At 43.7% G+C, this 121,896-nt stretch overlaps 1 protein-coding gene across 2 annotated transcripts; it reads left to right on the forward strand.

The window, feature by feature from the left end:
- Positions 1-26,282: 26,282 nt before the first annotated feature.
- On the forward strand, positions 26,283-121,379 carry LOC121540713 (glycine receptor subunit alpha-4). 2 transcript variants are annotated; one of them, XM_041849760.2, is made up of 10 exons: positions 26,283-26,621; positions 95,936-96,069; positions 96,994-97,061; positions 102,788-103,011; positions 104,140-104,222; positions 112,503-112,640; positions 112,922-113,136; positions 115,590-115,739; positions 117,415-117,543; positions 120,355-121,379. In XM_041849760.2, exons 1-10 carry the CDS (start codon positions 26,554-26,556, stop codon positions 120,649-120,651), a joined length of 1,506 nt encoding a protein of 501 aa, XP_041705694.1. In that variant the 5' UTR covers positions 26,283-26,553; the 3' UTR covers positions 120,652-121,379. The 2 variants fall into 2 exon arrangements, with proteins under 2 accessions (XP_041705694.1, XP_041705702.1); XM_041849768.2 differs by lacking the exon at positions 117,415-117,543.
- The last annotated feature ends 517 nt before the right edge of the window (positions 121,380-121,896 follow it).

A 121,896-nucleotide genomic window follows, 5' to 3' on the forward strand; every position in this document is an offset into this window, starting at 1 on the left:
TTTTCTTTCGAAAACAAGGAATTTTCTGAGTGACCCCAAACTTTTGAACGGTAGTGTGTATATATGTATATATATATATATACACAGTGGGCTCCAAAAATACTGGCACCCCTGACTGGCAATGCACAAACAATACTTTTAAAAATATAAACAATATAATTTTAGAGATAAACTCAAAATACCATCATGTGAGAAATAATGTACTTTATTAATGTTTCAATGGAACCAACCAAAATCATACAATTATTTTATACAAAATAAATGTCACCAAAATCAAGGTTTCATAATTATTGGCACTCCTCATTTAGTACTTAGTGCAACCACCTCTGGCAAGGATAACAGCATGGATGTCACGATCGTATACGGAAGAGACGGACCAAGGCACAGCGTGATAAGCGTACATATTTATTACGTACTTAACACGACACAAACCAGAACAACAAACAAACGATACGTGAAGTCCTAGGTTAGCAAAACAAACCTTAACGGAACAAGATCCCACACCGACTAGTGCCAAACAGGCTGCAGATACAGCTGCCTCTGATTGGGAACCACCCTGGCCAACATAGATCTAAACGATCTAGCACATCAACATAGAAAATAACACCACAGCAACTACACACCCTGGCTCAACATTTCAGAGTCCCCAGAGCCAGGGCGTGACAATGGAGTCTTTTCCTGTAATGTTTGACAAGGTTAAGGAACACATTTGGAGGGATTTTGGACCATTCCTCTATGCAGATCCTTTCAAGATCCTTCACATTCTTGGGTTTGCGCTTATCAACTGCCCTCTTCAACTCAGCCCACAGATTTTCGATTGGATTGAGGTCCGGCGACTGAGATGGCCATGGCAGAACATTGATTTTGTTGTCACAGAACCATTTCTGTGTGGATCTTGAGGTATGTTTTGGGTCATTGTCTTGTTGGAAAGTCCACCTACGGCCAAGTCCCAGCCTTCTGGCAGAGGCAACCAGATTGTCAGCCAAAATTGCCTGATACTTGGTTGAATTCATTATGCCATCAATCTTAATCAGTGTCCCTGGACCTCTGGAATTAAAACAGCCCCAAAACATCACTGACCCACCACCATATTTCACCGTGGGCATGAGGTGCCTCTCCTTGTATGCATCTCTGTTTCGACGCCAAACATGCCGATGCTGTATCTGACCAAAACGTTCAATTTTGGTCTCATCTGACCAGAGCACCTTCTTCCAGTCATAATTTAAATGACATTTGGCAAACTCCAAGCGCTTGCGTCTGTGTCTTGGGGTCGGAAAGGGCTTTCTTCTGGCAACCCTTTCAAAGAGCCTGTGGTTGTGGAGGAGGCGTCTGATGGTGCTTTTTGAAACCTAGTGACCTCAAGACGCCACCAAGGCCTGCAATTCTTTCACAGTGATTCTTGGGGATTTTGTTGCTTCTCTCACCATCCTCCTCCCTATCCTGGGGGGCAAAATGCATTTGCGACCTCTACCCGTGAGGTTGTCAACTGTTCCATATCTTTTACATTTTTTAAATAATTGCCCTGACAGTGCTCAGTGGTATATTCAATCGTTTGTGGATCTTCTTGTAACCATTACCAGATTTATGAAGGTCTACAACCATCTGTCTCTTTGAACTGCCAGTTCTTTTGTTTTCTTCATGGTGTTGGATGACAAAGGGATATTGCATGCGTGTTACCTCATTTTTATACCCTAGTGAAACAGGAAGTAATGTAATGGCTCAATATAGTTCCTTAAGCCTTAGATAAACATAAATAAGTGGAATTTAATTTGGTAGATGTTATTTACAATAATCTTTATGTCACGACTTCCGCCGAGGCTGCCCTCCCTCCTGGTTCGGGTAGGCTTCGGCGTTCGTCGTCACCGGAGTACTAGCTACTGCCGATCCCATTCTCATCACACCACTTGTCATGTCTTGTCAATCACACACACCTGGTGCTCATTCCCCTAATTAGTATGTGTATAAGTGTTCCCTCTGTTCCCCTTGTCTTTGTGAGTGATTGTTTTGTTGTGAGAGCGTGTAGCTCGGTTGAGCTACATTTCACTGTGTTATTTGCCAAGGTGGATGTTTTCCCTTGTACAGTGTCGTTTGACGCTTGGGGCGTTTGATTTATGCAAACGGCTAAACTCTGGACTTCGGTATTTTACCTCCTGCGCCTGACTCCTTCTTTCACACCTCGTCACACTTTAAGGGTGCCATTAATTGTGAAACCTTGATTTGGAGAACATTGATTTTTAATTAAATCAATAAATGATTTTGGTGGGTTCCATTAGAACATTAATATAGTACAGTAGTTCTCACATGTTGGTATTTTGAGTTTATCTCTAAAATTATATTGTTTATATTTTTAAAAGTATTGTTTGTGCATTGCCAGTCAGGGGTGCCAGTATTTTTGGAGCCCACTGTATATGTATATATATATATATATATATATATATATATATATATATATTTCCTGAGTTTTTTTAATATCTCCTACATTTAGGAGAGACACTTCAAAAGCTTGTTTATTATGATTTATTTTTGACTGTCCTTTTTGCCATTTATGAATGTGTTTCTCTGGGTTTTAGTAGTAAAAGCCAAAATCTATATTTTATCAATTTTTTTTATAATATATATTTTTATACCTAAAGGGGTCCTACAATTGAAAATTAAATAGCTAAATGATCCATAGTATGACCATCTTAAAACTATTCCATATTTCAGCAAAGCCCCCCCAACGTCTTATTCTCTAATGAATTATTCAGAAGTGCTTTGAGGCCTGAATGAGTAGAATGTTCAGTAGCAACAAGCAAGTGTTAGTCAGCACTTCAGATGATTTATGTCCACAATATGTTTCAGTCTCGTAAAATTGTACACACTCAAGCCAACACAATCACATCTGTATTTCATTGGTACAAATGCTCTGTAAAACCACTTGCCGTGTCATAAAAAGGCTTTACAATTAAAATCCACTGTAACATATCTAACATACCCAACATGTCTTGTTAATGGACCAATGTGCTCGACGCACAAATCATGGCATTTGATATATGGAGAATGGAAGGTGTGTGAGTGAGTGAGTGAGTGAGTGAGTGAGTGAGTGAGTGAGTGAGTGAGTGAGTGAGTGAGTGAGTGAGTGAGAGTGAGAGATGACAGTCATTTTCTAAATTATCGCAATAAAATCATTTCAATCATTTAAGTTTCAAATAATGTGTGTGTGTGTGTGTTTGCACATGTACTGTTTATGCATATGTGTCTGTAATTGGAAACACAGCATAAGGCAGTTGGACCAGGTTGAAAAGTGGCTTCTCTGAAATCAGCCACTGGACTGAGGCGTTGAGAGGCACGAGCCCTGAACCCCTAAAGTCATGACACAAGGACACCTGAACAGGAGTCCCAGGTTATCTCTCCGCACCACACAATCCTTCCTCCACTTCTTGAACTTCCAAACGAAGGTTGTGGCCGAGGCGGTAAAAATGCAAATGAAGTAGGAAGGGGCAGACGAGGTATAGAATTGTCATTTGGGCCTTCCCCACATGGCTGAAAGGAGCGTTATCGGAAAGTCGGAGACAGAGACACTCTATGTAAGCAGCTGGAAATAAGCCGGAGAGAGAGTGTGAAAAGGTGGTGAATGGACGTTACCGATTGAAAGACCAGCCACGGTTCCTATTTGGGTTTCTGGTGCTTATCTGAAAGTAGGGGGAGCAGTTGGTCTGGCAGTCAAAGTCTCTGTGAGGGGGAAAAGTGTCTGGCTGTCATGGACTCTGTGAGGGGGAAAAGTGTTCCAACTTTTCTCCCGTTGAGATCAACCAATTTGCCTGCTTTGCTGTTATTGGTCAAACCGGCTACAGCTGTCACGATCGTCATAAGAAGCGGACCAAGGCGCAGCGTGATATGCGTACATCTTTTATTACGTACTTAACACACGATCAAAACAATAAACCAAACGATACGTGAAGTCTACAGGTTCACCAACACAAACCTATACAGATCAAGATCCCACAAATAACTGTGCAAAACAGGCTGCCTAAGTATGGTTCCCAATCAGAGACAACGAGCAACAGCTGCCTCTGATCGGGAACCACCCTGGCCAACATAGATATAAACGATCTAGAATAAACACATAGAAACTACAACATAGAAACTAACACCCTGGCTCAACATAAAAGAGTCGCCAGAGCCAGGGCGTGACAGTACCCCCCCCCCCCAAAGGCGCGGACTGCGACCGCGCCAACTAAACCCAACAGGGGAGGGGCCGGGTGGGCATTCCGCCTCGGAGGCGGTTCCGGCTCCGGGCGTGACAACCACTCTCTCTCTCGCCCTCGTGGTCTGGCCCTGCTGGCCGGAGCTGGACTGAACACCGGTGGAGCGGATTGCTCTGGCTCCGGCGTGGAGCAGCTGACCGGTGCCGGACCAGGCACAGGTGGAACAGACACGGACCGTGCCGGACTGACGACGCGCACCACTGGCTTGGTGCGGGGAGCGGGAACGGGCCGGACCGGGCTGACGACGCGCACCACTGGCTTGGTGCGGGGAGCAGGAATGGGCCGGACCGGGCTGGCGACGCGCACCACTGGCTTGGTGCGGGGAGCAGGAACGGGCCGAACCGGGCTGGCGACGCGCACCACTGGCTTGGTGCGGGGAGCAGGAACGGGCCGGACCGGGCTGGCGACGCGCACCACAGGCTTGGTGCGAGGGGCAGGAACAGGCCGGGCCGGGCTGGCGACGCGCACCACTGGCTTGGTGCGGGGAGCAGGAACGGGCCGGGCCGGGCTGGCGATGCGCACCACTGGCTTGGTACGGGGAGCAGGAACAGGCCGGATCGGGCTGGCGACGCGCACCACAGGCTTGGTGCGGGGAGCAGGAACAGGCCGGACCGGGCTGGCGACGCGCACCACTGGCTTGGTGCGGGGAGCAGGAACGGGCCGGACCGGGTTGGCGACGCACACCACTGGCTTGGTGCGGGGAGCAGGAACGGGCCGGGCCGGGCTGGCAACGCGCACCACAGGCTTGGTGCGAGGGGCAGGAACGGGCCGGGCCGGGCTGGCGACGCGCACCACAGGCTTGGTGCGAGGGGCAGGAACGGGCCGGGCCGGGCTGGCGACGCGCACCACTGGCTTGGTGCGGGGAGCAGGAACGGGCCGGGCCGGGCTGGCGACGCGCACCACTGGCTTGGTGCGGGGAGCAGGAACAGGCCGGATCGGGCTGGCGACGCGCACCACAGACTTGGTGCGGGGAGCAGGAACAGGCCGGACCGGGCTGGCGACGCGCACCACTGGCTTGGTGCGGGGAGCAGGAACAGGCCGGACCAGGCTGGCGACGCGCACCACTGGCTTGGTGCGGGGAGCAGGAACGGGCCGGACCGGGCTGACGACGCGCACCACTGGCTTGGTGCGGGGAGCAGGAACAGGCCGGACTGGACTGTGGAGACGGACTGGAGGTCTGGAGCGAAGAGCTGACACAACCCGTCCTGGCTGAATGCCTATTTCCACACACTCTGTGTGAGGCATCAGCACAGGACGTACAGGGATGTGCACTCGTACTGGCACTACAGCACGTGGCACTGGCGCAGGATATCCGGGACCGAGGAGGGGTACTGGAGGCCACGAGCGTTGAGCCGGCACACTCCGTCCTGGCTGCATGCCCACCTTAGCACGACACGTGCGTGGTGCTAGCACAGGACGTACAGGACTGTGCTGGACCACTCGCGGCACAGTACGCAGCTCCGCATAACTCGGAACCTGCCCAGTCTCACGCTGCCTAGCCTGAGTACGGGGAGTTGGCTCTGCTCTACCTCTAGGCTCCGCCAACCTCCCTTCCAGCCCCCCAAACCTGGTGGCCTCCTCTCCTAATCTGCCGATACGTCCTGTAGCTGCCTCCAGCATTCCCGTCGTCCATGCTGTGTGCCCCCCCAAAAAAATGTCTTGGGGTTGCCTCTCGCCTGTCCGACGACGACCCGGTTGGCGCCGCTTCTCCTCTCCTGCCTGGGCATCCTCCCTCATCGCCCTCCGGTAGCGGACGGCCTCCTCTTCTGTGATTCTCCCCCAACCGAGGAGGACATCTACCAGAGTAATACCATACCTGGCGTTTGCTCCTGCACACGCTGCTTGGTCCTATTGCGGTGGGATCTTCTGTCACGATCGTCATAAGAAGCGGACCAAGGCGCAGCGTGATATGCGTACATCTTTTATTACGTACTTAACACACGATCAAAACAATAAACCAAACGATACGTGAAGTCTACAGGTTCACCAACACAAACCTATACAGATCAAGATCCCACAAATAACTGTGCAAAACAGGCTGCCTAAGTATGGTTCCCAATCAGAGACAACGAGCAACAGCTGCCTCTGATCGGGAACCACCCTGGCCAACATAGATCTAAACGATCTAGAATAAACACATAGAAACTACTACATAGAAACTAACACCCTGGCTCAACATAAAAGAGTCCCCAGAGCCAGGGCGTGACAACAGCTAGCTAGTAGGATTAGTCTCAGGAGTATTATGCCAGCTTGGTAGAGTCTGTGGCTCGGTGCACACACCAATCACGGAGTAAATCGTCAATCCATACTTTTTTTTTTTTTTTCACCTTTATTTAACCAGGTAAGCCAGTTGAGAACAGGTTCTCATTTACAACTGCGACCTGGCCAAGATAAAGCAAAGTAGTGCAATAAAAACAACACAGAGTTACATATGGGGTAAAAAAAACATAAAGTCAGAAATACAACAGAAAATATATATACAGTGTGTGCAAATGTAGCAAGTTATGGAGGTAAGGCAATAAATAGGCTATAGTGCAGAATAATTACAATAGTATTAACACTGGAATGCTAGATGTGCAAGAGATTATGTGCAAATAGAGATACTGGGGTGCAAAAGAGCAAAATAAATAACAATATAGGGATGAGGTAGTCGGGTGGGCTAATTTCAGATGGGCTGTGTACAGGTGCAGTGATCGGTAAGGTGCTCTGACAACTGATGCTTAAAGTTATTGAGGGAGATAAGAGTCTCCAGCTTCAGAGATTTTTGCAATTCGTTCCAGTCATTGGCAGCAGAGAACTGGAAGGAATGGCGGCCAAAGGAGGTGTTGGCTTTGGGAATGACCAGTGAGATATACCTGCTGGAGCGCAGACTACGGGTGGGTGCTGCTATGGTGACCAATGAGCTAAGATAAGGCGGGGATTTGCCTAGCAGTGATTTATAGATGGCCTGGAGCCAGTGGGTTTGACGACGGACATGTAGTGAGGACCAGCCAACAAGAGCGTACAGGTCACAGTGGTGGGTAGTGTATGGGGCTTTGGAGACAAAACGGATGGCACTGTGATAGACTACATCCAATTTGCTGAGTAGAGTGTTGGAGGCTATTTTGTAAATGACATCGCCGAAGTCAAGGATCGGTAGGATAGTCAGTTTTACGAGGGCATGTTTGGCAGCATGAGTGAAGGAGGCTTTGTTGCGAAATAGGAAGCCGATTCTAGATTTAACTTTGGATTGGAGATTCTTTATGTGAGTCTGGAAGTTGAGTTTACAGTCTAACCAGACACCTAGATATTTGTAGTTGTCCACATACTCTAGGTCAGACCCGTCGAGAGTGGTGATTCTAGTCGGGTGGGCGGGTGCTAGCAGCGTTCGATTGAAAAGCATGCATTTAGTTTTACTAGTGTTTAAGAGCAGTTGAAGGCTACTGAAGGATTGTTGTATGGCATTGAAGCTCGTTTGGAGGTTTGTTAACACAGTGTCCAATGAAGGGCCAGATGTATACAAAATGGTGTCGTCTGCGTAGAGGTGGATCTGAGAGTCACCAGCAGCAAGAGCGACATCATTGATATACACGGAGAAAAGTGTCGGCCCAAGAATTGAACCCTGTGGCACCCCCATAGAGACTGCCATAGGTCCAGACAACAGGCCCTCCGATTTGACACACTGAACTCTATCTGAGAAGTAGTTGGTGAACCAGGCGAGGCAGTCATTTGAGAAACCAAGGCTATTTAGTCTGCCAATAAGAATGCGGTGGTTGACAGAGTCGAAAGCCTTGGCCAGGTCGATGAAGACGGCTGCACAGTACTGTCTATTATCGATCGCGGTTATAATATCGTTTAGGACCTTGAGCGTGGCTGAAGTGCACCCGTGACCAGCTCGGAAACCGGATTGCATAGCGGAGAAGGTACGGTGGTATTCGAAATGGTCGATGATCTGTTTGTTAACTTGGCTTTCGAATACTTTCGAAAGGCAGGGCAGGATGGATATAGGTCTGTAGCAGTTTGGATCTAGAGTGTCACCCCCTTTGAAGAGGGGGATGACCGCGGCAGCTTTCAATCTCTGGGGATCTCAGACGTTATGAAAGAGAGGTTGAACAGACTAGTAATAGGGGTTGCGACAATTTCGGGCGGCTAGTTTTAGAAAGAAAGGGTCCAGATTGTCTAGCCCAGCTGATTTGTAGGGGTCCAGATTTTGCAGCGCTTTCAAAACATCAGCTGTCTGAATTTGTGTGAAGGAGAAGCGGCGGGGGCATGGGCAAGTTGCAGCAGAGGGTAGAGTTGGTGGCCGGGTTAGTGGTAGCCAGATGGAAAGCATGGCCAGCTGTAGCAAAATGCTTGTTGAAATTCTCGATTATTGTAGATTTATCGGTGGTGATAGTGTTTCCTAGCCTCAGTACAGTGGGCAGCTGGGAGGAAGTGCTCTTATTCTCCATGGACTTTTTGATGCTAATGCTGTACGCCACAGGATGTTTTTGTGCTGGTCAAGGGCAGTCAAGTCTGAGGAGAACCAGGGGCTATATCGGTTCTTAGTTCTGTATTTTTTGAATGGGGCATGTTTATTTAAGATTGAGAGGAAATTACTTTTAAGGAACAACCAGGCATCCTCTACTGACGGAATGAGATCTATATCCATCCAGGATACCTGGGCCAGGTCAATTAGGAAGGCCTCCTCGCTAAAGTGTTTTAGGGAGCGTTTGACAGTGATGAGGGGTGTTCGTTTGACCGCGGACCCGTTACGGACGCAGGCAATAAGGCAGTGATCGCTGAGATCCTGGTTGAAGACAGCTGAGGTGTATTTAGAGGGTGTGTTAGTCAGGATGATATCTATGAGGGTACCCATGTTTTACGGATTTAGGGTTGTACCTGGTAGGTTCGTTGATAATTTGCGTGAGGTTGAGGGCATCTAGCTTGGATTGTAGGATGGCTGGGGTATTAAGCATATCCCAATTTAGGTCACCAAGCAGTACAAACTCTGAGGATAAATGGGGGGCAATCAATTCACATATGGTGTCCAGGGCACAGCTGGGGGCTGAGGGTGGTCTGTAGCAAGCGGCAACAGTGAGAGACTTATTTCTGGAAAGGTGGATTTTTAGAAGTAGAAGCTCAAACTGTTTGGGCACAGACCTGGATAGTATGATAGAGCTCTGCAGGCTATCTCTACAGTAGATTGCAACTCCACCCCCTTTGGCAGTTCTATCTAGACGGAAAATGTTATAGTTGGGGATGGAAATTTCAGAATTTTTGGTGGCCTTCCTGAGCCAGGATTCAGACACTGCTAGAACATCAGGGTTGGCAGAGTGTGCTAACGCAGTGAATAACTCAAACTTAGGAAGTAGACTTCTGATATTTATGTGCAAGAAACCAAGACTTTTGCGATTACAGAAGTCATCAAATGATAGCGCCTGGGGAGTAGGAGTGATACTGAGGGCTGCAGGGCCTGGGTTAGCCTCTACATCACCAGAGGAACAGAGGAGGACTAGAATAAGGATACGGCTAAAGGCTTTAAGAACTGGTCTTCTAGTGCGTTGGGTACATAGAATAAAGGGGGCAGATTTCCGGGTGTTATAGAAAAGATTCAGGGCATTATGTACAGACAAGGATATGGAAGGATATGAGTAAAGTGGAGGTAAACCTAGCGTTGGGTAACAATGAAAGAGATAGTATCTCTAGAGGCATCAATTGAGTCGGTCTCTGAGTGTATGGGGGAGGGACAAAATAGCTATCTAAGGCAGGTTTAGCTAGGCTGGGGGTCTACAGTGATATAGTACAATTAGAAATAACCGAAACAACAATAAACTAACCATGTTTGGGCTGAGGCTAAACATAAACAGGATGTAGTACCGTAAAAAGGAACAGTCCAGCAGATATCAGCTGTATAGCTGAGTTATCATAAGGTCCGGTGGTGAAGCGCTAGTGAGTAAGAGGGTTAGCAGGGGCTAGTAAGGGCTAGCAGATGGATGGAATCTTCGTGGTTAACGTCGTAACCACATCAGACGATTTCGTCGGCAGACCAGTCGTGTAGGATCGGCGGGGCTTCGTGTCAACACTAGGTGGTCCCGTCCGGTTGACAGAGAGGTAGATAGCCGGAGAGATGGGCCTAGCTCAGGATGATTAGCCAGACCACAGCGTCCGTTTTGTTGTAGCCAGCTGGTAGCGATGAATCCGGAGTTAAAGGTCCAGTGATTCAGTGATTCCGGCGGAAAAACTGATATGTTCTGGGTCGATAACGCGCTGTGCAGACTGGCCGAATATCCGGTGATCAATGTCCAGTGATTAAAATTAATCCCGCTGAAAAAAAATCCAAGGTTCTGGGTGAAACACCGCTGGCTGTGGCTAATAGCAAGTAGCTAGTTCAGTAGCTAGTTCAGTTTAGTGAGTAAGAGGCCACGGATAGCGTGTGCTAGCGGGCCAGGGGCTAGCAGATGGATGGAATCTTCGTGGTTAACGTCGTAACCACATCAGACGATTTCGTCGGAACCAGTCGTGTAGGATCGGCAGGGCTCCGTGTCAACACTAGGTGGTCCCGTCCGGTTGACAAAGAGGTAGATAGCCGGGAGATGGGCCTAGCTCAGGATGATTAGCCAGACCACAGCGTCCGTTTTGTTGTAGCCAGCTGGTAGCGATGAATCCGGAGTTAAAGGTCCAGTGATTCAGTGATTCCGGCGGAAAAACTGATATGTTCTGGGTCGATAACGCGCTGTGCAGACTGGCCGAATATCAGGTGATCAATGTCCAGTGATTAAAATTAATCCCGCGGAAAAAATCCAATGTTCTGAGTGAAACACCGCTAGCTGTGGCTAATAGCAAGTAGCTAGTTAGCTGAAACTGGCTAGCTAGTTTCAACTGGAGATTCTAGATTCTAGACAAAGGTAAGTCAACAATAGAATCCGTTCCACATTGAGTGAGGCGGGTTGCAGGAAAGTATATTTTCTAGAAGGATGAAAAGTCTGATAGGGAAACATGTACGAAAAATACAAAAAAAACAGGGTATTTACAGGCTATTTACAGACACACGACAGAAACAGGACTGCACTACTTCGCCATCTTGGAAGGAAGTAGTGCAGTCCTGTTAGTGTAGTTTCACCTTCATGCTACACATAGTGTCATACAAATGACATTGCTGAATTATTAAATGGCATGCTTCTTCCATACACATAGTTTGTCTGGCAGCGGTTTTGCTGTTTTGGGGATTGGTACAGTGCACCTTGTTCTCTGCTTGTAATTTTTATTATCTTAACGTTATGCACGCTCTGGCTGTGAGCTGTTCGAAGGAGCAAAGCCTAACGCCAAGACAATGTATTGCAATATTTTCTAATAAAATGGTTAAATAAATACGTGGCATTTCCTGTCTGAACTTTGTTTTGAGATGTAAGGGGACCACTTCGAGTGAGGTATTTGGGGATCCTCCCCCAATAAATCTATGCAGTGAAACTGTCCATGTAAGGACATAAATAAAAGGAAACCATACCATACGTAGAAAGGAAACCATACGGATGCCCTATGAGCAGGCAGGAAGGCATCAGGCATCCCAATAATCCAACAGTGGTGACCTTACTAACTTGCATAGCCATAACCATGGTCTGTCATTAAAGCGTTTTCCTTTCATTAAACATTTCCTCTCATTTAACCGCTCTGGCTATTTATGCTCACTACTCTTGATAGAGGACTCTGCTCTCTCCTTAAGTATCACCACACTACAGCTGTTTGTTGTCATCCAACCTGCCCTATCCAGGGGAGACATCCTAGCCTGCCCTATCCAGGGGAGACATCCTGGCCTGCCCTATCCAGGGGAGACATCCTGGCCTGCCCTATCCAGGGGAGACATCCTGGCCTGCCCTATCCAGGGGAGACATCATAGCCTGCCCTATCCAGGGGAGACATCCTGGCCTGCCCTATCCAGGGGAGACATCCTAGCCTGCCCTATCCAGGGGAGACATCCTGGCCTGCCCTATCCAGGGGAGACATCATAGCCTGCCCTATCCAGGGGAGACATCCTGGCCTGCCCTATCCAGGGGAGACATCCTAGCCTGCCCTATCCAGGGGCTATATCAGAAGCTATAGCGAAGATGGTGTTGAGGACATAATGGAAGGGATGGAGGACCTTGAGCAGTAGTGTATCGAAGATAACTATCACAGTACATTCTGGACCACTTCTGACACCAAAGTCATACATCCTTTAAATCCTTCTGACAAACTCTCCAAGGGTTGTCTCAGGGAGAGTTGGGATATGCAAAGAAACACATATCCAATTCACACATGCCTATAATATACACTTGTATATGAAATAGGATAAATATAAGCACTCACCAAATTATTATTATTATTATTATTGCTATTATTACATCCTTTAAATTCATGCTGCATGCCTGGAGGACAACTCACGACCTGGGTCCTCATATAGATCCCCCTTTCTCAAAACTGGACCTTGAGGCCAAAAGTCCTGTTGATTTTCGTTGTTCTTTAATCGGGGACTGATTCAGACTTGGCACACTCTCCGGCAGGCAAAACTGGTTAGGTTATAAACGTCATGGTCGGATTGTATAACAACATTTTCTTAACGTCTTTTAGCAAACAGACGTTTTTATCTGGTTGTAATCTGGTTATCTGAACAAAATAGGACATCTTTCTCATGGTGTCTTAATGTCATCATGAAAATGATGTCTTTACTAAATTGCAACCAATTGGTTGAAAACGGGTTATATTATGTTTCCTCAATAAAAGCAAAAACTGTTTGCAACCAGAAAATGACAATTTGGACTGACTTTTCACAAAGCACAATGCTGTGAGAAAGATATAAAAACTGCTTTGAAAGTTGTGGGGGCAATTCTCAGAAAACGTTATAAAGATTCCTTAATGAGTCTGTGTTTAGCATTGGAATTTAGTTTAGATGACTCTTGTCTTAGGGCTGGGCCAAGTTTTCAAATAACAAAAACACCCTATTTTTGCCCTGAGAGACATCTTACCCAAATGTTTCATTGTTAGCGAAAATCTTTTTTGGCATCTTTGTTACCCACATACTTTGAGACAGAATACTTCTGACTGCTTAGAAAAATACCTTGGGAAGTGAGAAAATTGTTTGTCTTCCCTTGTTTGGAGAACAGGGCTCATCTGTAAAAAGAGATCTTGGTCTCAGCATGACTCACTGTTAATATAAAGGTTAAATAAATAGAAAATTACCACTCACCACAGTTGATGATGACAATTTCCTAGCACCCTGGTACATGGTAGACATATCAGATGAATATTTTAAAAGGGTAAAGAACAAAAATGTCAAATTTCAACTTCTGGGTGGAATTCACCATTTAACTCTCCTTAAATCACCATTATGTGTTCTTACAGTACATCTGGATATGGGTAGTCATCTGCTCAATGTCAGCCCTTTCATTCTGTCAGTGCCTGTTGACACTCATGTGGATGGGCTGTCTACTTTGGCTGCCTTGGATATTGAACGAACGCTTTAGGCCTGCTAACTCATGCTAGAGTCTGTCCCATTGAATAAAACCTTGCTGTCAACAGGGAGAAAGAGCAAGCGAACGCTATCGCTCTGGATTTACATCTGCTTTGGGGAAAGTTCCTTTCTGGCGCTCCACACACATGTAATCAAATGATATAAATATTATATTTAGAAAGCATTTTGCCTCAAGCCAGGTTTTTGGAGATAAAAATGTGAACAGGCAAATGGAGAAAGGCCATGAGGATTAGATTAAAAGAGAGGAATGACATCTTTATGTATGAGGCGCTTAAATATGAGCAGGCACATTCTTCGTTGCATACGGGGTCCTCTCTCTTTGAATAGGCTTATCTGCATACCTTTTAAATCACTTTCTCATAGAATTGGTTTTGTTTTCTTTACACCATGTGTATATTCTCAGTAGATGTGTATTTCTAAAAGCCTACCATTGGAAATGCTAAATATACAGTGGGGAAAAAAAGTATTTAGTCAGCCACCAATTGTGCAAGTTCTCCCACTTAAAAAGATGAGAGAGGCCTGTAATTTTCATCATAGGTACACGTCAACTATGACAGACAAAATGAGAAAAAAAAATCCAGAAAATCACATTGTATTATTTTTAATGAATTTATTGGCATATGATGGTGGAAAATAAGTATTTGGTCAATAACAAAAGTTTCTCAATACTTTGTTATATACCCTTTGTTGGCAATGACACAGGTCAAACGTTTTCTGTAAGTCTTCACAAGGTTTTCACACACTGTTGCTGGTATTTTGGCCCATTCCTCCATGCAGATCTCCTCTAGAGCAGTGATGTTTTGGGGCTGTCGCTGGGCAACACAGACTTTCAACTCCCTCCAAAGATTTTCTATGGGGTTGAGATCTGGAGACTGGCTAGGCCACTCCAGGACCTTGAAATGCTTCTTACGAAGCCACTCCTTCGTTGCCCGGGCGGTGTGTTTGGGATCATTGTCATGCTGAAAGACCCAGCCACGTTTAATCTTCAATGCCCTTGCTGATGGAAGGAGGGTTTCACTCAAAATCTCACGATACATGGCCCCATTCATTCTTTCCTTTACACGGATCAGTCGTCCTGGTCCCTTTGCAGAAAAACTGCCCCAAAGCATGATGTTTCCAACACCATGCTTCACAGTAGGTATGGTGTTCTTTGGATGCAACTCAGCATTCTTTGTCCTCCAAACATGACGAGTTGAGTTTTTACCAAAAAGTTATATTTTGGTTTCATCTGACCATATGACATTCTCCCAATCCTCTTCTGGATCATCCAAATGCACTTCAGACGGGCCTGGACATGTACTGGCTTAAGCAGGGGGACACGTCTCGCACTGCAGGATTTTAGTCCCTGGCGGCGTAGTGTGTTACTGATGGTTGGCTTTGTTACTTTGGTCCCAGCTCTCTGCAGGTCATTCACTAGGTCCCCCCGTGTGGTTCTGGGATTTTTGCTCACCGTTCTTGTGATCATTTTGACCCCACGGGGGTGAGATCTTGCGTGGAGCCCCAGATCGAGGGAGATTATCAGTGGTCTTGTATGTCTTCCATTTCCTAATAATTGCTCCCACAGTTGATTTCTTCAAACCAAGCTGCTTACCTATTGCAGATTCAGTCTTCCCAGCCTGGTGCAGGTCTACAATTTTGTTTTTGGTGTCCTTTGACAGCTCTTTGGTCTTGGCCATTGTGAAGTTTGGAGTGTGACTGTTTGAGGTTGTGGACAGGTGTCTTTTATACTGATAACAAGTTCAAACAGGTGCCATTAATACAGGTAACGAGTGGAGGACAGAGGAGCCTCTTAAAGAAGAAGTTACAGGTCTGTGAGAGCCAGAAATCTTGCTTGTTTGTAGGTGACCAAATACTTATTTTCCACCATAATTTGCAAATAAATTCATTAAAAATCCTACAATGGGATTTTCTGGATTTTTTTTCTCAATTTGTCTGTCATAGTTGACGTGTACCTATGATGAAAATTACAGGCCTCTCTCATCTTTTTAAGTGGGAGAACTTGCACAATTGGTGGCTGACTAAATACTTTTTTTCCCCACTGTATCCTTTAATGTTGTGATACTTGTCTTACTCTATTGTTCACCTTAGAATAAAGCGATTTGTGAATAACAATGCCCCTATCTCCATTATCTTAAACCTTCCATTTATTTTATGTCTCACTCTCCACCAGCTTGATTTGAAACTACCTGGTTGTCTAACCTCTGTTTTTGACTATATGATGCTTGCTCTAAGTATTGGTTGTCTAACCTCTCTGTTTGACTTATTGATGCTTTCTCAAAGTATTGATTGGCCAACCTCTCTTTTTGACTTATTGATGCTTTCTCAAAGTATTGATTGGCTAACCTGTCTTTTTGACTAATTTATGTTTTCTCAAAGTATTGATTGTCTAACGGCTGTTTTGGACTAATTTATGTTGTTTTCTCAAAGTATTGATTGTCTAACGGCTGTTTGACTAATTTATGTTTTCTCAAAGTATTGATTGTCTAACGGCTGTTTGACTAATTTATGTTTTCTCAAAGTATTGATTGTCTAACGGCTGTTTGACTAATTTATGTTTTCTCAAAGTATTGATTGTCCAACCTCTCTTTTTGACAAATTGATGTTTTCTCAAAATATTGATTGTCTAATGGCTGTTTTTGACTGATTGATGTTGTTTTCTCAAAGTATTGATCGTCCAACCTCTCTTTTTGACTAATTTATGCTTTTTCAAAGTATTGATTGTCTAACCTCTCTTTTTGACTAATTGATGTTGTTTTCTCAAAGTATTGATTTTCTAACGGATGTTTTTGACTAATTGATGTTGTTTTCTCAAAGTATTGATCGTCTAACCTTAACAGATGCTTCTCCTGATCTAAGAGGAGGGACCAAATATTTAGCTGGACTCATTTCTATCTCCAAGACAAACCCTGTAAACCACAGGTGTCAAACTCATTCCACGGAGGGCCGAGTGTCCGCGGGTTTTCGCTCCTCCCTTGTACTTGATTGATGAATTAAGGTCACCGATTAGAAAGGAACACCCCTCACCTGGTTGTCTAGGGCATGATTGAAAGGGAAAAAACTAAAACCAGCAGACACTAGATCCTAAGTGGACTGGGTTTGACACCCCTGCTGTAAATTCCTTTCACTTTTTTTTCATGAAACCCATATATCTTTTGTTTGATGAAAAAGAGGAACACAGGATACACTGCATGCATTGTATAGATAGCTAAAGCCCAAATACATAAAACAGCATAGCTCATACAGTACATCCACACTGCCGTGGCAACCATAAAATAAAATAAAATAATACTTTGACCTCTCCTTCATGTCGGTTTCTTAGATAGTGTGAAGATAATCGCCTCTTTAGGCCATGAACAACATGGGTGGCTGCACAAACTCTTTAGTATTCCGATGAACCAGCGTCTGTGGTGTTTAGTCTGCTGCTGTGCTATGGAGGATCAGTGGAAGGAGAAGTTAGCAACAAACACAGAGCTTTACAGCCATAGGTCAATCCCTCCTTGGGGTCTTCAGACTGGGGGGGATTGTGTGCGTGCTTACCAATTTCAGAGGGAAGTGTAGGGTCAACACCCCTTGGAAGGTAACCCCTAAGCCGGCTTTATGGCCACTTTCTGTTGGATTGCAACTCACATCAACAACAGAATAGAGAGCTGAAGGCCTGGAAAGACCGGATCGTGATGTTATAGGCTTTGGGGCTTTGCTCAATTTCGTTTTCGATTTCGAGGTTGGTTCTGTTTGGGTGTGGCTTGCCCTGATTGAAATCATCCTCGTTAGTCAGTCATTAGTTTCACCTGTGCTAGCACAGGTGATATGTAAGAGCGGCTGGCCCAGTGGCCATGAGAGATGTTGGAAGCGCTTGACTCTTCCTCATTGAGTTTGTGTAAAACAAAGCCTTTTATCTTGTGTTGTCCCCTTTGGTTAGCTCCACTTTTTTACTCCATATTACAAGTTGGTGTAGGTTTGTATTTTTTTATTTGCCTTTTCTTGGGCACAATTTGTGGGAGTCATGTTTGGTCTTTTAGGACCCAGTTTCTTGTTGCTAGTCAACTTTCAGTAGACAACCCCATTAGTGTCTTTGAGAATCTCTCCTAAAACCCCACCTGTTTCATTTTGGTTGTTGTTAGTGACTATTTGTTAGTTCCCCCTTCTGTTTGAGCGATTTTTGGGTTTCTTGTTGGGGAACGTATTAGTGAGCATTAGGCACCTAACAGAAGAAAACTGACTGAAACAGGGAGGGGCTATCTAGCCTTATAATAATAATAATAATACATGCTATATTTTATTTCTGTTGCATACACTTGAGCACAACCTTGACAACCTACAACCTTCGCTGTAAATACATTCTGTTGTTGTTGTTAAAGTGGGCATGTTGCGTGTCGGGTGTACATTAATATTTCAAACTGTCAGTGATTTAGAGGGTGATACAAGTATGCGACAGAGATGAAAGCAGCGAAGTACAGGACCTAAGAAGCCCTACATGCGTGTTTGATTATATTAAGGTTGTATAGGTAAAAGGGACATGTTTGGTTATATTTAGGTTGCCGGGAAGTTAGAAGTAAAACTACTTCTGGTACTGTATGTGACAGGGGTGAAAGCAGCTACGGTAAGACAGGACCTTAGCTAAGTACATGCATGTTTGGCTATTTTAGGGTTGCTTTGAGGCATGTTTGGTTATACGAAGGTTGCTGGGAGAGGATGTTCCATTGGGGTTGTATAGGTGAAAGGAACATGAAAGAGACATGGTCTGACTGACTGCCACAGCAGTCATACCTTTCGTGGCTAGCTCCCATAAGTGGAAGGCAGGGAATAGAATGATGTTCGAGGTTGCGCAGCATGAGATGGATTGGAATAACTGGGCGGGTATTATTTTACAGCATTAACGTACTCCCCAAAAAACATTTCCACTGCATTTCAGCCCTGCCACAAAAGGACCAGCTGACATCATGTCAGTAATTCTCTCGTTAACACAGGTGAGAGTGTTGACGAGGACAATGCTGGAGATCTCTCTGTCATGCTGATTGGGTTAGAATAACAGACTGGAAGCTTTAAAAGGAGGGTGGTGCTTGAAATCATTGTTCTTCCTCTGTTAACCATGGTTACCTGCAAGGAAACACGTGCCGTCATCATTACTTTGCACAAAAAGGGCTTCACAAGCAAGGATATTGCTGCTAGTAAGATTGCACCTAAATCAACCATTTATCGGATCATCAAGAACTTCAAGGAGAGAGGTTAAATTGTTGTGAAGAAGGCTTCAGGGAGCCGAGAAATTCCAGCAAGCGCTAGGACCGTCTCCTAAAGTTGATTCAGCTGCGGGATCGGGGCACCACCAGTGCAGAGCTTGCTCAGGAATGGCAGCAGGCAGGTGTGAGTGCATCTGCACGCACAGTGAGGCGAAGACTTTTGGAAGATGGCCTGGTGTCAAGAAGGGCAGCGAGGAAGCCACTTCTCTCCAGGAAAAACATCAGGGACAGACTGATATTCTGCAAAAGGTACAGGGATTGGACTGATGCGGACTGGGGTAAAGTCATTTTCTCTGATGAATCCCCTTTCCGATTGTTTGGGGCATCCGGAAAAAAGCTTGTCCGGAGAAGACAAGGTGAGCGCTACCATCAGTCCTGTGTCATGCCAACAGTAAAGCATCCTGAGACCATTCATGTGTGGGGTTGCTTCTCAGCCAAGGGAGTGGGCTCACTCACAAGTTTGCCTAAGAACACAGCCATGAATAAAGAATGGTACCAACACATCCTCCGAGAGCAACGTCTCCCAACCATCCAAGAACAGTTTGGTGACGAACAATGCCTTTTCCAGCATGATGGAGCACCTTGCCATAAGGCAAAAGTGATAACTAAGTGACTCGGGGAACAAAACATCGACATTTTGGGTCCATGGCCAGGAAACTCCCCAGACCTTAATCCCATTGAGAACTTGTGGTCAATCCTCAAGAGGCAGGTGGACAAACAAAAACCCACAAATTCTGACAAACTCCAAGCATTGATTATGCAAGAATGGGCTGCCATCAGTCAGAATGTGGCCCAGAAGTTAATTGACAGCATGCCAGGGCGGATTGCAGAGGTCTTGAAAAAGAAGTGTCAACACAGCAAATATTGACTCTTTGCATAAACGTAATGTAATTGTCAATAAAAGCCTATGACACTTATGGAATGCTTGTAATTATACTTCAGTATACCATAGTAACATCTGACAAAAATATCTAAAAACACTGAAGCAGCAAACTTTGTGAAGACCAATATTTGTGTCATTCTCAAAACGTTTGTACATACTTTAATCTGTAGTGTCTATGTTAGCATTGAATTGTAGCGCTGAGACATTTTTTCCTATATTCAAAGAGCACACTGTAGCAAAACGTTCTGCATCGAAAAACAAAAACAAGGATTTCTTATTGGAGAAGTTCAGGTAGTTCGTCCCTGTTTCAGTACTTTTTCTTCTGTTTATTGCCTAATCAATACGACCCTGTTTTTAATGGGTATTGACATCTGTTGGAGACTTATGTAAAATATTGATGTCTGTGTTATAAGTATGAAAGATGCTCACCATTGCTCACTTGTAGACCCACCAGAGTACGTACACACAAACACACTAAGGTACACAGCAGAAGTGACAGTGACAGCTCCTGTGCTCAAAATCTCCCAAAATAGGGGAGAATTCACAACTTGATTTGTGGCCGAGCAAGCCGTCCCCAAGCCAATGGGGCAGGGATGTCGCGCACCATTAATATTCGCCTATATTTTGTCAGGGCTGCGCTCTCCCTGTCACATTGTCTCTAGGTGGGTGACAGATGTATCCCCGGCCCCAGATGTCAGCACTCCTGTTAGGGGGGCATGGCAGCTGACCAAGCTTAGGTGTGTAGCTCCATGCTCAGGGAAAATGATGCTGTCAGAACAGTGTTTGATACGTGCTGCTGTCAACAAACACCATCCTTATTCCCCGCCTCCTCCTTTTATCTTCCCTTGTTTCCTATCTTCTTCCTTTCTCCCTCTACCATCACTTCTCCCTCCACCATCAACTCTTCTCACCCCATTCCACAACTCTTGTCTCAACACACGCTTCCATTCCTCCATCTCCCTTTCCCTCCATTGCAGGTTGTTACCATGGAGTGGTTGGCTACAAGGCATGATGGATGGGAGAGAGAGAGCGAGCGGGCAAAAAAAATTAAGGGAAATATACAATTGTGTCAAAACACACAAAGCCACCACCCCAGCTACCAGGGAACCCAAAAGTGGCAGGTGTAGCAAGCCATTTCTCCAGTCAATATTCCAAGTCTTTTCTGGCTTCTACTCTGTCTGCTGAATCATGGTACCCCAGGGAGAAGCACTTTAGCAGCCAGAAACTCCCAGTAATAGCAACGATAAAATAAGAGCTTTTTATTTCAAAATGAAGAGAGAGTGAGGAAGAGAAAAATAGAGAGAAAGCAACAAAAAAAAAAGAGTGCCACATTATGATTGCCAGCTTTCTGATTGCCAGCTTCACTTTTGCCCATCGCCCATTCATAGCATCAGAAACGTATGCATCTTTAATAAGCTGGCTTCAGTGCAGAAGGAACAGGCAGATAATTGTCACAAAAAAGGATGAGTTTAATCGGGCGTGTTTTCTCCCCACTAATAGATTTATCTCTTTAGGAAGCGTCAGGGGCACATGGCAAAATCCGCAGGGAAGATGAATTACTTAAACAGAACGGAGGCAAATTTATGGTCAGGCCCCATGTGTGATTTGTCATGTTTGATCTCCCAGTTTACAAGCCCATTAAATGGATTCCGTTATCACTCCTTGCTTTGTGTTCTTCAGAAAAGTGCCTCGTGAGGCATCCCTATTCAGATTGGTGATTGAGGCCTCAGAGTGGTGGCATCAAGAGAAACTAGTGGATAAACGAGAATGTAGAGAAAATTACTTGCCTTACAAAAACTGCGTTTTCACAGTCAACCATATTCTGATTTTTTTCACAAATTGGTCCTTTGACCAATCAGATCAGCTCTGAAAAAGACCTGACCGTAGGGTTTGGCTTGGAGTCTCAGGTAGACGTTACGGTTAGGCCCTGGTAGTTAGGCTGCTGTGGTGAAGGCAATCCCCAAAAAGAGAACTCCAAATTAGTTCTGGACTGCAGGTGCTGAATGGTTGGCGATATTGTTGAGGTAGTACAGGCATACGGACGAGATGCCCACGGAGTGAACCAAACTTAGATCCCAGGAGAGCTAGCAGAAGCGACAGTGGCAAGGAAAAAAACCTCCTTGAAGGAAGAATCCAAGTGATGGATTGTGGATCGGATGGAGGGGCATGTTGAGATTGTCTGAGCTGCAGGAGGTAGGTGAGTAGTTCGTAAGGGCTGAGGGCAGATGTTAGCCGGAACAGGTAGACTGGTGTGGTTCTGCCAAACTGATCAGTTTTGGTGTGTTTGATGGTGAAATCTTTGTCGAGGATGGTGACATCTGACTCGCTGGGATTACGAGAAGGGTTGTAGATAGCAGATGAAAACTCCAAACATTGCAGGAATAGAAATTGTATCCAAAAAAGAAACATTAATTCTACTGTGGAAGAGACTGCGATGGCGATAACCGTACCGCATTGTCTGGATGCAGGCAGAAAGGATGTTGATTGTGATGGGCTGGCAGCAAGGCGGGGGGAGGGGGGGGGGTGGACTTAGTTGCATTGGAGGACCTTGAGGAGAAGGGAGACTTGCAGGTGAGAGGAGGATGAACATGGAGACCCATTAAGAAACTTGAGAAAGTTCGTCTCGGTCAGGTATGTCTGGATGGAGGATGTCCGCATGGTGAGGGATGAGCTGGCATGGGTGACGAAGGCAGACATGATGACCAAGTTTTTGGAGTGAAAGGCATGTGACAGATTTATGGAAAAGCATCTCCAGGCTGTCCAGTAAGAGGACAGGGTACTGCTAGGATGGAGTGGCGTAGCTGGGAGATGAGGAAAAGGAGTGGATGATTCACAGGAAGGTAATCATGGAATAAGGAGGGACTGGGGTTGGTGGGGGTTCTGTATACGGGGCCAAGCGCCTGAAATTGGTGACTGACAGAGAATTAGCGATGGAGTTGCATTTGTCGGGTACATGTGCAGCGCTAAGAACTAAACGATTGGTTAAGAGATTGCCAGGCTAGACGTCTTAGGAAACTCATGATAGTCAGAATGGCCATTGTTAATGTGTACCACGAAAAGTTTGTCGGAATAGATCAGTATGGCCCTTCTGGATCATTCGTGCCCCCAGAGGTGGCTACAACAATTGGGTACAACTCGAACAAGGCGGAGGAGAGGGGGGGACGCAGGAGAGCAGGCAAGTTCAGGAGGCCAGGCAGCAGCAAAACAACCACTGTAGAAACCCCTGTACCTGGTGGAAGGGGCAGCATCGGTGAACAGCTTTAAGTCTTCAGGAGAAGGTGATACCGTTCAATTGACTCTGGAGGTAGCAAAGCCTGAGCTCCGAGGGATCAAAACACCAGTGTGAAGCAAGGAAGGCACAGAGGTGGCCAGGGAGAGAAGGTGGGAAGGAGCAGCCTTGAGGGATGATCCTGATGGCATAACTCAGGTGGCCCAGCAGTGACAGCAGCTGACGTTTAGTGCAGCGGGGAGATTCCAAGTAATTGGAGGGAAATGCGCTGAAGTTCATTGAGACACAGGGAGACCTGAAAGGAGACTGGGTCCAGCATGATGCTGAGGTATTTGAGGCGAGGAGGGATCTTTGTCTTCTCAGAGAGAAATACGCCAAGGCGGTTGAAGATGGACGAGGGTGGAGACATTCATCAAGAGCCAATGGAGGGCCTCGGCTAAGGTGTTGATCGTTCGAGGGCTGCTATTGCATCCAAAAGTCAGGCGGACAGAGAAGTAGTACCGCCCCTCCCAGCAGACTCTGAAGAGATGCTAGGTGTTTGGTGTGGAGGGCCAGCACCTTGAAGGCGGAGAGGCCAGGGCAGGCGTACAATTTGGAGGCCACTGCTGGCAGAGGAGACAAGAGCAGGGAGGGAGGAATGGATGGAGGGTGGAAAAAGCTGATGATAAGATAGACAAAGGGGCGGGGGAGGACACACAGAGATGGAAGGCCATTGGTAGGGGGTGGAGCCATGGCGTCTGGGATGTTTGCGGGCTGCGTCTGGGCAGAAGCAGTGTGCTTACCCCCCCAGAGAGCCCACGTACAGGCGGAACAGCTCTGCCTTGTTGTCATTACGATGGAACGGGATCCCTCATTCCCGGAGCTTCTACTGTAGCCTAGAAACGGTCCAGTAAGACAGCACTGAAGGCCCAGATTTGGATGCCTCAGAAGTGGAAGCAAATGGGAGAGGTTCTGTAGATGGGTGGGATAGTGGGGGCCCGAGCCATCCCCGCATGCGGAGAAGGGAGGCTGGTGAGCTCCGGCAGGCAGGGCGGTGAGGAGATCAGCCTGGAGGCTGGCCAAAGCATTCCGGTTCTTTGGGAGGCCTGGAACGGTGAACTGAGACAATGGACCACAGCTGTCTGGTTAGAGGTGGTGCGTCCCCGATAATGGAGAGTCTGGAACTTGGTCTGAAAACATCTCTGAATACAAGGCAGTGAGATCAATCTCCATTGTAAACGAAGTAAGTTATCTAACTTAGGTAACTAAGTAAACTTTGAGTAGACCTTTCGATCAATCAAGGCTTTTCACACACAGTGTCTTGCATGCGACACAAAAGAAAGAAGGAAAGACTGTTTGGTCAGGTTTAAGTAGGGTGGTAGTGGTGATTAAGGAGAGTGAGAACAGGTGTTGAGGCTGATTAGCAGTTAGTAGCAGCTGGAGCTTGTTTGAGGATCTAAGTTTAAGGCAATCCCAAAGGTGTTCGATGGGGTTGGGGTTGAGGTAAGGGCTCTGTGCAGGCCAGTCAAGTTCTTCCACACCGATCTCGACAAACCATTTCTGTATGGACCTAGTTTTGTGCACGGGGGCATTGTCATGCTGAAACAGGAAAAGGCCTTCCCCAAACTGTTGCCACAAAGTTGGAAGCACTGAATTGTCTAGAATGTAATTGTATGCTGTAGCATTAAGAGTTCCCTTCAATGGAACTAAGGGGCCTAGCCGAACTATGAAAAACAGCCCCAGACCATTATTCCTCCTCCACCAAACTTTACAGTTGGTACTATGCATTCAGGCAGGTAGCGTTCTCCTGGCATCCGCCAAACCCAGATTCGTCCGTCGGACTGCCAGACGGTGAAGCGTGATTCATCACTCCAGAGAACACATTTCCACTGCTCCAGAAGCCAATGGCGGCGAGCTTTACATCACTCCAGCCAACGCTTGTCCACCTTCACATTTACCGCTAGCCCAGTAATCACTCCTTTCAATGGCACCCTGTTACTACCGATCTTTCCCTGAGTTGTGTGACACGGAGCGCCCGCTCCCTCTGGGTGAAAGAAACACACACAAATATGGCAAGCCCACTATAGGTTTCCTTCACTGACTCAACTGCACCTAACTCCTTTCCCACCCACTCTGAAAACACAAATGGATCTGCTAAATGGCAAGGATCCACTTTCTCCCAAAATGTCACTCCTACTGGACCAGATTCTTCTTTATCATGTCCATCGATGATAGGCTCAGGCTCCAAGCTCTTCAGCACACGTTCCACTTCACTTAACTCGCCCTCACTTACTTCCATTTCAACCTCCATCACTCAACCTGGCGTACTGTTTACTCTGTTTGTACTTGCCACCAGTCTCCTTTTTCCACTCGACCGTCCCCAGAAAATCTTCTCCCGGCGTTGAAACGAAGAGGAAAACCCATCACCGGCTGGAAACTGGAATGTTTGTACCGCCCCTGCACATCGACTCTGTACTTGTACCCTGTGTATATAGCTAAGTTATCGTTACTCATTGTGTATTTATTCCTTGTGTTATCGTTCTATTATTTTTCTCTCTGCATTGTTGGGAAGGAACCATAAGTAAGTCTACAACTGTTGTTTACGAAGCATGTGACAAATAAGATGTGATTTGATCCCCCACACATAGAGCTAATTGCAATAGAGAGAAATAGTAATGGCGTCTTTTTGTAGGCACTAACTCCGCCATGGTTTGTTGGACAAAGCCTATGAGGAAAATGAATGGCGTTTTTGGATAAACGCCCAAAATAAGGTCTGTGGTAAACACAGGCTTAGGAGATCTTATACGTTTTGTTCTATGAGATCATCTTCATCAGCTAACGTCACTTTTTGTGAATTTTGAAGAATGTAATAATAAAAAACACATATCACATGAAGGCTTCATCATTCATTAAGTTCATGTTAACTAACTGCTATTATCTCGTAGCACAAAACATATAAGATGTCCTAAACCTGTGTTAACCTCAGACTTTATCTGCAGTGTTTAGTCCAGAACCCTATTCTTTCCCATACATTTTTTCCTATAGGGATAGCTGAACTAACCAGAGGTCATTTTTTTCCCGGGTTTTAGGACTACAAACTGGCGAGCTCTATAGCGGTCTATCAATCTGACCACCATCAAAAAAGAGGCTACCGTCCCTTTAAATCCTCCCCCGTATTATTCCTGGAGTAAGCAGTTTACCATTTTAAAAAAAGAGCGAAAAATAAGGAGAAAAGCACACTCCCGCTAAAACACACACACTGACAAACACAAACACACAAGTGTAAAAGAAGAGACCAAGTGGATTCGTGTTTCTATCGTCCTCTGGATTTAGTGGGAGGGGGGAAGAAGTTTCTTTCCCCAAAGCCAAACTCTTGGATCAGACTTGCAGACTCACAGAGACGATGCCTTTCTTTTGCCTAGTCTCATAAACCGCTCAGTGGATTTGATAGCCGCTCAGATTATTTTCTGCAAATTATTCCAACGGGAGGTATTGAGAGACTGAGCCAGAGAATGCTCCCACAGGTCATAAGGATTCTATATGTCTTGTCTTTTTGCTTTTTTCAAGGAGGCTTTATCAGGTAAGACAGCATTGCATTGCTTGTGGGTTATCTTTCACTGGGCAACAGAGTGGATTTGAAGCTGTTGTTTTCTTTGTTTTTTTCTACATTTCATATAATCCCTTACCGAGATTATATCAATATCTATCTGATTATTGTGGTTCAATTTTGCTGTGAGGATGCAGAGGAATATCAAATTTGGATCAATTGATCTTGAGACTAACCAGGCATTGATTGCTACCTGACTTTTGTCTATTTGGACCTTGCCAAACACATTCTAATATATAATATTTGAGCCCTAGAGCCTTTGTTTAAAAATGCATTAAAAGTGATCTTGACCGCGGAGTCAAAAATATAGAGGGAAGAGGTTGACAACAAACAATCTAATTATAACGGCCATGTAAACCATGAGGGTAACAATTACTGCAACAATAACTAGCAACAAAAGAGACATGCAAACAATGGATTATTCACAGCACTGTCTCCTTATGTGCAAGTAACATATTCGTTTGATTCTACCTGGCATGTTACCCTTGTATTAACACAATGTGATGCAAAATACGTATATCTCACCAACACCTAAACAGAGAAGATAGAGCAGATTAGAGAACCTGTAATGACCTAAACTACCTGTAGAGCATCCAGTTGAATTTATATTAGTAGATACTGTGTGGATACATGTATATTGTAACCATTGTGTAACAGTCACCATAACCTGGTAACCTCATCATAACCTGAACCTACTAAACCATTTTAAAAGTTTTTTTAATAACAAATGCCTTCTTTTGAAAAATCTGTCCTGACGAGTTTCAGAAATGGAGTGATGAAATGAGTGTGCCTCGCATGTGTGCAACGCTTGATTTAATTATCATAGGAAAACAGTGGCATGCTGCTGTCTCATTTCTGTTTAGACAAGGTGTCTGGGTTGACAGACACGGGAGAGACGCTCACTCTCTTTCTCTCTCGGTCGCGCTATCTCTTCCCTGCTTTCTGTATATTTCTCATTTAATTTTTTGCTTGCTATCTCCCTCCCCCCTCTCTCTCTATCTCCATCTCTCCCTCCCCTCTCTCTCTATATCTCTCCCTCCCCTCTCTCTATATATCTCTCCCTCCCCTCTCTCTATATATCTCTCCCTCCCCTCTCTCTATATATCTCTCCCTCCCCTCTCTCTATATATCTCTCCATCCCCTCTCTCTCTATATCTCTCCCTCCCCTCTCTCTCTATATCTCTCCCTCCCCTCTCTCTATATATCTCTCCATCCCCTCTCTCTCTATATCTCTCCCTCCCCTCTCTCTATATATCTCTCCATCCCCTCTCTCTATATATCTCTCCTCTCCCTCCCCCTGTCTCTCTCTATATATCGCTCCTCTCCCCCCCCTCTCTCTCTCCTCTCCCTCCCCCCTCTCTCTGTCTCTCCCTCTTCCCCGTTTGCTGTATCTCTCTCCCTGCGTAGCAGAAACTTTTGCAGTGAACGCTTTCCCTATTTCATGCCCTGTCAAACCCAGGTGTGAGCAGGGGAGGGAATTAAGATCTGCATAATCCCACCGCCAGGCTTGACACTCTGTGAACCTTGGGGCTGGAGAGAGCAGCCCTTTAGCTTTGGGGAGCAGGGGAACTGACAGCACCTCCTCAGAGAAATCAGCCCATCAGCCCTCCAACCAGGCAGGGAGAGAGGGGAGACAGAGGGTGGCAGAGGGTAGGGATAGGAGAAGGGTGGGGGGAAGGAGGGGAGAAAGAAGTGTAGATGGAGGGACGGGAAGGAGAGACATGGAGACAGAGAGGATAAAATAATTAGAGAGGACAGACTGGGGGAGAGGGAGAGAGCAGGCCTAGAGGGGGGGGTAGACAGAGCGAAGACAGAGGGTGTGGAGAAGAGGGAGATGGGAGGAAAAGAGAGACAGAGAAAGAGAATGGGGTGTAGAGTAGGATAGAGAGGTAGACTAGAAGGAGGGGACAGCTGGTGTGGGGGCTGGGAGAGGGCAAAATATAGCAAGAAATAAGAGAGGGAATGACTCCGTCCCCTGTGGCGATGGGGAAGGAGGGACCTGTGGCTTCTGTGGCTGGGTAACATGGTTGGTTTCTTAGGGACTGACACGTCAGGACATCGAGCCGGGCTCAGTAAATTACACGCTTTGTAATCAGTCATTGTAGTGGAGATTCAGTTGTGTGTGTGTGTAATTTACGTCTGTGTGTTCACTACACTGCCAACCCAACATGTGGATAAAGCAGGCACGCTAAACGGGAGTCTGCTCTGGCCCACTCAGATGCTACAATATCCCTGTCTGTCTTCCGCTCTGAACTGACCCATATCATCACATGTCCCAGTGAGGGACGACAGGGAACACGAACAAGGACATTAATTTATAAAATGTGTACTTAACATGCTAAACGGGCGCAAAGAGATGATAAACTGGATGGTCAGTGACTCAACACTGGATAGTCAACTTCGAGATTCTAGCGTTTTCTTCTGAAAATGGGTCAGTGGTCATAATTATGTAAATAAGCAAGGGATTGGGTTGAGCTTGGTCGAGTGTGTGGAAGTAGGGCTGTGGCGGTCATGACATTTTGTCAGCCGGTGATTTTCATGCAAATAACTTCCAGTCTCATTTACCGATAATTAACATAAACACGTTTAGCATCTCCGGTTTCCACGCATAGCCTACAAGCCACTGATGCAGACCTTTTGTAGCATCTACATTTTAAAAAGTAAATTTTATATAGCTTACTAGGCTTGGGTGGAATCTAGATTGTCATACCTTCATACCGGGATATTCGGTAATACCGGGACTGAACACAAGGGGCATTCTTTTGTAATCCGAATGTTAGCAATGCTAACAGGTACATGTAAAATCCCATAGAGAATGCTAACTAAAAGCGAGTGCATTGTGAACATTTTTATACAGTCTCTGACCAAAATTATTTTCAGGACAGAAATCCCAGCTCATAAAGTTATACAAGTAACTGAAAAATGTTACTCACAGTTTGCTGCGAAACAAATATTAGACAGCAAGGCTCTTGATCCAGGATGGGATTCTCTGCTGTTACCGGCAAGTGAAGCTTGATTTTGAAGAAGCTAACCACTTAGCTAACTAGCTATTACATTATCAAACCAAATTCACAACTGCATAACATTTAGCACCTTTTAGACAGTTAACTTCATATTTATAAGATATCTAGCTGGCAAATATTTAGTTGTGAATTCCATACTGTAACTAGATCACCTGGTGCATGCTGTACAACAGTGAGTGACTCACAAGGCTCTGGTCTCTCGTTAGCCTCATATGAACCATCCTGATCTCTCGAGCTCACATTCTGTTTCGCTACTTGGATACACAATGTGAGCTCACAAGATCAGGATGGTTCGTACGAGGCTAGTCTCTCGTCATTGTGTGCTTGTAAACAAACACCACGTGACTGAGTACTACCGGTAAGCTTCATAATTAAAAATTATGTGACTGGTGAAATTAAGAATGCGATCTAAATCTCCTAACATATTGCACAAGTTCACTGCAGGTATTTACTTAAAGTAGCTACGAATATATATATACAGTGGGGAGAACAAGTATTTGATACACTGACGATTTTGCAGGTTTTCCTACTTACAAAGCATGTAGAGGTCTGTAATTTTTATCATAGGTACACTTCAACTGTGAGAGACATAATCTAAAACAAAAATCCAGAAAATCACATTGTATGATTTTTTAAGTAATTAATTGCATTTTATTGCATGACATAAGTATTTGATACATCAGAAAAGCAGAACTTAATATTTGGTACAGAAACCTTTGTTTGCAATTACAGAGATCATACGTTTCCTGTAGGTCTTGACCAGGTTTGCACACACTGCAGCAGGGATTTTGGCCCACTCCTCCATACAGACCTTCTCCAGATCCTTCAGGTTTCGGGGGCTGTCGCTGGGCAATACGGACTTTCAACTCCCTCCAAAGATTTTCTATTGGGTTCAGGTCTGGAGACTGGCTAGGCCACTCCAGGACCTTGAGATGCTTCTTACGGAGCCACTCCTTAGTTGCCCTGGCTGTGTGTTTCGGGTCGTTGTCATGCTGGAAGACCCAGCCACGACCCATCTTCAATGCTCTTACTGAGGGAAGGAGGTTGTTGGCCAAGATCTCGCGATACATGGCCCCATCCATCCTCCCCTCAATACGGTGCAGTCGTCCTGTCCCCTTTGCAGAAAAGCATCCCCAAAGAATGATGTTTCCACCTCCATGCTTCATGGTTGGGATGGTGTTCTTGGGGTTGTACTCATCCTTCTTCTTCCTCCAAACACGGCGAGTGGAGTTTAGACCAAAAAGCTATATTTTTGTCTCATCAGACCACATGACCTTCTCCCATTCCTCCTCTGGATCATCCAGATGGTCATTAGCAAACTTCAGATGGGCCTGGACATGCGCTGGCTTGAGCAGGGGGACCTTGCGTGTGCTGCAGGATTTTAATCCATGACGGCGTAGTGTGTTACTAATGGTTTTCTTTGAGACTGTGGTCCCAGCTCTCTTCAGGTCATTGACCAGGTCCTGCCATGTAGTTCTGGGCTGATCCCTCATCTTTCTCATGATCATTGATGCCCCACGAGGTGAGATCTTGCATGGAGCCCCAGACCGAGGGTGATTGACTGTCATCTTGAACTTCTTCCATTTTCTAATAATTGCGCCAACAGTTGTTGCCTTCTCACCAAGCTGCTTGCCTATTGTCCTGTAGCCCATCCCAGCCTTGTGCAGGTCTACAATGTTATCCCTGATGTCCTTACACAGCTCTCTGGTCTTGGCCATTGTGGAGAGGTTGGAGTCTGTTTGATTGAGTGTGTGGGCAGGTGTCTTTTATACAGGTAACAAGTTCAAACAGGTGCAGTTAATACAGGTAATGAGTGGAGAACAGGAGGGCTTCTAAAAGAAAAACGAACAGGTCTGTGAGAGCCGGAATTCTTACTGGTTGGTAGGTGATCAAATACTTATGTCATGCAATAAAATGCAAATTAATTACTTAAAAATCATACAATGTGATTTTCTGGATTTTTGTAAAAATTACAGACCTCTACATGCTTTGTAAGTAGGAAAACCTGCAAAATTGGCAGTGTATCAAATACTTGTTCTCCCCACTGTGTGTGTGTGTGTATTGTGATGTCACGAGAGGCTACACAGCTTTCAGCGGGATTGCTCAAGTAGTGCAAGGAGACCAGGTTCAACCAAAACAAGGATTTTATTAAAGGTCTTGGGAAACTAACGAAAGTATAACACAATTCCGTTCTCTGGTGGCTCTTTAAGGGTTAACAGTTCAGGGATGTCTCTTCCACATCCAAAATCATAACTCTCCCTCGCTCAAATAACTTTTCCCCAGTCTTACTGTATTCCACGTTGCAGCTAGTGGCCAACCCAGCAAAACGTCCTTCCAAATGTCCCACACGTATTTCCACAGGTGCATATATCCAAAGGTGAGTATTTCCCAAAGGTAAGTATCTCCAAATCCTTATATTCCTCATGGAAGTGGACGTGCAGCACTCTTGTCCTCCAGAGAGCCCAGCTTGGAGACTGTGTTTCTTCACTTCCCAAACCTTCAGCTCATCAGCTCCTCATTTGTTTCAGCTGCGTGGGAAGATTGGCCATAGAGGGGTGGAGTTCCCGACCATACCAGCAGATGGAGCCATAGCTGTCTGGGTTTGCAGCCACCTCAGGGATGTAACGTCCCTCCAGGACACAGCCTCTCGTGACATCACAGTATATATATATATATATATATATATATATATATATATATACTTTTTTTTACATCAAAGAAATTGTTTCTAATGACGGTATTGAAAAACCATCCCGTGGCTATTTCCAAATACCACGGTATATGGTACACCGCCCAAGCCTAGCTTGTAAGACATCAAAGGGGTATTTTATTATAATCCTCAACGTTTCATCTTTCAGAACACATCGACTCCTCTCGATTTACAGCATTTCCCTCACTCAGACAACAAGTACCCAAGCCTATAGCCTACACCATCAAAATAAATGAATTATTTATTTTAGGCAGGTCTAAAGAAACATTATGATAAGAAGAAAATGTAGCCTATTTCAGAGGTACAGAATAGCATATTTTGAGTCATCCTGATCTGGCTATGCCATATGGCTGTGGGCTACACTAGTTCATTTAGCAGCCAAGATTTATTTATAATTCCCGTGGCATTATTTTATAGTAATTGATCATAGCTGAATAAAATAGAAAGGATATTTTCCCAAAACGAGTTGCATGAAAGGCAAGCCCTCTACTCTGTTTCTTGCACAGGCTGCACACACTTCATCAATCTCTCATTCACAATTTGACAAGCACTTGATCATATTCTTACCCATCAGACTATTCTCAATTTAATCTGATGTTTACATATGGCCTACTAATATATGTGTGGAATGATTTATTTTATTTGGAATGGCCCACAAAAAAAAAAACATGTCATCCATACCCTGCACTCGAATAGAAAATGGAGATTATGTGCGGTTACATTTTTAATATGCCAGGTAGGCTACACCGTTTATGAAGCTAATTAATGTGCTTCATTTAAAGATTTGAGCAATAAATATAGCAGCACGAGAAATCTGGGATCCTCTTTTTTTAAATAGTGGCCAGTCAAAACTGTTTTCACATGCGATTGCTCTATGACTGGGCTTATAAAAACAAGTTTCACTAGGCTCTGTAGGCTATGGCCTCTCTACCCGTGTTCCAGGAGTCCTAGGCCTATAGGCTATTGTAATTTTGGAGTGATTTGGCCACTTAAGTTGTGATACAAACCTTATCAAAACATATGAAGGCTAGAATACATGATGCATGCGACTGATTTGAAAAAGTAGGCAAAAAATACATGTGCTGTTTCTCTATTCTTAGACTGCACACCCTGGGCATCATTCACAAGTGATAATATTCTCACCCATCAGACTGTCAATTTAATGTCGCCTTTACATATACTAAATAATATGTGTGAAATTAGTTTTGACTTAGAATGGACCATTATCATGTACCTAATCGCTTGAATAGCTAACGAAGGACGCTTTTCCCGCGGTTCATTTTCATGCCAGCCAGGTAGGCTGCTCCTGTTGTAAAGCGAAGCGATGTGCTTAATATTAGGAAAGTTGAGAAATAAATATAGTAGGCCTAGCCTATAGAAAGCTAATGGGATCCTCTTTTTAATAGAGGTCATCAAAACTCTGTTTTCTCACGCAATAGCATAGCCTATAGAAATGTTCCGCAACAGGGGCATATAGGAACACTTATTTCATTCCATGCATCAACCAACTATGAGGAGCTGGCACTCGCTGTGCAACAGGTGATCCTATTCCGCTCAAACTCAATACCAGTGCTCTCATGAAGTGTTTTGATTTGATTTTCGATTTCCTTTGCATTGATGTCAGAGTGATTAGAGGGACAATAGAGCGCTGAGTGCTGGCCATTAGCGACTGGCCGTTAGCAAGTTTGGTAGGCTACTAATGACCATCAGCAGCATCAGATTGCAGTTTTGGAGCAGCCCAGTTACTGTGAAAGAGTAACGTGGAATTTGACTGTGGTCATGACTTTTGACTGGCGGTAATATGGTCACCGTAACAGCCCTAAGTGGAATGCATAAGACAACGCACAGAGGGATATCTGAGAGAGCCCAGCAATCTTGTTTATGAGGGGAGTCCTTGTTCCAGTTCAGATCATTTGCTCCTATTCTAGGCCCTTCCTGTCTTCCCTTAATGGGCCAAAGAGGATTGGGTAGTTTTAAGATGGAAGGTTGCTTGATCATATTGGAATTGGGCCAATTGAGTCAAGACCAACCATGTCAAATAGTCTGGGCATATTGCTGTATGTAAAATGTATGCACGCATGACTGTAAGTAGCTTTGGATAAAAGCATCCGCTACAGTGCCTTGCAAAAGTATTCATCCCCTTTGGCATTTTTCCTATTTTGTTGCATTACAACCTGTAATTTTAAATGGATTTTTATTTGGATTTCATGTAATGGACATACACAAAATAGTCCAAATTGGTGAAGTGAAATTAAAAAAATAACTTGTTTCAAAAAATTCTAAAAAATAAATAACAGAAAAGTGGTGCGTGCATATGTATTCAGCCTCTTTGCTATGAAGCCCCTAAAATAAAATCTGGTGCAACCAATTACTTTCAGAAGTCACATAATTAGTTAGATTGCACACAGGTGGACTTTATTTAAGTGCCACATGATCTCAGTATACAGTGGGGGGAAAAAAGTATTTAGTCAGCCACCAATTGTGCAAGTTCTCCCACTTAAAAAGATGAGAGAGGCCTGTAATTTTCATCATAGGTACACGTCAACTATGACAGACAAATTGAGGAAAAAAAATCCAGAAAATCACATTGTAGGATTTTTAATGAATGTATTTGCAAATTATGGTGGAAAATAAGTATTTGGTCACCTACAAACAAGCAAGATTTCTGGCTCTCACAGACCTGTAAATTCTTCTTTAAGAGGCTCCTCTGTCCTCCACTCGTTACCTGTATTAATGGCACCTGTTTGAACTTATCAGTATAAAAGACACCTGTCCACAACCTCAAACAGTCACACTCCAAACTCCACTATGGCCAAGACCAAAGAGCTGTCAAAGGACACCAGAAACAAAATTGTAGACCTGCACCAGGCTGGGAAGACTGAATCTGCAATAGGTAAGCAGCTTGGTTTGAAGAAATCAACTGTGGGAGCAATTATTAGGAAATGGAAGACATATAAGACCACTGATAATCTCCCTCGATCTGGGGCTCCACGCAAGATCTCACCCCGTGGGGTCAAAATGATCACAAGAACGGTGAGCAAAAATCCCAGAACCACACGGGGGGACCTAGTGAATGACCTGCAGAGAGCTGGGACCAAAGTAACAAGGCCTACCATCAGTAACACACTACGCCGCCAGGGACTCAAATCCTGCAGTGCCAGACGTGTCCCCCTGCTTAAGCCAGTACATGTCCAGGCCCGTCTGAAGTTTGCTAGAGTGCATTTGGATGATCCAGAAGAGGATTGGGAGAATGTCATATGGTCAGATGAAACCAAAATAACTTTTTGGTAAAAACTCAACTCGTCGTGTTTGGAGGACAAAGAATGCTGAGTTGCATCCAAAGAACACCATACCTACTGTGAAGCATGGGGGTGGAAACATCATGCTTTGGGGCAGTTTTTCTGCAAAGGGACCAGGACGACTGATCCGTGTAAAGGAAAGAATGAATGGGGCCATGTATCGTGAGATTTTGAGTGAAAACCTCCTTCCATCAGCAAGGGCATTGAAGATGAAACGTGGCTGGGTCTTTCAGCATGACAATGATCCCAAACACACCGCCCGGGCAACGAAGGAGTGGCTTCGTAAGAAGCATTTCAAGGTCCTGGAGTGGCCTAGCCAGTCTCCAGATCTCAACCCCATAGAAAATCTTTGGAGGGAGTTGAAAGTCTGTGTTGCCCAGCGACAGCCCCAAAACATCACTGCTCTAGAGGAGATCTGCATGGAGGAATGGGCCAAACTACCAGCAACGGTGTGTGAAAACCTTGTGAAGACTTACAGAAAACGTTTGACCTGTGTCATTGCCAACAAAGTGTATATAACAAAGTATTGAGAAACTTTTGTTATTGACCAAATACTTATTTTCCACCATAATTTGCAAATAAATTCATTAAAAAATCCTACAATGTGATTTTCTGGATTTTTTTTCCTCAATTTGTCTGTCATAGTTGACGTGTACCTATAATAATAATAATAATAATAATAATAATAATAATAATAATAATAATAATATGCTATTTAGCAGACGCTTTTATCCAAAGCGACTTACAGTCATGCGTGCATACATATTTTGTGTATGGGTGGTCCCGGGGATCGAACCCACTACCTTGGCATTACAAGCGCCGTGCTCTACCAGCTGAGCTACAGGCCTCTCTCATCTTTTTAAGTGGGAGAACTTGCACAATTGGTGGCTGACTAAATACTTTTTTCCCCCACTGTATATACACCTGTTCTGAAAGGCACCAGAGTCTGCACACCAACTAAGCAAAGGGCACCACCACTAAGCAAGGGGCACCACCAAGCAAGCAGCACCATGAAGACCAAGGAACTCTCCAAACAGGTCAGGGACAAAGTTGTGGAGAAGTTGTGTAGCTCAGTTGGTAGAGCATGGCGCTTGCAACGCCAGGGTTGTGAGTTTGATTCCCACGGGGGACCAGTATGAAAAAAAATGCACTCACTAACTGTAAGTCGCTCTGGATAAGAGCGTCTGCTAAATGACTAAAATGTAAGTACAGATCAGAAACTTTGAACATCCCACGGAGCACCATTTAAATCCATTATTAAAAAATTGAAAGAATATGGTACCACAACAAACCTGCCAAGAGAGGGCCACTCACCAAAACTCAAGGACCAGGCAAGGAGGGCATTAATCAGAAAATCAACAGAGATCAACGATAACCCTGAAGGAGCTACAAAGCTCCACAGCGGAGATTGGAGTATCTGTCCATAGGACCACTTTAAGCCGTACACTCCACAGAGCTGGGCTTTACGGAAGAGTGGCCAGAAAAAAGCCATTGTTTAAAGAAAAAAATAAGCAAACACGTTTGGTATTCGCCAAAAGGCATATGGGAGACTCCCCAAACATATGGAAGAAGGTACTCTGGTCAGATGAGACTAAAACTGAGCTTTTTGGCCATCAAGGACAAAGCTATGTCTGGCGCAAACCCAACACCTCTCATCACCCCGAGAACACCATCCCCACAGCGAAGCATGGTGGTGGCAGCATCATGCTGTAGGGATGTTTTTAATTGGCAGGGACTGGGAAACTGGTCAGAATTGAAGGAATGATGGATGGCGCTAAATACAGGGAAATTCTTGAGGGAAACCTGTTTCAGTCTTCCAGAGATGCGAGACTGGGACGGAGGTTCACCTTCCAGCAGGACAATGACCCTAAGCATACTGCTAAAGAAACACTCGAGTGGTTTAAGGGGAAACATTAAATGTCTTGGAATGGCCTAGTCAAAGCCCAGACCTCAATCCAATTGAGAATCTGTGGTATGACTTAAAGATTGCTGTACACCAGCGGAACCCATCCAACTTGAAGGAGCTGGAGCAGTTTTGCTTTGAAGAATGGGCAGAAATCCCAGTGGCTAGATGTGCCAAGCTTATAGAGCCATACCCCAAGAGACTTGCCGCTGTAATTGCTGCAAAAGGTGGCTCTACAAAGTATTGACTTTGGGGTGGTGAATAGTTATGCACGCTCAAGTTCTGTTTTTTTTGTCTTTCGTGTTTGTTTAACATTTTTATTTATTTTGCATCTTCAAAATGGTAGGCATGTTGTGTAAATGAAATTATACAAACCCCCAAAAAAATCAATTTTAATTCCAGGTTTTAAGGCAACAAAATAGGAAAAATGCCAAGGGGGGTGAATACTTTCGCAAGCCACTGTAAATGGCCTCTTATTTATTCTACATATCAGTGACATCCACAATGATAGTAGGGAATATGACAGCTTGTGTCAAGGAACTGTTGTCTGAAGGAACTGTTCCTTTTCAAATTGACACGTCAAAGGAAAAACTGTTTTCCCGAAAAACAAAAACCTTGCCTTTGGAGAAGCTTTGGATTCGGGACAGGCTTTTAACTACTAATTGATACAACAGACTTTGAAAGAGAATACAAAAGTCCAGAAGTGACCTGAACTTGTTATTACTGCTGTTTTCTCTGGTATGAAGGCATCAAGGGAGCAAGACTCGGGGCTAGTCAACAAAGGAGAGAGCCTTGATTTTGAATGAATCACAGTCCTGTTGCTCAGAATGTTGGGGTACAGTGGTTCATACAAATGAAGAGATAAATATATTCTTAATAATAAAGTGTACGTGGGGACACATTTTTATCTTACATTTGTCTAAAGGTTTATTGAGACCGAAAACGTTGGTATAAGATTAATTGAATCTGAGTAGCATTTAAGATCTCCAATGTGCTGGAGTTTCTTTTTATTATCTTACATTTCTCTGACTCAGCCGATATGGTAGTTTTTCACAGTCAGAGTAGATTAATGAGGAGATGTTTTGGGGAGGAGGAGGAGAGAGCGGAAGGACAGATGGGATGCAGACGTGGGTTAACGGGAGAAAATGAGGACCAAGTTAGTTGGTGGGTGGTGAAGAGGGACTGTTCTCCTCTGCCTGTCATCTCTGCCTTGAAGGAGCGCGCTATGAGGATCCAATCAAACAAGACAAGGAATACTCAAAGAGAATGGATACAAATGAGTTACTGAAAAGGAGCCAAATAATTTAATATAGTTCTTGTTAAAAAACCACCAAAAGCCTTGAATATGGACCCAGCCACACAGAAAGGTCACCTCTGTCAACCGTATTGAGCCAATGTTTGTCTATGGGGCTCATCATACGTGACGGACAACAGAGATGTTGGACAGCATCCGTCATTCTGTATTTTATTTTTTTGTTAAACAGATGCATAACGCATTTCATCCATGGCCAGGAAGCCGGCACTAGCTAACAGCTTTGGAATACCAACACCATCAGAATACACTTCTGATTTCAGTCAGACAAAAATACAAATATTCCTTTGGATAGACTTATCGTTTTACCATTCATCCCCTGTGCACATAGTTGTCTGAGGCTGTTTACCAGCAGCTTTATATGAGCTCAATAGCCCTCCGTCCAGCCACACTCATTTTGTACAGAGCAAACCAACTTTTCCCCCTCTATCAATATTTGTCTCGTCGCCTCGGTGGCTTTCGGCAAACAGGAAATGAGCACACAAACCCAAGGCATACATTCAAGCATGCATTGCAGCTTCCTCTTTGCCAGGGCTCACTTGAAAAAAAGATTCCTATCTCAATGGGACTTACCTGATTTTAAATAATAGGATTTAAAAAAAAGAAGACATTGCAAAATGTGGGACCCAAAAAAATGGGTATTAGGACACACACAAAGCCGTCTAGTGCTTCAGTGGGCATTAGTTTTGAGCATGGCTATATGGCCCGGAGGGGTGACAATTTACTGATGGTCTCTCCAGTGTGTTAGTGGCAGAGGCTGACACCTTGGGCCAGGAGAGAAGAAACGGATGGTTCTCAGCCCATTTCACCCAGCACCTCGCCTGACCTGTACCATGTCTCTACCATGAGATGGAATGTGCAGAACAACCTCCTTTTGTCCACAACTGAAGGATAAGGGATTGGCTAAAATAGAGTATGTAGGGCTGAGAGGTACAGTAGCCTGGGATCCACACTGAATATCACTCTGGCCGTGTCCGAATACCCTTGCATCCTAAATAGAAGGCCGTTTTGAGTATGCGGGGGAAAAAAGAAAGTTTAATAGTATGCAACATTTTGAAAATCGAGGAAAGTTTAAATGCCTGGATGTCATACTCGTTTTGGCTTTGACAACAGCTGATCAATTAGATATGGGGATGCGCTACAGAAATCAACGAATAGCGGGAAACGACACAATCACGCATGACACATTCTCAGTATGCAAAAATAGAATGTTTAATGGTATGCTACATTTTGAAAATCGAGGATGTTATACTCATTTCAACTCCTCATCAAATAGAATTTGATGCACACTTTTCCACTGTGCGTTGGAAGAAGTGGGCTGCGAGTGATAGGCCCTAGTCCTCTTCAAGTAACCAACAACAAAACTAGGCTATTTAATTAGGAAGATGCCCGACGCTTCTGCGGTAGTGTTTAAATGTATAATAAGTAGTTTTTGTTCTCCATAAAATGATCACGAGTATTGCATCGTAGGCTACATCTTTTGAAAGCAGGTGTTTTTTTTCTCGCTGAAAAGTGTTTATTGTTCTCTTGGCCTTCGTCAGAGCTTTTAAACTAAATACTAAACCATCTTTAGATTTCTGAATATGTCTGCACCAGGGATGTTATTGATGCCAGGTTAATCAGGCCTTTTGATCTGATTTGTTTTAGTTTTGTAGGCTACCTATTGAATTATTTAATATATGGATCAAGCCTTAGCAGTCATTCTGATCTCGTTCCCAATGATCAGTGCTTTAGTTTATTATGTTACTGTCCAGCGGTTTTGAATTTGTGATGCACCCGACTGTCCACTTTTGTCTGTGCAATAGCCATTTGATTTTGAAAGGTTTTGGTGTATGTACTAGGGCTATTTGATTTAATTTATATACACTACCGGTCAAAAGTTTTAGAACACCTACTCATTCAAGGGTTTTTCTTTATTTTTACTATTTTCTACATAGAATGTAGAATAATAGTGATGACATCAAAACTATGAAATAACACATGGAATCATGTAGTAACCAAAAAAGTGTTAAACAAATCAAAATATATTTTATATTTGAGATTCTTCAAATGGCCACCCTTTGCCTTGATGACAGCTTTGCACACTCTTGGCATTCTCTCAACCAGCTTCACCTGGAATGCTTTTCCAACAGTCTTGAAGGAATTCCCACATATACTGAACACTTGTTGGCTGCTTTTCCTTCACTCTGCGGTCCGACTCATCCCAAACCATCTGTTTGGTTGAGGTTGGGGGATTGTGGAGGCCAGGTCATCTGATGCAGCACTCCATCACTCTCCTTCTTGGTAAAATAGCCCTTACACAGCCTGGAGGGGTGTTGGGTCATTGTGCTGTTGAAAAACAAATGATAGTCCCACTAAGCCCAAACCAGATGGGTTGGCGTATCGCTGCAGAATGCTGTGGTAGCCATGCTGGTTAAGTGTCCCTTTAATTCTAAATAAATCACAGACAGTGTCACCAGCAAAGCACCCCCACACCATAACACTACCTCCTCCATGCTTAACGGTGGGAAATACACATGTGGAGATCATCCGTTCACCCATACCGCGTCTCACAAAGACACGGCGGTTGGAACCAAAAATCTCAAATTTTGACTCCAGACCAAAGACACATTTCCACTGGTGTAATGTCCATTGCTCATGTTTCTTGGCCCAAGCAAGTCTCTTCTTCTCATTGGTGTCCTTTTAGTAGTGGTTTCTTTGCAGCAATTCGACCATGAAGGCCTGATGCACACAGTCTCCTCTGAACAGTTGATGTTGAGATGTGTCTGTTACTTGAACTCTGTGAAGCATTTATTTGGGCTGCAATTTCTGAGGCTGGTAACTCTGATGAACTTATCCTCTGCAGCAGAGGTAAATCTGGGTCTTCCATTCCTGTGGCGGTCCTCATGAGAGCCAGTTTCATCATAGCGTTTGATGGTTTTTGCGACTGCACTTGAAATGTTCCATATTGACTGTCCTTCATGTCTTAAAGTAATGATGGACTGTCATTTCTCTTTGCTTATTCGAGCTGTTCTTGCCATAATATGGACTTGGTATTTTACCAAATAGGGCTATCTTCTGTATACCCCCCCAACCTTGTCACAACACAACTGATTGGCTCAAATGCATTAAGAAGGCACACTTGTTAAATGAAATGCATTGCAGGTGACTACCTCATGACGCTGGTTGAGAGAATGCCAAGAGTGTGCAAAGCTGTCATCAAGGCAAAGGGTGGCCATTTGAAGAATCTCAAATATAAAATATGATTTGTTTAACACTTTTTTGGTTACTACATGATTCCATATGTGTTATTTCATAGTTTTGATGTCTTCACTATTATTCTACAATGTAGAAAATAGTAAAAATAAAGAAAACCCTTGAATGAGTAGGTGTTCTAAAACTTTTGACCGGTAGGGTATGTTACAGCACTTTGGTTTCACTAGTAAATATGTTGAAATGGAACCAAATGATCTGTTTCTGTCTTCAGTCATTTTTAAATAGGATAGATGGGCTACTATGGTATAGGTTGAATGTGATAGTCGGCCTACTCAGGCTGGTTATAGGCATAGAACTCCATTCATATTCTATTCAGATTTTAAAGAAATTAATCAAATTGGAAATGAGCTATTATCAGGATGGTTAATGTGATGCATGTCTGTTGAATTTGGAAAAATCCATCTGCACTCGGCCCCGCCCCACCTACTCAGCCAGTCAAATCAAATCAAATTTTATTGGCCACATGCGCCGAATACAACAGGTGCAGACATTACAGTGAAATGCTTACTTACAGCGCTTAACCAACAGTGCATTTATTTTTAACAAAAAAGTAAAAATAAAACAACAACAAAAAAAGTGTTGAGAAAAAAAGAGCAGAAGTAAAGTAAAATAAAATAACAGTAGGGAGGCTATATATACAGGGGGGTACCGGTGCAGAGTCAATGTGCGGGGGCACCGGCTAGTTGAGGTAGTTGAAGTAATATGTACATGTGGGCAGAGTTAAAGTGACTATGCATAAATAATTAACAGAGTAGCATGGGGTGGGGGGGCAGTGCAAATAGTCCGGGTAGCCATGATTAGCTGTTCAGGAGTCTTATGGCTTGGGGGTAGAAGCTGTTGAGAAGTCTTTTGGACCTAGACTTGGCACTCCGGTACCGCTTGCCGTGCGGTAGCAGAGAGAACAGTCTATGACTAGGGTGGCTGGAGTCTTTGACAATTTTGAGGGCTTTCCTCTGACACTGCCTGGTATAGAGGTCCTGGATGGCAGGAAGCTTGGCCCCAGTGATGTACTGGGCCGTACGCACTACCCTCTGTAGTGCCTTGCGGTCGGAGGCCAAGCAGTTGCCATACCAGGCGGTGATGCAACCAGTCAGGATGCTCTCGATGGTGCAGCTGTAGAATATTTTGAAGATCTGAGGACCCATGCCAAATCTTTTCAGTCTCCTGAGGGGGAATAGGCTTTGTCGTGCCCTCTTCATGACTGTCTTGGTGTGTTTGGACCATGATAGTTCGTTGGTGATGTGGACACCAAGGAACTTGAAGCTCTCAACCTGTTCCACTACAGCCCCGTCGATGAGAATGGGGGCGTGCTCAGTCCTCTTTTTTTTCAATCATCTCCTTTGTCTTGGTCACGTTGAGGGAGAGGATGTTGTCCTGGCACCACACGGCCAGGTCTCTGACCTCCTCCCTATAGGCTGTCTCATCGTTGTCTGTGATCAGGCCTACCACTGTTGTGTCATCGGCAAACTTAATGATGGTGTTGGAGTCGTGCCTGGCCATGCAGTCATGGGTGAACAGGGAGTACAGGAGGGGACTGAGCACGCACCCCTGAGGGGCCCCCGTGTTGAGGATCAGTGTGGCAGATGTGTTGTTACCTACCCTTACCACTTGGGGCCGGCCTGTCAGGAAGTCCAGGATCCAGTTGCAGAGGGAGGTGTTTAGTCCCAGGATCCTTAGCTTAGTGATGAGCTTTGAGGGCACTATGGTGTTGAATGCAGAGCTGTAGTCAATGAATAGCATTCTCACGTAGGTGTTCCTCTTGTCCAGGTGGGAAAGGGCAGTGTGGAGTGCAATAGAGATTGCATCATCTGTGGACCTGTTGGGGCGGTATGCAAATTGGAGTGGGTGTAGGGTTTCTGGGATAATGCTGTTGATGTGAGCCATGACCAGCCTTTCAAAGCACTTCATGGCTACAGACGTCAGTGCTACGGGTCGGTAGTCATTTAGGCAGGTTATCTTAGAGTCATTGGGCACGGGGACTATGGTGGTCTGCTTGAAACATGTTGGTATTACAGACTCAGTCAGGGACATGTTGAAAATGTCAGTGAAGACACTTGCCAGTTGGTCAGCACATGCTCGGAGTACACGTCCTGGTAATCTGTCTGGCCCTGCAGCCTTGTGAATGTTGACCTGCTTAAAAGTCTTACTCACATCGGCTACGGAGAGCGTGATCACATAGTAATCCGGAACAGCTGGTGCTCTCATGCATGCTTCAGTGTTGCTTGCCTCGAAGCGAGCATAGAAGTGGTTTAGCTCGTCTGGAAGTCTTGTCACTGGGCAGCTCGCGGCTGTGCTTCCCTTTGTAGTCTGTAATAGTTTTCAAGCCCTGCCACATCCGACGAGCGTCAGAGCCAGTGTAGTACGATTCAATCTTAGTCCTGTATTGACTCTTTGCCTGTTTGATGGTTCGTCGGAGGGCATAGCGGGATTTCTTATAAGCGTCCGGGTTAGAGTCCCGCTCCTTGAAAGCGGCAGCTCTACCCTTTAGTTCAGTGCGGATGTTTCCTGTAATCCATGGCTTCTGGTTGGGGTATGTACGTACGGTCACTGTGGGGACGACATCATCGATGCACTTATTGATGAAGCCAGTGACTGATGTGGTGTACTCCTCAATGCTATCGGAAGAATCCTGGAACATGTTCCAGTCTGTGCTAGCAAAACAGTCCTGTAGCTTAGCATCTGTGTCATCTGACCACTTTTTTATTAACCGAGTCACTGGTGCTTCCTGCTTTAGTTTTTGCTTATAAGCAGGAATCAGGAGGATAGAGTTATGGTCAGATTTGCCAAATGGAGGCGAGGGAGAGCTTTGTATGCGTCTCTGTGTGTGGAGGAAAGGTGGTCTAGAGTTTTTTTTCCTCTGGTTGCACATTTAACATGCTGGTAGAAATTAGGTAGAACGGATTTAAGTTTCCCTGCATTAAAGACCCCGGCCACTAGGAGCGCTGCATCTGGATGAGCGTTTTCCTGTTGATTTATGGCCTTATACAGCTCATTCAGAGCAATCTTAATGCCAGCATTGGTTTGTGGTGGTAAATAGACAGCTATGAAAAATATAGATGAAAACTCTCTTGGTAAATAGTGTGGTCTACAGCTTATCATAAGATACTCTACCTCAGGCGAGCAAAACCTCGAGACTTCCTTAGTATTTGATTTTGTGCACCAGCTGTTGTTTACAAATATACACAGACCGCCACCCCTTGTCTTACCGTAGTCAGCCGTTCTATCCTGCCGATGTAGCGTATAGCCCGCTAGCTGTATGTTATCCATGTCGTCGTTCAGCCACGACTCGGTGAAACAAGAGCCGCTACTGCGTTGCAACCGTGGCATACTGCATACTTTTTACTAAACGGTGCGTGCTAAATAGTATGCAACGATGAGTAAATAGTATGCAGTTTAAGTATGCAGTACACTAGTATGGGTATTCAGACAAGGCCACAGTCTGTGTCTGGAATGAGGGGTGTTTTGCAATCACTGTGAAGACTGATCTGACCTGCTGTAATTTAGCCAATTCTAAGTGGCCCTCTGTTGAAGCAGGCCCAGACTGACTCGGTGAAGTGAAAATGAGTATTCCGTTTTCAATTTGCAACACAGGGAAAGGGGCCAATTCTGTCATATGTCCTTGTCAAGCACATCACCTCACATGCACAGTAACATAAATTAGTGTTTGTTTTCACACAACTTTTTTCCTGAGAGAGGATTGACACTTAATTTTTACCCAGTAGTAACCCTTACCCGCTACGTCCCCGGGCTTGTGTGGCAAAGTTGACAAAGTTACATTTCTCCACTGCCATCCACCAAACCCAGAGCGACTGAATAAAGCACCCATCATGGAGTGTAACTGATGCGGATGATGGGAGCCCCGTGTCGACTTTTAATCTCTCCCTCCTGACAAGTCCCCCTAATGATTAAGGGTGCATCCCAAATGGAACCCTATTCCCTGTTGTGCACTACTATAGGTTCTGGTCAAAACTAGTGCACTGTGAAGGGAAAAGGGTGCCATTTCAGATGCAGCCTTAGACAGAAGTCGGCTAGAAGTCATCAGTATGCACAATCGTCCGCTGGTCTGGATCGGAGTTGGAGAGAGACGCAGACTATATAAAGTGCATATGTAAGATGACTGGTGTTCCGCTCGCAGTGTTTCCTAAACCCTGCCAAGTGACACAAACTTCTATCATTACAACCCAATATCAACAAATAGTCACAGCCTCTCCTTGTACTAACATAGGAGTCATTACAACCGTCTCGTATTACCACATACCGTTCCATACTGGCCGTGTCCGAATACCCATACTAGCGTACTACTATGTACTCATTGTTGCATACTTAGTAAAAGGTATGCAGTATGCTACGGCTGTAACGCAGTAGCGGTTCCTGACTGGCTGAATAGGTGGGGCGGGGCCGAGTGCGGTTTGATTTTTCCAAATTCAGACTAACCAGCCTGATGGTAGCTAATTTACAATTAAATTAATTTATTTTAACTTTGAATAGGAATGGAGTTTTATAGGCCTACTCAGGCTGGTTATAGGCAGACTATCACATTTGACCTATACGTAGGCGATATAGCCCATCTATCCTATTTAAAAAGGACTGAAGACAGAAACCGATCATTTGGTTCTATTTCAAACATTAGGAACACCTGCTCTTTCCATGACAGACTGACCAGGTGAAAGCTATGATCTCTTATTGATGTCAGTTGTTCAGTCCACTTCAATCAGTGTAGATGAAGGGGAGGAGACAGGTTAAAAAAAGATTTTAAAGCCTTGAGACAATTGAGACATGGATTGTGTATGTGTGCCGTTCAGAGGGTGAATGGGCAAGACAAAGGATTTAAGTGCATTTGTATGGTAGTAGGTGCCAGGCGCACCGGTTTGTGTCAAGAACTGCAACACTGCTGGGTTTTTCACGCTCAACAGTCTCCCGTGTGTATCAAGAATGGTCCACCACCAAAAGGACATCTAGCCAACTTGACACAACTGTTGTCAACATGGGCCAGCATCCCTGTGGAACGCTTTCGACACCTTGTAGAATCCATGTCCTGACGAATTGAGGCTGTTCTGAGGGCAAAAGCAGGGGGTGCAATTCAATATTAGGAAGGTGTTCTTAATGTTTTGTACACTCAGTGTATATCAATTAAAATCAAATAGCCTAGTACACACACCAACATTTTCAAATGTTCAAATCAAAAGGCTATTACACAGGCTAGATCCATAAATTGTATAATTAAATAGGTAGCCTAGCCTACAAAACTAAAACAATCCATATGTTCAAATCAAAAGGCCTGATTAACATGACATCAATAACACAGCCACATCCCGAGTCCCCGGTGCCAACACATTCAGAAATAAGCTCTGACGAAGGCCAAGAGGGAAAACCAAACACTTCAATGAGGAAACAGAAATCCATTTTTTTTTTTGACTTCTGTTTTCAAAGATAGCCTATGATGCAATACTTGTGATCATATTACGGAGAACAAACTACTTAGCATACATTTGAACACCACCGCAGAAGCTTCGACATCTTCCCAATTAAGTAGCCTAGTTTTGTTGGCTACTTGACGAGAACTAGGGCCTATCACTCGCAGCTTACCTCTTCTAATGCACTGTGGAAAAGTGTGCATTGAATTCAATTAGATGGAGAGCCGAAATGAGTGCAATATCCTGGCATTTAAACCATCCTCGATTTTCAAAATGTCGCACACTATTAAACACACACTTTCGCATACTGAGAATGCGTCATGTGTGATTGCGTTGTTTCCCGCTCTACGATGATTTCGGTAGCGCACCCCCATTATCTAATTGAACAGCTGTTGTCAAAGCCGAAATGAGTATGACATCTTGGCATTTAAAATATACTTGATTTTTGAAATGTCGCATACTATTAAACTTTTTATTTTTCCACACACTCAAACGGTCTACTATTTAGGACACAAGTATGTGTATTCGGACACGGCCACTGTGGCATATTGAACACAATGGCGAGTGTATAGGCCATAGATATAGAATCCTAATATACTCTACACCAGGGGTACTCAAGTACTATTTGAGAAGTTCCGGTCACACAAATGTCCTAGGTGGCAAAGGTCTGGATGGATTTAGTCATTTATCAGCATAGTAACAACCCCCCACCTCGCAACACATGCATCCCCAGACTGTTTCCTGCATTCTACACATTTCCCATGTCTTATGTGTGTTTGTATGATACCAGGTGTGACGAGGTGTGAATGAAGGAGTCAGGCGCAGGAGGTAAAATCCAGAGTCCAGAGTTTATTCTGTTTACATAAATCAAACACCCAAAGTGTCAAACAAAACTATTACAAGTGAAAACATCCACCTTGGCATAAACACAGTGAATAGTAGCTCAACCGAGCTACACGCTCTCACAACAAACAATCACTCACAAAGACAAGGGGAACAGAGGGAACACTTATACACATACTAATTAGGGGAATGAGCACCAGGTGTGTGTGATGAGAATGGGATCGGCAGTAGCTAGTACTCCGGTGACGACGAACGCCGGAAGTCGTGACAGTAGGAGGTAAATCCCAACCGAATTCCCCCCCAAATTATTTACAGTGCCTTCAGAAAGTATTCACCCCACTTGACCTTTTACACATTTTGTTGTGTTACAAAGTGAGATTACAGTTTAACAATACTCTAATATCAATTATACAATTTTTCAATAATTAAACATTTGATAACTAAAATATAGTCAATGCATAAGTATTCAGCCTCTTTGTTTAGGTAAGCCTAAATTAGTTCAGGAGTAAAATTTGACTTAACATCACAGAATATGTTACATGGACTGTGAAATAATAGGGGTTGACATGATTTTTTTATGACTAACCCTTCCTCTGTCCCCCATACATACAACATCTGTAAGGTCCCTCAGTCAAGTATTGAATTTCAAGCACAGATTCAACTACAAAGACCAGGGATCCTTTCGAAAGCATAAAAGGTTAGTGATTGGTAGATCGGTAACAATATCAAATCAGATATTTGAATATCTCTTTAAGCATGGTGAAGTTAATAATTATGCTGTGGTTATGTATTAAACCACCCAGACACGTCAAAGATACAGTCGTTCTTCTGAACTGAGCTGCAGGACAGGAATGAAACTGCTCAGGCATGTTACCATGAGGCCATTGGTGATTTTAAACAGCTACAGAGTTCGATGGCTGTGAAGTGAGAACTGAGGATGGATCAACAACATTGTAGTGACTCCACAATAATGATTTATATGACAGAGTGAAAATAATAATACAAATATATAGAATAAAAATATTCCAAAACATACATCTTGTATGCAATAAAGCACTAAAGTAATACTGCAAAAAAAAGTTTTGACCTAAATGCAAAGACTTATGTTTTGGGCAATTACAACACATCACTGAGTAACTGGCGCCTTGTTTTCAAGCATGGTGGTGGCTGCATCATGGTATGGGTATGCTTGACATCGTCAAATACTGTGGATTTCAGGATAAAAATGTATGGGATGGAGCTAAGCACAGGCAAAATCCTAGAGGAAAACCTGCTTCAGTCTGCTTTACAACAGACGCTGGGAGAGGAATTCACCTTTCAGCAGGACAATAACCTACAACACAAGGCCATATCTATACTGTTACTTACCAAGAAGACAGTACATTTTCCTGAGTGGCCAAGTTACAGTTTTGACTTAAATCTGCTTGAGAATATATGGCAAGATTTGAAAATTGCTGTGCAGCCGTGAGCACCAACATCTTAACAGAGCTTGAAGAATTCAGAAAAGAATAATCCAGGTGTGTAAAGCTCTTAGAGACTTACCCAAGAAGACTCACCGCTGTAATCGCTGCCAACTGTGTTTCTAGCGTGTATTGACTCAGGGAGCTGAATACTTATGCAAAGACTACATTTTAGTTATTTCATTTCTATCAATCTTTTTTAAAAATAAAGAATCTTCTACTTTGACAGAGAATGTTGTGTAGATTGTTGACAAAAAATTACAGTTGAATCAATTTGAATCCCACTTTGTAACTTGTCGTGGATATTCTAACCAAATGGAAGATTCTTCAAACAACAACTTTATTATAAGATTAGCAAAAATGGAGCGGTTAACAATCACTCAATGGTGTAGAGTTCAGAGCCCAACGAACAGAGTTGGGTCTCAGCTTTTATAGGAAAGTACAACCTCTGTTTTACGTGGCAGTTAGCAGATGTGTGGAAACAGGGGCGGGGAACATTAGTGTGTAAAAGGTGATTAGCTTGTCTGTGCAGATTAAGATAGCTGACGTTGCCACTATTCTCTGTTCCTTCCTGCAAGTTTCCACACAGCTGAGTTCCTGCAGATTGTGAAAACAGGAAGTCACATACTGCGGTTGCACCCAAACGGCTCTAATCTGTACGCCCAGACTTATGACTAAGTCACACAAGACACGTTTTTTCAGTAAAAAACACTAGCAAATAACAATAGACAATTCTCTAAGTAAAAAACAGCATAGCATGTCTGTGTAATTTTCCACCATAAAGTATGAACACTTTTTCAAGGCACTGTAGTTTCAGTGCCAATAATGATTTTTGAAGTACTTTCAGAATTCCTGTTCAGAAGAGTGCAGAGAAAGTTGACAAATATAACAATTGTTTATTGCACAGCTGAGGAACATGCTTCCTGAGAGTATACTTTTTAATATCTCAAGAAAATATACTTAAGTATTCTATCAAAAAAGTATATTTAACTTAAATGTCCACAAAATATGTTTAAAGTATACTTTCAAAAATGCATGTGCACAAACATTTGCATATTCCCCAGCATCCTTTTCTGCAGTTGAAGTTTTGATTTATAATATGATATTGTTCCTCATATTTAGCTTATTCAGATGTTTTGATGTTCATTTTCAAACTGAATCATGTTGTACTTTTTAATAACACATAAAATATTTTATTGAAATGTAAATGCCAATGGTGCACAGTTCTCAAAAGTCTTACTTGTAAATTGCTGTTCCAGCTGCAACTGCTTTGTAAATAGCATGTTAACATTGGCTGAGAAGATGCCTTGGTAACCTTTACATGGCTAATTACAATAGCTGATGTGGTTAATGAGTAGAAGTGTATTTGTAAAAGTATACTTGAAATGCATTATAAATACACTTTTTTGTTAAGAAAATACAGGGATTCTAATTGAAATACCAGTTTAGTATATGTCTAGTTGATGAGAAATATAAAACATTTACTTAAGGTGTATTCAAAGTATTTTTTCTTTTGCTCTTTATCTAATATACTAAGAAATGTCCCAATTTAGATCATTTTACATTTATTTAATATACTTAAATGTGAATTTTATTAGAGAGACCGAGAGAGAGAGAGAGAGAGAGATCCTGAGGGTCTCTCGACCTCCGCTTTGTCAATGGATTACCAATTTGGGCTCTATTATGTAACGCTTATGCATGTGATTACTCCATAATTACTATTGAAGCCGGTATGTAATGTCCTTTGCTCTATATGGAAACAGCAGATAAAGCAATGATTCCATTATATAGAACAAAACTGACCAGACTCTTACAAATTAGTGCAATTAAGTGTAGTGCCATAACATTGTAGTAATTTATTAGGCAACGGTGTAATGAGTTCAAGCAACAACCAAAATACAATTCCATATGCTATGCAGTGGGGGGAAAAAAGTATTTAGTCAGCCACCAATTGTGCAAGTTCTCCCACTTAAAAAGATGAGAGAGGCCTGTCATTTTCATCATAGGTACACGTCAACTATGACAGACAAATTGAGAATTTTTTTCTCCAGAAAATCACATTGTAGGATTTTTTATGAATTTATTTGCAAATTATGGTGGAAAATAAGTATTTGGTCACCTACAAACAAGCAAGATTTCTGGCTCTCACAGACCTGTAACTTCCTCTTTAAGAGGCTCCTCTGTCCTCCACTCGTTACCTGTATTAATGGCACCTGTTTGAACTTGTTATCAGTATAAAAGACACCTGTCCACAACCTCAAACAGTCACACTCCAAACTCCACTATGGCCAAGACCAAAGAGCTGTCAAAGGACACCAGAAACAAAATTGTAGACCTGCACCAGGCTGGGAAGACTGAATCTGCAATAGGTAAGCAGCTTGGTTTGAAGAAATCAACTGTGGGAGCAATTATTAGGAAATGGAAGACATACAAGACCACTGATAATCTCCCTCGATCTGGGGCTCCACGCAAGATCTCACCCCGTGGGGTCAAAATGATCACAAGAACGGTGAGCAAAAATCCCAGAACCACACGGGGGAACCTAGTGAATGACCTGCAGAGAGCTGGGACCAAAGTAACAAAGCCTACCATCAGTAACACACTACGCCGCCAGGGACTCAAATCCTGCAGTGCCAGACGTGTCCCCCTGCTTAAGCCAGTACATGTCCAGGCCCGTCTGAAGTTTGCTAGAGTGCATTTGGATGATCCAGAAGAGGATTGGGAGAATGTCATATGGTCAGATGAAACCAAAATAGAACTTTTTGGTAAAAACTCAACTCGTCGTGTTTGGAGGACAAAGAATGCTGAGTTGCATCCAAAGAACACCATACCTACTGTGAAGCATGGGGGTGGAAACATCATGCTTTGGGGCTGTTTTTCTGCAAAGGGACCAGGACGACTGATCCGTGTAAAGGAAAGAATGAATGGGGCCATGTATCGTGAGATTTTTAGTTAAAACATCCTTCCATCAGCAAGGGCATTGAAGATGAAACGTGGCTGGGTCTTTCAGCATGACAATGATCCCAAACACACCGCCCGGGCAACGAAGGAGTGGCTTCGTAAGAAGCATTTCAAGGTCCTGGAGTGGCCTAGCCAGCCTCCAGATCTCAACCCCATAGAAAATCTTTGGAGGGAGTTGAAAGTCCGTGTTGCCCAGCGACAGCCCCAAAACATCACTGCTCTAGAGGAGATCTGCATGGAGGAATGGGCCAAACTACCAGCAACAGTGTGTGAAAACCTTGTGAAGACTTACAGAAAACGTTTGACCTGTGTCATTGCCAACAAAGGGTATATAACAAAGTATTGAGAAACTTTTGTTATTGACCAAATACTTATTTTCCACCATAGTTTGCAAATAAATTCATTAAAAATCCTACAATGTGATTTTCTGGATTAATTTTTCTCATTCTGTCTGTCATAGTTGACGTGTACCTATGATGAAAATTACAGGCCTCTCTCATCTTTTTAAGTGGGAGAACTTGCACAATTGGTGGCTGACTAAATACTTTTTTCCCCCACTGTATGTGCAAAGTGTGAGCCTGATTTGTAATGGTGTGGTTACAGAATTAGATTTTGAAAGATGGATACTGTAAGTTGGCCAAGGTCTCATAGTATGGAATTGTGTCAGTGCCGGTAGAATCCTTCCGAGGAGAGGAGGAGATATCCTCAGCTAAGATGAAACAGCGTGAGAGGGCAGGGGTGGAACGGAGTTGACAGCTAAAGGAATTTGGACCGAATGAGAAATCAAGAGGTCAACATTTCAGTTTAACCTTGCGTTGGTCTGTCAAAATAGATGAGAATTGAACTGAATGCAGAAGAACAGTTAAAGAAGGTTGGTCAGGAAATGATTGATGAGACTGCCCTTCTTGCACTGCCTAAATGAACACCTGTCTTGACTAGATGGGCATATTATGCACTTCAGACTTCTACCCGGTACAGCCAGAGGAGGAAGGAGGTCTGGTTCCTATCAAGATCTCTTCCTTCAAGGGAGTTTTCCCTTGATACTGTGCTGCTGCGTCCTCTTAGGTAGGCCAGGTTACTGTAAAGCACTTTGTGACAAATGTGGTTGTAAAAGGGGCTAAGTGAATAAAGTTTGATTGCACATAACTACACTTAAATCTAGGTTATTGGCACTGCTTAGCACTGTCTCCTTTTATGTTGGTATATGACATGTCTACCTAAGATCCTTAAGACCATATACTGCAAGTGATATGCATTATAGAATGCAATTAAGAGAAAGTGGCAGCAAAAGCAAAGTGGTGTCCATTAGGGGTTCACTGTGTAGCTCGTCTGTATAGGTGATGCCATCAGAGGTAGCATATAGGGTGGTGTTGAGGTCACTCTTATAAAGGACAGACGGTAAACAGGCATGTCGATTATACCCCAAACAACAACAAAACAACACATTTCTATGTCCTTCTCTCTCTCTCACCACCTTTACCCCATCTCCCCAACGTCTCTCTCTCTCTCCTCCCTTTCTCTTCCCCCCCTCTCTTTTTTGAAGCCCATGTCAAGCATGGGTGGCGACGCAGTCTTGAGAGAGGGGGGGAGAGGATTACAACTGCGCTCGTCAGATAACAACACAATGGTAGCGCGTTGTGGGCCCCGCTCCTCTCCAGGACCATGAAATGAGAGCGAGCCGTTGCCGGGGCACACATGAGACGTTTAATTCCTCACAACGCCGCATAAATTAGCAGCGCTGGTGTCAGAGCAGATCTCCACAACCCTTGACTCCATCCAGCCTGCTACTGCAAGAGCACATAAACTCCAACAGCACTAATCACAGCCGTGCCACCGTCAAGTAGCAAAGGCTGACTTGTGCACTGACCTCGCTACTGAAGCTAGCTACTACACAGGAAGTGTGTACTAACTGTTTATCGACGTTCTGCATCCTCCACTGTACTGGCCAAGAACCAATGAGACCCTTGGAAGTTTCCTCCAATAATTTGTTGCCTTGACAATTGTAATATATTGATTAGTTCGGTGTTGTTCTCCATTACGTTTTCATACTTGTCCTGTGTTTCGCATTAGTACAGGTTTTAGGATATATTTTACAGATAAACTGATGGAGGTGCTTTCTCAAGGGTAAACAGCAGAGGCTACCCATGGTCATAAGCCCCCTATACTGTGGCCTCAGGTCCAGTCCCAGACACCCGACTACACACCATAAATGAGATTGACTAGCTGTCCTTAAGTGAGGCAAGGTCGGGAGATGTAGTCTAAGTTGTTACAGTATTGGGGTTTCAGGCCTGGGGTGGTCCAGTGGTCTAAGTTGTTACAGTATTGGGGTTTCAGGCCTGGGGTGGTCCAGTGGTCTGCCTCTGGGTCACGTGTACTATCTTTGTTCCACTGCATGGGTTCGAATCCGACCCACTTCTCTCTCTGTCCTTCTTTGTTTTTCTCTTTCTCACAACCTTGTCCAATAAACATAAAAAATAAAAAAACGAGTGGGAGTTACCCACTCCTTTAAAATAAGTGATTAGGACATGTGACGCAATATATTCAGTACGCTAACTAACCCAGTGCCGACACGGGACACAATCTATCATAATGAAATCGTTATGGGAATACAGTATTTATGGGTTTGAACATTGAGCGTGTATCCATACTGTATGTGCACAGAGCAGGGTTGTGTTCAGCAGGCCATGCAACAGAAAACGTTGTAAAATAAGCATTTATTATTGGTCCTGGTGGTCCCTCCCTGTTTCAGTCCTTTTTCTTCCGTTTTTGTGCCTAACGAATGGGAATCTGCCCACCGTTCCCTTAGAAAACCTCCCCAGTCTCCTCTCCTGCTAGGTGCTGTGGTACTGTCTGACAGGCTGTCTTCATGTTTATCTGAGCACGCCCCACCGGGCCCACAGCCTCCTCCACATCATTACATGACTGCCACTGTATCTCGTTTATCGGGCAAACATACACCGATTAGGCTCCCGACGTTCGCCCATGGTTGCGTCCCAAATGGCACCCTATTCCCTATATAGTGCACTACTTTTGACCGGGACCCATAGGGTTCTGGTCAAAAGTAGTGCACTATATAGGGAACAGGGTGCCCTTTGGGACATTGCCCTTGTTTTTGCCCTCGCCTTGATGCTTGACCACTGTGGCTCCTCTCATTAATCTGTCTGGCCCTCGTAAAACGCCCAGTCACCCACATCGTTATGCTGTGGGGACATGACCAAATTGTTGACTGCCTATTGGCTGGAGGGCCAATATCATATCATTGGATCGCTGGATAAACATGTCGTAGACGTTAACTGATGGCACTGTGTGGTGGGTACTTTTACTGCAACGATCTCTGGAGATGTCTGTCTACACAAAGTGAATTTGTCTTAAAGATTTAAGGAGTTTTTCTTCACATTCTTCACAGAGCAACAGAGGAATCAGGTGGACTGTGGCATGGCAATGCTACAGTGTGTGTGTGTGTCCAACACACTGTGGAGGTGGTGCCAGTTTGCAAACAGAAGGCACTCCACACAAAAGACGACTCGTCCTCTGGACAACCATACGAGTGGGCAAGAGCTCTGCTGGAGTATACTCCAGTATACTCCTGAGTGGCGCAGTGGTCTAAGGCACTGCATCGCAGTGCTAACTGTGCCACTAGAGATCCTGGTTCGAATCCAGGCTCTGTCGCAGCCGGCCGCGACCAGGAGACTCATGGGCGGCGCACAATTGGCCCAGCGTCGTCCAGGGTAGGGGAGGGAATGGCCGGCAGGGATGTAGCTCAGTTGATAGAGCATGGCGTTTGCAATGCCAGGGTTGTGGGTTCGATTCCCACGGGGGGCCAGTATAAAAAATAAATATGTATGAGTCGCTCTGGATAAGAGCGTCTGCTAAATGACTTAAATGTAAATGAGTTAGACCAGCTAGTGAGTGAGGATTATACTGTTCAGGAGTGGAGCCAAAGTCTATCCACTCAGTTGGCTGATTCACACTATAGTGTTGAATCGTACCGTACTGGCTCGGATATATAATTTTTATGTAGTCCTTTCCTGCAGCAGCTATGGCGTATGCATAACCAGGCCAGCCCAGTAGAGCTCAATTTGGCCCTTTTGTGTGAATCAGACATACACTGAGTGTACAAAACATTAAGAACACCTTCCTAATATTGAGTTTGCCCATGTTGACTCCAATGCTTCCCACAGTTGTGTCAAATTGGCTGGATGTCCAATAAGGGATCATAGCTTTCACATGGATTCAAATGGTCAGTCTACACTCTGTATGTGTCTATAACACATAATACCATAGTGAACCAGGAACCATTAGGGCAACATGAGAGAAAAGGGAAACCCAACAGTATAGGGCACAATGGTTCAATTTCTATCTCCATCACCCCTCTGTCCTCCCCTGCTTTATCAGCAACTAGCAAACTAAAAATATAGAAACACACAGGGACAATATCATCTCTCCCTCAGAGGGCTCCTAGGGTTCTTAGTGTTGTCTGGGGGTTGCACTGACGGGAATTCCAATTAGTCACCAGGTAACAGGAAGCTGTGTGTGTGTGTGTTCTTGTCATGCTGGGCTTCATGTGTCTCTGAGAGGGATCTCAGAAGGCTAGCACAGATAAGGGAGCAGAGCTGGGTTGCGTTCAGTAGGCATGAAATAGGAGAAAACATTTTGAGATGCCATCCATCTGAAAGCTCATTTTGGTTTTCCATTTGAAGACATTTCCACCTGTAGGAACCCAGCTGAACTAATCTACTCTGGGTGTTGTGTGCCCTATATAATCTACTCTGGGTGTTGTTGTGTGCCATATATAATATTGTCTGGGTATTGTTGTGTGCCCTATATAATCTACTCTGGGTGTTGTTGTGTGCCATATATAATCTTGTCTGGGTATTGTTGTGTGCCCTATATAATCTACTCTGGGTGTTGTTGTGTGCCATATATAATCTACTCTGGGTGTTGTTGTGTGCCATATATAATATTGTCTGGGTATTGTTGTGTGCCCTATATAATCTACTCTGGGTGTTGTTGTGTGCCATATATAATCTACTCTGGGTGTTGTTGTGTGCCATATATAAAACATTTAAATAATTCCAAAAGCTCGTGTGGATCCTTGTAGATTGGCTATACTTTCATATTGTTGAGGAGTTTGTGGGTTACTTTTGCTGGTACTTTTGCTGGTTTCAACAACACAATCCATGTCTGGTAGACTGAGATGCTGTTTCTCATTAGAACTGACTTTTGAATAGTGAATAGCTGTTGTTGGTAACGCAAGATGTTTCCTGAAAAAGCAGTTTGATAATTTTACAGATGGCAACAAAAATCTCTAAAGTTAAGGGTATTTTCTTGACCATGGCTATGAGGGTGTGAACATGTATTTCTGATAGCCTCAGAGAGGTAAATATTAATTATGTTAGGACTTACAGTGGAGAGGGTTCACATGCTGTCTGTTATCTGGTGCTGTGCATCTGTCAGGTTTCAGAAGAGGAACCTCCTGCCAGGGTTTGTACACAGTCAAATGCAGCATTAACTGATACGGAAAACGACCAATTTGATGAGCGTCTTTCACGAGCATGATTAAAAACCCCAGCCGACACACAAACAAACACGGATGCGTGCAGGCACACACACACACAATCTCTGGCAGGCTCAGGTCCAGCTTTGCCACATCTCTCTCCACCACTGTCTGTCTGTCTCTGGTCATGCCATTGAGACTGAGAGACCAGGGGCCATGCCTTTGGTGTTCCTTTACCTCTCTCGCTATCCTGGCCAAAATGTGGGTCATACCCAGTGCAGTGTGTGTGTCTCTATGAGTCAGCGTGTCTCTGTCTGTGTGTCTGAGTTACCATGTGTGCGTAATCTGCTGAGCCCCTGTTATGCAGAGCGGCAGACCCCGTAGGGCTGTCTACATTGGTTTACGGTACAGGTGGGCCGTAATTGGGGCCAAGCGCCGGTTGACTCACCCAACCCCGCTGGGACGTTGGTTCACCCCAGTCTGGGTTGACTGTAAATGGGACTGGGGAGGGAGGGAGGGGGGGGATAAGCTAACAACCCTGTGACTCAGCCTGGTAGTGACCAAACAGAGGAGCCAGGGTTAACAGCAGCTAGTTCACTGCTAGTGCTCCTCCGTTATCTGGCCAAGTGATGACTGATGAGCTAACACCTCCATCCATATTCAAGTTATTACCAATGAGACTGATGAGCTGACACCTCCATCCATATTCAAGTGATTACCAATGAGACTGATGAGCTGACACCTCCATCCATATTCAAGTGATTACCAATGAGACCAGTGGAAGCTCCTCAGCGGAGGAAGGGGAGGACCATCCTCAGTGAATTTCATAAAAATACAAATAGTGAAATATTAAAGTGATCCTTTTTAGATAAAACTATACTAAATATATTCACGTCACCAAATAATTGATTAAAACATTGTTTTGCAATGAAGGGCTACAGTAGCCTCAACAGCACTCTGTAGGGTAGCACCATGGTGTATCCGAAGGACAGCTAGTTTCCGTCCTCCTCCTGTTACATCGACTTAATAAAAAACCTAGGAGGCTCGTGGTTCTCAGCCCCTTCTATAGACTTACACAGTAATTATGACAACTTCCGGAGGACGTCCTCCAACCTATCAGAGCTCTTGCAGCATGAACTGACATGTTGTCCACCCAATCAAAGGATCAGAGAATTAATCTAGTACTGAAAGCATAGGTTAGCTAGCACTGCAGTGCATAAATGTGGTGAGTAGTTGACTCAGAGAGAAAAAGACAATAGTTGAATAGTTTTGAACAAATTCATTTCTTCAAAAATGAAAGAAGCAAGCGCGAGAGAGAGCGAGAGAGAGCAAGGGCTAGCTATATTTTGTATTTTTTTCACTTACTTATGTTGACTTGACATTAGCTAATATGGTGACAATGATGTTGGCTGTGTGTAGCAGTTAGCGGTTATGATATGGTTTGGCTTGGAAAGGTTTTTTCGCCTGGTCACAGACAGCTGATGTGTTGTGCACTGAAGTCCACAAGTGAAGAGAAAAGGTGAGAGGAGGAGAGCGCGTAGATGCGAGAAGGAATTATAGAATGATCTGGCTGCTATGGAAGTGAACTGTGTTTGCGTGTGATCAGGGGTGTATTCGTTCCGCCGATTCTGTTGAAAAGCCGTTTCGCAAATGGAACAAAACAGGGATAAACATACCTGAATTTATCCAATAGAAACTCTTGTTTGCAGCTGTTGGACTAATGATTACACCATATATCAGCTAGATTCAGACAAGTTTGTGCAAGGCGGTATTGCATGTGTCACTGTCTGTCACCTGGATTACTCATCTCTCTCGACCTGTAAACTTTCATTCATAGGCTAGATTGTAGCAACCTCGTGATGGGTATAGGGAAAGTTTGAGTATCATGTACATTTTACATTTACATTTTAGTCATTTAGCAGACGCTCTTATCCAGAGCGACTTACAGGAGCAATTAGGGTTAAGTGCCTTGCTCAAGGGCACATTTACGTCATTTAGCAGACGCTCTTATCCAGAGCGACTCACAAATTGGTGCATTCACCCTATAGCCAGTGGGATAACCACTTTACAATTTTTTTTTTGGGGGGTAGAAGGATTACTTTATCCTAGGCTACTTACTTATGTAGTAAGTAGCCTAAACATATCAATGTTACATTGAGCTGGGTAAATGTAATATGAATGACAGTCATCAAATATGATGTAACAGAAATGAGGCCATGCTCATAAAATAAATGAATATTGTCCTCATCTTAAATGGCACCGACCGCCACTGAGTGAGACTGATGAGCTGACACCTCCATCCATATTCAAGTGATTACCAATGAGACTGATGGGAGCTGACACCTCCATCCATATTCAAGTGATTACCAATGAGACTGATGAGCTGACACCTCCATCCATATTTATACTGACTCAAGCAGACTGCGTTTGCATCCTATTCCCTATACAGTGAACTACTTTTACAAAAGTGGTGCACTATGTAGGGATAGGGGGTGATTTGAAAAGCACACTGCAGGTTCTGATTATACAGTAAGATACTGTATGTAGACTCCTCCAATGGGATTGTGTGTGATTTCCGTCTGGTGAGAGATCCAAATGGGATTTGAAACAGGTGGTGTCTTGTCAGTGGTGGGAGGGAGGGAAGGCATACACTGGGAGAGAATCCGCACTGACACACAAACACACGCAACAGTGATTTTGCGCACACACACACACACACTGAGTAACACACAGACTCACTTCATTTATATAACCCAATTACCAATCCAATCCAGTTCGCTCGCATTGAAAATCCAATCGTACTCCTCTCTAATCGCTACATTTCATTACCTTGACTAGATCAAGAACATGAAGCCCCCTACTTCTCTGATCAGGGAGATTATACTGACAACGTTTGAACACACCCACTTTGCATACGGCAAGGTTAGTGAAAAGGTTAGTGACCGGTGTAAATGACATCAACCCACGGTCAGCAAACATCTGCTGTTAATGTTGTGTGTGTGTGAAGAGCAACACACACACATACACGGTGAGCAGCCAATAAGCATGTTAGCCTAACGAGCCAAGATGCATACATCTCGCCTACTTGCTTAATCAATTATTCAATGGTCAGATCCACTCTAATGCACTGTGGATTAGAAAATAGAATAGTAGAGGATATATTCTAGTAGTGTTTTAATGCAGATGGTAACCCTCATATGGATACAATGTAAGTAAGCTTTGTCCCAGCCAGAACTGGCCATAGGGCAGGAGCCCATCTCCCATTTATGTAGCTTGAAGTACAAGTACAGCGCCTTCAGAAAGTATTCAGACCCCTTGACTTAATCCACATTTTGTTAGGTTACAGCCTTATTCTAAAATTGATTAAATTGTTTTTCCCCTCATCAATCTACACACAATACCCCATAATGACAAAGCAAAAAACTTTTTTAAAACCCCCCCGGAAATATCACATTTACATAAGTATTCAGACCCTTTACTGTGTACTTTATTGAAGCACCTTTGGCAGCAATTACAGCCTCAAGATTTCTTGGGTATGACGCTACAAGCTTGGCACACCTGTATTTGGGGAGTTTCTCCCATTCTTCTCTGCAGATCCTCTCAAGCTCTGTCAGGTTGTATGTGGAGCGTCGCTGCACAGCTATTATCAGGTCTCAACAGAGATGTTCGATCGGGTTCAAGTCCAGGCTCTGGCTGGGCCACTCAAGGACATTCAGAGACTTGTCCCGAAGCCACTCCTGCAATGTCTTGGCTGTGTGCTTCGGGTCGTTGTCCTGTTGAAAGGTGAACCTTCGCCCCAGTCTGCGGTCCTGAGCGCTCTGGAGCAGGTTTTCATGAAGGATCTCTCTGTACTTTGCTCCGTTCATCTTTTGCCTCGATCCTGACTAGTCTCCCAGTCCCTGCCGGTGAAAAACATCCCCACAGCATGATGCTGCCACCACCATGCTTCACCGTAGGGATGGTGCCAGGTTTCCACCAGACGTGACACTTGGCATTCAGGCCAAAAAGTTAAATCTTGTTTTCATCAGACCAGAGATTCTTGTTCCTCATGGTCTGAGAGTCTTTAGGTTCCCTTTGGCAAACTCCAAGCGGGCTGTCATGTGCCTTTTTACTGAGGAGTGGCTTCCGTCTGGCCACTACCATAAAGACCTGATTGGTGGAGTGCTGCAGAGATGGTTATCCTTCTGGAAGGTTCTCCCATCTCCACAGAGGAACTCTAGAGCTCTGTCAGAGTGACCATCTGGTTCTTGGTCACCTCCCTGACTAAGGCCCTTCTCCCCCGATTGCTCAGGTTGGCCGGGCGGCCAGCTCTAGGAAGAGTCTTGGTGGTTCCAAACTTCTTCCATTTAAGAATGATTGAGCCCACTGTGTTCTTGGGGACCTTCAATGCTGCAGAAATGTTTTGGTACCCTTCCCCAGATCTGTGCCTCAACATAATCCTGTCTCTGAGCTCTACGGACAATTCCTTCAACATTATGGCTTGGTTTTTGCTCTGACATGCACTGTCAACTGTGGAACCTTATATGGACAGGTGTGTGCTTTTCCAAATCATGTCCAATCAGTTGAATTTACCACAGGTGGACTCCAATCAAGTTGTAGAAACATCTCAAGGATGATCAATGGAAGCAGGATGCACCTAAGCTCAATTTCGAGTCTCGTAGCAAGGGTTCTGAATACTTATGTAAATAAGATATTTCTGTTTTTTATTTTTTAAACATTTGCAAAAATGTCTAAAAAACTATTTTCGCTTTGTCATTATAGGGTATTGTGTGTAGATTGCTGAGGATTTATTTAATTTTTTATATCCATTTTAGAATAAGGCTGAACGTCACAAAGTGGAAAAAGTCAAGGAACTGTCCACCCCCTGGACAGGCCGCTTGTCTATTGAAGGGCATTACCCCCAATTAATTTCCTTAATGCTGAGTGCCAAGCAGATGCATCAGGTCTCATTTTTACAGTCTTTGGTATGACTGGACTGGGGATCGAAACCCCAACACTCCAATCTCAGGGCGGACACTAACCACAAGTTCACTAAGTTAGTATGGAGTATACAGCAGCACCATAAATATACCAGGACTAAGGTGTGTGTGATCCCTAAGCTTTGTATCCGACTACTAGTTGACTAAAGTGTGTGTCTATTAGGGCTGACCCCATTTAGTCGTTTGTTTGGTCGATAGGCTGTTGGTCGACGGAGATTTCTTTAGTCGAGCAGTAGTAAAATAAAATAGTGGTGTACAAGACACCTGTCTGATTGGCACCTGTCTGAGTGGACTGATCCATTGTGGAGGCCGTGGGGATGGCACAGTCCATCAGTCTAAGTCATGTGCTACTGAAATTGTATATGGTTATATTACATAAGAACAATGGTGCAACACTAATACAATAATATTATTTCATAACAAATGCGCTTTCTCCCTCGTTGGATAGTGGTCGCTGTTTACGGTTCTGAAACACATCAGTGCGCTGTTGAATTGGGGCCTTTTCCTAGATCATGTTGCTATGTGCATAGCAAAGTTAACCAGCATATTGGTGTTGAGAACAATGCTGCGGAGGTAGCAGCAGAATGAGGAGATGAGAAAACAGCCCTTGCCTTATTGTCTTAGAAAGGTGAGGAGAGAGGAAACCTGAACTTAATTAGGTCTATAATCAATAGCCTAACTGTTAAATCTGCCTGGCTTTATAAATCATCAATATATCTACAAAAATAAGACAGATCTTGCTTCTGTTGCCTGTTTGAGTGTTTGTTTAATAACCTACTGATTCCGTGAGGTGAGCACCAAGCCTCACGTAACGACATGTCAAGTAAACAACTTCACAAATGTGGCTGTTTTTTTTAGCTTTGCTTAGCTGTAATAAAGGCTTTACCCTTTTTTTTCAGTTACAACAGCCTCTTTGGTATTATTTATGTAGTGTTTACACTGTTCGAAATTGTCTGAAAAAATATTTTTATAATAATAATAATAATAACGCTCCTTTTTCTTTATCTCCTTATTATTATTACTATTATTATGTTAATCATTATAATAAGTAATGTCATTATCATTAGTAGGCTTAGTATAGTAGCCTTGTATAACCACCATCGAGCTGTAGGCCAAAGAGCACATCCTGTTTAGTCTTAAAACCGTAACTTATTATATTTCAATACTTCTATAGGCTACTATATCAATCAATCATTAATTCGTTCATGTCATCACACAGCATACGAGTCATTCATGATTTGAAATGCAATCAAGCATTTTAGTTTTAAAATAAAATAAAGCAAACCTTGAATAATTACCTTAAACAATAAATAAACTGCTCCATTTCGGAAAGTGCATTCATAAATAAATAGCGACAATTTTTTGTCTTTGCTGTAATAAAGACTTAGCAAAAAAAACTTTACAACAGACTCTCTAGTAGGCTTATACTTTATTTAGTGATTACATAGTTCCAAACGGTCAGAAAAATTATATTGTAATCTACACAGCACCTGTTTGGCACACATAATATGCACGCAGCGCTTGCGCCTTACCTTATTTTGCTTGATCTCCAGTATTTTCCACAACTAGTCACATTTATTCCATACATCTGACTTTCCCTTCCTGAGCAACCTATAAAAAAACTCAGCAAAAAAAGAAACGTTCCTTTTTCAGGACCCTGGCTTTCAAAGATAATTCGTAAAAATCCAAATAACTTCACAGATCTTCATTGTAAAGGGTTTAAACACTGTTTCCCATGCTTGTTCAATGAACCATAAACAATTTAATGAACATGCACCTGTGGAACAGTCGTTAAGACGCTAACAGCTTACAGACGGTAGGCAATTAAGGTCACAGTTATGAAAACTTAGGACACTAAAGAGGCCTTTCTACTGACTCTGAGAAACATCAAAAGAAAGATGCCCAGGGTCCCTGCTCATCTGCGTGAACGTGCCTTAGGTATGCTGCAAGGAGGCATGAGGACTGCAGATGTGGCCAGGGCAATAAATTGCAATGTCTGTACTGTGAGATGCCTAAGACAGCGCTACAGTGAGACAGGACGGACAGCTGATCGTCCTCGCAGTGGCAGACCACGTGTAACAACACCTGCACAGGATCGGTACATCCGAACATCACACCTGCGGGACAGGTACAGGATGGCAACAACTGCCCGAGTTACACCAGGAACGCACAATCCCTCCATCAGTGCTCAGACTGTCCGCAATAGGCTGAGAGAGGCTGGACTCGTTCTGTGCGTGATTTCCTGCAAGACAGGAATGTCAGTGTTCTGCCATGGCCAGCGAAGAGCCCGGATCTCAATCCCATTGAGCACGTCTGGGACCTGTTGGATCGGAGGGTGAAGGCTAGGGCCAATCGCCCCAGAAATGTCCGGGAACTTGCAGGTGCCTTGGTGGAAGAGTGGGGTAACATCTCACAGCAAGAACTGGCAAATCTGGTGAGGATGAGATGCACTGCAGTACTTAATGCAGCGGTTGGCCACACCAGATACTGACTTACTTTTGATTTGTTATGTTCATACAAATATTTACACATGTTAAGTTTCTGAAAATAAACACAGTTGACAGTGAGAGAACGTTTCTTTTTTTGCTGAGTTTATTCCCCCCTTTCGAATGTATTTGTCTCTTCCTCTGCATCCATTTTGCTGTCCCGTGTTACGGTGTTCAGAGTTTGTTAAAACCAATTGATTGATGTGATTATGAAAATGTATGCACTCACTAACTGTAAGTCGCTCTGGGTAAGAGCGTCTGCTAAATTACTAAAATGTAAAAAAAAAATATATATATATATATATATGATATGATATGCTATAGGCACTGCCTGCCCGCTCATTAGGCAGGATGGAGCCGGCCCGCTCATTAGGCAGGATGGAGCCGGCCCGCACATTAGGCAGGATGGAGCCGGCCCGCTCATTAGGCAGGATTAGGCAGCCGCCTATGGCAGCAGATTGATGAGGGAGGCATTTTCTGAGCTAAACTGACCGAGACACACCACCAACAACAACACATAAAACCTCACATAATTCTGCCTGAACACAATGACAAATTCTCTCAACCAGTGGCATATGGGCTTTTTAGGTGAGCTCTGATGCTGCCCTTTAATAAGCAGTGCCCACTTTGTCAAAGGCAGGGGGCCAAAATATTTAGCTTGTCCATTCCCAGCGCGCCTCTCCGGGGTGCTGTTGGAGAGACGCATCTCTGCAGCGCTCCACCAACGTTCTGTCAAAAAAAGAATCTAACATAAATCATGTAGCAGATATAGGATATGGTAGAAAGAGCATGTGGCCTTTTCTGGAGATAAAATGTATGACAATGTAATAATGAGACACTTTTTACTTTTTTACTTTTTACATCAGGTTTCTCCGATCAAATAGCCTAACCTAAATGGTGCTCAATCAAAAACAAATAAGAGCTGTCATGTTAACAAAGCAACATATCCTTAAAACAGGTCAGGTCAAAGAAAAATGGACAATATGGATTGGACAATCACAACTGTTGGCCAGGAGTTTCACCCCATTGTCATGATCAGTGGTTTCAAGTTTGAATCCGTACATTTTTTTGAAAATAATATTTCCCGCTGTGTAAACGCATTGCAAATGCTCGAGATGACTCCTGATAAAGTTGGGTAGCTGATATTCAGAGCTTAAATAGCCAAATTGATTAGTCACAGGAATCGGGACTAATAAAGCCAATGCAATAGCCTAATTTACAAATGGTGGGCCTACCACATGGATGGGCATTCATACAATTCCATTGGGGGCGGACATGGTAGGCTACACCCTAGTAAGCACGAGCCAATGTCTTTTGGACATCTTTTTTTGGTGCAGTTCCGGACCGGCCTTGATTTCCACATCCATGGACATTGGTTCAGATTTGGTCCGGACCGGACCAAATATCAATCATAGACGTCTACGTTTGGTTCAGATTTGGTCCGGTCTGAACCAGCCTTGATTTGGTCCAAACATAGACGTCTATAAATTACTTATTTTCAACCTTCATTCAGAACCAAAGTTGCGCCTCCTTTCAACATCCGCCCAAAATACTTAATTTCAACATCAGGAAAATAAGTATTTTCAACTTTCATTCAGATCCGAAAATTAACCTGATTTCAAAGTCCAGAAAATATGCCGCCTTAGCATCCTGGAAAATATATATTTTAAACATGCAGAAAATACCTTTTAACCTTTCATTCAGAACCTAAATTGAACCCAACTTCCAACGTCTGGAAAATACGTCTTTTAGACGTCTTTTCAACGTCAATTCGCTTACTGGGACTATAATGCAGGGTGCAGCATTTTTTGGTCTCGGCAGAACGGTAAAGTCCTGGCTATAGGTCCTATTGTGCCCTATTAGGACGGGATTAGTTTTACTGGGGAGGTCGGGTAATGTAATTATGTGCACAAGAACAAAACGCCACATCTGTAATTTTAGTCCCGTCCGAATCTGCCATGGCAGTAATTTTTACATGGCAGAAGAGTAACAATTCAAGCCAGAATAACCTACTGCTTTTTGGCGAACTCCAATGTCCTCTGATAATACTAGTCCCGTCCGAATCGACATCCCTGTGTTTTGAGAGAAATGTCTGAGTTTGAAAGGTGTTGCTCGCTGTTTGCGCAAGAAAACAATAACTGATTTGATAAATTGAACGAAGTGCTGCGCATAAACTATATATGAATGGCCTACATGTAGCCTATCAACTTTCACAGTGAATGCTTTTGGTTATGTTTTGTACCTATGAATTGAATATCCCCAAATGCATCAGTAAAAAATTCTGAGCCTATTTAATGCAACCTTGCTATTAATAGATCGCAAAGCAGCAACATACAACTGACCTAAACGTATGGAAATGATAAGTTAACTTTCTCATCCATAGCCTTAAAATGCATCTCAAGTGCAATTGTACAGTTTAGCTCACATCTGAAGGCTGTGGGGCATTTAGGACGTACTGTGAATCGCTACAATATCCTAATGATTATGATCAGTGGCGATTTTAGCATGTAAATCTTGGTGGGGCAAAGCCAGCAAAGCCACTACACAACACTAAACAATATATTCATTGCACTATAACAGTGACAAACGGTGCCCACAAACTGTTAGGGCCTACATAAAGCTGTCCCAACAGCAGAGCTTTGTGTGAATCCTTACCACCGCTACACCTGGCTATCAGCGGAGCCTTGTCTGGCAGTGAAACAGTTCATTCAGCCTCATTTACTGCCTTTTTAAAAAACAGAGCTGATATGGCTGACTTGCTTCAACAAATGTAATTCCTACTGACAATTGAGATGTACAAACTATGGCATAAGGGAACGATGAGCGGATAAGAGGCAATCCGTAATTTCGATTAAGACATTAATGAGCGAGCTAAGACGGACATAGTTCATAACTTTTTGTTAATCACTTTTGAAATGTGCAGCGACAGAATTCAGAACATGGGCCGTTCTTTCAGTGTTCTCCCTGTACACCAAGTCAGAACCGTAGGATAAATAAAGGGGGCATATAAGCAGACAATGAAAGCTCTTACAATATTCGATGATGACATTTCTCTTAAACAGGCTATAGGCTACATGTGCACCACCAAGTCAGAACAGTAGGCTAAGTTATAAGGTGAAAAGGGACCAAATTATTAGGCAGAGGCACATGGGCTACTAACAGCTTACTACACAACATGCACTTAGTATTACTTTCTTAGCTACAGTATACATATCTCCCTGGCATATTACATCATTTATGCAGCAGCATACAATACATTTTTGGACTCACCTTGTTGTGCTGTGCTCACTTGAACAGGAAGGTGGCGCGGCGGTCCTTCTTGTGGGCAAATTTTGTCATCAAACTTTGTCATCAAAGTCTGGCGTTCTCTGGATTTATGGTTCTTTCAAGACAGCTGGAAATTTGGAAAAAAACTAGGTTGAATCATGACGTCAGTGAACTTCATGTCGGAGCTCTAGAAAGAGGCCCGAGTTCCAGACTTGGAGCTAGTTTTTTTCAGAGTTCCCAGTTGTCTTGAACTCACTGAAGTCTGAGATTTCCCAGTTCCGAATTTCAGCTGTTTTGAATGCGGCAGAAGTCATGCTGGATTGACAGCATGGCCAATGTATTCAACCTTTTCTGGCCCATGGTGTTGCATGTGAATGTTTTTATCCTTTTAAGCTTGGAAAAGAGACCCTTATACCCAGACTTGGACCACACACCCTCTCCACTGAATAGCAGGCTGGTGATTGCTTTGCAACGCTTGCAGTTAGCCACTGATTCCTTCCAAACCAGTCATTGTTGAATTAGCAATTTCCAACTTGTTGTGTAATGTTTGGCCGATGAGCACCGATACGTTTTATCTATAATTTCTCTTCATATGAAAATCCTTGAAAAGGATTTGCCAGTAGATTGTCGACTTGATTCATGATGATGACTGCTTGTCTAGCTTGCTAGCTAAGATTTTGAAAGTATGATGTTGACATGATCAGTCCAATCAAAGCTACGGTAGATATAACATGATTTGGCGTCCTTTTATCTGTGGCCAATGACCTTGAGCCTTCTTGGATGGGGACTTCTAATGTAAATCTATGGCAGGACCCAAGGGGCTTGAATATTTAAGCTCTCCCCGTAGATTTTGCGGTGACGTAGTGTCCCCATGAGTGACAGAACACTGAGCCAATCACGGCGCAACTAGATAACATTACCAACCTCTACGCTCTGTATTTTCCGCTGGCTGCCCCACCACCACAGAAAGCGCTGAGCTAGGCTGAAACGCCTGCATTTTGGAGCTGCCTTACTCAAGAAAGCAAGAAAGAGATCATGTTTGTATGCAGCTTTATTAACTCAATTAACTATTTATTTATTTTTTATGTTGTTTGCAAAGTGATATGTGACACGTATTAATGCATTTTATTTTATTTTATATAGTTTAACAGGTGGGACTCAAAACAGGTGGGGTTCTGCCCCACCTGCCCTGAATGACGGGTCACCACTGATTATGATCAGACTTCCTCAATTCAAATATTATGGCTACACTATAGGAAATGTGGTTTGGTGTGGTTTAGAAACTTGGGAGCCAAGCTGGAGTTATCAGTGTGGCCCTATCACCTGGACATGTTGAAATAATGTATCTTCACGCCTAGAAGAAAAACCTCCAGGTTTCTGTCATAACTGTCAATTTATTGGAAGAAAATAAAGAATTACAGGGGACAGTTTGGAAAAAAACTAATCCCGTCCGAATAGTTCTCTGGAATAACAGACATTCTGGAGTAATAATTACATAACCAACGTTCTCTAGTAATACTAGTTCCGTGCCAATAGGTCTTTGGTCACGTGCATGCGATGCATACATGTGTCACTTAAAGAGAGCAAGGGTTGAGGGAATAGGGAATGTTTTTCCTAAACAAATGAGGGATTTCGGTAGCAGAACTTTTCAGTCAGAAATGGCTGTAATTATGTTGCAGCTTCAGCGCGATAAGCACTTTGATGTTCTGTGGTGGTCGCTGCAGCAGGGAGGAGAGCGAGAAAACGCAGCAAGTCTGAGCCCGCCTGGCACAATCAAATCAATTGCTGTTCGGACTCCCACTAGTCATTTGTGTGTCTTAATTATTTAATCAAACCGTGTGCTTAAAGCATCAGACGAGCTCAGTGAAATATAGTTGATTTGATTAAAACACATAGGATGTGTCAATATATAGAAAAAGTCACGTTTTTAGTCGGGGACAGCCCTAGTGTCTATAGAGCTGCTCTTGCCGTATCTCCAGCCCTAAACAGACACATCAACCGCTGTACTCCTGCCGTATCTCCAGCCCTAAACAGACACATCAACCGCTGTACTCCTGCCGTATCTCCAGCCCTAAACAGACACATCAAATACCTATTTCACAGCCAGCACAATCACTGTCTCTATCAGAGATCCGTGTTGCAGTGAGACTGACAGGAGGCAATCCGTGCTGATATCAGATCTGGGACGTGTGGGAAAGTGTGTTGAATACAGGGAGGATGGGAGAGACAGGAGATATCTGGAGACTGAGGGCTCAGCAGAGCTGACTGTATGTGTGTCCGAAATAGAAGCCTAATCCCATAGGGCTCTGGTCAAAAGTAGTGCACTGTATAGGGAATAGTATGGTGGAATTTGGGACGGACACCTGCTAGAAGCCCTTAAACCCTGCTGTAGGGTAGAAGTGGGATCAACAGGGTAGAGTTCAATCCGCTTGTCAACATTATTATGAGTAATTGCCGTTTTTAAGACGACAAGGAGGATGTTGAAGTATTGCAGGTGTTAACAGAATTCATCAAGTCCTTCAGGTCCTGAGCAGAACAATGCAAACAGTGCCATTCACTGTACAGTGGGCCTTCAGTAGCGTGATTACGTCTAGCACTTTGAGTATTTCAGTCTAGTAACAGCTATTTTTAAAGGCAGTGCTAAAGACCTTATACCAATGCTTTGACAAGATACCACAGAAAAACAACTATATTGGGCTCATTGTGTGAATTTCTCCATATGTAAATCCTTTTAGTGGGTGACATTTTGAGTATGTATGCGCATATTAAACTGTATTCTGCCTAATCAGTTAGTTACTTAGACGAATGCTGAAAAGAGGCAACAAAAACAACAGCCATGTTATTAATAACAGAAGAATCAACTGCTGGGTTTTTGCGAGTCGGCACTCAGTGAGACGGTTGAAAGTGACAGCAGATGTAGCAATTAAGAGTTGAAGAGACCCAACGTGATAAAGCTTCTCTCATTTCTACTCGTGTAACATCCAGACACCTAGCTGATAGCAGCATCACATTAGAGAGGAGAACAGTCAATATGTAATATGAAGGTTTCGGTGTGAAGAAATATGGAAGTTGCAAGACTGAAACTAGAGGAGTAGATCAGCTAAAACTGCACTGGGTCATCAGACCAGATGTACTACCATCAGACCAGATGTAGCTCTACCATCAGACCAGAAGTAGCTCTACCATCAAGAGTGCAGGCCTATTGTATCCAGGTCAGTCTGGAGACGCTAAGTTTGGAGACATCGTTTCTGTTGGGCCTCTAGAGATGTCGAGACTCACTCCCGCAAGATTAAAGATTGCATTACAAACTAGAGAGCATGAGCGTCGGAAGCGGCGATTGACTTCTTAGTGGGTTAGCAGCATGGATTAGTTTAAATCATTATACCCCAGAGCTTGCAATAAGATAGCTAAATATACAGTGTTTCCATGAAGCTAATTTTGCACACAAACAATGTGTTGTGCACTAAACAATTTTATATTTTGTTATTTAAAAAATACTTAGCATAAACACAGTAATGAATGTTAATAGTTCAGTGAAGAGGTGGAGATGGAAGAGAGACCAATAAGAAAGAAAAAAACGATATGCTATGTGTCATGACTCTGGTTTGAACACCCCCTTTCCGAGGGGCCAGTTTTATGACCGGTCCTAAATACCGTGCAGACTTTCTCTTCCTTGCTATGAAGTATTGGGAGAAAGGACCCCTTTGTTAACAAAGGAAGTCTTCCTGCCAAGACTCCAACATCCAAAAGTGGATAAAGAAACAATATTCCTACTTAAAATAATGTGGGAAATGGTTGGTGGGGACTTAAAGAACAATCATGTCAAGTTCGTTACTATGTTGTGATGTCATTTAAAGACGGTGGAACAGCATAACTGTATCTCTGGGGGGCTACACTTCCCAGTTATGAGGTTTGCATCAAATTGTTGTATAAAACGAATGATTTAAGTATAATAATACTTTTGTGAAGATAACAATGTGATTTTAGCATTCTAGATGAGATTGTTTTCCATATTGATTTGTTCTCAGTGGCCACGCCCAGATGAGCACAAACACGATGGAACGCCCCTTTTACCCCGAGTGCATAAAAAGCCTCGTGACGAAATTCACCTCAGACCAGCAGACGTGAAGCGTGAGCTAAACGTTACAAAATGGTTTAAAACTACAACTCCATTACCAAAGGAAGACCAGCAGACGTGAAGCGTGAGGTAAACATTGCAAATGATTGAATTTCTACCAGACCAGGAAGCCCCACGGCTTAAAATGGTTGACACTCTACAAGACCAGCAGACGTGAAGCATGAGGTAAACGTTACAAAAGGAAGACCAAGCATACTACGGTAAAAGCTGGATGTTGCAAATGGTTGAATTTCTACAAGACCAAGAAGCGTGAAGCTGAAGCTACACGTTACAAAATGGTTAGACCAGAAAGACCAGAAAACGTGAGCCGTTAGTCCACACGTTTGAAATGGAGTAACTCTGAAACTCTCAACCTCTACATGAGGTGAAGAAGAAGACAATGCACTAGACCTTATCATTTCAGTCTGCAGCTGGCATGTATAGTCATCTAGAGAACTTTCACTAAAGACACGAGAGGAGAGGACAATCCCTCTCAGACAACCGCTGGTACATTTTGAAGTATGCATTCTAACCACAACTACGACCAGAAACTCTACCAAGGACATTGGGATCTCTGGTGAGCAAACCAGAGTCCTACATCATCAACTCAACTATCAAGGACAGCTACACGTAATTACATGTTGCATTTCTAATGCGAATGAGCGTTATTAGGGTGCATAAATATTATGATTACTGTGAGCGTAGTTTCTAAAGTAACCACGATAGTTTAAATCTCTCTCCCCCTTCCACTCTGACCCTCCTTCTACCCAAGCATTCATGCTATTGTTAGTCCAGTCCACTAGGGACCTGTTTTCATTATGTTACGTTAGTAATCAATAACCTGTTTGTGTGTTTGTATTGTGTTATTATTTATTTAGTTAGTAAATAAATAATTAAGCCAATTTGTGTATTGCTGATTCATCAATGAGGTTAGGGTTCTTGCAGGTTCAAGGAATATGTGACGTTCAGAATGAGACTGATAAGAGGTAATTATTTAATAAGTGACTGTGAAATGATAAGAAATATCTAGATATCTTGAGTTAATTCGGGAAACGGTAACTCGTTAAACAACTTTTCCCGTGGTGCCCCAAATTCCCAATGAGTTAATTGTGACATGATTAATTTAATCTAGTAACAATTAAACATAGTAGGTAATTATTGGATCAATAATAGTCATCACATTAATGAAAGTCACGTCACGACATATTGGAGCCCCCGTGTGAGGAATCTAAGATGGAATGAGGCCTTATTGTTGAATTTATATGAATTGTGCAGCACATTACGTTATACACCCAGGTTACGTTATACACCAGTAGAGCCGTAGGCAGGATTTGTTGAGGTACAGTTGAAATCTGAAGTTTACATACACTTAGGTTGGAGTCATTAAAACTAGTTTTTCAACCACTCCACAAATTTCTTGTTAACAAACTATAATTTTGGCAAGTCGGTTAGGACATCTACTTTGTGCATGACACAAGTAATTTTTCCAACAAATGTTTACAGACAGTTATTTCACTTTTATAATTAATTGTATCACAATTCCAGTGGGTCAGATGTTTACATACACTAAGTTGACCATGCCTTTAAACCGCTTGGAAAATTCCAGAAAATGATGTCATGGCTTTAGAAGCTTCTGATAGGCTAATTGACATCATTTGAGTCATTTGGAGGTGTACCTGTGGATGTATTTCAAGGCCTACCTTCAAACTCAGTGGCTCTTTGCTTGACATCATGGGAAAATCAAAAGAAATCAGCCAAGACTTCAGAAAAAAAGTCTGGTTCATCCTTGGGAGCAATTTCCAAACATCTGAAGGTACCACGTTCATCTGTACAAACAATAGTACGCAAGTATAAACACCATGGGACCACGCAGCCGTCATACCGCTCAGGAAGGAGACGCCTTCTGTCTCCTAGAGATGAACGTACTTTGGTGCGAAAAAGTGCAAATCAATCCCAGAACAACAGCAAAGGACCTTGTGAAGATGCTGGAGGAAACGGGTACAAAAGTATCTATATCCACAGTAAAACGACTCCTAAATCGACATAACATGAAAGGCCGCTCATCAAGGAAAAAGCCACTGCTCCAAAACCGCCATAAAAAGCCATACAGTGGTTTTCAACCGCACATGGGGACAAAGATCGTACTTTTTGGAGAAATGTCCTCTGGTCTGATGAATGGAACTGTTTGGCCATAATGACCAGCGTTATGTTTGGAGGAAAAAGGGGGACTTGCAAGCCGAAGAACACCATCCCAACCGTGAAGCACTGGGGTGGCAGCATCATGCTGTGGGGGTGCTTTGCTGCATGAGGGACTGGTGCACTTCACAAAATAGATGGCATCATGAGGAAGGAAAATGATGTGGATATATTGAAGCAACATCTCAAAACATCAGTCAGGAAGTTAAAGCTTGGTCGCAAATGGGTCTTCCAAATGGACAATGACCCCAAGCATACTTCCAAAGTTGTGGCAAAATGGCATAAGGACAACAAAGTCAAGGTATTGGAGTGGCCATCACAAAGCCCTGACCTCAATCCTATAGAAAATGTGTGGGCAGAACTGAAAAAGTGTGTGCGAGCAAAGAGGCCTACAAACCTGACTCAGTTACACCAGCTCTGTCAGGAGGAATGGGCCAAAATTCACCCAACTTATTGTGGGAAGCTTGTGGAAGGCTACCCGAGATGTTTGACCCAAGTTAAACAATTTAAAGGCAATGCTACCAAATACTAATTGAGTGTATGTAAACTTCTGACCCACTGGGAATGTGATTAAATAAATAATTCTCTCTACGATTATTCTGACATTTCACATTCTTAAAATAAAATGGTGTCCTAACTGACCGAAGACAGGGAATTTTTACTAGGATTAAATGTCAGGAATTGTGAAAAACTGAGTTTAAATGTATTTGGCTAAGGTGTATGTAAATTTCCGACTTCAACTGTATGTGTGTTTCCATTTGAACAAGATACTAGAGGTTGCCTCCGGTGTTGTATATCTGACGAAAAGTCATGTGTGTGTGTGTGTGTGTGTGTGTGTGTGTGTGTGTGTCAGTGAATTACTGAATGCTACGAGCTAGGACCTATTGGTCCAGACGATTTTTAGGTATTCTCATATATTGTGCGGTTGGGCCAAATGGGTACTATTTCATCTGTCTCCTGCGTCTCAGGAGTGAGTTGACTTGGTCAGTATTATTTTTTAGAGCGTGGACATAGGGCTAACAATGATAGAAATTTGGATAGATATATTAATTGACCGGGCCAGAGTTATTATCCATCTGCCTATCGTGCTTCGGTAGCGTGGGTAGGCCACAGGTGTATCTCTTATGTTACCACGCATTCCGGTAATATAGTGCTAGCAAAGAGAATGCCGAATGGGTTTGAATGTGAGACGTCACTAGTAAACCCTTCCCATAGTGTATGGGATACTGTTGTGTGCTTAAAACAAGTATAAGAAAGGTTAGCTGTGCACTAGATGCTAAGCTAACAAAGGGAGAGCACCCATTTTGTTTTTCCTGTGTCACGTTGAAATCCCTGTCTTGGCCGACGGAAGTCCCACACCTCTGTACTCCCGTTCGAGTTCAGCTTTCTGCGATCAGTGACCCCTAGTGGTGAAGAATCGCAAGTACGTTTTTTGGAAAAATGTGAGAGCAAAACATGTTCTTATAGTGTGTAACTACGGGCCAATCTCAACTGATTGGATATCGTTGTCTCATTCAATTGAATAAGTTAAATTGCCGAACATAACTTTTCAGGTTCTTCCAACTAATGAGACATTTTAAACTTTTCCATATTAATCTAGATAAAGCAACGCTTTTCAGGTTAATTAAAGTTTAATACCCAGATAGCCTATATCATTAACATTGATTAATCAATTCAATTTGCTTTTGCAAGCTCATTGGAGCCTACCCCCACAGTACTGAACCAGTATTGATGGAAGTTCCGCCTTCACGGGAATCCCACGTGGCTTCACATTTGAACTACTGGTTACACTTATGATAATCCAACCAATCTCAACTGACTGGATATCATTGTCTCATTTAATTGAGTAAGTTAAATTGCCGAACATACCTTTTCAGGTTGATCATTTGGATAAGATCCAAATTGATTTTGTTCAACAAAGGAGACATTTTAAACTTTCCATATTAACCTAGATAAAGCAACGCTTTTCAGGTTAATTAAAGTTTAATTCCCAGATAGCCTATACATGTGTGATTAATCATTATCATTGATTAATCAACTCAATTTGCTTTTGCTAATTCATTCACATTACGGATGCAGTATTGATGGTTCATTAATTATTTATCAAAATGTATAGATTAAAATCGTTTTTGCAGCTTCCAACTACTCAAAATCCAAACTTTGGAGAACCCCCCATTAAAAAAATAAAATAATGTGCAAGCTATCAGAGGGGGTGGTCCCCACTCCCCTGCTAATTAGTGAACCCTCACCCATAAAAGGATGGATCGCTGACCTCTGCAGCGATACCAACCCTAACTATGCCATTAGTGGAAAAACAGCAGAAATTGCAACAAAGGCCCTCCAAAATCAACCATCGATGTATCACCATCAGAGATTGGCATCGGTCCAATACCGCAGTGCACAGCTGAAGCACGAGCAAGAAATGGTTGATATGAAGGGACAGGTGGAGAGAACCGAGAAATGAATGACAAAAGCAGATGAGGGAAAACATTCTGTTAACCAAGGAACTGCGTTTGAAAACTTACATTTTTGTAATTCTTTTTAAATTGTATGATGACGAACGAGCACAAACTCTTCAACAAAATCGTCTTCTACAGGAACAAAATCGTCTTCTACAGGAACAACTCGATTTAGCCAAAACTATATACGACGAAGTCCACGCCAAACTATATAAATCTGACGAGTTATCTACAAACAATTTGATAACCTACATGCTGTTTTGATGAACGTTACCCAAAGCAATAATGTTCTAGTCCAAATGCTGCACACCAAAGACGATCAGTTAATGAACACAATGACCAAGTTGGATGACAAATCAGCGAAACTCATTGAAGTCGCTGACCAAATGAATGATGTGAGAATTCAGGTGAAGATGGAAATATTGATTTCTAAGCAAGCGGAGGAAATCTCATCACTGAATCTCTCGCTTCGTACTCAAGAACTCTACCTGCAAACCATGTCAGATAAGTATGAGGCCGAACGGAGCAAGTGCGACACTTACATGTCTGAAATAAGTACTCTAAGCGCCCAAGTGGACTCTGCTATGCAGCAGAATACCACCCTTAGGTACCATCTGGAGGAATTCCAGAACAGTCACGTGCTACAGCGTGACTACCCAGTTAAGCAACCAAGCTCGCAACCGGAGCTCGGTACACAAAGGAGTGAAGATGACAGAAGGTTTCAGACTTTGCCTCTCGCAGATGTCCTTCAGTCTTCCCCTCTTGGCCATTCTGTACAGGGTAATATGGCGCCTCCTCGCCAACAAAGCCAAAGCTTCGCTTCTCCTCTTGGCCTTTCGGCCCACAATTCCCCACAGGATGAAGCCAACCCTCCCCGCGCACTTGGCACGGAATGCCTTGACAAACTCGTCAAAAACATTCGCACCTTTGACCCTGTTCCAGGTAAGCCAAACGACACTGAGACGTTCCTAGCAGATAGAGGACGCCCTGGATAGCTACCTGAACGCTACGGGTGCTGACAGGCTTTACTGTTTTGAATTGAACCTCGAATAGACACGTGACAAGGTTAATTCGTCTCCAACAGCAACACGTGCAAATCGACTATGCTAAACTTGCCACAGCTTTAAAAAGCTAAGAGCCCTGACATCTCGATTTTGGAGTTTGAACAGGAGCACTCACTCCAGTTAGAGGGTGCATTATCAGGTATTGAAGCATCAAGAGATGACGTACAACAACAGTTTCTACCACAAAACCACAATACCAATACCCACCACGGTCGAAATATCTGTAAAATACGTCGCCAGCGAAACGACTACCGCTACAATCGACCGGATAGCTACGTTCCTGCACCCAATCCACCCAACGTGTCAGAGCACAAGGGTAACAAGGGTGTAAAAGGGTTCAATAACGACAGAAGCATATACCAATACTCGCTAAGAGAAATAAAGAACCGGAAAGAATTTGATAAACAGGAAAAAGACAAGTCACTATGACTAGATGTGGAATTGCCGGACAACAGGTCTGCCAGAATTAACACCCTTAGCAAGGACGTTAACAATCAAATGACTCCCACTCTCATTCGAGACCTTATCCAGGGCCCGCTCAATCAAGACACAAGCACTACAAGCTTTGTCTATAGTCACTGATACAAACGTTGCGAAGAAAAAGGTCAAAGAGACAATTCCACTCGAAACCCGATAAGTCCATCTGTTTTCACCATGAACAGAAATTACACATCACGTCGTTGCGAACGACCACTCCACTTTGTGGGGGAATATGACCACAAAACGCGACTCAAACAGCCCATACCTGGAAACAGTCCTGGAGGACTGCTTAACCTGTCATGTGCTTGATTCAGGCTCGACAATATCGCTCATCTCTCAAACGTTGTTCAATGATCTCAAAAGGGCTTTGAACCCAGCTAAACGTTTGTTGAAAACGGAACGATGCGATACTTCACTTCGAGCTTTCACCCAGACTACCTCGCCTCTCACAATGCGACTCATGCTGAAATTACACTTCCAAGACGTATCGCTTGTTCACCCTGTGTATGTTACCAGCCTCAAAAGTGAACCCCTGCTACTCGGAGTAGACTTGATGGATCGGTTGATCCCACTGATGGATTGGAAGACCAACCAAGTGTGGTCACAGGCAACCGTGCCGTATCCACTGACCATACTGTCGTCTCCTACCGCTGACTGCGACACAGTCATTCACAAAGAGCATCTATCAAAAGAACCCCTTTCGAAAAATGTCTCAACTCTCTCTGTGAAACATCTGACCCAAGGAGATATTACGATATCTCATCACATTCAATCAGCAAACCTGATTGACCAGTCCTTTCATGATTTCAAGCCAGCAGTCTCTGTGAATGAGCCACTTCCCTCCTCCTTGGAGTCATGTGATACTGTAGCTGAGATTCATTTATCTTGTCCTACGGACACTTCCGCAAGCACTGCTGCCGTCTCAGGAATAAAAGCATCGACGTACAGAGTGTACTCTGCTTCCGATGTTACATTTTCTGCTTTGAAGGGGACTGAAACCCCTTACAATGAAACTAACGGCGTCAGTCCTGAAACTGACCCGATGACTCCCACTGGTGAAACACTGTGCCATATCGCAGAAAGATATCCTCGTCTCAGTTCGCAGGTACTGAAAAGGTCGCCACACTGACAGGCCACGACAGCCACAGAGCGTTTTCAAGCACAAACACCAGGAGATTTGGTTGAATGGTTACAGCCAATCTACTAACCACGCGGCTGCTGACAACTCGTACAAAGGGTCCGACCTTTTCGTTTGTGCCTCGGACACCAACACCCACCGCTGGTGGGGGGGTCCCAAAACACAAAGGAGGGGAATACTAGCCCAGACCCATGATGAGCCTCATCGAGTCCAGTGGGGGGGTCGAGTCTACGTGCAACACTGTACGAGACCGCCAGAGCAGGAAACAAATCTAGTTGTAAACTTCCCCAGGAGAACAGAGAGGAGCAGACAAGCCCCTCAATGGGGATAACCTTAGAACACATCTGAGATATCACTGAGGTGTACCATACTGGTCGTAAAAGAACTCCAGTGGACTTTCCACCTCCAAAACAAATGGCAACAATAATCATTCCTTGCCATGTGTAGTTTCAACTACAATGCAACTAGTAAAATGCTCTAATCATGTATTCCGGTAGGATAACATTTCAGAATAAATTGGTAGGATAGCTGGTCCCCTTGAGTAAGAGTACCAGTATCAATGCCAGCAACAGTCAGTCCAGCCACAATCAGTCAGAAGGTTAGAGACCTAACAAGTCAAATGGCCCTTGACAACAGCGACAGAGGAGTTAGTAGTCACTCAGATAGCAACACGTGGAAGGGAATCTCCCAAAACACTCTTCTAATGGTTAACACACATGCCACTAATAAATCGAACTCTCCATTCAGGAGGAAAGTTATTAGAAGTCATGAACCATGATCACACCGCGTACGACTGGTTCAGTGCTTATAGAGTACTTCCGTTGTGAGGTTAGCTCCTCCGTGGATAACATAGCTATGAAATAGACTCCTTCATACCTATTGCCACTACAATGGTGTAAGACACTGTGACCTGTAGTAAAACCACTACAGGTTCCCTCGACACCAATTCTTACTGACCTCCAGGCATTGACATGAAAATTATCTGATTATGTCAGACTTATTCTGAACAGGTTGCAGCCTACCAGGATACTTGGGTTTCTTTCCCTAGGCATGCACGCTTATGGAAGCATAAACGCACATGTACAATGGAACATTTAATGAGGATTTATGCTAGGATCACTTAAGGGTCCGAGCAAAACACCAGCCTGGGTAAAGTTGAATATTTACCCTGAGGCCTTTGATTCTACAGCTACCGTAATCAACAGTTTCTCCCCAGAAGTCCATAGGTCATCCCTGTAGACTGTCTGAAGCTAGTGCCTTACAAACTGTAGACGTATCATATAGTTATCAACTTAGGATAGAGCCTAAGCAACACACCACTAATTGGGAAAACCCTAGACTTGACATTTGAGACAATGCCATGATAGAGTCATTTAGCCAAGACCGTGGACGTATATAGAATACAGTCCAATTAGATGATTAAGCTGTGGTAACTATATTTTGTATCTCTTTTGTTTATGCTTTTATTCATTTTGTTTAATTTTCTCTGACACTTAGGAAGTGATAGAGCCTTAAACAAGTTCCCCATAAACCATCAGTTAGTGCCACAACGCTGCTCATTTGGGAAAGAAATGTAATTATGTATTTTGTGAGTGTGTGTGTGCGTTGTTAAGTTAAGTAAACCTAAGTTACTGCCCAGATCTACCAGCCTGGACGACTGGACGATGGGTCCGGAATGGCAATGTCCAACCAGGACGCCCGCTGCCCATTCTTGTGGCGGACTGCTCCGTTGGAAGAAAGCCTACCAGGGTAAACCACCAGAGGGGGACCGCAACGGCGATCCCCAACCAGGACATCCCCTGGCCATTCTTGTGGTGGCCTGCAGCTTGCAGAGATCCTCTCAAGGTAAACCACCAGAGGGGGACCGCAACAATGATCCACAACCAGGACATCCTGTGGTCATTTTTATGGTGGGTTGCAACTTGCATAATAATACCAAGATTGAACCACCAGAGGGGGACTGTCATGACTTGCCCTCATGGGTTGAGGATCAAACATGCCGGCGAGGCAAAGGATTGAACACCCACTTTCCGAGGGGCCAGTTTTATGACCGGTCGTAAATACCATGCAGACTTTCTCTTCCTTGCTATGAAGTATTGGGAGAAAGGACCCCTTTGTTAATAAAGGAAGTCTTCCCGCCAAGACTCCAACATCCAAAAGTGGATAATGAAACAATATTCCTACTTAAAAGAATGTGGGAAATGGTTGGTGGGGACTTAAATAACAATCATGTCAAATCCATTACTATGTTGGGATGTCATTAAAGACGGTGGAACAACATAACTGTATCTCTGGGGGGCTACACTTCCCAGTTATGAGGTTTGCATCTAATTGTTGTATAAAACGAATGATTTAACTATAATAATAATTTTGTGAAGATAACAATGTGATTTTAGCATTCTAGATGAGATTGTTTTCCATATTGATTTGTACTCAGTCAGTGGCCACGCCCAGATGAGCACAAACATGATGGAATGCCCCTTTTACCCCGAGTGCATGAAAAGCCTCGTGATGAAATTCACCAGACCAGCAGACATGAAGTGTGAGCTAAACGTTGCAAATGGTTGAATTTCTACCAGACCAGGAAGCCCCACGGCTTAAAATGGTTGACACTCAACAAGACCAGCAGACGTGAAGCATGAGGTAAACGTTACAAAAGGAAGACCAAGCATACTACGGTATAAGCTGGATGTTGCAAATGGTTGAATTTCTACAAGACCAAGAAGCGTGAAGCTGAAGCTACACGTTACAAAATGGTTAGACCAGAAAGACCAGAAAACGTGAGATGTTAGTCCACACGTTTGAAATGGAGTAACTCTGAAACTCTCAACCTCTACACGAGGTGAAGAAGAAGACAATGCACTAGACCTTATCATCTCAGTCTGCAGCTGGCATGTATAGTCGTCTAGAGAACTTTCACTAAAGACACGAGAGGAGAGACAAATCCCTCTCAGACAACCGCTGGTACATTTTGAAGTATGCATTCTAACCACAACTACGACCAGAAACTCTACCAAGGACCTTGGGATCTCTAGTGGGCAAACCAGAGTCCTACATCTTCAACTCAACTATCGAGGACAGCTACACGTAAATATATGTTGCATTTCTAATCTGAATGAGCATTATTATGGTGCATAAGTATTATGATTACTGTGAGCGTAGTCTCCAAAGTAACCATGATAGTTTGAATCTCTCTCTCCCTTCCACTCTCACCCTCCTTCTACCCAAGCATTTATGCTATTGTTAGTCCAGTCCACTAGGGACCTGTTTTCATTGTATTACGTTAGTAATCAATAACCTGTGTGTGTTTTGGATTGTGTTATTATTTAGTTAGTTAGCAAATAAATAATTAAGCCAATTTATGTATTGCAGATTCATCAATAAGGTTAGGGTTCTTGCAGGTTCAAGGATTATGTGACGTTCAGAATGAGACTGATAAGAGGTCATTATTTAATAAGTGACTGTTATCGATATATAACCTATACACTACCGTTCAAAAGTTTGGGGTCACTTAGAAATATCCTTGTTTTCGGAAGAAAAGCCATTTTTTTTGTCCATTTAAAATAACATCAAATTGATCAGAAATACAGTGTAGACATTGTTAATGTTGTAAATGTCTATTGTAGCTGGAAACTGCAGATTTTTAATGGAATATCTACATAGGCGTACAGAGGCCCATTATCAGCAACCATCAGTCCTGTGTTCCAATGGCACGTTGTGTTTGCTAATTCAAGTTTATCATTTTAAAAGGCTAATTGATCATTAGAAAACCCTTTGGCAATTATGTTAGCACAGCTGAAAACTGTTGTGCTGATTTAAAGAAGCAATAAAACTGGCCTTCTTGAGACTAGTTGAGTATCTGGAGCATCAGTAATTGTGGATATGATTACAGGCTCAAAATAGCCAGAAGCAAATAACTTTCTTCTGAAACTCATCAGTCTATTCATGTTCTGAGAAATGAAGGCTATTCCATGCAAGAAATTGTCAAGAAACTGAAGATCTCGTACAACGCTGTGTACTACTCCCTTCACAGAACAACGCAAACTGTCTCTAACCAGAATAGAAAGAGGAGTGGGAGGCCCCGGTGCACAACTGAGCAAGAGAACAAATAGATTAGTGTGTAGTTTGAGAAACAGACGCCTCACAGGTCCACAACTGGCAGCTTCATTAAATAGTACCCGCAAAACACCAGTCTCAACGTCAACAGTGAAGAGGCGACTCCGGGATGCTGACCTTCTAGGCAGAGTTGCAAAGAAAAAGCCATATCTCAGACTAGCCAATAAAAATAAAATATTAAACTGGGCAAAAGAACACAGACACTGGACAGAGGAAGATTGGAAAAAAAGTGTTATGGACAGACGAATCGAAGTTTGAGGTGTTCGGATCACAAAGAAGAACATTTGTTCAAAAGTTTGGGGTCACTTAGAAATGTCCTTGTTTTCCATGAAAACATACATGAAATTAGTTTGAATAGGAAATATAGCAAAATGCATAGGAAATGTAGTCATTGACAAGGTTAGAAATAATGATTTTTAATTGAAATAATAATTGTGTCCAAAGAATCCTCCATTTGCAGCAATTACATCCTTGCAGACCTTTGGCATTCTAGTTGTCAATTTGTTGAGGTAATCTGAAGAGATTTCACCCCATGCTTCCCGAAGCACCTCCCACAAGTTGGATTGGCTTGATGGGCACTTCTTACGTACCGTACGGTCAAGCTGCTCCCACAACAGCTCAATAGGGTTGAGATCCGGTGACTGTGCTGGCCACTCCATTATAGACAATACCAGCTGACTGCTTCTTCCCTAAATGGTTATTGCGTAGTTTGGAGCTGTGCTTTGGGTCATTGTCCTGTTGTAGGAGGAAATTGGCTCCAATCAAGCGCCTTCCACAGGGTATGGCATGGCGTTGCAAAATGGAGTGATAGCCTTCCTTCTTCAAGATCCATTTTACCCTGTACAAATCTCCCACTTTACCACCACCAAAGCACCCCCAGACCATAACATTGCCTCCACTATGCTTGACAGATGGCATCAAGCACTCCTCCAGCATATTTTAATTTGGTCTGCGTCTCACAAATGTTCTTCTTTGTGATCCGAACACCTCAAACTTCGATTTGTCTGTCCATAACACTTTTTTCCAATCTTCCTCTGTCCAGTGTCTGTGTTCTTTTGCCCAGCTTAATCATTTATTTTTATTGGCCAGTCTGAGATATGGCTTTTTCTTTGCAACTCTGCCTAGAAGATCAGCATCCCGGCGTCGCCTCTTCACTGTTGACGTTGAGACTGGTGCTTTGTGGGTACTATTTAATGAAGCTGCCAGTTGAGGACCTGTGACGCATCTGTTTCTCAAACTGGACACTCTGTCTTGTCCTCTTGCTCAGTTGTGCACCGGGGCCTCCCACTCCTCTTTCTATTCTGGTTAGAGACAGTTTGCGTTGTTCTGTGAAGGGAGTAGTACACAGCGTTGTACGAGATCTTCAGTTTCTTGGCAATTTCTCGCATGGGATAGCCTTCATTTCTCAGAACATGAATAGACTGACGAGTTTCAGAAGAAAGTTCTTTGTTTCTGGCCATTTTGAGCCTGTAATCGAACCCACAATTGCTGATGCTCCAGATACTCAACTAGTCTCAAGAAGGCCAGTTGTATTGCTTCTTTAAATCAGCACAACAGTTTTCAGCTGTGCTAACACAATTGCCAAAGGGTTTTCTAATGATCAATTAGCCTTTAAAAAAATGATAAACTTGGATTAGCAAACACAATGTGCCCTTGGAACACAGGACTGATGGTTGCTGATAATCAGCCGTTTCCAGCTACAATAGCCATTTACAACATTAACAATGTCTACACTGTATTTCTGATCAATTTTATGTTATTTTAATGGACAAAAAAATTGCTTTTCTTTCGAAAACAAGGACATTTCTAAGTGACCCCAAACTTTTGAACGGTAGTGTATATGTTATATATCGATAAGTCACTTATTAAATAATTACCTTTTATCAGTCTCATTCAGAACGTCGCATAATCCTTGAACCTGCAAGAACCCTAACCTTATTGATGAATCTGCAATACACACATTGGCTTAATTATTTATTTGCTAACTAACTAAATAATAACACAATCCAAAACACACACAGGTTATTGATTACTAACGTAATACAATAAAAACAGGTCTAAGTGACGCCAAACTTTTGAACGGTAGTGTATGTGTTTGTAGAAATGAGGCCGGGTAGATTCCAACTCAGCCACACAACTCGCAAGGTCAATTTATGTCCCGGGACTATTTTTACTCTACTGCCTGCTCCTGTGTCTCTTGTAGCCCTGTACAGCATTTTCCTACCGACTCTATACCTCCAATTCTCAACTGTACTCTGAAAAACAATTGTTGAAGGAGGATAAGTAATTCTCTGAGCTCCATAGACAAATGATGATGCAATGAAGGGGAGTCGAGAATGTGATCCTTTGTGTCCTATGTGGTCTTCCTTCAGACTTCAATGGTAAACAGGAAATACAATTCCTCATTCTTAAGATTTTCTCTTGAATAAAAATCATATAGTAGGCCTATTAGAATATTTTGGGATGGTCAACACTTCCTGCAGTGTGGTTGATTACATAGTGGGTGAAGCTGAAATGTGTGTAAAATTGGAAACATATTGGAGTCATTTGTCTTGCAAAGAGAAGCAGTGCCTCTGCTGTAAATTGAACCAGGAACTCCCTTATCACCATTTATGACTTAACTTATCTTTCACAACCCAGTCACGACTCAACAAAAACATGTTTCTCCTCCCAGGTATATTTCTGTATTTCTGGCATCTTCTTTGCTCCTCAATTCATGCACCTTGGTTGGAAAGCGATGCAGCGGCAGTGATCCCTTCCCTTGGCACTGTATTCCAGTGTGCTGTGGTGTGTGGTTTCACCCCCTGCTCACAAAGGATAGATCTGGCCTTTACATCTGACCCATGCCAGTTTCTCACAATTCCTCGGGCAGAGCATTTTCAGATTTAGAAAAAGTTTATGTCCTCGAGGCAATTCATTTTTCAGCAGTCAAAGAACATACAGACAATATACATATTAAAATGTCGAACACAACAGAGAAAAGCTACGAATATTTACAGAATATTTACAAAAAGTCGGCAGGATAGTGCAAAGGTCTTAACATGTCTGAGTAAGGCTGGGCCGGTATTTGCATGTCAAAGTGCTTAGTGCTTAAAGTGCATATTAGTCCAACGTCTTGTTCATTTGAATTATTTTGTCCAGCTGTTGATGCGATCACTTTGTTGTGTTTGACTGGGAATGGGAGTTGCTGAAGCATGCTACTGTATAGAGCGTCAACGCTGTTCGCCATAGGCATAGCCATCACTATAGTGCAGTGTCAGTGAAGACGAATGCGCAGTGGTAAATTGCAATGTTCTCCAAATCCCATTCCCCAATGAGGCTATTGATCAATAGTGAAGGGCTTCTGTTACAGGCCATGGAGCGAGAAGGTCCACATAGGTCATTACAGACAAAAAATGACATGTTGATATATTACCATTTAAAGGTCAGTGGATATGTAACATGAAATAGGGCTTGTCAACGGTCTGTGTATGGTCTGACAAGGTTCCATTCATTTTGGTTTTATTGTCAAAAATATTCACATACTGAAAATGTTTTAGCGTGTGATTGGGTCAGATGAACAGTCAGTTGTGAACCGCATCTGTGTACTTTGCAATGTAACCCAGTTGTTACAAAGGGTGTCTTTTTTGCTGATCAAACACGCTAGTGCAAAGACGGATGTACTAACACAATCTGGTCTGGTTGATGATGATGATGATGATGATGATGATGATGATAGTATATATGCCATTCAGCAGATGCTTTTATCCAAAGTGACTTAGTCATGCATGCTTACAAAATTTGTCTGAGAGCAAAATCGAAAGCTTGAGTGGACATAAAGGACAATTTCACAGCTAGGGGAAATTAAGAAGGCCAATTTCAACAGGTGGAGGGACCTGTTTTGTTCCGTCTCCCATTATGCTAATTCCACACATGGCTGTCTAAATGACTGATTTCCCGTGATGCGTGCTGAATCCAAGGAGCGGCGAGGCCACTATTCCGAATTGATATGCTTTCTGATCACTGGTCTCACTAATAAAAAGCAATTGGCAGCATATGTTTGCAATTCATGCGCTGAATATGGACTCGGTCTAATTTAAACTAATCTAGTTCAGTGAATTCTACACAGAGGCACTGCCAACCCAGGTTCATACAAAATAATAGCCAGCTCCGTTAGCACAAATACTTCTTGTTGTCAGGCAAAATGATTTCAACAGTGCTTGAGTAACATGAGAGAAAAGAGAAACCCACACTCTGCTCTTGCTAGTATCACTGGTCTTATATTAAGCTTCACGTATCGGCCTCAAGGCCTTCGTCAGAGCTTTTGAGTGTTTTTAATTTGCACCCTTATGTAGACATTGCTCCACCCACATCCATTCAATGCATCGAATGGGGTTGGAGTCAAGAAAAAATTAACATGTTACAATGTGTATTTCATAAATATTCGAATAAAGTGTGTTTTTTAGATGTGTTTAATACACTTTGTGTAGACACTTTATTCGAATATTTATGAAATGCACAGTTTTATATTTTGTAACTCATGTTTATTTTTCCTCGACACCAACCCCATTCGATGCATAGAACGGATGTGGGTGAAGCAATGTCTACATAAGGGTGCTAATTAAAAACACTCACAAAAGCTCTGACGAAGGCCTTGAGGCCGATACGTGAAGCTTAATAAAAAACCATGATACTAGTAAGAGCAGTGCGAGTTTCTTATTTTTCTCTCATTTGTTCCCATGCACCTGTAGCAAAGATGGCTCAAATGTGCGAGTGCCATTTTGAATAACAGTGCTTGAGTAAAATGGTTTGAGACTTGCATTAAGGTAGGTCCAGAGGCGAGGATGTATTATTTAAGACTGTCCAAGCTAATAGTGTCGGCTATAGCTTTAATGTGAGGAAAGAGGGAGTAAAGAAGTGTGCTTAATAGACTCCTAGGGGTCCAATGATGCCTATGGAGGGAGAGTGGAGAGAAGAGTTGGTGCCCTAAGCACTGACCCGATCACCCTTCCCCCTTCATCCAGTTTATATATATATTTAATACAATGCAGTTCAATGCAGTCAGACAGTTCTGTTGTTCTACACCGCCTGACTCGTCTCAGTTCTGTTTTCTTTCACTTTCAGTTGTATCTTCTCATAGTCCCTGCATTTTAGTGAATGTTCACATTATATATTATATAGCGTTGTTAGCCCTCTCTTGCTTTACCTCAGCCTTACTGGTTGCCTCACTACTCCTCATGAATATTATAGCCTCATAAATCCAAGCATGTAGTTCATGGGAGAAAGAGAAAACAGTGCATTCTGTATGGGGGTAGAAGACATGCTACTGTATAATGCTGTTCTATGGTGCTCCAAATGTCAGAAAACCTTTAGCTAAGTGAGGCTCAGGCAGAAGGCTGGACTGTCTTGGAAGCGTTGGCTGCAAAAGCTCACTGGAGAAAAACTCCCCCACATGACTTGTATAGTCAACAGAACACCAAAGACAGTGAACATGGTCACTTCAGACTCAGAACAAGCTGTGGTACCTAAAGAAGCTCTCTATGCCCATGAGTAAAATCTTATATTGTAAGCCTAAAGATTGTCTGGTTTAATGACTGACATAAGAAATTGATTAATATTGTATCATCTGTCAAATCAAGAAGTGATGAAAAACTTGAAAAGCAGCAAAGGGAGGCCTCCAAAGATGTTTCCAATAGTTCCAGGACTGTCAGATGCTGTTGCTGTGCTGACCTTACACTCACTGCTCCTGACAGGTCTGACACAAGTCGACACAGTACTTCCTTCTCAAACCAGACTGTCAGCATATTACACTGGCTCAAAACAATCAACACAGGATGAACAGATACACACTCACCTCCCTTATTGAAATGTGAAATATTGGTCTGTGGTTTTCTGCTAGTAATTAAATATCGCATTCATTCTGAATTAGTACTGTGCAGTTCCATCTTTGAGGATAAACAAAAACTGACATACGAGACAGGGAGTTGAATAGACTTGTCCAGATTTAATAATCATTAGTCGCATGGCATGAAGCCATCTTGAGAATCAGAAAATACAAATTATCGCTATGCGTTCATCTGTCTCGGTTGTTGCTCAAAGAGAGATGTACAAATTAGAAACCAAAACGATTTATACTCAAGTTCTGCATGTAATATTCAGTGACAAGGATGTTTTACAGGGTTATTTTTTCACCAAAATGCATTCTGAACAGCTGTTGAGTTATGATGCAATTCTCCTGTCGTATTTGGTAACAGCACTGTTCAAGGTTTGCCCAATCCCACAGTTTTGTGATGTTTCCAATTGCATTTGAACTGTGGCAGAAATATATACTTTTTTTCTCCTCTCCGATGGCGGAGCAGTTACAAGTCCCTGTGTATCTGTCGTTGTTTATAATTTTAAAAAATATGGCAACGATTTGACCTCCATTTCAAAACACATTGTCGACCAAATTTGTTATTTGTCTGGAACTCAATAATAAACATTTACATTACATTTTAGTCATTTAGGAGACGCTCTTATCCAGAGCGACTTACAGTTAGTGAGTGCATAATTTTTTTTTTTTTCATACTGGCCCCCCGTGGGAATCGAACCCACAACCCTGGCGTTGCAAACGCCATGCTCTACCAACTGAGCTACATCCCTGCCGGCCATTCCCTCCCCTACCCTGGACGACGCTGGGCCAATTGTGCGCCGCCCCTTGGGTCTCCCGGTCGAGGCCGGCTACGACAGAGCCTGGATAAACTAAATAAACTAACCACATTACAGGAGTCTGATACAAATACAATACAAGCCCTTGTTCTGTGAGGGGGGAGGAAGGTAGAGAGCGAGATTAGGAAAACAGAGTTGTTAGATATTCTTGGACACGCTCCGATGTGGATGCAGAGATCAGACGAGGTAGAGAAGGCCTGAAAAGGTCATTCAATGTCCCCGACTTGCATCTCAATGATTTAGGAAGAGGCCTTTTATTTAACAGGCTCCTGATGCTAATAGGCTCCTGCTACTCTGTCAAGCGCCATCACCACTGACCTAAAGATACAAGCAATACAGACTTGACGGACCACAACCTCTGTTAGATAGAAGTGGCACAATTTACATTCAACATTGGGTAATCGTCAATATTAGGATATCGTCAATTGTCCAGAAGAAAAAAAACTCTCAGACCTTAATGTCGGTGTTGTTTTTTGGGCTGCTTAATTGTTGTGGTTGGCAGGTTTCACTGGCTTAACGGGAAGGAAGAACATTCTACCCTTGATGACGGAGGACAGCGTAGGCAAGACTCCAATTAGAAATGTGTTAGGGTTGATGGAGAGGTGATGTACTGTAAGGCCTAAGTGGATGCATAGGAATCCCACAGCCTTCAAGGGCACATGGCTAAAGATTCAGGATTCACAGGAGAGAGGGCTGCAGACCATTACAAACAGGACCTAAGAACTGCTGAACTGTTGTGGACTGAAGGAAGCCAATATAATGTTGTTAAGGATCTAAACTCAAGGACCACTCTTAAAAAAATATTAAAAAAATAATGTATTTTGAAGGATAGCTTATTATAGTAGCGGTCGGTATGTAACGGGTGGGTTGGACGGTCCAAATAAAGATATTCTCAGTCCCGATGTCAAAATTATAACTACTTATTAAAGTAACAGCTTTAAAAAAATGACATTTTAAATAAAAAATCTAATCAAATTTGATTTGTCACATGCTTCGTAAACAACAGGTGTGGACTAACAGTGAAATGCTTACTTATGGGCCCTTCCCAACAATGTAGAGAGAAAGAAAATTGAGAAATAATAGAAAAGTAAAACACGTAATAATAGATACACAATGAGTAACGATAACTTTGCTATATACACGGGGTACCAATACCGAGTCGATGTGCATGGTAGTTGAGAGCCATCAGATGAGGCATTTCAAACTGAGCTGTCCACAGTGCCTATTAGTAGCACCAGGCACAGAATGAGTCACCCAAAGACAGCTCCACGATCCTAGGCTGGAATTAACTCAAACGTTCTCTCAAAAGTATGTCTTGCCTAATAGCTTTGGCTCCAGAGCATTGCCTCGCTGATACAGTATATGGCAGGGAAGTAGGTTGGCTTATGCGCTCGGCTCACTCTGTCTTAAGCGAGAATGTGAATGAAAGTTTCCTCAACTCCACTGAACCCTTTTGCGGCTTAACTGACATGGGCGTCATAAAATGGACACCCTATGGAGATTTGTTAGATTTTCTCAGGTAATTGTCATCAGTCACCTTCCCGCCGGCCTGTCACAATCACCCAGAAATCCATGCCAACACCTTCGCAATTGTATTAAAGGAGACCAGTTTCTCATGTGTCAATATTTCTTGAACTGTCACAGCTATTTAGTTTTTTAATGCTCGAGGTGAGATCGAGTCACAAATCTGCAGCTCAGAGAAAATCACTGTTTAAAACTTGTCAAGAAAATCTGATTGCTTTTGTCTTTGGAAATATAACTATTTTGTGTTTGCACTTCAATTTGGCGCTTGGTCTCGCAGCAGATAGGCACGAAACATATATTTACTGGATAGAATTCAATTCAGGTTACCCATACAACGCTGTGTGTGTGTGTGTGTGTGTGTGTGTGTGTGTGTGTGTGTGTGTGTGTGTGTGTGTGTGTGTGTGTGTGTGTGTGTGTGTGTGTGTGTGTGTGTGTGTGTGTGTGTGTGCCCGCGCCTCTGTGGCCATAACAGAGAGTAAAAGAGATGGAAGGTGCATCAATATTGTAGCAACTGTAAACTTCATCCAACAGCAGATGAACCAAAGACGGGGGAATTCAGGAACTTTCCCGCAGTAAGAGAGACTGAGATGTAGCTCAGTAGAATCCTCAGGGGTATATAAATTAGTTGATTGATTTTCAATGGAGGGTGGAGAAAGTGAACGTTAGTCAGACATCCAAGGAGACCAAGGAGGCCGCAAATCAAATCCTAATCCATCTGTCATTAAAAATGCATGTTTTGTGCAGGAATCATCTTATGAAACATATCACAGCAAAGTTTGAACGAGGGAGAGAGAGAAATGTACAAGTGTGATGTGTAATACTATTCAAGGCTTTTAAACTATTTTATTTCCTGTTTAAATTTAGTCATCAGAAACACCAGAGCATCAAAAACATGAAAAAAAATTACAATCATATCTATGTAGCTAAGTTTGCTACCCAGTTTCATCAGATTTGGGGGCTCTTCGGGATTGAATCGAGTCAATGTTGTGGCTTTTCAAGGTGTTTTCCTGTGTAGCTGGCCAAAGCATGTTGGCCCAACATTGTTGGGTTTCATTATGTTTTCTCATACCCGACTCTATACACAGATCAAAAGAGCCAATGCATCTGAAATGGAGGTGGTGGTTCGTTGAACCATGTTATTTGGATAAGTAACCTTGCCTGAGACCTGAATACATTTACATTATTTAGCAGACGCTCTTATCCAGAGCGACTTACAAATTGGTGCATTCAACTTATGATAGCAAGTGGGACAACCACTTTTTTCCTTTTTTTTTTATGGGGGGTGGGGGGGGGGGGGTACTATTCCAGGTATTCCTTAAAGAGGCAGGGTTTCAAGTGTCTCCGGAAGGTGGTCAGTGACTCCGCTGTTGAGGACAGCTCATTAGACTAACACAGTCTTGTGGCACGTAGGAGACCGGGGTTCGAACAAGAGTCTATGGGACTCAGCAGATGAGTACAGTTCAAAGACCTTGTGATCTGTCTGGAACCTTCACCACCCAGGTTACACAGGGCACCAGGTTACACAGGGCACCAGGTTACACGGGGCAGACGGCACACAGGGACCCTCTTCACAGCCCAGGTTCCACAGGGCACCAGGTTACACAGGGCACCAGGTTACACAGGGCAGATGGCACACAGGGACCCTCTTCACAGCCCAGGTTCCACAGGGCACCAGGTTACACAGGGCACCAGGTTACACAGGGCAGACGGCACACAGGGACCCTCTTCACAGCCCAGGTTCCACAGGGCACCAGGTTCCACAGGGCACCAGGTTACACAGGGCAGACAGCACACAGCGAGCCCCTTCACAGCCCAGGATACACAGGGCACCAGGTTACACGGGGCAGACGGCACACAGCGAGCCCCTTCACAGCCCAGGATACACAGGGCACCAGGTTACACGGGGCAGACGGCACACAGGGAGCCTCTTCACAGCCCAGGTTACACAGGGCACCAGGTTACACAGGGCACCAGGTTACACAGGGCAGACGGCACACAGGGACCCTCTTCACAGCCCAGGTTCCACACGGCACCAGGTTACACAGGGCAGACGGCACACAGGGACCCTCTTCACAGCCCAGGTTCCACAGGGCACCAGGTTCCACAGCGCACCAGGTTACACAGGGCAGACAGCACACAGGGAGCCTCTTCACAGCCCAGGTTACACAGGGCACCAGGTTACACAGGGCACCAGGTTACACAGGGCAGACGGCACACAGGGACCCTCTTCACAGCCCAGGTTCCACAGGGCACCAGGTTACACAGGGCAGACGGCACACAGGGACCCACTTCACAGCCCAGGTTCCACAGGGCACCAGGTTCCACAGGGCACCAGGTTACACAGGGCAGACAGCACACAGGGAGCCTCTTCACAGCCCAGGTTACACAGGGCGCCAGGTTACACAGGGCACCAGGTTACACAGGGCACCAGGTTACACAGGGCGCCAGGTTACACGGGGCAGACAGCACACAGGGAGCCTGGGGGAGGGGACTGGGGTGGGATAGCCGTCCATACTTCACAGGAGGGAGCCCGGGTTATGACTGATCAGCTAACGATTGCATCAAAAGCATCGGGCGAAATCAGCGGCGTGCCAGTCAGGAGAGATCCATCACACAAGCTAGGGCCCGTGGGCTCTGGAACTGCTATCTCCCCCTCACTCTCAATCGCTCTCTCTTTGGTCTGTTGGGCCTGTCAGTGTCAGACTGAGCCATGCTGGAGCTGGAATCGAAGCCTTCCTCCCCTGTTGTGACATTCACAGCATTTCAATTGAGCCATCAATCTGTCAAGCCACACTGCTGCTAAGCCAGGCGAGAGTACACACTGAAAGAGAGAGTGCTGGGGTTGGACGTGGATGTACCTTTTCCCCTTTCGCCGCCTCACTGTAGTTAGTGTCTATTGAGCACAATATGTACTGAACATCATGTGACAAAAGAGGGGTGTTCGGGGGTGGCTATGCAGAAGTTGTTTTAGACCTTGTTTTTCCTTCTCGTGTTTTCTCTTCCTGTGTATTCCACTGATGCCGATTTGAACTTTCACATTCTCTAACTATTGCTTCTCTCTCCCTCTCTTTCTGTGTTTGTTTTTGTTCTTCTTCAGACCGGGCATCTGTAAGGAGGAGATAAAGTCCTCCAGTAGGACAGTCCCCTCCTCGCAGTCCCCGTCTGACTTCCTGGACAAGCTCATGGGGAAAAGGTCTGGCTATGACGCCCGCATCAGACCCAACTTCAAAGGTACCTTAAGTATGTTAAGAAGTGGGCCACAGCTCCCATAAAAAACACAGAAACTTCTCGGAATGAATGCAAGCAGACAGCCACCTTTCTTTTAATACAAAGTAAGATAGGACTTGCCTGTAGAAGTGGATATGAAGCATAGAACTGCTCACTTGCTTACTTAGTTTGAGTAAGTTAGAATTGTATCCATAAATGTACCCAGATTTCTATTAATAGTAAATAGTTTGATTACTGAATGCCATAATGTAATTATTTTGTAAGATACTTCTCCCTATTAGCTGAAATCATATATTTTTGAAGCCATTTTAGCCGTCGCGCTAGCTGTTCAGTCCGAACATATTCACAAATCATGGGAATTCATCGTGCTATGCAGACTCGGTCTCCCTCCGAGGCACGTGTTGCTAGGCAACCCTCCTGCACTTGCCTGGGCTGGCCTGCTCCCTCCATGGCTAAAGCCAGTGTGGGGAATGTGCTAACAAATGTTTGTGCTATGAAACTAAATAAATACTGCACTCTGTCCCACAACTTTTTTACTAGATTCATGATAGTGTTGTTAGACAAGGCAAGGAAAGTGAACTAATTTTGCCCGTGCTAACGTTCAATCAAACCATAACTGAATGCCTCAATGCCTGCCTGCTTTATATAGCAAGCTATGGCTACGTGACTCCCTGTCCGTAAGAGCTAACCATTTTCATGAACAGGGCGGTGTACCTAATTAACTGGCCACTGAGTGGATATTTCATACTTGCACCACATCAGAGAGTTGACAGCAAGACACTCTCCACTTCCTGTACATACAATAACCCTCAGTGTCATTCAAAGATTTCTAAATGATCTCTAACAAACTTTTACACATCAGGTCAAACAGTTGAAAGGATTCTTCCATATAAGGAGTGATGGATTGTCTTTTTATTCATTTTTCAGGTCCGCCTGTGAATGTCACCTGCAATATTTTCATCAACAGCTTTGGGTCCATCACGGAAACTACTATGGTGAGTCAACTGAGTAACTTGAATTTCCACAGTGAATTAACATCCTGGAATTAGAAACCGTTCATAATTTTAAGCTAATAATTGACTGTGTTGCCGACTGCTGCCATCTTGAACGGGTCTCAAAGAGACAAACCAGTATAAAGAAAGGTGAAATAAAAAAAGTAAATTAATATACGCTTTATACAAAATACCATAAATATCCAGGTAGCATGATAACCCTAAGGCAGTCTCATTGTTTTGTAATCATGAATTATCGTGATACAAATCTTATTTGAGCAGGTATACACTAGCTAAATCCCAGAATTTACAAAAGAGAAATCTAAAGGATCTCCTCCAGCTAATACAATACCCTGTTAATTCCTACCCTTTGGCCTGCTCAATATTGGAGCAATTCCCTCACCTCTCTCCCTTTTATTTCCTGGAGTCTATCAGAGCAACCTTCAGAGACCAGTGGGTCAGTGATGTTCTGATAATGAACTGTCCGCTCTGCAATTAAAATGAAAAATTGGAGAAGAAATGAGTGAAATGGAGAGAAGAGAAATATAATCTCTCCCTGTAAGCCTGTCCAATACAAGAGGGGAAGTGCTTGGTCAGTAGATTGTAGCAGTAAACTGTTAAAGGTTATTGGGCACAGAGGGCTTGACCCCAGGTTAGGTCAGTGTGGACAGAGAGGACACTAATGATGTCACTGGACAATGTGGTAAAGGCCTAGTGTTTATTGTGATAAATGTGTTGTGCTTTCCTTTGTTTGTTTGTTTGTGGTACCTCATGGGAACAGAGACAGACAGTTGTAAACTGCTGGAGAAGAACACAGACACAGCTGAGTCTTTCAATACCATGAGGATTTACTAAAATGATTTACTTGAATAACTCCTGTGAATAAATGAGGACGTTAACTTTTTGTGGAATTTACCCAATTTCAAAGTAGCTATTAATTGATTTTGCTTCACACAATGCAGATTTTTGTCATTTCAACAGGCACTGAACAGAACTTAGATTAACCCAGAATCTGGTACTTCAGCCTGCACTAGGTATTCTAGGTTATTGTCTGTGATTTCCCCCTTTACAAATGGACAAAATGTAAATTACTCCTGCATGACTCCTAATTCCATTAGTATAACCCTAAACTACATAGATTCACCCTACTTTTCAAACAACCAATTAAAATGTGTCGCATTGTCTTGGCTATAATTAACAACAGTAAAGGTTATTAATTTAATCAGACTTCCCACTTTACATCAGAGACAGACGATCATGAACTGAACAAGCTAATTAAAGAATTGAAACCTGGCAACGTTATCACTTCATTAATTGCCTCCTATAGTGTTTTATTTTATTTTTTATTTATTTCACCTTTATTTAACCAGGTAAACCAGTTGAGAACAAGTTCTCATTTACAACTGCGACCTGGCCAAGATAAAGCAAAGCAGTGCGATAAAAACAACAACACAGAGTTACATATGGGGTAAAACAAAACAAAGTCAAAAATACAACAGAAATAAATATATATACAGTGTGTGCAAATGTAGCAAGTTATGGAGGTAAGGCAATAAATAGGCTATAGTGCAAGATAATTACAATTAGTATTAACACTGGAATGATAGATGTGCAAGAGATGATGTCCAAATAGAGATACTGGGGTACAAATGAGCAAAATAAATAACAATATAGGGATGAGGTAGTTGGGCGGGCTAATTTCAGATGGGCTGTGTACAGGTGCAGTGATCGGTAAGGTGCTCTGACAACTTAAAGTTAGTGAGGGAGATAAGTGTCTCCAGCTTCAGAGATTTTTGCAATTTGTTCCAGTCATTGGCAGCAGAGAACTGGAAGGAATGGCGGCCAAAGGAGGTGTTGGCTTTGGGGATGACCAGTGAGATATACCTGCTGGAGCGCATACTACGGGTGGGTGTTGCTATGGTGACCAATGAGCTAAGATAAGGCGGGGATTTGCCTAGCAGTGATTTATAGATGGCCTGGAGCCAGTGGGTTTGGCGACGAATATGTAGTGAGGACCAGCCAACAAGAGCGTACAGGTCACAGTGGTGGGTAGTATATGGGGCTTTGGAGACAAAACGGATGGCACTGTGATAGACTACATCCAATTTGCTGAGTAGAGTGTTGGAGGCTATTTTGTAAATGACATCGCCGAAGTCAAGGATCGGTAGGATAGTCAGTTTTACGAGGGGCATGTTTGGCAGCATGAGTGAAGGAGGCTTTGTTGCGAAATAGGAAACCGATTCTAGATTTAACTTTGGATTGGAGATTCTTAATGTGAGTCTGGAAGGAGAGTTTACAGTCTAACCAGACACCTAGATATTTGTAGTTGTCCACATACTCTAGGTCAGACCCGTCGAGAGTAGTGATTCTAGTCGGGTGGGCGGGTGCAAGCAGCGTTCGGTTGAAGAGCAAGCATTTAGTTTTACTAGTGTTTAAGAGCAGTTGGAGGCTACTGAAGGAGTGTTGTATGGCATTGAAGCTCGTTTGGAGGTTTGTTAACACAGTGTCCAATGAAGGGCCAGATGTATACAAAATGGTGTCGTCTGCGTAGAGGTGGATCTGAGAGTCACCAGCAGCAAGAGCGACGTCATTGATATACACAGAGAAAAGAGTCGGCCCAAGAATTGAACCCTGTGGCACCCCCATAGAGACTGCCATAGGTCCAGACAACAGGCCCTCCGATTTGACACATTGAACTCTATCTGAGAAGTAGTTGGTGAACCAGGCGAGGCAGTCATTTGAGAAACCAAGGCTATTTAGTCTGCCAATAAGAATGCGGTGGTTGACAGAGTCGAAAGCCTTGGCCAGGTCAATGAAAACGGCTGCACAGTACTGTCTATTATCGATCGCGAGCGGGGGGGGGCATGGGCAAGTTGCAGCGGAGGGTGCAGAGCTGGTGGCCGGGGTAGTGGTAGCCAGGTGGAAAGCATGGCCAGCCGTAGCAAAATGCTTGTTGAAATTCTCGATGATTGTAGATTTATCGGTGGTGATAGTGTTTCCTAGCCTCAGTGCAGTGGGCAGCTGGGAGGAAGTGCTCTTATTTTCCATGGACTTTACAGTGTCCCAAAACTTTTTGGAGTTAGTGCTACAGGATGCAAATTTCTGTTTGAAAAAGTTAGCCTTTGCTTTCCTAACTGCTTGTGTATATTGGTTCTTAACTTCCCTGAAAAGTTTCATATCGCGGGGGCTATTTGATGCTAATGCAGTACGCCACAGGATGTTTTTGTGCTGGTCAAGGGCAGTCAAGTCTGAGGAGAACCAGGGGCTATATCTATTCTTAGTTCTGTATTTTTTGAATGGGGCATGTTTATTTAAGATTGAGAGGAAATTACTTTTAAAGAACAACCAGGCATCCTCTACTGACGGAATGAGATCGATATCCATCCAGGATACCTGGGCCAGGTCAATTAGGAAGGCCTGCTCGCTGAAGTGTTTTTGGGAGCGTTTGACAGTGATGAGGGGTGGTCGTTTGACCGCGGACCCGTTACGGACGCAGGCAATAAGGCAGTGATCGCTGAGATCCTGGTTGAAGACAGCGGAGATGTATTTAGAGGGTAAGTTAGTCAGGATGATATCTATGAGGGTACCCATGTTTACGGATTTAGGGTTGTACCTGGTAGGTTCGTTGATAATTTGTGTGAGATTGAGGGCATCTAGTTTAGATTGTAGGATGGCCGGGGTGTTAAGCATATCCCAATTTAGGTCACCAAGCAGTACGAACTCTGAGGATAGATGGGGGGCAATCAATTCACATATGGTGTCCAGGGCACAGCTGGGGGCTGAGGGGGGTCTGTAGCAAGCGGCAACAGTGAGAGATTTATTTCTGGAAAGGTGGATTTTTTAGAAGTAGAAGCTCAAACTGTTTGGGCACAGACCTGGATAGTATGATAGAGCTCTGCAGGCTATCTCTACAGTAGATTGCAACTCCACCCCCTTTGGCAGTTCTATCTAGACGGAAAATGTTATAGTTGGGGATGGAAATTTCAGAATTTTTGGTGGCCTTCCTAAGCCAGGATTCAGACACTGCTAGAACATCAGGGTTGGCGGAGTGTTAACTCATTGAATAACTCAAACTTAGGAAGGAGGCTTCTGATATTTACGTGCAGAAAACCAAGACTTTTATGGTTACAGAAGTCAATAAATGATAGCTCATGGGGAGTAGGAGTGATACTGGGGGCTGCAGGGCCTGGGTTAGCCTCTACATCACCAGAGGAACAGAGGAGGACTAGAATAAGGATACGACTAAAGGCTTTAAGAACTGGTCTTCTAGTGCGTTGGGTACATAGAATAAAGGGGGCAGTTCTCCGGGCGTTGTAGAAAAGATTCAGGGCATTATGTACAGAAAAGGATATGGAAGGATATGAGTACAGTTCAGGTAACCCTAAGCGTTGGGTAAGAATGAAAGAGATAGCATCACTGGAGGCACCGATTGAGCCGGTCTCGGCGTGTATGGGGGGTGGAACAAAGGAACTATTTGAGGCAGTTTGAGAGGGACTAGGGGTTCTACAGTGAAATTGTATAATAAGAACTAACCCAAACAGCAATAGGCAAGGCATAATTGACATGGGAGAGAGGCATAAAGCAATCACAGGTGTTATTAGAGAGAGCTAAGACAACAACTGGTAATAGCGATAACGTTTGGGCTGAGGCTAAACAGAATAAACAGGACAGGGTACCGTGTAAAGGAACAGTCCAGCAGGCATCAGCTGTGCAGCTGAGTGATCATAAGGTCCAGTGAACAGCAATATGTGAGTCCGAGAGCAGTTCAAATTGGTGCTTCAGCACAGCTAGCAGGGAGCACAGTTGTAGTTTGCGTGTGCTAGCGGGCCGGGGCTGGCAGATGGATCTTCATGGTCGTCGCAACGGGAAGCCTGTTGAAACCACATCAGACGATTTCGTCGGCAAACCAGTCGTGTTGGATCGGCGGGGCTCAGTGTCAACACTAGGAGGTCCCGTCCGGTTGACAGAGAGGTAGATAGCCGGGAGATGGGCCTGAGGCTAGCTCAAGGCTAACTGGTGCTTGCTATAGGGCAATGGTAATTAGCCAACAACAGGTTGCAGCTAGCTAGCTGGTTGCGATGATCCGGCGCTAGGGTCCAGTGATTCCGGCAGAAAGTCCAATAAGCTCTGGGTCGATAGCACGCTGTGCAGACTGGCCGACGAATTGTCCAGGCTAGAGCTAGAGCTGGCTGGTGGATAGTAAAGGCCACGGACAATGGTGAAGACGCTAACAGTGACTAATAGCAAGTAGCCATTCAGTTGCAGCTACACTAGTTTCAGCTTAAGGTTCTTGATGAAAGTTATAAAGAAATAATAGAATCCTTTCCACGTTGGGTGAGGCGGGTTGCAGGAAAGTATATTTAGTTAAAGAATGAAAAGTAAAAATTGAGAAGTATATACAAAATAGACAAAAAAAAACAAGAAAAGGGATATTTACACAAGGACAATGAATAAAACCGTGACCGCACTGCTACGCCATCTTGGACAAGGTATGACACACTGTCTCGAACTGCTATGTCTCAATCTCGATTCATCTTCCACAATTCCTCACATCCTACATCCTATCTCCTCGCCTCCTTCTCAGCCGCAATCGAGGAGAAGTTCCAGTCCATCCCCTCTGACCTTCTCTAGTGCGTTTTTGAGGAGGAGGCGAAGAAAGAGGATGCGAGGAATCGAGAAACAATTAATTGAGAAAGGGACAATTACTAAATTTCTTGTTCAATCCACAGGACTACAGGCTTAATGTGTTCCTACGGCAAAAATGGAACGATCCCCGTTTGGCTTACCAGGAGTACCCAGACGACTCCTTGGACCTGGATCCTTCCATGTTGGACTCCATCTGGAAGCCTGACCTTTTCTTCGCTAATGAGAAGGGGGCTAACTTTCACGAGGTCACCACCGACAACAAACTGCTGCGGATCTTCCAAGATGGGAGTGTACTGTATAGCATCAGGTGAGCAGAGACAGTTCGGTGTGTGGCCACAGGGGGAGCTAGTAAGTTATTCAAGACAATTCTGGCTATGGCCACGGGGGAGCTAGTGAGTTATTCAAGATGCTTCTGTCTGTGGCCACAGGGGAACCTAGTGAGTTATTCAAGATGCTTCTGTCTGTGGCCACAGGGGGAGTTAGTGAGTTATTCATCACATGAATTTTGATACCAATATATTAGCCCCACAATCAAAACCAAACACTGTTGTGAGTTGATCTATCTCTCCTCCAACATTCATGACCCCATGAAAGGAATTGAAAAACATGCAGTTGGTTACAACGGCATATTTATTTGCTAACAATGATCACACACTAGTCCAAAAGGCGTTTTAGTAGCTACCTCTCTGAAACCGAGGACGCAGAGAAACTTTGAAGGCTCATTCGTCAGTGTATCTGTGGGCGATTTATTTTTTAGCCTGGAATTTCACGTTATCGCAGCACAATAGTGATGGGGCTCCTGCTGCGAGTAGTGTAGCGCTGGTGGCTCTCGTCTGTCCTCTGGGCTGCGAGTAGCGTAGCGCTGGTGGCTCTCGTCTGTCCTCTGGGCTGCGAGTAGCGTAGCGCTGGTGGCTCTCGTCTGTCCTCTGGGCTGCGAGTAGCGTAGCGCTGGTGGCTCTCGTCTGTCCTCTGGGCAATGCATTACAGCAGGTAATTACACGGCTTCTCTTTTAACTAAAATTCCCTAATAGTTCCTTCTCTTTCCCACGGCTCCTTGAAGGCTCAATGCGTCAGCGCCTCAATCAATAAAAGGAAGATGTCTACCAATTAGTTTGCTATTGTAACCAAATGGCATTGTAACTCACAGCATCCTTTACAATTAGCCTTTTTTTGATCGTGCGGAAAAATGCTCACAATTCATCCCGTAATGTATAGTACAGTGTTAATCTTGAGGTAGGTCGTAAAACTGTCCACCGTCGAAGCATTAGGTGAGTTTAAATAAAATGTCTGCCCTGTGAAGTCCCTTTACTGACCTTTGCAGCTGTCCTCCTTGCCTCGGTCTTCATTTCTCCCTGTATGTTGTAATTCTCTTCTTTCACGCTCTCCTTTGCCCTTTACCTTCACCTAAAACTGCCCTTCTCTCTTTCTATCTCAGGCTGACTCTCATCCTGTCCTGCCCTATGGACTTGAAGAATTTCCCCATGGATATTCAGACCTGTACCATGCAGCTTGAAAGCTGTGAGTCTCCCTCTATCTCCTTCTTCCTCTTTGTCTTCCTTCCTCTCCCCTTTTCACAGCTATTAGCTTCCCCTCCCCTTTTCACAGCTATTAGCTTCCCCTCCCCTTTTCACAGCTATTAGCTTCCCCTCCCCTTTTCACAGCTATTAGCTTCCCCTCCCCTTTTCACAGCTATTAGCTTCCTCTCCCCTTTTCACAGCTATTATCCTCCTCTCCCCTTTTCACAGCTATTAGTTTCCTCTCCCCTTTTCACAGCTATTAGCTTCCTCTCCCCTTTTCACAGCTATTAGCTTCCTCTCCCCTTTTCACAGCTATTAGCTTCCCCTCCCCTTTTCACAGCTATTAGCTTCCCCTCCCCTTTTCACAGCTATTAGCTTCCCCTCCCCTTTTCACAGCTATTAGCTTCCCCTCCCCTTTTCACAGCTATTAGCTTCCTCTCCCCTTTTCACAGCTATTAGCTTCCTTTCCCCTTTTCACAGCTATTAGCTTATAGATGGAGCATTTTAAGTTGTGAAATTCTTAAGAGATATTATCATCACAAAGGAGTGACATTGATTTGAGGTTACATTCAATGCCTGAATGTGACAGGCTAGGTTTTGAGTTGCTGCTTTTATCAAACATCCTCTGATGATGGTTACTCTTGCAAAATTAAAGATGGACTTTCTGACACCGGCTTGTGTAGTCACTGACTCTGCAATAACAAATTACAGGCTAGCTTTGACAGTGATATCCCGTCAGGGTAATGAAATGCATGTGCGGTGTACCAAACATGTAGGAATCTCTTCATAAAAAATATAAATAGAGCAAAGTCAGTCGATAAATCCTGTGCATAGCATGTCCTTCCTTATTACCTAGATAAAAGGTAAAGAAAAAAATAATTCAATTCGCTGCCCCCAGCACTGATAGCATCTGCCCCCCCACAAATCCAATTTCCAGGATATCAATAATGAAACCTTCATTTTGTGTTCCCTTTTATTCTATGACCCACCCCTGGCGCCCGCCACCAGGCCAGACAAGATAACTTAACTTAAGTCTAGTGAATATTCCTATTGCTTTCCCACTCTCTGTTTCAATTGGAAGATTTATACTAGTGTAGGAACTTATTGAAGCATATACATTGAGTATACCAAACATTAGGAACACCTTCCTAATATTGAGTTGCACCATCCCCCCTTTTGACCTCAGAACAGCCTCTGTAGAGTACCACAGTATGAGTCATAATACCCATAAAACCTAGCGGTCAAACAGGGAAATGGTTCCAATCGTTTTTCCATTGGAACCATTTCCCTGTTTGACTGCTAGGTTTTATGGGTATTATGACACCTCCACTGTGGGGCTCTATTCGTCAGGACATGGACTCTACAAGGTGTCAAGCGTTCCACAGGTATGCTGGCCCATGTTGACTCCAATGCTTCCTACAGTTGTATATATATATACTGTTGGTAGAGCATGGCGCTTGCAACGCCAGGGTTGTGGGTTCGATTCCCACAGGGGGCCAGTATGGAGAATAAAAAAAAATTATGCACTCACTAACTGTAAGTCGCTCTGGATAAGAGCGTCTGCTAAATGACTAAAATGTAAATGTAAAATGTCCTTTAGGTGGTGGACCATTCTTGATACACACAGGAAACTGTTGAGCATGGAAAAACCCAGCAGCGTCGCAGTTCTTGACACAAACCGGTGTGCCTGGCACCTACTACCATCTTGCCCATTCACCCTCTGAATGGCACACAGACAATCCATATCATAATTGTCTCAAGGCTTAAAAATCCTTCTTTAACCTGTCTCCTCCCCTTCATCTACACTGATTTTGAAGTGGATTTAACAAGTGACACCAATAAGGGATCATAGCTTTCGCCTGGATTCACCTGGTCAGTCTATGTCATGGAAAGAGCAGGTGTTCTTAATGTTTTGGATACTCAGAGTATACACATTTCAATGCCAAATGTGATAAAGATTAATACATATATTTTTGGGAATCAACATGCAGATGCATGTACAGATGTAGGATCTTAATTTGACCTATATTGTCACAGCTAAATAATCGTGCAGCAACAGGATTTGAAAGTTGAGGTCAAAATGTTGCTTGATCGGTAGATAGGCTATTAGTTGGCCAAAAGTAGGCTACATGAAAAGTGCTATACTGTTAATATAACCATGTTGGTTTTCTGTGAATTTATGCAAATCATGAAGCTCAACTGCATTTACTGCGGTGCAGGAAAATTCACTGCAAAAAAAAGGTGATCAAATTAAGATCCTACATCTGTTAGGTTCACTATTCTCAGCATTGCCCTACAGAGTAACCTTATACCACCCCCCCCCGCCCCTCTTTTTTAGTCGTTGAGTACCTGCCCCCCTAAATGTTTCCACTCATTGTCTGCAGTTAAACCCTCCTAAAGTGTGGAGAGCAAGTGAGGAGAGAAATCTGCGCAGAACGCGCCAGCAGGTTTACTACCTGACAGGGCCATTACAGGAGTCCTAATCCTTTCTGATTAAATGAAGCCCTCCTCTCCATGGCTCTAAAGGGGCAGGCCAGCTCTGTTTTGACAAGTGTTACTACACTGCCCAAGGGTGTGATCACCTTGGCTGCCCAGGGAGGACATGGTGAGGACACAGTTGCAGGTTTAACTGCCACGCGATGTGCCAACTGCCAAAGCTGCCACATTGAGGGTGAGAGCCAGGAGAGAAAAGAGAGGGGGGAGAGGGAAAGAGGGAGGGGTCTGAGGATTCCAGGCCAGTGCTGTTTGTTAGCCGTAATCTTGATGCCTTGAGCTCTAGTAGATATAAATAGACCTTCACATGTTAATGTTTGCCTTATTCTGACAGATCATGTAGCTATATCCTACTTCAAGCAATCTTTAAAACCATCATGTGTTCTCGTGACCCAATTTGGTATCATTAAGCCAGTACGTATATGGATAAAGTGTACAGTGCATTCGGAAAGTATTCAGACCACTTATTTTTCCACATTTTGTTACGTTACAGCCTTATTCTAAAATTGATAAAATACATTTTTTTTTCTCATCAGTGATATATATTTTTATACATTTGCAAAAAAATCAAAATCACTGTGTTTTGTCATTATGGGGTATTTTGTGTAGATTGATGAGGGGGAAAAAATTATTTAATCAATTTTAGAATAAGGCTGTAAAGTAACAGTGGTGGTGGCGTTGTTTTCAAGCTGCTGGTAAGGATTGGGGGGATAATATCTTCAATAACTGATGTCTTTGTTACTCGGGCCCCAGATGGACATCAGTAGTATTATTCAGATGTGTCAAGGCAGCCTCAGTTTACTGTCCTTTGTCTGAGGCGAGGCATTCCCAATCAACTCCTGCAAGCTGTGCTCCCATGGGCGCGCAAAGCAATTACGGTTTCGTCTTGAGTGGTTACGTATGGCCGCTTGGTCGAGTGTGATGTATGTTTGCTTACACAGTAACCTCGCCAAACTGACCGGCTTTGCGGGTCTTCAGCGGCGCAAACACGTGTAAGCGAATGCAAGGGCAACCCTGCATCCATTAAGCCATCAGCTCTCGCTGTCGGGGAGGCATGCACCTCACGTTCACCCTTCGCATTCAACCTTCAAGCAACCGGTCTGCCACTTTGGAAGCTGTGGCGTATGACCTTTTATCATGACAAACAGGCGGGGAGGGAGATGTGAACGGAATGGCAGCTGGACTGAGGGACGTCACACTGTATACCCCACACCTCTCTCTCCCTCTACCACCCTCTCTTCATTTACACCTCGGTCTATCTCGGTCCAACCCTCCATCTCTCCCTTTCTCAACTCTCTCCCTCTCTCCATATGTCTATATCGTTTAGGCTTGGGCGGTATACCGTATACCAGGGTATTTGGAAATGGCCACGGGATGGTTTTTCAATACTGTCAATACCACTTGAAACTTTCTTTGAAGTTTTTCAATACATTTTTATATTTGTAGCTACTTTTTAAGTAAATACCTGCAATCAACTTGTGCAGTATGTTAGGAGATAAAGCCGGTTCTTCAGTTAACCCTTCACATTATTTTACATTATGAAGCTTATAGTTCCCCAGAACATTTGAGCCAGTCACGTGTAAATAGCACAAAGGGTGAAAGCCGGAGCAGGTGAGTCCAGCTGTGTATTGACGGGTCGTGTTTCATATTAAAAGTCAAGTGTTTTTTTGCTTCAATAGAGTGATCAGGGACGTGCAACTATAGTTTTCCTTCACAGAAAATACATTAGTGCAACACATTCGGCAGAAAATAGCTTAATTTTCATGAACAGAAGTGGAACACTATTTGGCTGGCAGCCTCACAAAAACTGCTGAAGGAGCTGCTTCCTGTGCTTGGCCCTCCTATGTTGAACATAATAAACAGCTCTCTATCCACCGGATGTGTACCAAACTCACTAAAAGTGGCAGTGATAAAGCCTCTCTTGAAAAAGCCAAACCTTGACCCGGAAAATATAAAAAACTATCGGCCTATATCGAATCTTCCATTCCTCTCAAAAATTTTAGAAAAAGCTGTTGCGCAGCAACTCACTGCCTTTCTGAAGACAAACAATGTATACGAAATGCTTCAGTCTGGTTTTAGACCCCATCATAGCACTGAGACTGCACTTGTGAAGGTGGTAAATGACCTTTTAATGGCGTCAGACCGAGGCTCTGCATCTGTCCTCGTGCTACTAGACCTTAGTGCTGCCTTTGACACTATCGATCACCACATTCTTTTGGAGAGACTGGAAACCCAAATTGGTCTACACGGACAAGTTCTGGCCTGGTTTAGATCTTACCTGTCGGAAAGATATCAGTTTGTCTCTGTGAATGGTCTGTCCTCCGACAAATCAACTGTACATTTCGGTGTTCCTCAAGGTTCCGTTTTAGGACCACTATTGTTTTCACTATATATTTTACCTCTTGGGGATGTTATTCGAAAACATAATGTTAACTTTCACTGCTATGCGGATGACACACAGCTGTACATTTCAATGAAACATGGTGAAGCCCCAAAATTGCCCTCGCTAGAAGCCTGTGTTTCAGACATAAGGAAGTGGATGGCTGAAAACGTTCTACTTTTAAACTCGGACAAAACAGAGATGCTTGTTCTAGGTCCCAAGAAACAAAGAGATCTTCTGTTAAATCTGACAATTCATCTTGATGGTTGTAAAGTCGTCTCAAATAAAACTGTGAAGGACCTCGGCGTTACTCTTGACCCTGATCTCTCTTTTGACGAACATATCAAGACTGTTTCAAGGACAGCTTTTTTCCATCTACGTAACATTGCAAAAATCAGAAATTTTCTGTCCAAAAATGATGCAGAAAAATTAATCCATGCATTTGTTACTTCTAGGTTAGACTACTGCAATGCTCTACTTTCCGGCTACCGGATAAAGCACTAAATAAACTTCAGTTAGTGCTAAATACGGCTGCTAGAATCCTGACTAGAACCAAGAAATTTGATCATATTACTCCAGTGCTAGCTTCCCTACACTGGCTTCCTGTTAAGGCAAGGGCTGATTTCAAGGTTTTACTGTTAACCTATAAAGCGTTACATGGGCTTGCTCCTACCTATCTTTCCGAGTTGGTCCTGCCGTACATACCAATACGTACGCTACGGTCACAAGACGCAGGCCTCCTAATTGTCCCTAGAATTTCTAAGCAAACAGCGGGAGGCAGGGCTTTCTCCTATAGATCTCCATTTTTATGGAACAGTTTGCCTACCCATGTGAGAGACGCAGACTCGGTCTCAACCTTTAAGTCTTTACTGAAGACTTATCTCTTCAGTAGGTCATATGATTGAGTGTAGTCTGGCCCAGGAGTGTGAAGGTGAACGGAAAGGCTCTGGAGCAACGAACAGCCCTTGCTGTCTCTGCCAGGCCGGTTCCCCTCTCTCCACTGGGGTTCTCTGCCTCTAACCCTGTTACAGGGGCTGAGTCACTGGCTTGCTGGTGCTCTTTCATGCCGTCCCTGGGAGGGGTGCGTCACTTGAGTGGTTTGAGTTACTGACGTGATCTTCCTGTCTGGGTTGGCGCCCCCCTTGGTTTGTGCTGTGGTGGAGACCTCTGTGGGCTATACTCGGCCTTGTCTCAGGATTGTAAGTTGGTGGTTGAGGATATCCCTCTGGTGGTGCGGGGGCTGTGCTTTGGCAGAGTGGGTGGGGTTATATCCTTCCTGTTTGGCCCTGTCCGGGGGTTTCTTCGGATGGGGCCACAGTGTCTCCGGACCGCTCCTGTCTCAGCCTCCAGTATTTATGCTGCAGTAGTTTATGTGTCGGGGGGGCTGGGGTTAGTTGGTTATACCTGGAGTACTTCTCCTGTTTTATCCAGTGTCCTGTGTGAATTTAAGTATGCTCTCTCTAATTCTCTCGTCTCTCTTTCTCTCTGAGAACCTGAGCCCTAGGACCATACGTCAGGACTACCGGGCATGCTGACACCTTGCTGTCCCCAGTCCGCCTGGCCTTGCTGCTATTCCAGTTTCAACTGTTCTGCCTGCGGTTACGAAACCCCTACCTGTCCCAGACCTGCTGTTTTCAACTCTTAATGATCGGCTATGAAAAGCCAACTGAGAGACCTGAGCCCTAGGACCATACGCCGGGACTACCGGCCGTGGTGACTCCTTGCTGTCCCCAGTCCGCCTGGCCTTGCTGCTATTCCAGTTTCAACTGTTCTGCCTGCGGTTATGGAACCCCTACCTGTCCCAGACCTGCTGTTTTCAACTCTTAATGATCGGCTATGAAAAGCCAACTGAGATTTATTCCTGATTATTATTTGACCATGCTTGTCACTTATGAACATTTTTGAACATCTTGGCATGGTTCTGTTATAATCTCCACCCGGCACAGCCAGAAGAGGACTGGCCACCCCTCATAGCCTGGTTCCTCTCTAGGTTTCTTCCTAGGTTTTGACCTTTCTAGGGAGTTTTTCCTAGCCACCGTGCTTCTACACCTGCATTACTAGCTGTTTGGGGTTTTAGGCTGGGTTTCTGTACAGCACTTCGAGATATTAGCTGATGTAAGAAGGGCTATATAAAATAAAATTGATTGATTGATTGATGAAGTAAACAAGTTTTTTGCAAAAACAATGCATGGCCATCATATTTCTAATGTTTATCATAGAAAGAATGTAGCCTACATTCTTAATGTTTTGCTTAAAGTTCATCTTGAATTTTACCGGAGAAAGGTAGGTTGGCTATACCAAGAAAAGTACAGGAGAAAAAAGCTCCACATCAGTCAGAGTGCTGTCTGCAGATAGAATGCCAGTTCGTGAATTCTCATCTGAGTGGAGAGGTGCAACTGAAGCACAAAATGTGTGTGATGCCCAGCAGAAATTACAAAAATAAGCATTTTAGATCTGCGTTTACAAAATGCAGCATGAGATTTCTTACCCGTATTATCTTTATTTCCTGCGTGAAAAATTAAGAATTCTGCGTTAATGCGACCCCTAAGTTTAACTTCCCTTACGAAAAAAGATTGCAGTCAGAGTGCAGTCTAACTGCAGTATGCTGCAAATACTGCTTTTTAAAAAACATTTTTTTTACTGCAGTAATTTTGCAGTACACTGCAGTTATTCTGCAATTACCACATCCAAAATACCACAGTCGACTGCAGTTACTGCACTTTTACTGCAGCTTAAAAACAGTTTTTTTTTTTTTACGGTTTGCTATTTATCTAAGTAAGTTACTGAATTAATAAGGTGACTTAGCTTTCTGCCATGTTTGAGAAGTCAAAACCCTTTGGATGAGTTACCTGTACAGCTGCCACTGCTATCCATTGTACTCCTCCGTTCTCGGCCTGTCTGCTCCTCCTGGTCTGCTCTTCTCCGAGCAGAGCAGGCAGGCCCATTGCTCTAGCTACTCCAGACAGACATAGCGTGGACACATGCTGCTTCAGAGCAGACAAGCATGCATCAAAACTTTGTTCATTTGTGCAATGTCTCTCATTCACATTCGCTTGTAAATGTCCAAACTCACCAAAAATGACATTCGGTAGCTCCTACATATATTTATAACTTTATGAGCTGGATTGTCTGTCTTTGCAATTTGTTTATTATCGTTTGTGCTTGTTAGCATATTTAGCTAGCAGCCTCAATGAAAAATCGCTATTACTTGTGCTACTTTTGTTAGCATTCTGGTAACAGATGCCCCCTTGTGTACTAAGCAGGTAATACCGTAAATCCCGGAATGAGAGAAGGACGATATGAACATCTGGAAACCGCCCAACCCTAATATCTTTCCCTTTGCACCTCTGTCTCCATTTCTCATAATCTCTCCCACCCCTCCTCCCCTCACTCTCTCGCTCTCTGTAGTTGGGTATACCATGAATGATCTGATCTTCGAGTGGTTGGCCGAGAACCCGGTGCAGGTGGCTGATGATCTGACGCTCCCACAGTTCGTGCTGAAAGATGAGCAGGATCTGGGCTACTGCACCAAGCACTACAACACAGGTGGGACCTTGGTGGAACTTCACTTCAATTGTTCTTCTGATAGAAACAGAAATTACAGTATAGAGGTTTGGGGATTGAATCCAAGTTTAAGAAAAGAGTTCAGAGCATAAAGACGGTGCTTTTTGCTCACTTAGTTTACATGAGAAAAAATATATAATTAAGTCCCGAATGGAGTAGCAACAACTTCCTTCTCAATATGGACCAGTGGCAACTTTTCTAACCTACACAATTCTTCTGAATATGCCAAAAATACTTACCATTGCTATTGTCTCTGGTGGCAGGTAAATTCACCTGCATCGAGGTTAAGTTCCACCTGGAGAGACAGATGGGCTATTACCTGATCCAGATGTACATCCCCAGCCTGCTCATTGTCATCCTGTCCTGGGTCTCCTTCTGGATCAACATGGATGCTGCCCCGGCTAGAGTGGGCCTGGGCATCACAACCGTGCTCACTATGACCACCCAGAGCTCCGGATCCCGGGCCTCTCTACCCAAGGTGAGCAGAGATAAGGGTCTACCAACATCAGGGATAGTGTTAAAAAGTAAGACAAGTAAGCGGGATGATGGATGGCGAGTATAGTAAGTGCTAGCAATGCTAAGGCGCGTAAACACTATTCACCAGATGCGTCACTGTCAACGCAGAGCTTGTAGGAACCGCTAACATTGGTGGGTATGTATCATAATCTTTCAAATTGTTTCAGTCCAATGAGATGACTCCTCTCCCAATGCTGATTGGCTCTTTCAGATGTCACTTTAGTAGGCTGGCTCAAAGTAGACCGTGCCAATTTTCGAAGTATGAAGCTAAGCTCGATCTGATGTTACACCTGGTTATCGTCACCTGCCAGATCAACGGAACGCAATGTAATGGTCCAGTTCATAACCAATACTTCCAGCATCTGCAATGCTTGCCATGACACACATGTGGATGTACAGTGAGGGGAAAAAGTATTTGATCCCCTGCTGATTTTGTACGTTTGCCCACTGACAAAGACATGATCAGTCTATAATTTTAATGGTAGGTTTATTTGAACAGTGAGAGACAGAATAACAACAAAAAAATCCAGAAAAACGCATGTCCAAAATGTTATAAATTGGTTTGCATTTTAATGAGGGAAATAAATATTTGACCCCTCTGCAAAAACATGACTTAGTACTTGGTGGCAAAACCCTTGTTGGCAATCACAGAGGTCAGACGTTTCTTGTAGTTGGTCACCAGGTTTGCACACATCTCAGGAGCGATTTTGTTCCACTCCTCTTTGCAGATCTTCTCCAAGTCATTAAGGTTTCGAGGCTGACGTTTGGCAACTCGAACCTTCAGCTCCCTCCACAGATTTTCCATGGGATTAAGGTCTGGAGACTGGCTAGGCCCCTCCAGGACCTTAATGTGCTTCTTCTTGAGCCACTCCTTTGTTGCCTTGGCCGTGTGTTTTGGGTCATTGTCATGCTGGAATACCCATCCACGACCCATTTTCAATGCCCTGGCTGAGGGAAGGAGGTTCTAAACCCAATATTTGACAGTACATGGCCCCGTCCATCGTCCCTTTGATGCGGTGAAGTTGTCCTGTCCCCTTAGCAGAAAAATACCCCCAAAGCATAATGTTTCCACCTCCATGTTTGACAGTGGGGATGGTGTTCTTGGGGTCATAGGCAGCATTCCTCCTCCTCCAAACACGGCGAGTTGAGTTGATGCCAAAGAGCTCGATTTTGGTCTCATCTGACCACAACACTTTCACCCAGTTCTCCTCTGAATCATTCAGATGTTCACTGGCAAACTTCAGACGGCCCTGTATATGTGCTTTCTTGAGCAGGGGGACCTTGCGGGCGCTGCAGGATTTCAGTCCTTCACGGCGTAGTGTGTTACCAATTGTTTTCTTGGTGACTATGGTCCCAGCTGCCTTGAGATCATTGACAAGATCCTCCCGTGTAGCTCTGGTCTGATTCCTCACCGTTCTCATGATCATTGCAACTCCACGAGGTGAGATCTTGCATGGAGCCCCAGGCCGAGGGAGATTGACAGTTATTTTGTGTTTCTTCCATTTGCGAATAATCGCACCAACTGTTGTCACCTTCTCACCAAGCTGCTTGGCGATGGTCTTGTAGCCCATTCCAGCCTTATGTAGGTCTACAATCTTGTCCCTGACATCCTTGGAGAGCTCTTTGGTCTTGGCCATGGTGGAGAGTTTGGAATCTGATTGATTGATTGCTTCTGTGGACAGGTGTCTTTTATACAGGTAACAAGCTGAGATTAGGAGCACTCCCTTTAAGAGTGTGCTCCTAATCTCAGCTCGTTACCTGTATAAAAGACACCTGGGAGCCAGAAATCTTTCTGATTGAGAGGGGGTCAAATACTTATTTCCCTCATTAAAATGCAAATCAATTTATAACATTTTTACATGCGTTTTTCTGGATTTTTTTGTTGTTATTCTGTCTCTCACTGTTCAAATAAACCTACCATTAAAATTATAGACTGATCATTTCTTTGTCAGTGGGCAAACGTACAAAATCAGCAGGGGATCAAATACTTTTTTCCTCACTGTACCTTAACTGGATAAGTAGCTGCTGCCTCATGCTAGGCCTCTAGATTCGTTAGACTGGATAAGCAAATATCACAATAGCTAGGCCATGTCTAGACATGTAGCTGGCAAACTATTACTATGGAATTTCAAATTTGAGTTTGACCTGTTTTGACCTTGGTGTGTTCCTGAATAGAGCGGAGTTGACTTTCCCTGGGTTTTACTGTGACCTCTCATGGATGATGTGTCTGCCTGTATCTTATTGACTCCCATTGGAATTCTGAGCCAATCTGAGTATATGGCTCCATAGTCTGCCTGGTTGAGGGATGGGCTGAAAGTTCTTGCGCCACACCCCCGTCATTATGTACACCAATATCTCCATTGATTGGCTATTGATGACCCGGTGACCTTGTGTGCCCCTTGCCTGCGTCTCCAGGTGTCCTACGTGAAGGCCATTGACATCTGGATGGCTGTGTGCTTGCTGTTCGTGTTCGCCGCGCTGCTCGAGTACGCAGCAGTCAACTTTGTCTCACGGCAACACAAGGAGTTCATCAGACTGAGGAAGAAGCAGCGGCGGCAGAGAATAGTAAGTGTAAACCACCACGCACCAACCTGTCATCTCCTATCACACTGACTTACGCCCCATGTTATTGTGCGCCACTGTTTATTCAGAAACTGACAACGGCAACACGCTACAGCTGGCCGTCACATTACACAAGAAAGATCAGCTTGTTTCAGACTCAGCTCATTCCCATGGTGAGCACTGACCTGCACAGAGGTCTGTGTGCTCCCGGCTCCCGCCAGCACCCCATTCCCCTGCTGTGTTAACAGGCTGTTCTCCAGCCTCACATCACTGGAACTCTGGGAAAGTAATACAGGGGGTTTTAAAGGCTGAACAAGAGCTTAGGAGTTAAATTGCTGATCTGAAGTATTACTTTCCAGCCAAACAACCAATCCACCATGTACCCACTTGTAGAGGGTGGAGAGCGGTAGTGCTACTGAGAGCATATGATCAAATAGGAGACCCTTTAGCGAAACGGAATTCAATCTCAAGAGCAGAGACAACAGAGTCCGAAGGAATCACATTCAACTGTGCTCCAAAATGGCTGGGCTGCTTTCCCAGACTTGTAGTAAAGCTTCCACTGTCCAGGGCAGACAAATCCCACAGATTTAGTAGACCGTCTACTGGACCCAAATCAATAACAGGAGAGAAAATGATTGTCCATGAGAGCAAGAAGTAACTCCTCCCATAGACGCGGGAAGATTTTTTTGTCCACGCTACAGACGGCTATATCGGTCCGCTAACACAGGACTAGTAAAGGGCCAGTGCACTATTTTTGTGTGGAAATATTAATATTGTTTTTTAATTCTGATTTTTCAGGGGGTGCTGCAGCACCATCGGCACCCCTACTTCCCGCAGCTATGATTCCTCCTCTCCACATCAGTTGGGCAATTACTCCCATCGAGAAATGTATCGAGAATTATCCATAGGGTGGTATTGACGCAAGGGCTGATGGAGCACACCTAGCTACCGCCACTGACTGACCAGGGTTAATCAATAGCTACTGTACCTCCATGCTTGGCTTTGAAAAACCAGAGAGAGCAGTCAGACCCTAAGCCCCATGTACCCATGGACCTCTACTGTATACACTACAGCTTACGTCATACAGGAAATAAAATGTGTGTTATATTGTAGGGTGTTTGCTGAGCCAACAATTGTAGGGTGTTTGCAGAGCCAACAATTGTAGGGTGTTTGCAGAGCCTACTCTAGTTCCTTAAGGATATTTTTCTCAGCCTCCTGAGCCACAGTAATTCCCTTGGTAACAGCTATGGAAGATGTATCGTACGTTCAACGTTTTCCTTTTTTTTCCTGACCTAAAGGCTAAATAGCATAGCTTGTTTTCCGTTTAGTTCTGCACCACGTTTGATACATTTTATGTCCACATCTTTTATCACTCATTTTGGCTCAAAGCTAGTGCTTTAGCTGAATTTGGAATGAAGCAGAGAAAATGTCCTGCACTCAGCAAAAAGCAGATGAGCATTTCTGAGGAATTACGTTTTGGAGGAACGAAGCGAATAATTATCTCGAATCTTGTAATATCATAAAAGCTGAGCAAATAAGTACACAATCCAATGTGCAACTGGTTTCTGACTGGTATTAAAAGAGAGAATAGCATGGTTTATGACTGGTATTAAGAGAGAATAGGATGGTTTCAAATGGCATTATTCCAATCTGTGTACTTGCTCCTTTCCCTACGGAGGCCCTGGCCTTGGCCAATCAACCGGGGAGTGTAGAGTCACTGAGGAAAGTGAACGACCTGCCTGGCAACAACACTACCAGCACCAGCTACCACGGGAACTTGAATCAGCACTGCAGCGCCTGTGCCAGGGTAAAACCGACCCCTGTGTCACCTCTGACCCCAAACCGAATGTCTTCCGCCACTTCTGATCCCCAGACAGAATGTGTTCTGCCCCACCATGTGTCGAGTATTTGATCCCTTGCTGATTTTGTACGTTTGCCCACTGACAAATAAATGATCAGTCTATAATTTTAATGGTAGGTTTATTTGAACAGTGAGAGACAGAATAACAACAAAAAAATCCAGAAAAACGCATGTCAAAAATGTTATAAATTGATTTGCATTTTAATGAGGGAAATAAATATTTGACCCCTCTCAATCAGAAAGATTTCTGGCTCCCAGGTGTCTTTTATACAGGTAACGAGCTGAGATTAGGAGCACACTCTTAAAGGGAGTGCTCCTAATCTCAGCTTGTTACCTGTATAAAAGACACCTGTCCACAGAAGCAATCAATCAATCAGATTCCAAACTCTCCACCATGGCCAAGACCAAAGAGCTCTCCAAGGATGTAAGGGACAAGATTGTAGACCTACACAAGGCTGGAATGGGCTACAAGACCATCGCCAAGCAGCTTGGTGAGAAGGTGACAACAGTTGGTGCGATTATTCGCAAATGGAAGAAACACAAAATAACTGTCAATCTCCCTCGGCCTGGGGCTCCATGCAAGATCTCACCTCGTGGAGTTGCAATGATCATGAGAACGGTGAGGAATCAGCCCAGAACTACACAGGAGGATCTTGTCAATGATCTCAAGGCAGCTGGGACCATAGTCACCAAGAAAACAATTGGTAACACACTATGCCGTGAAGGACTGAAATCCTGCAGCGCCCGCAAGGTCCCCCTGCTCAAGAAAGCACATATACAGGCCCGTCTGAAGTTTGCCAATGAACATATGAATGATTCAGAGGAGAACTGGGTGAAAGTGTTGTGGTCAGATGAGACCAAAATTGAGCTCTTTGGCATCAACTCAACTCGCCATATTTGCAGGAGGAGGAATGCTGCCTATGACCCCAAGAACACCATCCCCACCGTCAAACATGGAGGTGGAAACATTATGCTTTGGGGGTGTTTTTCTGCTAAGGGGACAGGACAACTTCACCGCATCAAAGGGACGATGGACGGGGCACCGTCAAATCTTGGGTGAGAACCTCCTTCCCTCAACCAGGGCATTGAAAATGGGTCGTGGATGGGTATTCCAGCATGACAATGACCCAAAACACACGACCAAGGCAACAAAGGAGTGGATCAAGAAGAAGCACATTAAGGTCCTGGAGTGGCCTCTGTGATTGCCAACAAGGGTTTTGCCACCAAGTACTAAGTAATGTTTTGCAGAGGGGTCAAATACTTATTTCCCTTATTAAAATGCAAATCAATTTATAACATTTTGGACATGCGTTTTTCTGGATTTTTTTGTTGTTATTCTGTCTCTCACTGTTCAAATAAACCAACCATTAAAATTATAGACTGATCATGTCTTTGTCTGTGGGCAAACGTACAAAATCAGCAGGGGATCAAATACTTTTTTCCCTCACTGTACTTGCTGCTTTGCTTTGGCTCTGCCTCCCAAGTCAAAGTCGATAATGTAAAACATTGGTGTGAATTGCCCTGGCCAATTTCTGGTCCTTGTCCGCCCCTGCCCTGCAGAGTCAGGACACTGCAGAGTCAGGACACTGCATGGTGTTGATCACAGTGGTGAGAACGGCACTCCTCTCCAACAAATCACAAAGTGTGTACCGAAGCTACCTGACTGGGGCCATGAGCACAGGCCAACAAGGATTAGTACCTATTATCTTTAGTGAAACGCATCATTAGACCTCAGCACATGACATACTGTAGTTTAGGTGGAGGTAGAAGAGATAATTAAGTGCAAGAAGAACTCCTCATCCTTCTGTTGTAAGGTGTAATTTGTCACAGTGCAACAGATAAACGGTTAGTTTCTACCAAGTTCACTTACAGCCAAGGAACAAGGCAGGCAAGTCGGAGAGGGAAGCCAATGCTCATTATTGAAGAAAGGAACTTGGCGGAGCTGAAGTTGGGCTATAAATGGGGACATATTGCCAACTGCCCTTCACTAAGGGCATTTCAAGGGTCAGGGAGAGAGACACTTGGGGGGGGGGGTCAATCAATTCACTCACTGCTTTCACGCTGACTACTAATCACCCAATTTAGATCCTACATCTCCACTTTCCCCCTGCCAAATGGCATCTCTCAAGGTGTCAAAGGACTGTCAGTGTTAAGCTACATGTCTATTAATATTCTCCACAAAGAGAGGGAACAGGGCATCTCACTCTGCGTGGAAAGGGTGCCATCCATCACATGGTAATGCCCATTGTGAGTTTTTTGTCAGACACTGACTTTTCACTCAGGCACCTTGAGAGGTCCATTATTTCAGAAGTTTAGGGAAAAAAAGTGTCCTTAGCCTACAAAGATAAATGGAGGTAAAAAAATTTACACTGATAATTAAAATTTCACTTTTGCTCTAATGATGCTGTTCCTCTCCCGCTATCCTCCCTCTCTGTAGAGAGACTCCAGAAAGGCAGATGATTGAACAAAATTGATCTTAGGCCGCTGGCTTGATTAAACACCATCTCTCATAAATCATTCATCACACGAGGCAAAAGTACAATACTGTAGACTGGAAATACGTCTCCCTTTAAATTATATTTTCAGGCATGCTTGTTTTAATTATTTTTGTCGAGTATGTTGTGCCCTCACCCTGTAGCCCTTTTGCTACGTTACACCCCAAATGCCTGTGTCTGAGAATTATCCACTGGGAAGAAATATGAGCTAATGCCAGTTGACAGTGAGAAGCCAATCTGTGTTTTACTTTTGCTTCCCCAGGAAGAGGAACTGGCGAGAGACAGCCGTGGGTTTTACTTCCGTGGCTATGGACTGGGTCACTGCCTACAGACCAAGGACGGAACAACTGTGGAGGGGGCTACGGTCTTCACCCCGCCGCCACCGCCGGTGTCCACTGTTTACGATGGCGAAGCGGTCCGCAAGTGCTTCGTGGACCGGGCCAAGCGCATCGACACGATATCCAGGGCCGTCTTCCCTCTGAGCTTCCTCTTCTTCAACATTTTCTACTGGATCACCTACAAAGTGCTGCGACACGAAGACATCCACGCAAACTTGTAGTACGCCCTCTGCTCTAATCCCCACAACTTCTTCATTGTTTCATGCTACTTTTCAGTTTTTCTTCTTTCAACCAAAACTGCCTGCCAGATATACATTAAAAAAGAAGTGTTTCAGAGGCGTATGCTTCGTAACCATTGATGCTAAAAACTCTGTGCTCAGGTAGGTCTTCAGGATCTCAGAGAGAGATCATGTGAGCAGAGAACAAAGTGAAGATATGGATTCAAACTGTTGTTAGATTGCTGTTTTGTTATTGCGTTCTCTTTTATCTTACTCATCTTGTTTTGACTGGATTTCAACAGATGCTACAGACGCTAGAGACATAACAATGCTAGTCTTTGAACTTCTTCCTGAACTCTGAAGTCGTGGTCTTTGCCTTTAGCCATATTCCAAAGTGAATATTGATTGTGGCTGGATGGATAATGCTGACTTGAATTTTAGCACTCAATGCATCTTTTGAATGAATGTTTTTAAAAAATAACAATTTTAAAAAATAAGGCTTTTTTACAACTTTAGATTGCTAAACAAATGTGGGAGGGATTGGGGTCTTTGATATTCTGGATATTTAATGGGGTGGTGATATGTTGTTTTAACTACATATGACAAGAGATTATATATATATATATATATATATATGTATCACACACACAAATGTATAAACTGTAGATAAACAGAGTTGTTCATCAATTGCACACATCACAAATGTGTATTTCCTTTTGTCTAACATTTGAATAAATGGGATATTCTGCCATGAAATCGCAATTGCTTTTGCTCCTCTGTCGCTAAATCTATTGTTGGCGGAAGATCGAAATTGCTCACATCACAGAAGTGCAGAGCCGTAATACACAGAAGATTCAAGTCTGACTTTCAGAACACACAGTCAGGAAATTCCCCAACAGATTTACAGCATCATAGACAATTGCTTTCTGTTATAGTCTTCCATTAGTTTCCATTATAAACTGGGTGGTTCGAGCCCTGAATGCTGATTTTGCTAAAAGCCATGGTACAGTATATCAGACAATACCACGGGTATGACTAAATATATATATTTTTACTGTTCTAATTATGTTGGTAACCAGTTTATAATAGCAATAAGGCACCTCAGGGGTTTGTGGTATATGGGCAATATACCATGGCTAAGGGCTGTAATCCTAAGAACAGCCCCTTAGCCGTGCTATATTGGTCATATACTACACCCCATCAGGCATTATTACTTAGAGTACATCAACAGTGGGCCAAATTCCATTA

The sequence above is a fragment of the Coregonus clupeaformis genome, chromosome 3 (genome assembly GCF_020615455.1).
Source record: "Coregonus clupeaformis isolate EN_2021a chromosome 3, ASM2061545v1, whole genome shotgun sequence".
NCBI lineage: Eukaryota > Metazoa > Chordata > Actinopteri > Salmoniformes > Salmonidae > Coregonus > Coregonus clupeaformis.

What these genes read in the sequence shown, in the direction of transcription:
- LOC121540713 (XM_041849760.2), top strand. Translation starts at nt 26,554, where the DNA reads ATGCTCCCACAGGTCATAAGGATTCTATATGTCTTGTCTTTTTGCTTT. An exon ending in TTTCAAGGAGGCTTTATCAG is followed by an intron (nt 26,622 to 95,935) that starts GTAAGACAGCAT and finishes GTTCTTCTTCAG; the next exon opens with ACCGGGCATCTGTAAGGAGG. An exon ending in AGTGTACTGTATAGCATCAG is followed by an intron (nt 103,012 to 104,139) that starts GTGAGCAGAGAC and finishes TTTCTATCTCAG; the next exon opens with GCTGACTCTCATCCTGTCCT.